Source organism: Rhamphochromis longiceps, linkage group LG13, assembly GCF_057381845.1.
Source record: "Rhamphochromis longiceps isolate RC_006_pf linkage group LG13, R_longiceps_female_GT1.1, whole genome shotgun sequence".
Taxonomy (NCBI): domain Eukaryota; kingdom Metazoa; phylum Chordata; class Actinopteri; order Cichliformes; family Cichlidae; genus Rhamphochromis; species Rhamphochromis longiceps.
Genome location: NC_140569.1, coordinates 13,616,288 through 13,757,924, shown reverse-complemented (window position 1 = coordinate 13,757,924; position 141,637 = coordinate 13,616,288). Strand labels below are relative to the sequence as shown.

At 40.0% G+C, this 141,637-nt stretch overlaps 10 protein-coding genes across 12 annotated transcripts; 5 read left to right on the top strand and 5 right to left on the bottom strand.

Annotated features, from left to right (window-relative positions):
• The first annotated feature begins 5,152 nt into the window (after positions 1–5,152).
• ikzf5 (IKAROS family zinc finger 5) lies at positions 5,153–8,964 on the top strand. 2 transcript variants are annotated; one of them, XM_085427827.1, is made up of 4 exons: positions 5,153–5,735; positions 5,907–6,073; positions 6,819–6,995; positions 7,072–8,964. In XM_085427827.1, the coding sequence occupies exons 2-4, from the start codon at positions 5,941–5,943 to the stop codon at positions 8,034–8,036; spliced, it is 1,275 nt and encodes a 424-aa protein (XP_085283953.1). In that variant the 5' UTR covers positions 5,153–5,735; positions 5,907–5,940; the 3' UTR covers positions 8,037–8,964. The 2 variants fall into 2 exon arrangements, with proteins under 2 accessions (XP_085283953.1, XP_085283954.1); XM_085427828.1 differs by having other exon boundaries at positions 5,155–5,735; positions 6,822–6,995.
• A 1,310-nt stretch (positions 8,965–10,274) lies between these two features.
• On the bottom strand, positions 10,275–16,039 carry cuzd1.1 (CUB and zona pellucida-like domains 1, tandem duplicate 1). Its single transcript, XM_085427829.1, has 19 exons — positions 15,972–16,039; positions 15,655–15,708; positions 15,477–15,575; positions 15,209–15,241; positions 15,012–15,110; positions 13,750–13,788; positions 13,563–13,661; positions 13,374–13,421; positions 13,194–13,292; positions 12,967–12,996; positions 12,778–12,876; positions 12,653–12,685; positions 12,426–12,567; positions 12,052–12,257; positions 11,662–11,837; positions 11,334–11,564; positions 11,087–11,247; positions 10,452–10,696; positions 10,275–10,351 (listed from the first exon to the last, which is right to left on the bottom strand). Exons 2-19 carry the CDS (start codon positions 15,677–15,679, stop codon positions 10,305–10,307), a joined length of 1,911 nt encoding a protein of 636 aa, XP_085283955.1. The 5' UTR covers positions 15,680–15,708; positions 15,972–16,039; the 3' UTR covers positions 10,275–10,304.
• Positions 16,040–22,307: 6,268 nt separating this feature from the next.
• agt (angiotensinogen) lies at positions 22,308–26,571 on the top strand. The gene is made up of 7 exons (XM_085427826.1): positions 22,308–22,428; positions 23,667–24,121; positions 24,269–24,635; positions 25,010–25,134; positions 25,241–25,389; positions 25,636–25,792; positions 25,881–26,571. The coding sequence occupies exons 2-7, from the start codon at positions 23,705–23,707 to the stop codon at positions 26,055–26,057; spliced, it is 1,392 nt and encodes a 463-aa protein (XP_085283952.1). The 5' UTR covers positions 22,308–22,428; positions 23,667–23,704; the 3' UTR covers positions 26,058–26,571.
• Positions 26,572–28,022: 1,451 nt separating this feature from the next.
• cog2 (component of oligomeric golgi complex 2) lies at positions 28,023–37,987 on the bottom strand. Of its 2 annotated transcripts, XM_085427823.1 has the most exons (18): positions 37,824–37,987; positions 36,840–37,001; positions 35,145–35,210; positions 34,979–35,059; positions 34,758–34,861; positions 34,163–34,271; positions 33,380–33,559; positions 33,063–33,187; positions 32,520–32,646; positions 32,267–32,406; positions 31,437–31,498; positions 31,195–31,346; positions 30,854–31,039; positions 30,628–30,700; positions 30,355–30,497; positions 29,178–29,317; positions 28,777–28,960; positions 28,023–28,627 (listed from the first exon to the last, which is right to left on the bottom strand). In XM_085427823.1, exons 1-18 carry the CDS (start codon positions 37,878–37,880, stop codon positions 28,529–28,531), a joined length of 2,190 nt encoding a protein of 729 aa, XP_085283949.1. In that variant the 5' UTR covers positions 37,881–37,987; the 3' UTR covers positions 28,023–28,528. The 2 variants fall into 2 exon arrangements, with proteins under 2 accessions (XP_085283949.1, XP_085283950.1); XM_085427824.1 differs by lacking the exons at positions 36,840–37,001; positions 37,824–37,987 and having other exon boundaries at positions 34,758–34,863; positions 34,980–35,059; positions 35,145–35,192.
• A 118-nt stretch (positions 37,988–38,105) lies between these two features.
• pgbd5 (piggyBac transposable element derived 5) lies at positions 38,106–60,035 on the top strand. Its single transcript, XM_085427825.1, has 7 exons — positions 38,106–39,470; positions 44,719–45,149; positions 49,360–49,494; positions 53,783–53,963; positions 57,360–57,557; positions 58,198–58,303; positions 59,702–60,035. The coding sequence occupies exons 1-7, from the start codon at positions 39,077–39,079 to the stop codon at positions 59,895–59,897; spliced, it is 1,641 nt and encodes a 546-aa protein (XP_085283951.1). The 5' UTR covers positions 38,106–39,076; the 3' UTR covers positions 59,898–60,035.
• Positions 60,036–91,876: 31,841 nt separating this feature from the next.
• On the bottom strand, positions 91,877–100,759 carry klf5a (Kruppel like factor 5a). The gene is made up of 4 exons (XM_085427820.1): positions 100,211–100,759; positions 98,005–99,130; positions 96,767–96,826; positions 91,877–94,147 (listed from the first exon to the last, which is right to left on the bottom strand). The coding sequence occupies exons 1-4, from the start codon at positions 100,373–100,375 to the stop codon at positions 93,969–93,971; spliced, it is 1,530 nt and encodes a 509-aa protein (XP_085283946.1). The 5' UTR covers positions 100,376–100,759; the 3' UTR covers positions 91,877–93,968.
• A 1,788-nt stretch (positions 100,760–102,547) lies between these two features.
• pibf1 (progesterone immunomodulatory binding factor 1) lies at positions 102,548–123,572 on the bottom strand. Its single transcript, XM_085427818.1, has 18 exons — positions 123,079–123,572; positions 122,827–122,927; positions 121,907–122,105; positions 121,692–121,811; positions 120,258–120,391; positions 119,538–119,646; positions 119,310–119,429; positions 119,158–119,219; positions 118,786–118,911; positions 117,986–118,084; positions 113,097–113,262; positions 109,375–109,525; positions 108,958–109,048; positions 108,321–108,423; positions 105,861–105,991; positions 104,881–104,965; positions 102,988–103,170; positions 102,548–102,729 (listed from the first exon to the last, which is right to left on the bottom strand). The coding sequence occupies exons 1-18, from the start codon at positions 123,343–123,345 to the stop codon at positions 102,676–102,678; spliced, it is 2,301 nt and encodes a 766-aa protein (XP_085283944.1). The 5' UTR covers positions 123,346–123,572; the 3' UTR covers positions 102,548–102,675.
• Positions 123,573–123,924: 352 nt separating this feature from the next.
• On the top strand, positions 123,925–131,284 carry dis3 (DIS3 exosome endoribonuclease and 3'-5' exoribonuclease). The gene is made up of 21 exons (XM_085427817.1): positions 123,925–124,257; positions 125,076–125,233; positions 125,440–125,636; positions 125,760–125,833; positions 125,968–126,135; positions 126,290–126,451; positions 126,635–126,748; positions 126,901–127,038; positions 127,217–127,363; positions 127,498–127,614; positions 127,704–127,805; positions 128,599–128,663; positions 128,770–128,854; positions 129,012–129,139; positions 129,238–129,324; positions 129,458–129,614; positions 129,883–130,097; positions 130,242–130,410; positions 130,486–130,644; positions 130,743–130,865; positions 131,007–131,284. Exons 1-21 carry the CDS (start codon positions 124,039–124,041, stop codon positions 131,073–131,075), a joined length of 2,853 nt encoding a protein of 950 aa, XP_085283943.1. The 5' UTR covers positions 123,925–124,038; the 3' UTR covers positions 131,076–131,284.
• Positions 131,150–135,955, bottom strand: bora (bora aurora kinase A activator). The gene is made up of 12 exons (XM_085427819.1): positions 135,832–135,955; positions 135,406–135,560; positions 135,203–135,309; positions 135,004–135,049; positions 134,827–134,905; positions 134,654–134,698; positions 134,497–134,553; positions 134,122–134,390; positions 133,648–133,810; positions 132,638–133,200; positions 132,410–132,541; positions 131,150–132,137 (listed from the first exon to the last, which is right to left on the bottom strand). The coding sequence occupies exons 2-12, from the start codon at positions 135,553–135,555 to the stop codon at positions 132,117–132,119; spliced, it is 1,632 nt and encodes a 543-aa protein (XP_085283945.1). The 5' UTR covers positions 135,556–135,560; positions 135,832–135,955; the 3' UTR covers positions 131,150–132,116.
• Positions 135,956–136,000: 45 nt separating this feature from the next.
• On the top strand, positions 136,001–140,881 carry mzt1 (mitotic spindle organizing protein 1). Its single transcript, XM_085428369.1, has 3 exons — positions 136,001–136,274; positions 136,446–136,591; positions 140,424–140,881. The coding sequence occupies exons 1-3, from the start codon at positions 136,223–136,225 to the stop codon at positions 140,445–140,447; spliced, it is 222 nt and encodes a 73-aa protein (XP_085284495.1). The 5' UTR covers positions 136,001–136,222; the 3' UTR covers positions 140,448–140,881.
• The last annotated feature ends 756 nt before the right edge of the window (positions 140,882–141,637 follow it).

The following is a 141,637-nucleotide window of genomic DNA, read 5'->3' as shown; positions in this document are numbered from 1 at the left end:
GAGTTATAGGAAACATTAATGTTCAATTTTAAATACAGCAAAATTAATTCATATCCTAATTACTTTAGAAAACAATTAGCAGACTAATTGCTAAAGACATTGGTTAACTGAAGTCTCTTTTTAAGCAGTGTATCACGCATGCTGAGAGTTGACGCTCTGTGTTCCCCATAGGTATTTAAGGATGTGCCAGTGGATGCACTATATTATCTTCCTATGGACAGGCTAATCCATTATCAGTCTTCTTGCAGCAAGAGTGAAACGCTCGTATTAGGGCAACTGTGCGTTCAGAGGCATCATTCAGGACAATGAGCTATAGCAAGAGAGTGACAAGGTAGAAAAATGTCCCCACTTTTCAGGCTGTACAAATGACGTTTGGCCACGATAACTCACAACTGGACACTTCATTTCAAGTTGGGAGCTAGCTGGCCAGTCAAAAGCTATTATACCATCTTCTTTATTTGTGGTCCACGGTTTTGGTAGTGGGACCATCAAATAAATACTGCTAAAATGCCACTTCAGTCAAAAATATTGGCCAATTCTTTCTCGTTCGTGACTGGGTCCGGATGACAACCTGTTTCTGATGGTATAAACCTTTAAGAGTGAGGTGGTGGGTATGATGGCATCCATCATACTCAGCAACACCATGAGTTAGTGCTGGATACATATGCAAGTGAATGAGACTGACCAATGCTGCCAGTCCCTTGCAGCCTTTCTTTGAGCACAACAGTCAAATGAATTGATTACCAATTTATCATTGGGGGAATTGCTTGCTTAGAGGAATAATCACTCAGCGATAAAGAAGAAATGGCTATGAATACATTTCAAGGATGACAATCTTTGAGGAGTAATAGTATAATTTGTCACTTGTGACAGTCTATTTGATTGTTCTGGATATTTCAGCTCGGTGGAATATTGGACAGAATCACTCCAGTTTGTGAGATTTGGGCTAAGATGTGTGTGAATTTGTCGAGAGGTGCTTTAATACGGTAATAAGGGAGTCAGAAGAACACGCTTAGACTTCCTAAGGTGGCAGCGGCTTTATCACGCATCGCCTCATAAAGTCCCATCATATCTGTTCGCCACTATTATCAAATGGGTGTTTAGTGTGCTTTTGTGTGCCTGTGTGTGGGTGTGTGAAAGAGAGAACACCAGAATGAGTGAACGGCCTCAATTGTGTCCGCGAGCTGTGGGTGATGACATTAAAACACAAAAGGATCGGCACAAAACGTGAGTTGATCCCAGCTCAAGGCGAAAATACTGTAGGATCACAAAGATTGTTGAGGTTTTGTAAGAAAAATAAGCCCATCCTCCCCACTGAACTGAAACATTTCTCTTTTTGTTCATATTCTCTCCTGCAGCCCAGGCAGCTATGGTCAAACTTGGGTCAATAAAGTGTCTGTCTGTCCATTGAATTGCCACATCTATCATAAGATGAAAGTTTGTCTTTAAAGGAGAGATAGAATTCAGTGAGGAGAAAGTGGGACCTTTCTGTGAGGCATGCAGGAAATTAATCAAGGAAATGGGGTTTTTGGTGTGCCTATATCAAATCTAATCTATCCTTTGTCCACATGTAGCTAGCTCCAAGCCTCACCAATCAAGAGCGACACGCTGGTTTTATGAAAAGCCACTTGTTCCCTGCATAATTGGGGGGTCTCACTAAATGGAGGTGGAGGGAGAGGCAGTCTTGTTTGCCCATGTAAAGTGTGATCCAGATAATAGCATTCTCATCAAAGGCGGCAATTACATTCATTACAACAGCGCAAGGCGCGCCTGCAAGGAAATTAAGTGGTGAGAGGAAAGAAAAGCTTAATATATACCTCCTTTATCCTATCCCCCACCTCTTAGTTCTTTTTCAAATGCTCCACGTGGAGCGGGAGACCTCAAGAAAGAAACAGTCTCAGTAGAAGAAGAATAAATCTCGTCAAAGTCCCCCTTCACCTTTCTCCCTCCAAGAGGCTCCCGTCTACCGTTACTATGGCTGCACTTGTCTAGGATTAAAAAGCTTTTCCAGAAGGGTGATCTCTAATGCAGCTCGTACAAGCCCAACAAATGACACCAAGTCTTAAAAAACTGGTCAAGGCCTTCTCTAAATTAAATTCCAATTTCTTTCAGGAGAGGAAGAGCAAATTAATTGTCCCGTGTGGCATTAAACCACAAACAGCCTGTAAATCAAGCGGTTAAGAGGAGAAGGGAACCTTTTCATTCAGGCCTTTTAAATGTGAATCAGAGTAAGTGGATAACACTGTAGCCTTCTCAAAGGCAGGTGTTATCCCGGCGCAAATTTTACATGTGGCAGACTGTGTATATTCAAACTCACTCATATAAATTAGATTAGTCATGTAAAGGCTTTGAGTTCAAGTCAGACCTTTAGAAAATGTTAAGTATATGAGTGATTGTGATTCAAATAAACCAAAATTTTGATGTAGAATCCATGTGTCTGTTTGTACAATGTTTGACAGTAAGCTTCAACACATCCTTTTACATAGGAAAGTCATATAAAATCACATACCATGTGTAAATGTAAGTCCAAATAAACTCTATTAGAGTAGCACCTGCTGTCAGTCTTATAATACATTGCTCACTGTTGAGCATTGCATTAATGCAAAATTAAGTTTGAACCTTAAGTATTTTTAGACTTAATAAATTACACCTTCAAAGTGAAAGGCCTCATTGGTTCTAACTTTAGGAAATGTTTAGCAGGAAGTACAACACAAGATTATTGCTTCACTAATTGATATGGCAGGAATTAAAAACAAAACTACTGAAACAAATGAGAGCACAGAGAAGTGCGCACTTTGTCTTTTGGTGGCGACAAATCATTGTGGCTGCGTGTAAATTATTCAACAGGATCAGGCCCCAGAGGAAACCTGAGCATAATTAAATTGCAATAAAATAACATTAGTGTGGACAGGCTGTTAGAAGGTGATGTAATTGGCTGCTCCGGTGGTCATGGTTCAACTGATGAGGTCGACTGTCATGTCTTCCGCTGGTCCTGTTCGTGCTGTCCCTGGGACTGGGAGCTGACGCACACTGTAGGGTACTGTACACTGAGCTTCCCGTGCCTGGGCACAGCTTTGAGCTGTAATCTGCGTAAACATGGCGAATAAAATGAACTCTGGACTTGTGAAGATTACTGTGTTTGCTTTGTATGTTGCATCACGTGGAGTACTTTTGTTTAAAAACTGCATGCGGTTAAATGAGAATGGAAAGAACTTATTTCACCACTGAGGCATGTGCACCACCTAGTGTCCAAATTGTTAAACTGTATTTACATGTTTCCAGGCAATAGCACATGCAACCAAATGCACATCAAAAACCATTATATTATCGTGTTTAAATACTCTTACTTCTCTAAAGTGACTCACAGACACACCATACTCCTTATAAAGAATACAGTACTGAGTAACTCATGTTACAAAGGGTTCACCAGCAACAGGTTTACATTACTGCTGCAGTACTAATGGCCTGACAGTAGTTTCAACATGGTAAAAGGATACAGTGGTCTCACTCTACTTTGGTCATTTATTATCTTCTCTTCAGTGGTTCTTCTACAACTTTGACACAAATGGGGGAATGTGATCTTCATTAGGCGCGTACTAGTAAATTATTGATTGTGATGAAACATGAATGAGTCGATAGCTTTTGACAGTATTGCAGTTGCTGTGCCTCATTTGCCTCTTGCGCATAACTGCAAGATGTACATGTGAAAATATGCTTTGACATGGATTTGAATGGACAGGCTATCTTTTAACTTTTTTTTAGCTTATGGCAAGAGATGGGTGATTCATATCAACATGACAGTGTGCTTGAATAACAACTGTACTGGGAAATAACAACACAATTATAGGATTTCTTTTTTTTTTTTAAATCCTAAGCATTTTTAAGTAGCTATCAAGATATCTAAAACAAGATTTTATAGTACTGTGCAAAAGCCTTCAGCTACCTCCAGTTTCTTTGTATTTGTCTTCCAAGTTTCCAGACTTGAATGAGTAATACTTTTTTTTTGTTTAAGCCACCTAACTGACCTATGAGTCATTCATAAAAATCCATTTACCTCAAGGGATAATACAGTATTGGGTCTTCACATAACAGACAACTTAGTAATGACCCAGTTTTAAATTTTATCTTTAGGTACTTACTACCAGCACAGTGTTAAAAACATATCATTTGTTTCTATTTTTTTAGTTGAATCAATCAAAATGCCAAAGATAACACAGTTTGAAAAGCATAAGGTCATTTCCTGGCATATCTTAACATGGTGTGTGTCCTTCAAAAGCAAGGGTCTCCAGCCATCTGTAAAATATGCTAGAGGTTCTGTCATGGTTTGGGGCTGCATTTAAGCCAGTGGTCTGGAGCATCTTCTCAAAATTGATGGAATTATGAATACAGTGGCATCAAATTTTAATCCAGCTTTCAATGTAATTTAGAAAAAGTATGATTGGCAATGGATTAATTTCTTGGCATAACAATAATTCAAAACACGCTGATAGTGCAGTAAAAGAATACACTGAGAAGCAACATTTCCAGCTTACTTCGTTTTTCTAAGTTAAATGACTCAAATAAATTGAGTTGATCAGCTTTTTGAATAAAAAGTACTGGTAACTTACTTAAATTGAGTTCTAATAACAAATTGTTAAAATTTGAGTTCAGTCTACTTAATATTTTTAATTAAACTCAATATTAGATTTTACAGTGTATCTACATAGAAAAAACACACACATGCACAAAAGAACACTTTCAGTCATGGTTTGGCCTCCCCAGAGCCTGAACCTCAATATTACTGAAGCAGTGTAGGATGATCTTGATAGAGAATGGAACAAAAGGCAAGCAAGCTCGAAAGAAAGACTTTTAATGTCTTTTAAGAAGTCTGGAGAACTATTCCTGGAGACTACTTAAAGAAACTACAAGAGAGCTGGTCTAAGAAAGTTCAAGCTATGGTGAAGAAAGAAGTTAGTCATACCAAATATTGACTTTCAAGATCGTTAGAATTGTACAAACTCTGTTTTTTCCTTATATACTCAAATTCCGTCTATGTTTGCTCTTAATTCAGTAAATTGCTGAACATATTTCACATTTTCCTAGGAATTCTCAGAGAGCCAGAATCATACTGCCTGCACGTCACGTCAAACCGTAAGCTGTTTTCTCCTAAAAAAAAAAAAAAAAAAAAGTACAACTAGCTCGACAAGAAGCTACGGTGGCCTCTTGTATCTGTAACTAACATATCACGCGTTCCTGGGTTTGTTAGAGCTTTATTCGTAGGAACTCTCGTTTTACACCGTAGCTGTGGCAGGAGGGTTTTTGCGGACGAACACAGAGTGAACTTTAACCCTGGTAAAATGGGCTATTGTTTTGATTTAGTAGGCTTCTTTTTCGTGTGAATAATTACTAGTTTGTCGACAGAGGGAAACATTTAATCGCTCCGGTATTATTGAGGATCTAGTTAAGCGTAAATGATGACCAGAAATCCGGGGTAGCTCTTTAACAGAGATGCTTTCTTCAAGATAAGCTAAAGTTAGCTTTTCGGCTAATGTAGCGTAGCGTAGCTTTGGTAACAACATCGCGAAGATGAGGAGCACCGTGTAGGACAGACGGAGCAGACGTCGGAAAGCGGCGATTTCCTGCTTGTCAATCATATTATCCCAGGGTTATCCTGTCTGTGTGTCTGGATTACCACAAAACAGAATTTCAGATCAAACCCATCGAAACATTTAAGTCGTTGTTTTAGCTTTGAAGAGGTGGGTGTGCTTCTTTTAAAATCCGCTAGCTGATGATGGTCATGCTTTGACTTTTTCAAATCCGGTTGTTTTCCTGTAATCTTTTACTTAAACAGTTCAGAAAATTGTTCTTCCGACCTCGCGTGTCTTCGTCTTTGCTGGTCAGTAACACGTGTCTGAACGTCTTTTTAGTGTTGGACCTTTGCATTACTCGCACATTCTTTCGATGGGGGAGGAAAAACCGGACACGCTGGACTTTGTGAAGGATTTTCAGGAGTATCTGAGCCAGCAGACTCAACATGTCAACATGATATCAGGCTCTGTCAGCGGCGTCAAGGAGGCGGATGAGCTGCCAGCAGGTAACAAGAAGCTGTGTTTGTAACGCTCTATTAATTTTGTGTGCTTTGTGGTGAAGTTTGAATCAGGATGAGTCCATCTCAAATCCCCGTAGGCCTTCTGCTCGACCATCTCAGATATGCCTAAAAACCTTATGGTTCAAGGATTGGACATATACAATTATTGCTGTGAAATTTTAGCTTCATTTATTAAATAGTTTTGAAGATTTTTTTTTTTTTTATATGGCCGACTGACAAGAAAATCACAAAGATTAAAACAATTAAATTAAATTTTTACTTCTAGTTTGAGCAAATATGACAGGTACTACAAAAGATTTAAAAAAATACCAGTAGATGTTTCTGTCCATGTAGAACAAAATCTTTGCATTTCCAGATGGTGCTGTATAACTGACAAGGTAATTTTGTTGAATTATTTTGATATTAATTTTTTTTTTTCAAGACCTACCGCACAAGGACAAGTCCTTCCATTCAGGTGAAGTTTAAATTGTATCAACTCAGCAAGTACCAGTGTAAAATCTGTAAAACAACTATGAGGGATTAGTAATTGATTTCACGTAAGTAGTGCAAAGCCAAGATGCTGTTGACACTGGAAGTCCAATACAAGACCCTAACCCCCTACCCCATCCCAAACCCTAAAACTGCCACAACTGCTGCAGGCAAGCAGGGGTCAGGAAGTTATTGTTATTTTGTATGTATGTATTTATTTATTTTTGGTCTATGTAAAAAATCATTTTAATTTTCCTATAAGCAGACTGCAGTCAGAATGGACTGGATCACCCCTCAGTGGACATGTCATTGGAGGACAACTCAGGGATCCTGGTAGATGGTTTCGAGAGGACCTATGATGGCAAGCTCAAGTGCCGCTACTGCAACTATGCTACCAGAGGCACAGCACGGCTCATTGAACACATTCGAATTCACACAGGTAAGATTAAAACGGCTAATCTCCAGGAGGTAACACTGATGAGATTTTGGTGCTCAGCTTGTTTTCTTTTGAACAGGAGAGAAACCTCACCGCTGCCACCTCTGCCCATTTGCTTCGGCCTACGAGCGTCACCTGGAGGCCCACATGAGATCGCACACTGGCGAGAAGCCTTACAAGTGTGAGCTGTGCTCATTCCGCTGCAGCGATCGTAGCAACTTGTCACACCATCGCCGGAGACGTCACAAACTCCTGCCAATGAAAGGCGCCCGCTCACTGTCCCATAAGAAGATGCTGAGTGTTTTACAGAAAAAAGCCAGTTCATTGGGCTATGGCCGCAGGCTCCTTATCAATTTCAGCCCCCCTTCTATGGTGGTGCACAAGGCTGACAATGTGAACGACTTCTCCCATGAGTTGCCCCACTTACGTCAGGAAACCTATGATAATCAAAGTCGAGCAGGCGAGGACGCTCTCTCCGCAAACCAAAATCACCATCACCATGATATGGTCGTGGATAACCCCCTGAACCAGTTGTCTACTCTGGCAGGCCAGTTGGCCAGTCTCCCCTCAGAGTCCCAGCCCCAGACTCAGCCTTCGATGTCTCCAGGAGCAGAGTCTATCATTGATGAGAAGCCATTCCTCATCCAGCAGCCACACCCTGCCACGGCTCCTGTTGCTGTGACAGCCAATATGGCCCATGCTTCTTCCTCATCCCCAATCCCCCCAGAACCCCGGGCTCCTCCCCACAGTAATTGCAGTCCTGGAGCGGGACCGTGCAGTGAGCACAGTGGGCGCACCAGCACCCCTAGTATCTCCAACAGCCAGCCCAGTACGCCAGCTCCCGGCCTGTCCGCCCCACTTCAGGACCCCCACATGCTGCATCACTGCCAGCACTGTGATATCTACTTCCCTGACAACATCCTCTACACCATTCACATGGGCTGCCATGGCTACGAGAACCCATTCCAGTGCAACATCTGCGGCCACAAGTGCAAGAGCAAGTACGACTTTGCCTGCCACTTTGCACGCGGGCAACACAAGTAATGGATGAATGAGGAAAACTTTAAAAGAACTTTTAATGGACCCCTATGTTTTATTATTTCTATAGTAATATTATTTATTTATCTTTCATTTGGCCTTTATGTAGCCTTGTCTTTGAAAGTTGTACTTAAACAGGAAAATAGCAACATTCAGATGAATTTTGTATAGTTAAAGGTGCCCATTCAAGTGTATTACAAAGGGATGGTCAGTGTTTTTAACAGGTTGAGAATTTATTTGTGACAGCAGTTGCAGTGACATTCACCTATTGATCAGGAAAAAGCTTGACTATGTAGTGAAATGTAAGACACTTTATTCAAGGCTACTAAATTTACCATGTTGGTTTCAATCTTCTTTTTCCTTTGGTATAAAAAAGAAAAAGAACTTTGCTCAAAGTGGACCTTTCCCCCACAGGCAAACGGATCAGATTTTTTCTACAAGGTAAAACCAGTGACTGCTGAATGAATAACTTTCAGCTATTTGGCAGTTTCTTGTAGATGATCTTTTAATGTTGCATTTGGGAATGGAACAGGTGAAACGCTGCAAGAATGAGGCAACATAGGATTTTGAAATTGATACCCTGGGTGTATCCTGCAAAAAATCCCAGCTCCCATCCCAGTGACGTTGACCTTAAGTTCAAGGTCAGACGTCAAGTTTCAAAACTTGAAATTGATGCCATAGAGGCATCTTACAGGATGAGGGGTAACACTGACAGCGCCCAGTGTTCAGTGTTGTATTCACTGAAATCTCTGTAAACAGTACTGCATAATATTTGCTTGCTTGCCAAGAGAGTGAAAGAGGGAAGGTCTACTAGAATATCAAATTTGCATTAACAACATGTCCCTTTCCCAAAATTAGAAAGTTGTAAAAAAAAAAAAAAAAAGAAACTCCACACAAATAAATTCTCAATACTCCTGGAGCTTTAACCAAGTATTGCTCTAATATTACTAACTCAGGAGTGACACTGTTGGCCTTGAGGTATCTTTGTTAAGCCGCCTTGTAGAAATTATTTCAGTGCTTGGTGCATTTTTACAATTTCTTTGCAGTGCCTGATATAGTCACTTTCTTGAGTAGATAGAAAGGACTGTTACTTTGAAGATGAATAGATTTATTGTTACACTAGCCTCTTCTTATTGTAACCAACAGACCCAGAACCTTAGGAAAAAAAAGTTTGGCCATTGTAGTTTTCTATGGTAGCCATGATTTATTTTAGATTTTTTGCCAAAATTCTGCTACATGAATGCTGCTAACTAACGTAAGAATCAGTGCCAGCTGTACTATAAAGATGGCATTGAGAGTAAAATCTGGCCAAACTGTGTATCACTGGTTTTTGGTCAGCCAGCTAAGTTGTCAACCTAGACCATATTTGAAGTTGTTGTTTTGAAGTTCCTCCAGAGAGTGCCGTTTCCCGAAATCCATCCTAGTAGCTCCACTTACTTTGTCAGAAGGGTTTTGTGGACCCTTTTAACTGCATCATGTCACTTTCTGACCTTTCGATATTGTATGAAGTCACTTTAATATCCAGTATCTCCATGTTTAGGACAGAATTACAAAGTCTTGTGTCTCATGTGAACACATTCAGAATGGCCACGTAGCACTGGGTTGCCACGTTTTAGCCTCTGTGTTTACACACGCTGAGATTTCCAATTCATCATATTGATCCCAGTGATTTTTCTGAATATTTACTGAGTATTGTATTCTGAATGGTTGGATAGATGTTCAGTGTCGAGCAAAACCGTGCCGCAGTTAAGACTGCTCCTTTAGCGAGATTGTCCTGTGTCTTGGGTACTGTTGTCTGTTGCTTAGCAACATGTGTGAAGAACATAGTTATCTGTTTTTAGGACCACCTTGTTACCTTACTTACCAGTAATGGGGGCATCCAGTAATGACTGCCTTATGTTCTCTCATTGTGTCGTAGGTTCGTAGGTAATCGTGAATGTTTAAGCCTTCTGGCGGTGACATCCCTCTGGGATGGTGAATCATTGTGAGATGGATTAATCTAACTAATTTATAAGTAAAGTGTTTTCTAACTGAGTTGTGGTATGTCTTCTTGTTTTTGTTTCGTTTTTTTGTTTGTTTTGTTTTCAAGAACAAAAATCAACCACTGTCCTTTTATTACAGGATGATGACAGTTGACATAATGAACAAAAACACATATTGTCTTTTGATGATGCCTTTATTCATGTAATGCAAGAAAAGGAAAAAAAAGAAAGGGTGGATAATATTCAGTGTTAGAGTGAAGGTGTGAAGAAGAGGGAGAGAAGTGGAGAAGATTTAAGTTTCTTTCTGCTCATCATTCGCATCTTCCTTTTTCTCAGGGTCTAGAAATAAAAAAAAAAAAGTAAGTAATAGTCAGATACTTTGTTCACTTTTTGTTCTTCTAGCACAAGAATTCAAAACAAAGTACAAAGTCGCACTTACCTAAAAGGTGAATGGGACCCACAACCAGAGTTTCACTCTCATGTTCAGACCCCACGTCTCTGGCCACTCGTTTGGTGCATCCGCGGCGGCAGCGGGAGTTGTAGTCGGAGGCTGGACATATTAGGACCTTGCACTGGAGGTACACGTCTTCTGTGGCCCGCAAGAACTGGAAGGCCTTAAAAGTGAAACGAGCAAACGGGCTGGTGCCAGTAGTGTAGGCATAGTAGGTGTTATCTATTGGACAACTGAGAATGATAAAGAAAGAGATGTTACTGGAAAATACACGCATTACTGGTTTGTTTTTTGCTTACAAAAAGAGACCATTATTTAGATAAAGTGGTGGAACAATTAATTTATTATAAAATAATTAAAATAATGTCCTTTTATGAGATCATTGTATCTTTTAAATTGTATCTGTGAAATTCTAATATTTAAAGTAACCATAGCTGGAGTATAAGCTACAGATATCTCAAAAGCATACTAAATTATAGTGCTTATTAAATATTGTACTTTTTTCAGTTATTTTCACTGGGAGTTTTAGTATTTACAACACAAATCCCTTTGTTCTTATTGTGGACAAAAACCAGTGTAGTTAGCGAATTAAACTGACCCGTGGAGGGCACTCATTATCTTACCCATTGCGAACCAAGTAGTAGGGTCTTGACTGGAAATCAAAGGCTGATGGTGATGCTATACAGGTGTCAATAAAGAGGACCAGACTGCTGTCACCTCTCCTCATATCGATTTCAATATACAAGTTCTGGTTTAGTGTTATCTCATATGGAAATTGAGTCACCTGAGCGTGAAAGAAAATTATCAGCATCATATAACTATAACGATAGGAGTTTTCTCTCTAGTCAAACCTTCACTGCCCAAACACACCTGATAGTAGAAGCTGCTGGATTGGTAGAAAACCATGCTGGTATTGTATCTGCCTGTGCCCGTTATGGTGGTGTTCTCTAGTTCACGGACCTCGTATAAAATCTGAGATACCGAGTCTTCCTCCATTCGGCAGTTGACGTTTAGCTTAAAGTTAGACTGGCGTGTGATCTCGCCGTAGTTGGAGTTGTAGGCACGAAGACTGTTTGTGTACACAATTTTGCTATTCTCAAACTGTTCAGGGAAGAAGATCAGTTGTTTTGAAAATTATAAAATACTGCTGTTAATGGGGTTTTTTTTTGTTGTTTTTAGAAAGTTTTGGGGTTCCTACCTCTCTTGTGTTGCCACAAGTGTTGAGAGGAAAACTGAAGACCACATTGTAATAGGAAATCTGGGGTCTGCAGTGTGGGTCGTTCAGGTACAGGCTGTGACCATCATAACCCAAACTGTTCAAGTAAGACTTCTCAATCACGATGTTCATGTTGTCTGAGGAGCAGTCCACTCGACCTGACAGCATGTTGTTAACAAGATTGGTACAGCAGCTTGAATTTTTTTCAGGGTTTGTCGGTCCTACATTTTGGTTCTTATTGAATTATTATTCAGCCACTTTTTACAGTATGAAAAATGGTACAGATATGCATGATGTTTTAAAAAAGAAAAACGATATAATCAAAGAAGCAGAGGCCAAAATAGCCCGACTTTTACTTCCTAATAAGCGTACCTGAGCTTGGTGTCAAAGAGCTCGTGAACTCGGCGTTGAAACCTCGACCAACCATAGAACCGTCAGTCCGGAAGACCACAGTCATATAGTTGGAAGTGGAGAAGAAAGTGCTCAGACTGTTGTTGCAGACTTTGCCCAAAAATGGTGAATAAACATATGGCCCATCATAGATTTCAATGTAGTCGCAGGAACAGCAGTTTTCCAGCCTGTGTTTTTTTTAAACACAATAAAAGCCATAAATTAGAAATTAGCTTAAAAGTTGAAACATAGATCTAGATTTTAAAAAAAGAAGATCTGCATGTAACTTCTGTCTTCACATGATTGATCCATCTGTGCCTCACATAACAATGCTGCTCATTTTTCTATTTACTTACTGTAGGAATGTGAATTGCAGGAAGATTCTTTGGTCGTATGCAGCTCTTAGTTGCCACATGCAGTAGGCATTGTCATGATAGTAGCTGGGATAGTTAGGGCTAGAGAAGGTGCCAGAGCCAAACAGATTGCCTCCACATGACCCTGTTGAATGTTAATAAAATAGCAAAAAGTGTCACTGCAATGACCAAAACTGCTCCAGACTAATTCTGCACATCGAGGACCCTACCTGTTGGCTCCCTAGTTGAGACTAAGCAGTAGGCTGTTTAAAGGGAGAAATGAAGGTTTTAGATACTTTCTTTTTAAGTAATATTGCAATAAATGTATGTTGAGATTGCTTGACCAGATACCCACAGTAGTAGTCGTAACAACAGTTTCCATAGTATTCACATGAGCTTGAGCAGGAACAGCTTCCCATGTAACTGCCACAGTTGTATCGACATGAGGGTTGAGCTGAGGGACACAGAAATCATTTCAGTAAGCTTTCTCGCCAGAGGCATTAACAGTTTCTGGTTTTACTCGAGGTCACTGAGGTTTTCGTACCTGTGGTAAAGTCAGGAGACTGGCAGTAATCTAGAAGAAGTGAAGAAAATAATTACAACATTAGATCAAGTTACTTACTGTCAGGAATTTACTTATTTTATGGGCATCATCGTAAGTTGATTTAAATAATACAGCAAATACAGTGAATTTTATAGCCATACACTATACTGTTGAGCAGGAACTGTGATCACCATTTGCAGTGACGTTCTCGTCTGAGCTTTACTTACAGTAGTAGTCATTGCAGCAATTTCCATAGTATTCACAAGAGCTTGAGCAGGAGCAGTTTCCGATGTTCCAGCCACAGTTGTATTGACATGAAGGCTGTTCTGTGGGGAGTAAAAGTGTGTTTGAATAATTGGTGTGTTTAATTTTTTTTTGTCATTCAGTCTGTTGAGAGATTGTCATACCTGTAACAGGCATGGTAGTGGGCGTGTCAGTAGTCCATTGGCAGTATGCTACATGACAGAGGAAAGAAAATATTTTGACTTTTTGCCAGTTTAACCTTTTCTTACTTATTTAATGTGCTTGTTTAACAAACCGCTTATTCACATTATGTTAATATGAGCACTAATGAATTCGATGGGCTGAACACTTACAGTAGTAGTCATAACAGCAATTTCCATAGTATTCACAAGAGCTTGAGCAGGAGCAGCTTCCCATGCTCCAGCCACAGTTGTATCGACACGAAGGCTGAGCTAGAAAACACATGGGGACATAAGACTACAGGCAAATCATTAAATATCAAACTATTGATTTTTTTAAAAATTAAGTAAGGGTTTGCACCTGTAACATCAGGCCACGTAGTGGTTGATGAGCAGTAATCTATTTGACAGAAAGAAGAAAAGGTTTTCTAAATAAAACATAGTATTTAAATAATTGGGCATTATTGTGGATGTGGGAATTAGATACATAATTCCCACACTCTCCAAAAAATATAACAAAAATTGTTGCTTTGCAGTCTGATGGGGGCAGTTTTAAAATTACAAACACTAATTTTCCCTCCAGCCTGGAGTGCCATTTATTTATCTGGATTGTTCAGTTTTGGAGACGTCCGCTGTGCAGATGTCTCCCTTCTCTTATACAGTATATAATGGAACTAAATGGTAATTGTGGTGTGGTGTGTAAAGCACTAAAATATTTTTGAAAACTCAACAGGAATGTCTCTGTTCAGAAATCAGGACCAGGTTTGTCAAAGAAATATTGTAAAACCTTGTTTTGAGCAGTTTCATGCAGGGACTTTCTTTTCCCCAACATGTCAAAAGGAGCCTGTTGAGGTGATTCTGATCTTGTTTGGATCACTCCTAGTTGCCTATCTTCAGAGGTGTTCTGGGCACGCTGAACTTGGAGGAGACCCCAGGGAATGTGTTGCAAAGATTACATTTCTAATAAGGCCTGGATTCAGGATCCCCCAGGAGGAATTGGAAATTGAGGCTGGGGAGAAGGATGTCTGGAATATCTTGCATTAGCTTGTTGCCACTGCAACCCAAGTTCAGATGAGCACAAACAAGTAAGCAGTTGGTTGTTGTTGTTGTTGTTGGGTTTTTTTGTTTGTTTGTTTGTCTTCTACCAAATTGCAACTACCAAGTATATCATTCTGCAGAAGGAAAAGCAGATCTACCAGGATGCACACACAGACACAAGCAAGTATGGGTCAGTGGATAAAGCTGCTCATAACAAGGTTTGTGCATTATGACCCATTATGCAAGGGTCATAATTTCTGAAAAGAGACATTACGGCTGATCTTTTCCTTTTTTTTTAAACTATGTTTATTACTCATTTATTTGTCTTTCTTAGCATGACAAGGGAGTTTCATTATATTCAAAACATGACAGACATATCTCCAAAACTGAGCAACCAAAACAATCTAGATGCATACAGTATATCCCACTGAAGGCCAAAGAAAATTGTCTCTTTAAACACAAAGTCACAATGTCATGTGTCATTTTCAGAAAACCATTACACTGGAATCTGACAGACTGTTTGCTCCTGCAAGAGATGGCTGCAGAGACGGTTAACAACGTTGATCTGTAAGACTTGCCACTTACCATAGTAGTCATAGCAACAGTCACCATTGTATTGACAAGAGCTTCTGCATGAACAGCTTCCCAGGTGCATGCCACAGTTGTAACGACATGATGGCTGATCTTGAAAACAGAGAGAGATACAGTATTTAAAAAAATCTATGAGATGGCTTTTACTGAGCTGCTGCTTTAAAAATGTTTCCCCATACAGACTTTTATACCTGTGACTGGATCTCCTGTGCTTGGGCAGTAAGCTGAAACAAAGGAGCAAACCATACAGATTAAAACTCAACAGTTTATCTTTGGCTCCCCCCCACCCCACCCCTTTGTTTTTGAATAAACGTGACTGTTTAATAGGCTGGGTAAGTGTGAGACCGTTGGAAGTGTGGCAGCACACCTGTAGTGCAAGAAAAAATTATTTTCATTGTAAAGTGTGATCATAGTGAGCAGGGCCTCCTTCTGCTGAGCTTTGAAGGACAGAATACTTACAGTAGTAGTCATGACAACAGTTGCCGTAGTATTCACAAGAGCTAGTACAGGAACAGCTTCCCAGGTGTGAGCCACAGTTGTAAAGACATGAGTACAGATCTGGAAGACAACATTTACTTTATAGCTTTTAATCTAATTTTTTTTTAAACAGCATCTTTACTTAATTCTTTTTATTTACCTGTTGTTGCATCTGTTTCTGGCATATCTGTTACTGTTGTGGATCCGCAGTGATCTGTGGGATAAAGATTTTAAGATCTAGTTTCTTTTATGTTTGTGTGTATCATAACAGGCACGTTGGGTCAGGAAAGAAGAAAAAGAAACATACTCTGATCATGCTGTTTTCAAATATTTGGGTACTATATTTTCTTATTCATGAATTATTTATCGTATTTTGTTTGTATACCTCGTTCCACAAAATAAAGTACAAGTTGCGCAAATTGTCATTAAATACAGGCCCTGAATAAATGCGTTTTGGCACTTTTCAGCATTGCTTACCTTCGTAGTCATAACAACAGTCCCCTCTGTATACACAGCTCGAAGAGCAAGAGCAATATCCAACCTGGTAACCACAGTTGTGAATGCAGGAACCTCCAGCTTCAAGGAGGATAGACAAAAAAGACAAAAAAAATTCCCATTAATTAAAATCTCAAGATTATGATTTTTACTTCTTTTTTGCTTGTTTGTTTTCTTTCACTGACAATAAAATCCACAAATAAACTGTAGACATGGTACCTAACTTTATTTATAAAGGTATCATAACAGGTGTGACTTACACACAACTCTGTAAGAAGCATGAAATCCTGTGTTTCTTACACTGCCATCACTCCTGAAGCGCACAGTCAAATAATAACTGGTGGAATAGAAAGTGTTGTTTTTGGTGTTGTTACATGTCTTTCCCAGAAGCCGGTTTCCAGTACTGGAGCCATCATAGACGTAAACATCATCATATCCACACTCAGTGCTGTGATTAACACAAACCAAGAACACAACTTTGAATTAAAAGTCACCATAATACAACCAAAGTAAAGAGTGATCACACTCATCCTAGGTATGGAAAAATACTTGCTTACTTTACATCTGACAGCTCCAGCTGAATAATTTGATTGCCTGGTCTGATGTACCATATACAGTCAGAATTGTCTGGGTACAGGTTTGGATAGTTGGGGCTGTAAAAACTGCCACTGCTGCCATACAGGTAACCACCACATCCTGAAATAACACAGAGTCATTAAAAATAATCTATTAAATAAATGTTAAAAAGCTAATCAATTAACAATAAGTTTTGTGGACAGTGAGTTTAACATTTTAGTTGTTTGAATGTATAAGATTGTAACTGCTACAGCATAAACAGATATCCAGAACTATAATATTATTTATAAACTTTATATGCATGTGTCATATATATAAATTCTAAAGAAAACAAATTGGCCCAGAATCATGAATGTATTGCACAATTTGCATTTGTTGCATCAGCAACGGGTGCATTGAAAAAAAAATTGTATGTAGGTGTTGTCTCATTACCTTTAGCAGTAAGTGGCTCTTAGCTGTTTAGCTAGCTGCTCTGACACAGGGAAATCTAGCTGTTAGCCGTAATGTTCGGGTTTCTAAAGCACTTCATAAAAGAGACCAGTGTGGAGGAGAACCTGTTTGAGTCAGGTGACAGGTGGTTCACTGGATCTACTAGCTGGAGTCAGAATCAGCCGATGCTATCAGTGGTTTTTATTCAATAAAATAATCTTTCTCTTCCCAAGTACATCCAACCAGTTTACAACAAAAGAGATTTTTAGCTGGTTCTGTTATTAGTTAGCTATATGAACTAATGTAAGTCAGTTGATTGCAACCAACCAACTCAGGTTCTGTACTGAAAAAGATGGCGCTAAACATGTTTTAAAAACTTTAACTTGTAGCACTTATTTCTTAATTCCAGCTACATTGTTACATTTATGTCAGTTTGTGTAAATTAACTGTTTCAGTGTGTAAATTAGCCTTTATACATTTAGCTTTCATGTCCATTTTAAAAAATCTCTCTAATACTCTGTTTTGTTCATGACTGTTATTTGATGTAAACTGTTGACCACAGCGATTAAATGAACAATATTAAGACAGACAAAGACAGTACCATATATCTTTCCTTTTACCTGAATAACCTGGTGTAGTTTCCCAATAATCTCTTGAAGTTTCCCAATAATCTGCTGTAGTCCACCAATAACGAGCAGCGTCGCCACGATCTACACCTGATGGATAATGACATAAAGATAACATCAATTTCAGACTACAAATGCAGCACCGACAAGCCATCAACTTGCAAATGTTGTTGAAAATATCAAATGACAAAATAACAAATTTGCTTGAAAATCCAAAAAGAAAAAAAGCATGATAAGAAACGAATGGAAAGTACCTTGCACCTGATGTGTGATGAGCACACCACAAAGGAACAAGAGAGTCCACATGTTTGTATTCGTTCACCTTCCAATTTGTCAGAGGTACTGAGCATTGCAGCTTATATACTCAGCAGCCGACTCAGACACTTTGTTTTAGCACCTACAAAATTACTGATATCACCAAATGTTTAGTGAGATTACCCATTAATCCTTTCCATGAGAACCACACACTTGTTTAATTATAATAAAAGGTGTGCAAATATTTTTCAGTCTAGTTTTAGGATATGTTTTAATGTATTTGCTTAAGATATACATGAGAGTTTCAGGAACTTGATAATAAAGCTGAGTTTTTTTCTAATATCAACTTCAATAACATCAGTGTTTGCTGAATAACTGTTATAAAGGTGTAACTATTTTCAAATTTGGATTCTAGGGAAGGAGCTGAGTAAATCTGGAGGGGTTTTCACTGAGAATTTTAAAATGAATTGAAAAATGAGAATTTTAAACAGGGTTTAAGAGATTAAAGTTAAATTGCTTTTTTTTTTTTTTTTTTTTTTTTGGTTCTTTTGCCATCAGAATTCTTGTCTAAAGGCAAAGAAAGATGCCCAACAAATTTACTTTACCAAATGGACCATCCCGGCCTTGCCATATTGGTCTATTTGATTCACCTTTGTTGTTATTGTTGTTGTTTTATTTTATTTTCACTTACTACACATGGGATAGACATGACTGGGGGAAAGAAAAGGGAGAAAGAAAGAGGTAGGGAAAAAAACAGCAGGGAAGAGGAACAGTGATAAAGGGCAAAAAACAAAAACTAACAAAACAAACAGACAAAAAATACACAGGGAGTGCAGAATTATTAGGCAAGTTGTATTTTTGAGGAATAATTTTATTATTGAACAACAACCATGTTCTCAATGAACCCAAAAAACTCATTAATATCAAAGCTGAATGTTTTTGGAAGTAGTTTTTAGTTTGTTTTTAGTTTTAGCTATTTTAGGGGGATATCTGTGTGTGCAGGTGACTATTACTGTGCATAATTATTAGGCAACTTAACAAAAGACAAATATATACCCATTACAATTATTTATTTTTACCAGTGAAACCAATATAACATCTCCACATTCACAAATATACATTTCTGACATTCAAAAACAAAACAAAAACAAATCAGCGACCAATATAACCACCTTTCTTTGCAAGGACACTCAAAAGCCTGCCATCCATGGATTCTGTCGGTGTTTTGATCTGTTCACCATCAACATTGCGTGCAGCAGCAACCACAGCCTCCCAGACACTGTTCAGAGAGGTGTACTGTTTTCCCTCCTTGTAAATCTCACATTTGATGATGGACCACAGGTTCTCAATGGGGTCCAGATCAGGTGAACAAGGTGGCCATGTCATTAGTTTTTCTTCTTTTATACCCTTTCTTGCCAGCCACGCTGTGGAGTACTTGGACGCGTGTGATGGAGCATTGTCCTGCATGAAAATCATGTTTTTCTTGAAGGATGCAGACTTCTTCCTGTACCACTGCTTGAAGAAGATGTCTTCCAGAAACTGGCAGTAGGACTGGGAGTTGAGCTTGACTCCATCCTCAACCCGAAAAGGCCCCACAAGCTCATCTTTGATGATAGCAGCCCAAACCAGTACTCCACCTCCACCTTGCTGGCGTCTGAGTCGGACTGGAGCTCTCTGACCTTTACCAATCCAGCCACGGGCCCATCCATCAGCTTGTGTATCTTGTTCAGTGGTGGTCATCTTTCAGCCTTTCTTACCTTGGCCATGTCTCTGAGTATTGCACACCTTGTGCTTTTGGGCACTCCAGTGATGTTGCAGCTCTGAAATATGGCCAAACTGGTGGCAAGTGGCATCTTGGCAGCTGCACGCTTGACTTTTCTCAGTTCATGGGCAGTTATTTTGCGCCTTGGTTTTTCCACACGCTTCTTGCGACCCTGTTGACTATTTTAAATGAAACGCTTGATTGTTCGAAGATCACGCTTCAGAAGCTTTGCAATTTTGAGACTGCTGCATCCCTCTGCAAGATATCTCACTATTTTTGACTTTTCTGTGCCTGTCAAGTCCTTCTTTTGACCCATTTTGCCAAAGGAAAGGACGTTGCCTAATAATTATGCACACCTGACATAGGGTGTTGATGTCATTAGACGACACCCCTTCACATTACAGAGATGCACATCACCTAATATGCTTAATTGGTAGGAGGGCCTGAGATGACCCTAGAGAGGTGGCGTCTGATACCCGACCTGACATATAGACACAAACAAACAGGCGCACACAGATACAAACATCCATTCCCACCCTCATGCTCTCATATGCAAATAGTCAGCACTCACCCAACGTGGAGACAGACATAAATAGACACTGCACATCGCAATCACACTCCCCAAGCGTACTCTATAGCCCAGGTCTGGGTACCCTTGCCCCTAGAGGGGGAAACTGCACCCAGACCCAGGTGGTGTTACCCTCTTCCCTGAGGTGGAGAGAAGCAGACCGCCCTGACTCCGCAGCAGCAGGGAGGCCCCACATTCCAGAACCCAATCGGACGGCCAACTCCTCCTCCCAGCCCCCCGCCCCAACAGGCAACAGAGAACGGGGGGGGGGGGGGGGGGGGGGGGGGGGGGTGAAGACTCCAAACCTACTTCCGCCCACTCATGTGTAGTGTTGATGCATGTCTGTTGTAAGGTGCATTTAAAAGTTAAGTTAAATTGCATTTGAAGATTCAAATAAAAAACACATCACATATATACAGTAAGTGTGTGCACACTGACAGGGACTAGAAAGAGAGCTCAAATTTCTAGCTTACTGGCTTCTTTTCATTGGCTCCAAGTTAAATTCAGAATTAAATTTAATATCCTCCCTCTCATATACAAAGTCTTCAATAATCAAGACACATCATATCTTATTACCATATTATCCTCACAGAGCATTTTGCTCCCAGACTGCTGGCTTACTCGTGGATCTAGAGTTTCAGCTTTCAGGCCCCTCGGCTGCGGAACCAGCTTCCAGTTCAGATTCAGGAGGCAGACACCCTCTCTACCATAAGATTAGAGTCCAAACTTTCCTTTACAATAAAGCTTATTGTTAGACCATCCATAGTTATGTCACAATAGGCCTAGGCTGCCATGATGCACTGAGCATTTCTTCTCTACTCCCTTTTCACTCTCCATGTGTCATTATTTAGCTCTGGCTTTGTCTCCCATTGCGTGTCCGGTCTCTCTTGAGTCTCTTCTCTTTCTCCTCACCCCCAACTGGTTGCAGCAGATGGCTGCACTTCCTTGAGTCTGTTTCTGCCTGTTAGAAAGACGTTTTTCGTTCCTACTGTTGCCAAGCGCTTGCTCACAGAGGTTCATCTGATTATTGGGATTTTCTTTCTATTGTTGTAGCTTAAAGCATCTTGAGGCACTATTTAAAAATATATCTGAATGGAACTGAAAGTTATTATATATTTTAAAGGACAATTGCAGAGACTGTGATATTAGAAAAGACATACTGTATTAGTCTGAGATCAGTGACAAATAAAAGAACAATCCTTCGCACTGTTATAAACATTACATGAAGTGAAAGGTCAAATAAAATTTCTTATCCCATTAACGTTGTAACAGTGTTTGTTAAAGATAAAAGCAGGAGTGTAAAACACTTGACCTGATGATGGTTCTCTCCGGTGAGAAAATCTAGTGTGCCCTGTCCTGTTGAATCAGGTGTGAGTGTGACGGATTTTCTGTACTGTAGTCACAGATAATAATTTTAAGATAAAAAAATATGATATGCATTGTCTCATAAAGAGCTATTTGAACATTTGAAAAGTGTTTGCTCTTTTCCCAGAACAGGTGGGGTTATTTTATAGTTCTTGTTCCAATGATAACACCCTCAAGACTCATGAAAATCTTACACAGATGTCCGCAGAGTTTCTCTGTTAACCTGGCTTAGTGAGTGTTATTTTAAAAGTACACTAAAAAAGAAATTTGCATTATATGGAATGAATAATGTGAGACATATGATCCATTATGATAAAAAGAAAAAGCAAGAAAATCTTAAAAGGGTTGAATGAAACTTGTTTCCTCAATTCCTCTTTGACGTCTAGGTTGAGCAAAAACTCCAAAGAACATACGTAATCAATACAGAACACAATATCCCCCCATACAAATAAATACGTGTGCAATATGGTGACTTTTCAGTGAATCACCCTGGAAAGGTGACAAACTGAAACAAGACTGTTTATCCCTCCTTTTCCCAATTCTTTATAGAAGTTGAGCTCTCCTTTTCACCCCATTCAGGATTTTCTTGCACCATTCTCCTAAAGTCATTATATAAAAGGCCACTGGGTGGTCTCCCAAACCTACTCTCAAACCTATTTATCTATATCTCAAGCGCTGTCTGTACAAAGCAGGATATGAGTCATGACAGGAGAGCCCCTGACTGACTCAATGGTACTTTGGTTAATCAGTAACTAGAGTGGGAGCACACAGCTGGCCGGGTGGGTTAAAGTAAGAGTGCAGAGGAGTCAGGACCTCACTTAGCACCTCATTCACCAGCGACAACGGCAGACCCATCTGGTAAGAGATTTTTTTTTTCTTTATTTCAGTAATTGCTTTTTGATTGTGTGGTAGTTTGAACTGTTAAAGATGAGGAGGGATTTTTTTTTCCAGAGTGCTTTGCTGAATTAAAAACTAAATGTGTTGAAAAGCAAGAATGTTTGAAATTGAAATTAAATTGAAATTTGTTTCTGAAAATTTCTATATACAGAAAGAGATTTTATGAAAAATAGATTTTCAAGAAAACTATTCACATATCTGAACCTCATAACATAAGTCGTGAAGTAGCCCATATTTTCACCACGTCTGTAATAAGGTAAGCAGGTACACAATAGGTTAGTTGTGTATAGGAACATCGAATGCACTGGTTTTATTGATCAGGGACCAAGGCCATGTCCTGTGTTACATGTCCTAATAGATGAAAATCTAGTGTTTACTTACCGCTTCTAAGAGTTCATCAGTCCACACTTATGCATGTTCAAGTCAAAGGATAAAGTCCTATTTTTGCATAAGAGAGCACTTACCAAAGTCACTCTGCTTCACAGCTTTTTAGACTAATCCTTGAAAGAATTAATGAAAATTGTCACTTGACTTGAAAGCTGTCCAGTAAAATTGGACCTATAAAATAAATTATGCATTTATACAGCTGTGAAAGTTTGTTTTGTACTTCTATTGATTCTTTCATTCTATGTGTTTTGGGTTTTTTTATATGGTTTTTTTAATAGACTTGTTATGTAAACACACAAATAAGTTAGTAACAACATATAAATAAGTTGTTTTATTTATTTTAAGCACACTAAGTTTGTACCTGTCGTTGCAAGATAAATTTTTATAGGATACAAAGTTTCCCATCTTATTTGGGTCAGTGAACATATGCAAATACACACACACACACACACACACACACACACACACACACACACACACACACACACACACACACACACACACGTCTTCATTATCTACGCGACCTCTGTTGCCGAGGGTAATGTCTGCTCTCACTCACTGACCAGCAGGAGAGAAAGCGCACAAAGAATTCAATCAATCTCTGACATCCAGTGTTCCTGCCAGCCAATCATATACAAGCTGAAAACCAGATTGAGCCTGATTTGTGATGAAAGCTGTTGAAAAAGTCACGTAACATTCCCAGAAGACGTCAAACTCAGCGCTCTCCTAACCAGGCTGATACAGAAAATGGTCAGTTATACTTGAGGTGATTGAGGTTGAACTAACTAAATATGTGTCTCCCCCACCAACAGAGACAACTATTTTAGGGTAACTTCCAACCAAAGGTAAAATGCAGAGACTCTGGTCACCTCTTCTGGTCCTCCTACTATACTGCTGCCTCTCAGGAAGCCAAGCCAACCGAGTCTACGTTCACCCCTTCTATCTTTTTGCTGCCGAGAATGTCAGCTGTGAGTCCCTGCAGGCCCCCACGGTTAAGCCTCTGGAGACACTTCCTGTGGCTCCCCTTGACAATGAAGTCTTGACACCAGACCACAGGGATCCATCAAAAGTTGATGTACAGAGGCAAAACATCACAGAGAGGACAGCAGTTTTGGCAGTGCTATTAAATGTTCTAGGCTTGAGGATGTACCAGGCTCTCAGCAGCAAGCAGCACAGCACTAACACGCTCTTATCTCCAGTCAACACCTTTGGATCCCTGGTCACCTTCTACCTGGGAGCCTCCAAGAAGACAGCCGGTTCATTCCAGGTATTTATTTACTTTTGTTGTCACTGTTGAAGTAGAACCTGCTGAGCCTAGGCTATCTGTCTGACCATCCATCTGATTATTTGATTATGTCTTGTACTTTCACTCTACAAAGAAGTAAACAACCTCAATTCATTTCTTTCTATCCAGCTTCTACTAGGCCTGAGTAGGGATACTGATGGAAAGGACTGCGTGTCCTTAATGGATGGACACAAAGTTCTTAAGACCCTGCAGGGCATTAATTCTCTAGTGGACGATGGACCCAGAGATGAAATCACTACCCAGGTTTGGGCCTTCACTCGTCAGGATGCTCAGCTGTCCGAGGACTTTATTCAAGGCACACAGGACTTGTCAGACACGTCGTTTATCCGAGGTGTGGACTTCTCCAAACCTCAGGAAGCAGAGCAGCTGGTCAACAGCTTTGTGGAGATGACGTCAGATAGGAAGGTGAAGGACATCTTCAAAGATCTGAATGCCACCAGTAACCTTCTGTTCATCACCTCCTTCAACTTCCAAGGTCTGTCTTTGTTAAGTTGATTATACAAAGTACGTAGATTAGAATTCACAATTAAAAGTTCAAACTAGCTTTCTGCAGCCTACACCAGCTTGTCAACCCTGGTACATTATGTATGGCACTAATCTATAAATATATAACTTTTTGCAGTTCTATTAATCGTGACTCTAATTACCAGCTTTATGTGCATTGATCCAGATGCCAAACTTCACAAATAACAATGCTGATTGTACCATAGAGATATCGATGGGCCACAGTCTCAGCCTTTTCATCATGGAGCATTTCCTTTCCTCAGACTTTTGCTTAAATCTCTCACATTAAAAATGTCTTTATCGTATATAGAAAATTCGAATCTGTGTTTGGTTTTGTCTCTTTAGGAAACTGGAAGAAAGCTTTCCAACCAGAGGAAACGACCTTGAAGGAGTTTCATGTGGATCAAACAACTACAGTAATGGCTCCACTGATGACCCACACGGGTCAGTATCACTACTTCAACGATAAGGTAAATCTTTGTATTTAAGAAACAAAGATTAATAACAAGTTGGTGGATTTAGCTTGTTAAAGTCATAGCGACCTGACTCTAATATTTTTGTTCTTTTATTTTGAAGGCGTGGCAATGCACCATTGTGAAGCTGTCTCTGAGCAAACGCTCCTACATGTTGTTGGTCTTGCCTCATGAGGGGGTTAAACTCGGTGATGTGGAGTCAAAGCTGCGCGCAGACATAATTTCTGACTGGCACCAAAACCTTCAGGAAGGGTGATTATTGAACTTTACTAGTACTAGACTTAGAATAAACTTTGACCTTGAACGGTTGTTGTTTTTTTGAACAGAAACGTAGTGCCTATATGCTGTTTTTAACTCAAAAGATCAAAATAGGAGAAAAAAAAAAGCTATGGATTTTTAGGTTCAGGTCCAATACTGTTAAAATTTAAAAAAACAAAAAACAACAACAACAACAAAACAAAAAACACACTCATTATAAACTCTGTCTCCCTCTTCCAGTCTCCTGGAGCTGTCACTCCCCAAGTTCTCTATGTCCTCTGTGACTGATTTGCGTGACCTGCTGACTACCGTGAATCCTGAAATCGAGGCCGAACTGTTCGGCTCCGAGGCAGATTTCGGCCAACTCAGCAACACCAAACCCTTCACCATAGATAAGGTCAGCCTGAGTAGTCAGCTTGTCATAATATAAAAATCACTCTCTGTATATTTATGAGACATTAATAGACCTTCATGTCTCCTCTTAGGCCATCAACAAAGTGCTGTTTGAGATGTCAGAGGAAGGAGCAGAACCTCAGGACCAGACACAGGAAGAGGGTGTCCCTCTGAAGCTGTCCATTAACAGGCCTTTCTTTTTTTCTGTTGTAGAAGGAAATTCTAACTCCATCCTTATGCTGGGCAAGATCATAAATCCTCTGGTCTAATGATATATAGTGCTTTAAGTGAACAAACCCCCCTGACATGAAAAATTTCCCACATACCAGGACTATTTCTTTACAACGTACTTTATCATCTACAGCTTTCATTTCTGCAGGAAATCTCTCATGCTGCAGACATTGTGTTTAAAATCATAGATTTGTTTTCCTTCTGAAATAATTCTCACATACAGTGCATGAGGAATTAAGTGTACTCACACGGAATAAGGATCTAACAGTGTTACTGATGGCTCTGATTTGCAGTATTTATGAAAACATGTTACTTTAAGTTGTTTTCAAGCATAATGTGAAAATCCTAATTAGTTTTTTTTGTAAAATTTATTATAGCAGAGTTCTGTACAGTATTTTTCAGCAGAGTACAGGAAGTACAGTAACCACGACTGTCTGTGATGCACGGCTAGCATGTTGTATATTGTAACTAAGAGTCTATTTTTGTTTTGTTATGATTTGGTTTTGCTGAAATAAAGCATCTGTTTCCAAAGGCAAACAAAGTTCACTGGTTTTTAATCAGCATTTCAATTGACCTACTTAATCTGTGAGACTTGTGGGAAGTCATTTAAACAGGTAAGGAAAGTCCAGACTATCATATTTATTCTCATACATTCTGTGCTTAAAACGATTATAGTATTAGGAATAAGCCTCTCGTACCATCACCATACCATGTAACTAAAAGTAATGAACAGGTTGTGGATTTAATAGAAAAGCAGTTACAGAGTGAGAAAATCTACTGAAAATAATCCCAAAAATAATTTTAATGTAGATCTCAGCAAATTTGTAACTAAGATGTTATAAGGCATGGCTTAAAATAAGGTTACTGTACTAGCAATTATTTATCACCTTTTACACATAATTATATACGTTAGTTAATGAGTGAAAATAATGCACATGCATGTCAGCATTACTGAAGGCTGGCTGTGATTTATAGGGTTTGAATAACTTGCTTCAGCATTCACAAAAACAAATGTTATTCTCCCGTTTAGCTTTCCTGTGCATGTAATAATGTTGCGGTTTATTAAAGGTTTATGGTCCTGCAGCGTTATTGGTAGCACTGAGTATAAGCATGCATGCGGTGAAAACAATGACTCGTATACACTCACCGGACACTACATTAGTTACACCAAGCTAGTATGTGGTTGGACCCCCTTTTAGCTTTCAGAACTGCCTAATTTCTTCATGGCATAGATTCAACAAGGTGCTATTGTGTCAAAATGGACCATGGAAATATTACTCTGAGGAATGTTTCCATTGTCCATACTGGTGCAGATTTGTCTCGGAATTTCTGAACATCCCATTCCACCATTCAAAGGTGCTCTGTTAAGACTGAGCGATTGAGATCTGGTGACTGTGGAGGCCATTTGAGTTTAGTGTTTTCATGTTCATGAAACCATTTTCTATTTCATTTTGCAAATGTGATTTTTTTCAGCAGAAAATGAGACTCATTAGACCAGAGAATGCTTTTCCAGTATATCATTGTCCAGTTTTGTGAGCCTATATGAATTTTAGCATCAGTTTTCTGTTCTTAGCTCACGGAAGCTCACCTCCTTCAAGATTGAACATGTTGTGCATTCAGAGATGCTCTTCTGCTCATCTTGGTTGCAACGAATGACTATTTGAATTACTCTTGCCTTCCTGTCTGGGCATTCTCCTCTGATCTCTGGGATCATTTTCACCCAGAGACCTGCCACTCACTGGATACTTCCTCTTTTTTGGAACATTTTTTTCTATAAACTCTCAAAATGGCTATGTGGGGAAAATCCCAATAGATCAGCAGTTTTTGAAATCACTTTTGTTCTCATTCGCATGCTTGGTTTGAACCTCAGCAGGTTAACTGCATTTTGATTGGCTGATTAGATATTTGCATGAATGAGCAGTTGAACAGGTTTACCTAATAAAGTGGCCATTAAGTATAACTTGCTAATGTGTCTTTGTAATAAAACCACACACAGTATAACATTCTGTACAAAGTTCTTCATTACCTTCATGTTAAACATATTATATTATACAACTGTTTTGCACACGTGACAAATTAACAGACTTCTCTTAGATTAATCCATCACCAAATAATGATCAATGTACTCCCTTTGTAACTTATTTTGAGCCTCTTGCTATGCAACTTTCTGGCCCAGTGAAAGTACAATACAGTAGTTACATAAAATTACATAATCATAGTACCATCCAGTCCCTTTTCTCCATTTTGCCTACACCAGAACTGCTGATGCTCCAGCAGTAGTTTCTATGCTGTGTCAGCCAACAATTTACAGCCTAGTTCCAAAGTTTACATTGAACTACGTGATTTGGTACAAATGTTTGAAAATGATTCCAGTAGCGTTAATTCTTCCCATTATTTTCCACCTCTTACCAGCCCATGACTCGGACAAGTTTTATCCTCCACAAGTCTCAAGGAAATGTGAAGATGTGAAGTGCTGCATATCAGTGTTTCAGTCATTGCAGAGTCTGTTTTATTGGTTTTGTTCAGCAAGCTCTCTGGCTTCCTTCACAAGATCCATCAGAGTGGAGAACATAGAGATGTCAGTTGGCTGAAGACCCATCTTCTGAATCTGAGGCACACAACAGTATAAAGTTATGACATGAGTTTCTAAAAACATATTTTTGTTGACTGATAAATGTGCACTGCTTGTCACATGTTCATATATGTGTCTTCATACTTGGACTACATGTGGTTGTGCACTCATGGAATAGCACCCACCTGTTCCCCCAAGTATTCCACATCTAGTGCCAGCTGAAGACGAATCTTGCCATCATCTGTTAGTCCACCATTTGCTCCTGCTGTTGTAGTCGCGGCTGCACCCTTCCTGGCTTGTTTCAAGCGTTTCAAACTCTCTTCCATCTTTCTGACTGAGCTCAGCACCTCTGAGATGGTCTCATAGTACCTGAACACAACACGAGATGGGAAAGCAGAAACAAATTTAATTCGCTGGCTGAGGCTGGAAAAATCTTTATAAAATGTAAACAATCCAGCTTTTAGAAAGAAATATTCTCCCTGTTGCAATAAAGAAACATTATTGTAACATCATCACAGGCCATATTTCTAAGTCATCAAATCTATTATTGTATCAGGGTTTAGTGGTGGATATGTGTAATGCTTACTTCTGTGTGCACTCAGACAGTGAAACTCGCAGCCACTCTTGTGCTGTGTGAGGGGTGACCAGCCCTGTCGAATCAGTCAGTAACTGATGTAACGGGCGTAAGGCATTATCCATGTACGCTGATGCACGCACCGGTATATCCTACATGGAGAGGAGGTACAAAGTATGATATTATATACTATAAATCAATATACAAGCTTTATATTAAGCATTTTAATACTGTTTTGACCAAATGTAAAAAATAAATTAATATAAACTGAATTATTTTTCTTGGCCTCTTATTGTGAACCACTTGCTTTGTTGTGCGAGTATTGCAGTGTAAGTTGGTACATAGTTACAAGTATAGTGGATCAAATATCAGACAAAAAAAACAACCAGTCACAGGTGCAACATGTCTAAAAACCTTTAATTAGAGATATTTAATGAGTTTCTTTTTAATATATTTTAACCAACTCAGATTAGCATTGTTTTGCCTTATATATTGACCGAGTTTACAAAGTGGAACTCATTTTGCAATGATTTGGATCACATTGATTATAAAGACTTGGCAGATATTGTTCTGATATTCACTCTACAATTATCAATCACTAATAATAAAGGAGTCTGCCAACATTGCCACAGAAATGACTGATTAATCAGAATAACAGACTATTTCAGATGTATGTAGTTATGCAAAGTCCAGCAGCACTGCAGTGATGTGCTGAAAGGGCTTGCAGCAAATTACCATGCAAGTTGGTGAATGAATGCAAGAACACACATGTTCAATAGAAAAATAAAGTCAAAGCATTTAAAAGTCCAGTAAATTTCTCTTGCTTTTTTTTTTTGATGAAACTGCAATTTACAACAAAATCATAATGAAACTTTATGCTCAGTGACTACACGACTTTACACACAATCAATAAATCAAATCAGCCCCATACTGAAGCGTTATTCATTTCAATAAAAGCCTTCTGGGATTTGAATATCAAACAGAAAATCTACCCATGGTTGTTAATTCAGCTTAATTTTGAGTTGAATATGTTGTGCATTTCCAAGATAAGATTTTGAACTTTACATATGGTGTTTCCTGCATAAACAACCATTTGAACGCAACGGCATCTAAGATATGATATGTGAGAGTGCACCTTATGAAAACATTGGATAAAGACATTTGTATACATAATTGCAACTTCTCTTACTTTATTAGTTCTGCGGTAGAGTCGTGGAACCTCTGAGGCACTCTTCAGGAATCGACAGCTGCGTTCGGTCAGATGCTGGGTCATCCTAGTGTTCAGAGAGGGAATGCTGCTTGACAGGGAAGCCTTGGAGTCTGCTAGAGCATCTGACATAGAGGAGAGCACTCGTTAATGCACATACAGTCAACTTGAGCTAACATCAGGAAGTGGAAAAACCTGAGATTTAAGAAATGATAGGAAATACTGCATAAGAAGTGAACCTAAACTGTAAGTCACCTTCCACAAGAGAAAAGTTTTTGAATCCAATGGCTTCAAACCGCTTTCTGACCATCTCTGACAACTCTGGGATCTAAAGAAAGACAAGCCAATTGTGAGATGAAAAAAAGGAAACTAAAGAGGAAAATCCTTTAAGAAACTGCAAATCAGGCTAAACAGTAATATATTAAATGTAAACAAGTTGGAACTACACAGATAAAAATGTAATTAGTTTGTTTGTGAGCACCTGCTCCTGCAGTTTTTGGATGTCTGCTGCAATGTAAACCAGCTGTTTGGTGGACAGGGAGGCAGGACTCCCACTCTCACTGCCGCCTTCCTCCAGTGATGTTCTGCTAGATGTAGAAGAAGCTGAGCTCGGCAGAGGCCTGGTTGGCTCCTTAGTCACCTCAGAGGGCGGAGACTTAGTCAGCACCTGCACAAGACAACAATCAAGATGAGAAACAGGTTATAACAACTGGCTTTTAATTTGGCTTCTTTGGCATTTTTTTTAAATCTCATAAATAAATAAAATAATCAATAAATAAATAATCACATAAATAAATAATCATTCATATATTTTAAGTTTACCTCATCAAGAAACTTGGCATATCTTGAGTACAGCTGCAGCGTAAGCTTCCAGAAGCGATGTGCCAGAGGTGACAGATAGACATTGTCTGACCAACATCTCACTAAGCAGGACCACACCACCTCAGATACCTGCAGGTGGTATGCACTGCCAGCTGAACGTAAGCAGATACATAGTTACTCTAAGTACTGTATAAGGAACAGATAAAATTCAAATACAATTTAAAAAAATACAATAAATCCACCTGGTGCTGCCACCAATCCATCACTAATAGCATTCTCTAGACGTCCTGCAATTTCCTTGTATCTGGAAAAACAAAATTAGCAACACAGAGAGGGAAGGAAGAAGACAATCAATCTGTTATCAGCTTCTTTCTTGCATCAGCTCTGATGTGTACGTGCTCATAGCGTGAAACAACAACACGTGTAATGGAAACTTTCAACTTTCCAGAAAAGGTTAACCGTGGTGGTTGTGAAATAAAGACATGAACCCTAATCTTTCTCTTGACGTGCAATGATGAATGTGTGTGTGTATTTGTGTTGTATGCTTTACAGTGTGCGAGTCTGTGGGGGTGGGAAGAGGTTGAAAAACAACTTCTCTATTTTTCCACAGAGATCAATCACCTTTCAGCCAAGGTCCAGCAGCATGTTTATGGACTATGTTTAGTAACTTCCTGACCATTTGCCAACTTGTATTATCCCCCAAAATTGCTGACAGGTTGCCATTTTAATCCAAACATTTCTCTTAAGTTCTTGAAGAAAGACTCAATTTTTTTTTCAAAAGTACATGCTGTACACATCTTTATTTATATAATATCAATATTGTTAGAAAAATGTATAACTAAAAGTTGTGTATGATTTTTATTCTACATTAAAAAAAATTGTTACTTCAACCAATTCCCTAAAAAGTTTTTGGATTTTCAGCTTATGGGTAACAAACATACAATATACAAACATACTTAAAGTAACACTGTGAACATGACTGAACAGTTAAGGCCCTTTATGTTTATAAAAATGACAAACTTCTTCTGGAAAATAGACACAGAGTGTTTGAGTGTATTATGGTAATACTCACCGTAACTGAAAGTAGACAGGCAGGTTCCATTTGTTCTGGAAGCTTGTATATGAAGGGTGTATTCTCAGTCTCTTCACACTGGCCTGTGAGCTACACTGTCGTTCAAACCTCTGCACAAACTCCATAGTTACACTGTAACGCTAAAAAGATGATAAAACGAAAAGGAAACGCAAGAAAAAATTATACAATCAAACCTTGCATTATGTGACCATACACATGCATACACAGTCTAATTGTGTCACTGCAGCTTTACCTCGTAGAATATGTCGGGGTTTCCAGGGTTAAAGATGTAGGCCAACCTTTCCTCTATGCCTTTGACCATCTCTGGCCAAACAGAGTTCACCAGGAAATCATAACCTGGCACTATGTCAGCTCTGTCACTGAGAATAAAGGGTACATTTAAAATATGCTTTGAAACTTTATTCAGTAGTCACTATTATAGCCACTGACTTACTTTGTGTTCGTAATGCTAGTAGAAATTATCAGTTTTGTACAAAAATTGAAAGCCACTACTCAGTGAAACTATTAGAATATATTGTTTTTTGGCTTTTCAAAATTGTTCTCCCAAATTTTCAGAATTAGGACAAAAATATCCTATTTGACACAAATCTTAAACTTTAAATTTATCCCAAAATGTCCTTTTATTTGTCCCCAAGCATATGGCCAAGAAATGACATCACTTAACTAAAAAAAATAGCTACCAAAATGGTGTAAAGATAATCACATAACCTGGTTCATATATTAAATGCAGTGACACTGAATGTGCTTTGGATGAATACGCCCGTAACATTAATACCTGGATATGGCTCCTCCAGTCACCTCTCTGAGCAGTCTACAGTGGTGTGGAACAAACTCCAAAAGTCTAGAGTACATCATCTGAAGACCACTTGGACTGGACTTTACCACTTCTTCAACTATCACCTAAAGAAAGAACATGACAGGGGATTAAATTAATTTTGTATCTCTTTTTCAGTATTTCATCGAAATCTGTCTTTTTAAAAAGTCAGAATTTTCTCTGCCATATTTATTATAAACTAATAATGCTCCCATTCATGTTAGATAATATCTAAAACATATTTACGCAAAAAGCTGAGGTATGTGTGTCATATTTACCTGGTCCATATATGGTTTGACGAGCACCTGTCCTACCAGGGCCTCAGCATCTCGAGTCTTGTCTACGGTGGCGTAAGTCCTCAAGCAGTGACGTACCATGTCCACATTCGATGTCTGCAAGCCCTCAATCAGCAGACCCTCCAGAGACTGCTGCAGCATAGACGTGATCCCTGCAATACGCTGGCAGAAGACATTCCCACTTGGTGCGGTTCGTTTTGTGCAGGTGTGAACACAGTAGTCATACTCAGGTGCAGACATAACAACCCCCCCCAAAAAAAAAAACACTGAGACCCTTTGAAAAGAGTTAGTCTCAGTATGTTCCAAACAAACCCCAGTGCAGTTTGTTTTGGGGGTAAATGTGATCTAACCCCGATCCAGACCAACTACTAGGTGTGTGCTACAAGTTTGAGCTAAAGAATGAACAGATAGCCACGCATGCTTTGTATTCTTGATGTGGAAAGTTACTATAGATGTGCAAACCTCTGCACGAGCTAGCAACTAGCTGTGAAATGAATGTAAATTTTCCATTTTCTCACACAACACTTTCTTCCTGTCTTTACTTTTATGCTCCCACCCCAGACACATCTGGCCAATGAGCAGACTGAACTTTTTCACATGAGTTGTAGTGACACATTTGGGAGTTCACTTTGATTTTTCTCTGTGGGAACATATCCAAACCACAGAATAAAGCTACATGTTTACAAACTCATCAACTGATTCAGACCAGAGTAAATGAATTATAGGTCCGCAAACACCCTAAGTGATTGGTTCATTAATACTTACAGGTCTGACTTTGTCCAGCAGGGGCATGCCTTTGCTCTGTACAGCGTGGAACTGCAGCTGGTTGAACTCTGTTGCAATCCTTTCTAGGATCTGTCCTGCTAACAAGGGGCTGTGAATAAAGAAAAATAAAAAAACTTACAATAAAAAAAATAATAATAAAAAAAGAGGATCTATGGAAAATGGTCTGACTCGCAAGATAGCATTATGTCCCTGCAAAGACCAAGCTCAACAAAACATCAATCAATCAATCAATCTTTATTTATAAAGCACTTTTCATACAGAGAAAATGTAGCACAAAGTGCTTTACATAGTTAAAAGCAGCCCACCCCACCCTCCAACTCACTCCCCACACTCTCAATACACATATATCCCCCCACCCACACACACATACACACACGCGCACACTTAAAGAGTAAAAATTGGGCTGGGCTCGCATGAGCCAAGTGAGGAAACACTATAACAGGGAGCCGTCTGCACATAACTCCTGATGTGATGCCTGGGATCTGGTTTGAATTTTTCTTAATCATTTCAGATATAATTTAACAATCTACCAAGTAATACACAGATTGACTAGATTAGCATGTCAGCTCTCTACCTGCTGATCTCCAGAGAGCTGGATTCCTTGGAACTCTGTGAGTGAAGGATTTTCTCAATCTTCTCCACTGATCGTACAACCTGAATCAGCCTCATCACACACACCTGATTGATGGTGACAATGAAAGGGAGAACTGAGCTTGCTATGGGCTTAACATAAAATTAACACAAAATACAGTTTGGTCAAAGCATAAAGTCTGACCGTAAAAAGAGGAGCCAAACCTTTTTTTTCTGCAGGTCCTCGTGCTTCAACAGCTGGTTATCTATCGCCTGTATCACCTCACTAACACAGGACCGCAGACTCTGCAACAAATAGCAACCAGAGAAAAGTACTCAGTGGCAGGAAGTAATTACAGTCGGAAGTATATTTATTCAGAGAAGAACGTACCATAACCTCCTCACGTAACTGTCCTAATGGCACAGAAAGCTGATTGAGTGCTTTGTCCATCCCAACCTAAGATGAAGGAGCAGATGTCAGATTAGGCCCAGGCTTTATTTAAGAATATTAAAACTGTAGGATTTGTTTAACTGTTCAGAAGCATATTAACAGACCAAATACTAGATTCATAACTGTTAATAACAGTAAGTCACAGATATTTTGCGGAATACATTGCTCTGGAAAAAAAAAAAAAAAAAAAGTGGAAAAGATGGAAATTCCTGTTATGATTTCTTGCCACAAGCTGACAATTTATAGTCAAACTTTGTCCAAAACAAATTTGTGATTCAGCATGGGAAAAGCCAGCGAAGGACACAAGAGCCCCAGCTGCACTCAAAAATGGCCAAATGCAATCAAGAACAACCAATATTTGTAATGTTTATTATTATAATCTTAAACTCTGCAAAGATCTCCCAAAACTATCCAAATAATAATTCTTACTGAACAGTAACAATTATTTTTTACTGAACAGTAACAATTATTTTTTACTGAACAGTAACAATTATTTGGGTGCAAAAACTGCAAATAAACAGTGCACTGGCCTTATCTGGTAAACCTCTCAACTATAAGTGGAAAACCCCATGTTTGGCTCTGCCAAAATTTGCCAACTTTGTGACGCAGCAGACTTTTGCGCACTTAGCCTGTGACGATAACGCTGTGTGGACTGTGACTGATCAATGGTGGCTTGAATACCTTTTGGCATTTTTAAACCACAAGTGTAATAATTTATGAACATACTACAAATGAGTATTCATCTTTCTGGATAAGTTCTGCACCACAGAAATTCAAAGGATGGATACAGTTTGACATTTTCCAGTTAAAAATAATCATTAAAAGATACACCAAGAAAGATTTGTTTTACAGTTTCATCTCAAAGTTTTGAAGTCTAGTAAGCATGAAAAGTTAAAAACTTGAATGCAAGTTCAATAAGTAAGATCCGTAATCACTCATCTGCCTGCTTTCTTGGGTGTTCAGGCTGATACGCTGTCAAACTCAGTACAGCCATCATTACTTTAATCCAATCATTTTCTTGCCTGCTATCTCCACACCAATCAGTCCCCATTCAATGTGCTTTAAACCTCACTGCTCTTCTATCTTTCTGCCTTTCAGGCAGCCGCCTTCTCCCCATTGCCATCTCACACTGATCACTTACAGCCCAATCCAAGCCTCCATCTTCATCTTCTCCTCTAGTTAGGGTCCTGTACACTGCTAGGATTTTGTTCTGCTATGATGGGCTAGAGTCTAAACGCCAATTCAATTCTCTTTCTTACTAAATCATTGTTCCCAACGGCCTCTCCTTATTGAAACAGAAAAGTATGAAGTGCTCACATTTTCGAAGTTGAACCAGCAAAGGTTTGCTTGATTAGTTCTACAGATTTGGCCATTTTTCCCATCACTTAATTTACAAATTAAATCATTGAGTAGATCTAATAACTGACAAGACATACATTCTGTTTATTTACATAAATAAAACAATACCTACCAATAATAATGACTGATTTATTAGCTACATTTCATCAAGGCAGTTTACAATTATGTTAAATTTTAAATTACACCAAGGGACATCCTCCTGTTGGCTACTGTTTCTAAACTTTACACATTTAAAATTACAGTTACTGCCATTAGATAACATGAATAACAACTGACCAGGTTGGTAGAGAGGTTAACAAAGTCTGCATAGTCCTTGTTGATGAGCTCCACCATGGCTGTTTTCAACAGCTTGTAGTAGAGCTCCAGGTCCTCTCTCAGTTCTTCCAGCTGGACCTGTTTCCGACACTCAGCCACAAACTGGTCAACGTCAAAGTCATCCTGCAGACACAAAGGGAAGAAGGCAGCATGCATTCAATGACACATTAACTCTGGTCACTTTGATAGGTACATCTTGGCCCTCCTTTTGGTTTGAGAACTGCCTTAATTGACTGGTGATAGACTGAACATAGATTCGGAAAGATCGGTGCCTTTCCTGTTCTTGCAATGCCACTCATTTCAAGAACAGGAAAGGCACCGGTGTGTGTGGTGCATTCAGAGATGCTCTTCTGCATAGTTTGGTTGTAACATCTGGTTATTTTAGTTACTTTTGCAACTCTATCAGCCATTCTCCTGTGACATCGACGAGGAATTTTCACCCAGAGATCAGCTGTTCACTGCATATTTTCTCTATTTTTACACCATTCTCTCTGAACCGTATAGAGGGTCGTGTAGGGAAATGCCACGTTTAAAGCCACTTTGATCAGTCTCATCCCTCCTTTTGATGGTCGGTTTGAACTTCAACAAGCCAAGTCTAAACCTCGTCCACACGAGCAAACGCTTTGGATTACTGCCATGTGATTGGCTAATTACATATTTACATTTCTGAGTTAACAAGCACTTGGACAGGTGTACCTAACAAAGTGTCAGGTAAGTGCTCAAACTGCAATCCTCAGGCGTCGACTGTTTCACGCAGAAACGCCTGCATGTTGCCTGTTATTTAAGGTTACTCTGCTGGCTCGGTAAAAACATTCATATCTACTGACTGGTAAACCTTTACTGACACAGGAGCATCAGAATGAACGTCCACTATCGACATTTAGCTAGCCTAATGCTAGCTAGTTTGACAACGTAACGCTTTAACCAGCATTTACACACTCTTACCTTCATAAAAACATCCTTATCGAAGCACAGAGAATCCGGTCCCTTTGGTAGATTCATTTTTATAAGAAAACACAACTTGAAGCTACAGTCAAAGAAATGACGACCAGCCTTGAGCTAGCTGCAGTCAAGCTTCCGCAAACATGGCAAGCGCACCGACGAAGAAGACAGTGATTAAGATAATACTCCTGCGCCCCCTAGAGGCCCCATGCAATGTGACCACAGTGCATTGAGACCGCAGGGGTCGCTGTTGAATATAACCTAAATATTTTAATATTTAAATAAATAAAATGGTTTGTTACTAATAATTTTGGATTTCAGAGTAGTCACATAAAATTGCTCAAAACTTTTAGGTGCTCAATTTTTTATTTCCAAATGCCATTTTGTTAATTTGCAGTATATAGAAAAAAAATAATTTAAACTAAATCCGCATTCACTGTGACAGTCCTTTCCAACATCAACAGCGTTTCTCTTTTCTTTGCAGTAGATATGAAAAGAAAAATCTATTTTAATCCATATATTGAGGTCTTGTTTAATTAATAATTCGCGATGGCCAAAATATGAGTCTGTTTTCGCTAAAAATGCTTCTAAATATCAAAATAAATTAATAAATAATAGTTGTAATTTTATTATATCTATAATCTAATAAAATAATTTTGAATTTTAATTTTCCTCGTTGTCATTTTCTGCGTCCATCATTATTATTCTAGCACTGTATTATCGTTAGTCATCATAATCTTCCTTCACCTCAGCTTTAGCAGCTGCCATCAGCCGCACCGCTCCTGTCCGAGTTTGCTTTAGAAAGTGAAATCTTATTGGCTGGCGGTGCAGCGCTACGGCGTCAGGTGATTCAGTGCCAGCCACTACTCTCGCTATTCCTCGGAGTGGATAAATAACTCGCTGGTCTCTCAACCCGGATGCTGAGCCAAAACTATTGATGATTTTGCCCAGTGAGCAGCGCTGTGGGCAGAGCAAGGGGGCGGAAATATTCCAGTACCCTTGAAGCGGACAGCTGCCACCGGATCTACACTCTGCTGACCACCGGGCTCCGCATCCGAGCCGGGACGGCAGGTGGATCATAATTCATACCAAACACAGGGGAGGGTGTGATCGCCACACTGAAGGCAAACACGTCTCCTGCTCCTGCAAGATCGTGACCACTTGCACGCCACTGAGGAGGTAGTGAAAGGGTGAGAAAGAGAGTGGAAGAAAGAGAAAGGGGGGGAGGAGAGAGGAGCATCACTACAGAGAGAGAGATGGCGGAGTGCGGGCGAAAGGCGCTGTCTCTCCTGGAAGCGGCCCGCTCCCGGTACGAGAGCCTGCAGATATCCGACGACGTGTTCGGCGAGTCCGGGGACGACAGCAGCGACAATCCCTTCTACAGCACCTCCGGAGACTCCGACTCTGATAACTACATAGCCGAGGTAGGTGAGGAGGATCAGCAGCAGCAGCAGCAACAGACACCCCAGCAGCACCACCACCACCATCACCACCAGAAACGAGGCGATAAGGAGAGTGGACACAGCGGGGGGACAGGAGGTGGCAGCGCAGCAGGACCTCCCGGCTCCCTATCCCGTAGTCAGGCAGAGGAGGAGGGCTGGACGGAGACTCTGCAGGATGTCACGGTCCCGCCGTACAATGATACATACGGTGAGGCACGATGGATGGGCTAATTTTTGCACTGGTGGGGAGCAAATGCTCACGGCTGTGTAGTGATTGGATAGACACAGACAGGAGTGCCGTCCGTGTTCACATTTTTCAGGTCAGGCAGGCCATTTCTGTTTGTCACAACAGCCACAAAGCAACTACTGCTTTTTTTTTTTTTTTAAACAACTGAATACTGCTCTCGTTTTTATCTCTCTCCCTCTCTCTGTGTATGTGTGCGCTTCTTGCTTGTGTGTAGTGACACATGCATCGTTAATTGCTTTATTAAGTTAATGGCAAAGGCTTAACCTTTGATGCATCACCCCTTGGTGCTGTTGTAGACATGCTGTCTTATGTGTATGTGCTCATGTTTCAGAGCTGTTTCGTTTAGAGAAACGGCATGAAGCCTCTCCTGGCTCCATGCACATGTATTATGTGCAAATTTTAGAATAAAATAAATAAATAAATGGCACATTTTGTTGCATATAAACTCAATGTGCATAACAAGAAATATCTATGCACTTTGTAGAGCCACAACTTAACCTAGCATGCATGCCTTCTGATGCTATGTAGGTGTGTGCATTCATGCAGAACTAACGCACAAATGCCAGCCTTTGTCTACTGGTACCAACAGCTTAAATGTGAGACACAAGCTCAGAGAATCCTGATTTATTCATTCGGTTATTTTCCTTTTTAACTGCACACTTCTGCAGGTCTGTTTGTGTGTGTGTGCGCAAAGGAGAGACATTTGTGTGCATGAATCGTGACAGTTAAACAGCAGTGTGTGCACCCACACTGCTCCTTCCTCTCTACCACACCATTAGACTGTCAGTCTTAAGAACAGTATTTATTTATTTAGTCCATTATAGATCAGAGAGTGGGGTTTGGGGTTTATAGTGCAGCTCTTTCAGTCAAGCTATGTTTGGATTGGTTCTCCTTGTCCATCTTTCCTGCCTCCGCTGAAGCCAAAACGATTTGTGAGAATGCCATCCTGTTTCCACCGTGACAGGATGCACTGTTGCAGACTTGGAGGGGAATCGGCATATGGCTGTAGTAGATACGGACCAAGCCCCAGTGTGCTGGCACACTACCTAGTAGGAACACACTTATTCAAATGAATAAAAAGCCCTGGCTGTAGATAACCTGCCAAGATGCCACTGCAAAGTAAGTGAACAGCACTCGCTGTTTGCAAAGAATTGTTCCCAAGCTGTTCCAGTGCAGCAAACACCGAAATGTACTACATGATCATTAAAAAAAACCCCACATATGAACAAATGAGATAAAGCTTTTAAATGTTGTTTTGGAGCTATTTGGTTCAAGAAACAGCCTGTTCCAATAAACAGAAAACTAAAAAAAAAGACACATACTAAATAACATTTATTTCTGGATTTTTTTTTTTTTTTTTTCAGATCCAGCTAACTTTAGTAATCCTGCTCTGGGATAATCTGAGCCTGGATATAAAGTGGTGTCTGTTTTAAGCACCCAAAATAGTCTGAACCAAGCTGCACTGAGCTGGGGTACCATAAGAGGTTCTTGCTGTGCCACAAATGTTAGAGGATGTTCAGTACTTCTACATCCTGGACTGTCTGACTCTATTTAGCTGTTGTGACTTTGTTGACTTAAGCTAGGGTGGCAGCAGGTGTGTTTGTATGGTCTGGTCTGATTTGTTAAAAATGCAGTCAGTGTCTGTTTGCACAAGCCACTGCAACTCTAGGCCTGCCATCCTGTATCAGGGTAGGTATGATTAAAAGCGTGGATGTAGTACTGCCAGAGCGCATAATCACACTTCAGACCTCAAGTAGCCAAGACCTTACTCTGACTTAATCAGCCCGAACAGATAAGAATGACTCCATCCTGAGCAGCATGTCTGCATAAATGTGCGTCTCCGCAGATTTTAATGGCACGAATGACGTTTCGGCAAAGTCTGTCAGTGCCCGTCTGTCTGCCTGCCCATTTCTATGTCAGTCAGTGCGTGCTGACACAGGATGTTCATATGTAATATGCTGTCTTCAAATGAGTTTGTGATGGTTGCCCCTGCAGTGCGAGGCGGGTGGCAAATGACTAGACCAAAGATTATGAACTGTAGCTCTTAGATTATATAAGCACTTTATCATGATGTCGAAGGGAATTAAAGAACTATTTATTGCTTCAGTTTGCTGAAGCTGACTGAAAGATTACTGCTCCTGTCCATATGTCAGTTCATCTGCCTGACTGTGTATTGCTACCTTGTCTGCATGAGATCTCTCAGCCATTAAAAACACTTAGACAAAGATGCATTTTATTATATTTATACATAATATTCTCTATCAATCACATAAAGGTAGAACGCTGAAGTAATTGGACTAAACAACACAAATGAAAACGTTTTTGCTTAAAGACAGTAGATATTGTTTTATTTGTAAGTCCAAAAAAAATGTAATCAATAGTCGCGGTGGTGAGAAATTGCACTTAGGTGCTGTCTCTTTAATTTCCACTAAAAACTGAACTCGGAACACATTTAGTCTATGTAAGGGTTGATGCACTTCAAATACACAGTAATCTCTCCTACTAAATCCATGGCTATAAAAGCTCTATGAGACAGATGTTTGTCCTGGGACAATGGAAATGCCACAACAGCTGATAATCGCGAGGGATTATACCTGTCTGTGTGTGCACTGTAGGTGGATTTTTCTTTTGAGCAATGTGGGAAATCGATATTTATAGGACTGCCACATAGACTAGCATCAGCTGAAAGAAGAGTTATGTAAATGATTAATCCTGTTTCATCTGATTGATGCGGGCTGGACTGACGATGAGCTGGCAGGGCTACTCAAAGAGGAAGGTTGTGTTTGCTCAGCAGCAGCAGATGAGACAATTCTATTATCCAGGAAAATGACGAGTCCTTCCTCACGCTGTATTCGTACCTCCCTTCTGAGATGAGTCGTGTTAAATCATTTTGCCTCAGTAGATCTTCAGTCTGAACGTCTGATGTTTTTATTCAGGGGTGGACTGGAAGTCATGTTGAATATTACTTTCAGCTTTCAAGTCTAATTGGATGTGAATGAGTTGATCTTTGAGCTGTGCCCTGGCTATTTCTGTGTCTTGTCTGCAAGCATCAACTGAGTGGGAGTGCTTGTATCCCACTCTGTCTTTTCTACACTTCATGTCTTGTCCTCCTGCACACTTTTAACAGTGTACTATATAGGTTGAAGTCGTGTGTGTTATCGTTAAATCCGCAAAGAAAAGAGCCTTCATTATTTTAGTTGCAGCCAGCTACACAGGGCCTGAGAAGGGAGAGTAAAAGCCTTTTTTTTAATGTTGTTCTGAGATAATGAGATTGTGCTGTTCAATCGAGCCAAAAGATGTTCTGCTCAAAGTCCAAATTACCTCTCATGGATCCAACAACCTGAGAGTGAACCAAAGCCAGTTAACTGCACTGAGTATTGACTGTGTGGCTCCAAAGCTACATCCAAAGGCAGACGGACGGAGAGCTTTTTAAATGGGAGATAAATGTTATCTCGTCCTTAACCAGCGAGGGAGAATAATTAGGTCAGGCAGAAAAGTCCCGACTACGCTTCACTGTTGCTGCCATTAGCACATTTTAGAAAACAGCTCTGATTCTTTGTTGATTAATTTTAGTTAAATTACCTATTTATCCATTGCCTTTAGCTAGTTTTGCTGCTAATTCATTAATTATGCCATTTCAAACATTTATACCGCAGCTGATGAACCTTTTTTTTTCATATTTGAGCATTTATCTATTGCTTTTAACAATTCTTTGATGTTAATGTTTGTAAATACAGTTATTTTAATTGTGTCAGGGCTTCTTTACTTTAAGCCAACAATTTAAGTTTTCGTTCAGTACTTTAAAGGATGGATCAGTCCCATCTCCATATTTTACAGTTTAACCGCGTCCTTATTTATCTTATGTTGGGCTAACTCTCTTCAGATTGGCAGCACCTGACAAACAGAAGGTTTGAACAGCATGTGTCTAGAGCTGTGGGTTGTGAACACCATATTAAGAGTATTCCCTGTATTTGACAATGTCTAAAAGTAGCGGGAAAAAACGACTCAAACAGTGTTGTTATTTGAAATTTTGGCCACGTGAGTGTTATTTTGAATGTTTATTCTTTAAGCTGTTAGCCACAGTCACACATAGGCCACAGTCTGGCATAGAGACCAGTTGGCGACTTCTTAGCAACCACCGCTTCCTAGGGAAAATTGTGCATGCCTCAACCAGTTAGTGAGTGGTTGCTGGCAGTGACTAGGTGAAACTGATCTAAAAGGGATATACGGTGCTGCACAGACAAGTTTCTTGTGAGCGGTTTGATCATCAGCACAATTAGCATGGTTCATGTCACTGTCACTTCACAGCCACCTGTTCTCTCTGCCTATGTGACCAAGGCCTACACTTTTAGACATCTCTTTAAGTTGTTCTTATGCTGCAGTTTCCAAAAAGAAGCTTCTTGCTTGATAACATAGACTTTCAATAGATTTAAGTAGTACATTATAAGGACTGTACACTGTACACTGATCACACAAACTTTACAACCACACACAGATGAAGTGAAGCTTCTGTGTTATTCCACAGGTTTAGATACATTCAAATTTCATTAATAAAAAGGCAAATCATTCTGTATAAACAAAACCATCAGTCAAATTAATTGAAATAGTGCAGATGTTTTTTAATGGCTCATGGCTCGCAAACATTAAAGCGTGATTTTGACTTATTGCCTGCCGTAACACAAAAGCAACAAGACACTGAAGCCTTCCGCAAGCATAGAAATGCCACACTTTGACTGGCACCACAGTGTGGTGGCTGTCAGGTCATGTAAACTTTCTAACTGCTGCCCTGGGCTTATGACATTCATACCCAAAAGCTGCTGATGCACGAAGTGTACTGCGTTCCTCTAATGTTTTGTTTTTTGGGGGTGTTTTTTGCTACAATGTAACACCTAAAATTAATTGATGCTTTACGTTACTGTTCTCAAGATTCTTTTGAGATGTCACTGGAGTTTATATAAGCAAGAATGAGCCTGTGTGCATCCCACACAGCTTTGAAGATGACAGCTCAACAAAATGATATTTTATTGTGTCAAAAAAAACCCTTCTACTCAGCAAAGTCAATCAAATTGAAGGCTTCGTACCAAAGTTAAAAAGCTGGGCGTAAGTGACAGTGCTGTGTGCGACTTATCCCATGTGCGATTCTCTGTCTGTCAATCAGCATAATTTTTTTTGTCATAACATTTCACTTTTGTCCTTTTTCCCAACACAGGACCTGCTCAAAAGATGCCGGCCACCGCTACAGCCTTGGACTTTTTCCAGCTCTTTGTCCCGGACAACTGCATCCAAAACATGGTCACTCAGACTAACATGTATGCCAAGAAGTTTCAGGAGCGGTTCGGCTCAGACGAAGGCTGGCGTCCCGTCACGGCCCAGGAAATGAAAGCGTTCCTGGGCTTTGTCACCTCCACCAGTGTGCACCGCTGTGAGTCAGTGCTCAGCATCTGGAGCTCGGGCTTTTTCAGCAACCAAAGCATCGCCTTGAAGATGAGTCAGTCGCGTTTTGAGAAGATCCTCAAGTACTTCCACATTGTGGCTTTCCGGCCATCACAAGGAAGCAACCAGGGCCTTTACAAGATCCAGCCCTTCCTGGACTCGCTGCAGCAGTCCTTCAGCTGCACTTTCAGACCATCACAAACACAGGTGTGTGCGTTGCGACAGGTGGCGTTTTCTTCAAGCCTCTCTTGATATTTTTAGATGCTTTCTTTCAGCTGGCAACAGATTCTTCTTGCCTTTAGGAGCACCACATTTTAACAGCACAGCTACATTTTATTATGCCTCATGAATTGCGTAGTATAAAAAGAAACGACCAAAGTTCCAGAAGTCATTTACAGGTGATGATGTTGAGGAAATCACTTTTTAGTCATCCACATCCAAAGTTTTGCTGTGTCAGCATGTTTATGTGTTCCAGTGCAATATTAACTTTCTGACCTGGAGCCATAACACATTTACACAGATGCAGAATGAGAAGGAAGAGGACAGTAATCAGTAGGTGGGGTATGAGTTGCATGTAGGTGTAGTTGCAAGGGGTATGCCAAGAGATTGTCTTATACATAGTTGTAATTTAATTAGTTTATCTCTTCTCTGACAAAATCATTTGAGCTATTTAGTTTTAGATGTAAAGCAAAAGAGAAATTTGTTGAATGACTGTTTTCAATTCAATTTGTATTTATACAGCACCAAATCACAAGGCCAGCCATATAGCTGAGAAAGCTATATGCAGTGCTGCAGTTTCACTGGAGGATATGTTTAAATATGGTAAATGGACTGGTTCTTATGTAGCACTTTTCTACTCTCACTGAGCACTGAAAGCGCTTTATACAACTCGTGCATTCACACAAGCACTTTATCTAAGGCTTTTTTTAGAGCTTCTATCTAACATTCACTCGCATTCACACTCCGATGTGCATCGGCGAGTAAATTTTTTAACAATGCTTCAAGTATTGCAAACCAGCTCATAGCTCCAGCAATGAGTCTCTGTTTGAAAAGCCATCTACACGATGACTATATATATATATATATATATATATATATATATATATATATATATATATATATATATACCTGCCTAAAATCAGACTGATCTTTCACCACTGTGCCCTTTTTAACTTAATTTTTTTTGTATTATTTTGACATGACAGCAAAAAGAGGAAGCTTTTGAATCAGTTTTCTCTTTAGGTGTGTTCTTCTTGAGCAAAAAGGCACAACAGAATTTACCACGACCTTGTTTACGTAAATCTGATGAAAATGTAACATTAAAAATGTGTCTGATTGCTCCCAGAGTTCAAGCAAAAAACAAAGATCTTACATAAGATGCAGTTTACTCTTAAAGTATTTGTTAGTAGCGGATACGGCATTGCATACAGTTCCTATAAGGGCTTTTCTTTCTTTCATAATTATAGCTAAAATATTGCAACTTAATATTCTCAGTCTTTTGCGCAGGACACTGGGGTTGCTTTCAAAAATAAGTGAACAAGTTGATTTATTTGCTGTTGTCTTTCTACTGTATGAGTGCTACAACATCATCTTCATTATGAAAGATGATGCCAGTTCTGTGATGGGAGCATTTGGGAACACAGGCACTTAAAAGCAATGCCCTCCTCATATATCATCCACATCTAATTCATCTGTGCAAATAGTTTAAATATCAATATTTTACTCTTTATTTCATTGCAGCATAGTCACTGGTTGGGTGAAGTGTGTTAACTTAAATCTAAAAATGACAAAACTGAGCCAGTGAGGTCAGCAAGTGAGTGTTGTTGGCAGTGACGGGGTTTATGTGAATCTAGGCCAGTTTGTTTTATCAGTTCATTTTCTGTATTTTCTGCTCCCGATAGTCTCTCAGAGTGGACTAGAAAATACAGACAGTCTGAAACTGTAGCTCCACTGGCAAGGAAAAAGCAATCTTCTCAATAAATGACTGCCTTCTGAGAAAGAGGGAAAGAAACAAGTGTAGTTGTTGAACTCTGAATGGCAGATAATAATGGTTTTAAATGGGATGTATTTAAGTATTTGATTTTTTTAGTCATGTTGCTGCTAGCCTGGTAGCTCGATCCTTTCAGTTCAGTTTTATTTCAGCAGTACCTTCAAGGGGCTGTATATTGCAAGGTAAAAACCCTACAAAATATTCAAGAGAAATTTCCAACAATCAGACGATCCCAGTGGGTGACAGTAGGAAGGAAGAACTCCCTTTTGACAGGAAGAGGCCTCAGCAGAACCAGGCTCTCAACCAGGGGTTAAGAAGACGCCTACAGATTGGCATTGGCAGCATTGGCAGCTGTCCACTTCCTGCTGTGACAAAACAAATTTCCCACGTTTGGGACTAATAAAGCTTATCTTATCTTATCTTATTGTTGCTGTTGTTGGGCTCCACGCAGTCCTTGAGCTGCCTCTCCAGTGAGTATGGAGTAAGGCCCTGAAGGTGACAGCTGTTGTGAACTGCTGCTGCATGAATAAAATTGAACTAGACTAAATTGAATATAGTGCAACTCCAACAGTGGGGAAACAGTCATTGTTCAGCTCTCCAGGAGAACAAATCAAGAGACCCATTTCAGAGGTCACTAATATACATGGGTAACAGCTAGGTGGTCAGCTCCCAGACAGGTAAATGTAGGAGTAGGGGGGGCTTAGCAATGCAATATTGAAAATAGACATAGTTTGCATCTAACAGTTAATCATGTAGAGAAGAATTATGGGGGAAAAAATGCGCTCTGTTTTTTTTTTTCTCTAACAAACTCTAGCATGTTCCTCGAGATACTCCTAACAGTGATGCGTCACATATTCTATGTCCATTAGATCTGTGCTGGGGTTAGTTTTGCATTCGCTCAGATCATGTCTGGACTGCTTTATTGCTGCTGTATTGATTTGCAAGTGTAAAATAATTATTCAGAAAGCCATTAGAAGACATCCACTCGAAGACGGTGAACAAATGAATGGTTTTATTTTCTCAGACAAATGATTTACTTCAAACATTTTGAAATGTAATCACTTTGGTTTCAGCTGTAATAAGATGAGAGAAGACGTCACTGTGCAGCTGTGCCGCAGCTACAACATGAATTATTTCTTAGGCTGTTGTGGTCTGGGTGACATCATCCATCCGAAGTCTAGATGGCCTCATTTATTTTTAACTTTTATGACTCCGTGATTCCATATTTGACTGGAAAATGACTTGTTGCTAGAGCAGCACGGAAGTGCTGGTCGCCACTCGGTTAGTCAAATCATGATGGGCTGGGCGGGAAGAAGAGGCAGGGAAAACACCGGAGGAAGGGAGAGCCCTGAGAAATTTAAAATGCAAATATTTGCCGAGTATCAAAACCAATGTGTATCTTTGGATTTATGACTGTTGGCTTTTAAAATACTTTCTTTGTTTCTCGTTCACCATTTGGAAAAATAAGGGGGGGAGACTTGCACATTCATCCTAGTATTTAATGACTGTGGGCTTAGGGGAAATAATATAGAACATACAAATAAAAATCAGTTTGTAACAACTGTACATTTCATATCAAACCCAATTCTGACAGCTGTCCAGAATGCAAATATATTCAGCTTAGTGTCATAGAAAGCAAAGAAAATCAGTTTTAGTTAAAGAACTTATGAGTAATGAGTAATTTAACTCTTTTTTTGTGTGTGTGTGTGTGTGTGTGTGTGTGTGTGTGTGTGTGTGTGTGTGTGTGTGTGTGTGTGTGTGTGTGTGTGTGTGTTAAATTGATTGTCTTAAAGAATGAGAATCATAAAATCGTGTGTTTCTAAGGGCACCCTGAATTTTCTTCTTATACAAATGAACACCTTTTTTTCTCTCTCTCTATTTTTGCCACTCCGAGAAAAAGTTAGTCACACCTTATTTATTTGGGGATTTTATTTTGTTTTTTATATATTTTTGTCTATTTTCATTTGAATGGAGAATCATCCATGCTAAAAAGAAAACTAAATATAAAAAGGCTTCCACTGTTTGGATGAATCCAGGCAGAGAAGGAAGTTATAATGCATAAATGTAAAAGGTATGGACAACGTGAAGATGAAACATCAAAATGAAGTGAAAGTGACAAGGCAGAAGTTATTTTTCGGAGGGGTTTGCAAACAGAGCTGCACGAGTGAGAACATGTTTCTGCTGACAAAGTGTTTTTTGTTTTTTTACTATCACGCTCAAACACATACAGGACTTGCGAGAATCTTCATTTGGCCGCCTTCTCTCTTTAAACTCTTGGTGTGGTATTAAATCATACACAATCTCATTCTTATCTCTCACACAGGAAGCCTCACAAGGGAAAACTAGTTATGTTCATTAGCACCTTTTTGCTTTTGATGAGGCTATGCAATGTATGTATGTAAAAATTCACTTAGACCCATGTTTCAGGTTCTTCATGAGCCCTTGATAGATGAGGACCCAGTGTTCATCGCCACTTGTACAGAAAGAGAGCTGAGGAAGAGAAAGAAGAGGAAGTTCAGCCTCTGGGTCCGACAGTGCACCTCCACCGGTTTTATCTGTCAGGTATCTGCACACAATACTCGATGTGTTTGTATGTGATTTGGAGACACGGAGGTGGGAAACTTCCTTCAGAATCACAATTGTTTCAGGTGTGATTTGAGAGTGAAAAATTACATTAGAGGAGATGAAAAAGAAATGATTGCATGTCTTTGTCTGCTTTGATTCTATTTTGATTTGCTGCTTTGCAACTTCATGGCAGAAATATAAAATTTGTTTTATTAAATATGGCATACAGAAGTCTCGAGCGTGCCTGAAGTCAAGTAAGAAAGGCTTTCATGAAAATATCAGAGGCTTTGATCTTCGCTAGATTTCAAATCTTATTCTTTGAATGTTGCATCATTTAGCATTCAATCTATTACTTTTCACAGAAAATTATTATATATTTTTTTTATACTGGTAAATTTATGTGCAACAAACTGCACGGTTTGAGTTTAAAATGGATCACATGAAAAGCCTTCTGGGTAAAAAATATTGTCTTTTGATGTTGGTTTTGAGTGGAAGCGCTACTAGCTCAAGCAGGCACATCTCAGGCAGGCAGAGCTGCTCTGACTAACAACCTTGTCCTTACTGCAACCTTCCACTCCTACGCCGGTTGGTTATGTAATACACCCATTTAACTGAGACCCTGCATGGAAGGACTAACAGACCTGTCCAACTCTGAGCATTACAGAGCTCATTATACAGTGGGAAAACAAATTCAAATTCAAATTTTATTTGTCACACACACACACACACACACAACCATACACAGTATGACATGGGGGGAAACAAGAGAGAACATGCCCCAAAAGATTTTGTTCGTGCAGTTTTTTTTGCTAAACTTGATGCACTTTTTATGCATCAGCCTTCCTCAGTGTTAATCATAGTGTGCATGTTGTGCAGGTCACCCACATTCAGCCACCCACACACATGCAAGCTCACGCAAGCAAACACACAAACATTTGCATTGGTATACTTGACAGGAGACCATGTTTTTAATACCAGTGATACCCAGCTACAGTTTATTAGTTAAAGGCTTCTGCTCCCTCAGTGGAGATGAATGGAATTTCACTTGTGCTCACAGCAATGAAAAACGACATTAGAAATTCAACATCAACACATATTTCCAGAAAGACTGCCCTACTTACTCAGACATATCACTTCTGTTAGAGGAAGAGTTTTATAGGGTGAAACTTGTTTGTTTGTTTGTTTTTTCGTTTATTTGGTCAACAATCACCACAGCTATGTCATCAAGTAAATAGGAACCCCAACCGTTACCTTAACCTAAATCTTATTCTGACCACCAACAATGAAGGCTGAGAACTCGTTTTTAAAGTCTTCTGGGTTTTAAAGTAAAAATAAAAGAGATCAAACACAAATGCAGTATGTATTTTATTTTCCCTTAAACAAGAAAGTCTTGTTCCTGCTCAATTTAGAGGTCGCCACAGCGGGTCATCTACCCCTTATACCCAACATCCTTCTCTTTCACACCGTCCTCTGTATTTCCTCCTTCACTACATCCATGATTTTTTTCTTTGGTCTTCCTCTTTTCTTCCTGCCTGACAGCTCCATATTCAATATCCCCTGTCCAGTATATCTGTTATCCCTCCTCTTCATATGTTCAAACCATCTCAGCCTTGCCTCTCTAACTTCGTCTCCAAGCTCCTCGATGCTCTGATATACATATATTATGGTCACTTAGAATTAAATGAGCACCTGCAACTCTGGCATCTCCGGTTCAGTTCTTTGTCTCTTTGTCAGCATCCTTTTGTCTCTAAACCATGAATCATAGCAAATGTCACTGCCGTCCTGTAAACCTTTCACACTTGGTGTCACAAATCACTCCTGACACCCAAAATTCAAATTCCTTATCCACACTAATGCGTTTTTGTTCAAAAATGCATCGTTTTCTCTCCGTTTTGGCTTCCCGTCCACACTGAAACTACGTTTTTCCCGAAGGAAAACGCATCATTCTCAAAACGCTCTCGAAAATGCATACATTTGATTTTCGAGACTTTCGAAAACGAAGACGCATGTTAGTCATGTGATGCAGTCATGTGACCAATTAAACAAAGATAGCGGAGGGCATTATACAGCAGTTTTGTTTGCCCTGTTAAAGATTAATATCAGTTTGTACATGCTCCAGATAGCTTTTCTTCAAATTCTTTAACTCTCACTCGCTTTTGCAACTTTGTACTTTTGTGTTACTCTCAGCAACAACTCCACCTCATTGTTAGTCCATTTAAAAAACTCGGTGCTTTTCCTCGACATTTTGCAGCGACGTTTCAAAGAGCCGGAAAGTAAATAAACGGCAGACAGAAATGAAGCAGGCCGAATCTTCTTGCGTTTCACGCATGCGCAGGACTGGAACCTTAAGCGTTTTCGGCTGTTTCAGGCGCAACTGTGAAAACGACTGAAAACGCCAGTGTGGACACGGAGCGTTTTCAGACGAAAACGCCGTTTTCAAATCTACCTGGGCTGGTGTGGACGTAGCCTAAGTTTGAGAACCTCCATCACTTGATTTTGTTAGAGAAAAAATGCTGCAATGGAAAAAATCGACAAAATATCAGAACAACTTTCAAGGGCTGGATGTTCATGAGTACAGCTGTTTAAGGAGAGAAAAGCAAGATGATTAAAGAATGTAAACACATGATCTGGAGTAGGATCAAACGACCTATTGAATAAAACTCAGTTGCATAATTCACACTTTCAATAGAGGGGGAAAATATACAGAAGCAGAGAGAACAACATAAAGACTCTTTAGAGAGACAAGACAAGATTGGACCAATACTTGTGCAACTTCAGAAACAGAATGCACAGAGATTAGCAGTAGAGCATGCCAACATTTTTCTGCTCATGCACAAATTGACCCAGACTTTTTGGACAGTTGGGTTGTAAGAACAAGAAGACAATAATACAACTTTGAGAGTCAGATACTTTTTATGATGAGATCAACATTTGGCATACAACTGTGTACACTAAAGGGTAAGTGTTTCCTTCTTTAGCCTGGAAGTAGGCCAGAATAGCATTAGTGGAGTGAGGAGTATCCTACACAGAATGTTAATTTCCCTTCTTTTTTTTTCTTTTTCATTTAGTTAAATTGCTTTACATAAAATAAAATAATCAAACCATTCATTATTTTTCTTGTAATCTGACCGTTTAAAACAAGTTGTGTGCAAGAAGCATCGCAGAGCCTGTCATTTAAAGCCGTATTCCATTATCCCATCCATTTAACAAATAAGCATTAGCATTCACGGTGACTGCAGGCGTTTGGCAGTCACTCAGTGTTCACCAGTCCTCTGTACACTGACGTGTGTCTCCATTGAATTCTGTGTCTAAATGAATTGCATCGAGGGAGAGGGGGGAAAAAAAATCAAAGAAATAAAATGAGTTAATGGAGCGAATCAATGAGATTCCATTAGCCAGTGTACCACACAGGGATCCACAAAACACACACACACAAACGCATGGACAGGCCACTTAGTTTAATAGCTATGGGTCTTGCGTAGATGCCGGCTAATCAGGCTAATGCCAATCAGCTCCCAAACGATAGTAGAAAGTTCAAAAGGCACACAGAGCCATCTATGGGTGTACATTTCTGTTTGTTCAGTCTTGATAATAGCTTTCTTTGGGCCCTAAGGACTGCATCATGTTCCGGGAATCATATCTACAAATGCTTCATGTATGTTAAACTAGGAGGCAAAGCTCAGCTTGCATTGATCTATAGTTTGTACAAAAGTCTTGAGCCGCCCCTCGTTTCATGGCTTGAAGTGGCTTGAAGTGGGTGATCATGAAAATAAATCCAGAAACTGAGATATTTAAGGAAATTTTGATCCACAAAAATAAAATTTTTCTGCCAATCATTTTATGGTTCAGGCTTTAAAGGGGTAATTCTCATCTTGGAAAAACAAGCCTCCTCAAATCTCCACTGTAGAGTCAGGTGTGACAGTAGCTTGACTCACAGATCAAACCAGCTACATTTGGTTTGAAATTTCACAGAATATCCTAAGAAGCACCAAAATATTATTTCATGCCACTGGCATTACCTTTAGTGTTGTACTTATACCCCTGATATTTCATGCTGGAGTCTCCATCTTAATGTAACCTGATGTTTTATGAGTCCAAATACATTTTTATTTCAGTTCCACAGTATTTTCTCCCTCAGGATACACTTTAATTCAAAGTCTCTACTGCAATTTTGTAAATTGAACATTACAGTTTCTCTAGGGTTTAGACAGCAGCCTCTGTAAGCTAGAAAAGTAAAAATGTTTGCATCCACACGTCCTGACTTGATCCCCCCCCTCTTCTGCAGATCGCAGTCCATCTGAAAGATGGCCAGGGTACAGATGGTCTGGCCACCTTGAAGAACAAACCTCAGCTCCACAGCCTTGTGGCTAAGCAGCTCTGCCAGAACATTTCCGGAAAAAACGCCATCATCTTCACTGGGCCATCCATCACGAGCCTCAGCCTCTTCACAGAATTCAGCAAACAAGGTATGCAAAGAAGTTTCTGCAGCAGATTATGTCTGCTGCTTGTTCTTTGCTTGGTCTTGTTCTTTTCCCTTCCCTAATTGTTACTTTGTTGTGCACTTTGTAATCTATCTCCATCTCTCCATACCTCCCCTTTTTGCACTTTAAAAAAATGTGGTTATTCATTTTTAATGATGGTGTGATTATACCATCCCCAGGCGAAACAGCACGCACAGGACAGCAGTATTCTCTATTCTATTCTAAGATAAAACTACAAAGCCAGACAGTATGCATGTCGAATAATTTATTTTTTCATCTCTTATCCGTATACTGAGGGTGAACTTGCTAAATTACACAGATGCCTTTGTTACTCTCCCAACAGTGCTTTCACCAAACTTGTCAGTCCCCCAAATTATCTATTTTTTTAAAGCTAACTAGCATTTAAGCTAACTAATCTGAGTTAAAGGAACTTTGAGTGTGGAACATTATAAGGCGATTGCATCGTCTCCAAATAGCCAATCTGTCTGAGAGTGTCTGCAATTTCACTCAGTCAGATTGATTAATGTTTGCAAATAATTGCCATCTATTTTATAAAAGCAGGCAACACATTGCAGTCAATCAGAGTCACAAAGAAGAATCCACGCACACCCTCGTCATCCTGTTGGGCAGGTGCTGAGTCAAAAAAAATGTGAGAGAAGAAGAAATAACAGTTCACACACTGAAGAACTCCAGATTCCTTATTTATTGCATCTAGTGACGTTGGTCATCAGACCATCATCTGATTAAGAGCAGGTGTGCTCGAAACATCACTAGATGTCAACTCAAATAGTTGCTGGTTGTATTTGCTAGATAAAAACAAGTTTGGTGAGCGACTTTGCAGTTCAATTGCTGTCTAGCAGCAACTGCGTCCAGCCAGGTTCGGCCTGGACTTTGAATGTAAGCAACTAATGAGTTTGTGTGAATTTCTGTGTAGGTAGATATGCAACATATTTGTGATTTTTGGCAATTTGACACAGTTGATCCCTGTATTATCATAAAAAGATTGCATGTATTTGCCAACTTGATGCAGTTCTGTCACAAACCAATAGCAGACTGAAGCAGACACAGCAAAGTCTCTTTGAAAGTGGCAAATGACTACGAGTGGCCAAGTTTGATAGTACCAGTCTCCAACTGGTTTTCCTAATGTGAGTGTAGCATTAAAAAATTGAACGAATTGTCATGACTGTTAGGATGGATGTGTTTTTTACTAGTGCTCGACATCGATCCTTACAGGTTTGCAATGCACTGCAAAAGATTGTTTATTGCCTTTTGACTTACATAGTAAATCATGAAAGATTAAGCGTTTTGCCTTGTTGGAGCTTGAAAAATCAATAGACAGGTAAAGTAGACACTTTACCGGACACTTCATTCAAACACCTGACAATGAAAATCTGAATCAAAAGTGTTTGAGTCACTCTCAGTATGTTTTATTCATAATCTGTGGCGGGAGTCATAAAACCGATGCTTTTGTTTCGGAGATATTGGGATTTAAATGTTTTAATGCTGTCAATCCAGCTGTGATACTCTGATATTTGTGCTCATTATACATTTTTATTTTAATATGAAAATATACATTTACTTTGTTTGCTTCTTTTACATTAATACTGAAAGTGGGATAATGTGAACATGCTATAAAAGCTAAACACAATCAATGCAAGCAGAGAATAAACATTCAGCTCAACAGCTCCTCTGATAAGTTTTCATTTTTACATTTTTTTTTTTTTGTTGTATTTTTGCTGAAGAATAATTGGCAATTTTAAACTCAACCAAGCGGAGCTTCATTATGTCAAGAAAATGAAGCCTGCAGATATAATCATCATTTTCTTTTTCTAATTAGTTGAATCAGCCCAAAAAAGCCCAGTTCTGAGCCTGTGAATGCATCGTCTGACATCTTTCCTTCAAATTTATCTTGCTGGATTAATTAGCTGAGGTAATTACTCCATATTACTCCGCAGTACTTACTGTGGACATGCGTGCATGTACTACACAGATAGAAATCAGTTTGCAAATGGAGACCAAATCAGTGGCAGTCAGCCAGATGATTGTTTTGTGTCTGCTGGATGGAAGAAAAAAAAGAGAAAGTTTCAGGAAAGAAAGGGATACACAAAAATCACTGCAACTAACAATCACTCCTGACTTTAATTGTTGACTCATTTTTTCCCTTAAAGAATCACTCAATAATTTAGTGTAGTGTATAAAATGACTAATGCCCATAGCAATTTCCCAAAAGCCCTAGCTGACAGATTTGATTAGTCCAGTCAAGACTGCAAAAAAGCATTCATTTCACACAACAGAAGTCTTTTGAGAAACTGTCTATTAGTACAATTATCTGCTCAGAAGCCAGTTTGTCGGATAATTGTGTCCAAAATGCATCAAAAGGCAAGAATATCACAAGCACAATGAAGACGTCCAGTAAAAATAAATTGAGGCAGCACGAAGCAGATAGCTGCCAGCTGTGCCTGCAGCAACATGTCATCCCAAGGTGGTTCGCCCTTAATTATGAGTCATTTTAAGCCTTAGTACAATATATACGAGTGGGTTATACAAAAATTCACCTCCAGACGTTGGCTATGAATGGGGGAAATTATCCATAGAGAATGTAAAGATGTTTATTTCTACTGCAACATTGTCCATTTTATCATGACAGTATATTCTCCTTGTCGAAAACCAAAAAGAGCTTACAAACTGAAAGTTCTCCAGGAGTCAGAAAGCAGGTGGAACTGCCATTAGAGACCTTTGCAGTTTGGAAAACAACCCTTCCTCAAATAACCATGGAAACGGCTCAAAAGTGGAGAAATGATGACTGCAAAATTCCCTAAGCTGTTTTGCGGAAAGCTCTGGCACCTGTATCGCCGGAGATAACCTTAGAGCAACCCTAATTTACAGATTCTTAGTAATCAAATGTCCAGGAAAGGACAGTTTCAAAGACTTTGCATACTTATTGTGGAAGGATGATCGCACCTACACCTTTAAGACCACCCATGAGTACTATTTCCAGATGGTTGGACAGATGGGGGGGTCACTGGTATGAAATGGTGTGATTATCTTTGTCAGGTGTAAACAGGACTGTTGCCTGGAGCACATCTGCTTCAACCCTGAAGAATGGGAGAACATAAAATCCAAACTTGACTCTTTTTCTTTTTTTATGCATGTCCTCCCTGCCTTGTACAGCCCAGTTATAGGAAAAAGACAATGAATCATATCTACTGCATTTTCAAATTAAAATGTATTTGTTTTTTGCAGCACAGTTCTGCAAATGTTTCTGGGTTAACGCCTCGTTAATAGTTGATGACGTGGTTTTACCCTCAAGTGGCCATTTTAGGAACTGCAGTTTTTGCTATTTGCCACGATCATCCTAATTGTCTCTCTGTCCCTCTCCAGATATCTATTGCTGTGGTTTGCTTAGCACCAGGAAGAGCGACTGTACAGGCTTACCGCAAAGCATGCTGGTCTGTGGCTCCACGCCTGCTCAGCGTGGCCAGTCTCGCATAATGATGAAAGGCAGCATGTCGCTGATCAGCTGGTACAACAAAGGACACTTCAGGTTCCTTGCCAATGCCTATTCCCCAACAAAAAAAGGTAAGAAGATCATTTCCCAAAGCATTTCCCCACTACAGGAAACTTCGTTTTTCCTGGAATTAAATAAAAGGAGCTTACTATTAGAAATTATTAATATTTCAGTGCACAAAATCCATTAATTTTAGTAGAAAAACACAAAAGCAAAGACTTTCGGTTGTCGTTATTAAGAATTAGGAGTTTTTTGGGGGAAACTTTGGCTAACTGTACTGTCATTTGTGGATGCAAGTCACCATCTAGAGAAACTGGCACATCATTAAGCATTTATGTCACAGAGAATCAGTGCGAGCTTCTAATCCGTGGTAATCCATTTCCAGGAGGCGCCAAAAATCATGATATTCCCTTCCTCTTATAGAATAATCCACTCTTCATTATCCAGTTTTGTTAGGTTTTAACTCTAAATGAAGGTTGCAGTCTGCGTTTGTGCTCTTTGAGTGAAGAGTGCTGCAGTGAAGCAGGAAAAGTTAGGCTGTTATCATCCGGCATTGATTTTCCTTTCCCCTCTGCGTGTATATGTGTGTGACTGTTTTTCACTTTGTGCTTGTAGTACTTAATTGATGGAGTTTACTTTTGTACTGCCAATAATTATACGGTAATTAGTTTAAATGGGTCTAGTTTTTGCCTCTCACTGTGTTTGCGTCAGGGCTGATCATTAAGAGGAAAAGTGGGGAGATCCCGTGTCCTTTGGCTGTTGAGGCCTTTGCGGCACACCTCAGCTACATCTGCAAATACGACGACAAGTATAGCAAGTATGTGCACCGTTTTACACAACATTACTTGTTACCAAGAATATTTTACACCACAATGGATTTTAAATCAAACAATCAAGATGTTTTCAAACTTTCAACTTTAATTCAGGGGCTTTGACTAAAGTGTTACATTAGATTTGGGGGTTTTACACACATTTTTATACGTAGTGCTCGATTTTCCGAGGCTCAAAGTAATTAAACAGACCGAAATTATTTCAAATGTGGTGATTGTTTTTATTATTTGGATAAAAATCCTCTGTAGTCAATGACTGCCTGACGTCTACATCCCATGGAGATCATCAAATGCTGAGTTTCTTGCCATGAGATGCTCTGCCAGGCTTTAACTGCAGCCACCTTCAGGTCTTTCTACCTTCACTTTTGAATTTAATAAGTAAAAAGCGTGCTCTATTGGATTGAGATCAGGTAGCTGACTTGGCCATTGAAGAATATCCTTCTTCTCTGCTTTGCGCTTGCAGTATGCTCTGGACCATTATTCCTTTTCACTGTGAAGCACTGTCCGATCAATTTTTCACCATTTGTCTGAATTTGAATCTGATCTCATCTCACTAGTGACCTGGTTTCACTGGCAGCCATACATGACCCTACTTCCACTATATTTGACAGATGATGTTGGATCATGAACTGTTCTGTCTTGCTCAATACTTTTCTCTTGGTTTAATTTGTCCAAATATATTTTTTCAGAGCTTTGCAAACTTTTTTTAGATGTTTTCCTGTATAGTCTTATTTGGCCTTCTTGTTCTTGATTGTAACCAGTGGTTTGCACCTTGTTGTGAACACTGTATTTTCATTCATTAAGTTATCTGTTGATTGTAGACTTTTACAACGATACATCCACCTTCTCAAGAGTGTTCTTGACTTGGTTAGATGTTGTGAAGTTGTTGTTGTTGTTTTTTTCCACTACAGAAATAATTCTATGATTGTGTCCTTTTTTAGTTTTCTTCTGTGGTCTTTTTTGGGTGTTACTGAGCCATCCAGGTCATTTCTTCTTTTTAAACCTGCTGATTTGGCCCTTGTTTGCACTGAAATTGCTTTGGATCTCATATTTAAAAAAGAAAACAACGCGCAAGTTCAACACTTGGAATAAACGTGTTCACCCGTTCATAAAACTATATCCGTCAATTGTCCAATTAATTTTAAGCCTCTAAAAAAATGGAGGACTATGTATGACTGTAAAAAAAGTTAACATTAATTAATTAAAGCTAAAAGTCTGCACTTCGATCACATCTTGATTGTTTGATTTAAAAACCCAGAGACAAAATTGAAAAATCTGTTGGGCCTATATGTTTTTGGACAATAACTATAGATAGTCAAACGAAATCATATTATTTACATCTTTGCAAAGAGATTCAGCAGTAACCGGCTCATTTCTCCACACAGGTACTTCATCTTCCACAAGCCTAACAAGACATGGCAGCAGGTGTTCTGGTTGAGCATCAGTATTGCCATCAACAACGCGTACATCCTATACAAGATGTCTGACGCCTACACAGTCAAACGCTACAGTCGAGCGCAGTTTGGAGAGAGACTGGTCAGAGAGCTGCTTGATCTAGACGACTGCTCCCCCACACAGTGAGGAAGAGAAGGAGGAGGTTGATGAAGACAGAAGGAGCTCACAACAAAAACACTTAACACAACCCCCCCCCCCCTCCCCACACACACACACACACACACACACACACACACACACACACACACACACACATACATTCACGCTCAACCTTACAGACTTTGCACTCTGTGTCTATGTAATAATACTGAAGCAGTGCCAAGCCTATTTCTCTCTTCCTATAGTGGTTTTTGTGGCTCTGTAAATATTCATTAACACACAACTGCATATTACACAATAATCGTGAGCCATGAGACTCGACTGCAATCATTAACCCCGCAGATTTACTAAGGATTTGTCAACAGGAGCTTTTTCACAAGCAGAGCTGAATGATGGAACAGGAAAAGCAAGAAGATTTCACTCCTAAATGATGTCAGCTTCAAGTTTTAACGAGTTAAATTATTTATACAAGCCTGAATGAAACTTCTGCACAAAGTGTCCAAACCCCATAACCGTCAGGCTGAAAGGCTACATGTAGCTCAATATTTACACTCTGCAAAAACACCTGTAACAAAGTCTTAGTAAACCAGGAATAAGGTGTGTTCACACGCTGCATGCGTTAAGAATCTCGATTGTGATGTTTACTTGTTCGGTGTGAAAATGATTTCTGCTCCAGGTGAGTTTTGAAAATTTGTACGTGTGTATTTAGTAAGTGGAAACTGCCGTTTGTGTGTGCGACATTGAGCCAGAGGATGTAAATGTATGGCTTTTGTGACCCAGATGTGTTGTGTTGCTGCATATTGTACCTATGAGAGAAAGTCAGTCGCTATAAAGCCACACCCAGCAGTGTGCCACAGCTCCACAGCCTCCCAGAAAAGACCAAAAAGAGTCTTTAAAAAGTTCCTTCTTCCAGTTTTTTTTTAATTGTAATAAGTAATATGAAATAAACGGCAATAAAGTTAAAGCTAGGAAAACATTCCTAGGTTTTGTTTTGTTTATCAAAGAGTTTGCTTCTTGAACTCAGGTTAGCTGTGTGTGTAGGTGTTGATTTTATTTGACCACAGAAATTAACAACTCCACAACTGTTACCAAATATTACCCAATCTTGATTGGTACACATATATGTGACTTTTTCTGTAGGATTGAAAGGCCTATACAAAGGACGCAATTAATAGACTAGTTAATAAACAGGCATTCAGGGTCTTTAACAACAACTCTAACAACAAATGCTGTCACATCTGCGTCCCGTTTTTGTACCAAGAACACTTTTTTTGGCAGGAAACTCGTCATAATCATGTGATTCATTACACTTTAGTGTACTTAGCTTTGCAAGGAAGAACATGTTCAAATCTCCTCGATTAAATGAGCCAGTGTTGCTAGGCAATGAGTATAATCTTGGCCAATAGACAGGGATTTGGGTAATATTCCTTGGCAGCGTTTAGGTCCAGAAAGTAAAAACTAAATCACTGGTGGCTTATAAAACGTCTTAACAAAACAAATGTTTGAACAAATTATATATTATTATATTTTCTCAGTTGTTTTTGGCACATTTCACCAAACATTATTTCTCAGCACATTTTTGAAAAATGCACGTCCCAAAATTTTACTCGGTCAGTGAATAACTCTCTGTCCTCACAAATCACACAACGGTAAAACTGAAAACGAATTTTTCATCAGAATGACCGACTAGACGTGTGTTCCTAATCTTTGTCATTTCCAAAATGTTTTTCCCAACTTTACATAGCACAATACAGACCAAAAAAATGTCTCCCTTTGCAGGTTTTGCCTGTTTCTAACAACCTGCTGTCACACTGTAGCTCTATGAATGTGTTTTATAGCACTCTTACACCTGAATTACACCTTTTATGCTAACCTGATCGTGTATCCCATCGGTTGATCTGAGAGGAATGTGTTAAACCAAACACCATGAAGCTTCTTACTTTGGAGCGGAAAACTAAATATAAAGAAAGCTGACCTGCCTCGAACAAAAAGACACATACAGTTAATAACTGTTAAAAATTCGAGACAATAGTGATTAGTCATCAGGCTAAATGTGCTAAATGATTTGCAGTACGCCACCAGTTCACAACATCCCACGCTAAAGAGTTTAGACACGACAGAAAGAAACTTTCTTAAAGCCCCTGAAAACTTTGTTTCAAAGTTGATTTCATGTTGTTTCAATATGTTCAACTGTCAATCAGTAAATGAGCCAAAAACACCCCCCCCAGGCTATAACACTGCTGTCTGTAGCTTTAACAAGGACAAGGTCAACACTTTATTGTTGTGCTGAACCGTGTCATGAAGACTGTAAGTGAAAGGTGTCGGTGCGTGCTTGCCCCATCAGCATGGTTCAAAGTGTGTATTCATATACTGGTATGATGACAGTCTTTATGCTGGTAAAGCAGAGTTGCTGAGCGAATTGGTCCCACCCCCGTCACACTCTTGCACTTTGAGGAGAGCTATAAAGTCAGCAACACACATATTAAATAATAATTTTATTTTGATTTGAAATTGAAAAAATAAACGACTCTCTGCTCTCACAGATGAATTTTGTAAATATTAGTAGATACATGAAATAGATTGTATTAAAAGAAAATACACCAATGATATATGAATGAAATTTAATGACTGTAACCAAAACAGAGAATTCTACTTCCACTGTAGATTTAGAGAAAGTGCAGTACTGTACGTCTGTGTATATTTTGTTTACAAATTACTGTGAGTGTATGTCCATAATCACACTCTTACTGACACTCGAGATTGTGATTTCTTATTAATCTTTTTCACTAATCCAAAGCATTGTTGTCGCCGTTACTCTTGCCTGTGTGTGTGTGAGAAAAAGCCACTGAATGTTGTAGCATTGTTCACCCCGAAGTAACACTCTGAATCTTAGCCGGCTCTTCTATCGTGTCAAATGTTTGTCAACTCCTCCTTCGATTACAATATTTGATATCCACAGATTTGTTGCGTAGTTTGCCATTCACTTGAAGTGTATCATAATGTCGACGTGAAATACAGACGTAGACATTTTAGAAGCCGTCTGCCACCGTGCTGCATTCACTGGCAACACTCTCCGAGCTGAAACAATGAAAGTAAATTGGACCATTAGATGGATTTTGTTTTAATAACACAAATTGTGCATTCTGCATCATTTACACAGGAAATGCAAAGCAACTCTTGCTACTGATGAGCACTTGTGTTTCATAGAGGGTTTTTTTCTATTATGCAAGGGTAAGGACAGATTTTTTCACTTTAACTCTGTAGGGAATGAAGAATTAATTTCTATACAGATGAATTAAAAATCTCCGTTTCCATTTTATGCACATTTTAAAAATGATAAGATTCAATCATTTGAGGTTTGACTGGAGCTCTTAATTGTGTCAGCCTGCTCCTATTTAAATAATCAATTACTGCAGAGATGTTAATGCTAAAAAGTCCAGCTCTCTATCATTATCCCTGTGCAGTAACTATCTAAGTGATTGTTATGGGTCACTGTGTATCAACACTACATCTATTAGTGTGAGTTTCTGAACACGTTTCAAGGCCATTAATAGATGGACAATAGACTTTTTTCTAATATATTCGACTTATCCAGTTCACGGTTGTAGCGTGGAGTCTGTCTCAGATGTCAGAGGGTAAAAAGGAGGTATATCCTGGGCAGGTTACCAGTCTATTGCAAGGGGTTAATTTTATCTGTTAATAAATAATAATAAAACATCCCAGTCACTGTCGATAGATTGCTATTTTGGAGAAAAAAGTATGGCTAAGCCCCTTAAAGCCGGAAATCTTGACATCTGATTGGCATTTAAAGCCTTAAAAAACTATAAACTACAAACATGTGAGTGTTTTGTGTCTTTTTACTTTTGAATTAAGTCTGATATCTTCCATTAATGCTCATACATCTAGACATAATATGTAGACGTGAGAAAACAAGATGTTAATGATAAAGAAGGGAATTCTGTGGAGCCATTAGGTCAGAAATATTTGACTTTCATTTGAATTCGTCAGGAAGAAAAAATGTTGCCCAAACGTTAACTGCATGTAAATTATTACAAAAAGATAACGTGAAATTAGTCAGACTCATTTCATGTGTGTTTGTGCGTTATGTACCGGTTTATCATCTCCACACAGTGTCTCACAGATGTCTGTCGCTATCTGTGAGACGGATGTAATACTGAAGCATTTTGATGAGTGATAGCTTTGGACATGTTAAAGATTTCAAGTGACTGACCTCAGGGCTTCATGACTAATTGCTGTACTATATATTCACTCACACAAATAGCATATATACCCTTATCAGGTGCTTTCAAACCACTGTAGATTTATTGCTCTAATCAGGAGCTTTTTTGCAAGAGTTGTACCGCTATTATTTCCAGATAAAATGTCAGAAATAACAATATTACTAAACACCAAAATGTGGTAAAAATGTTCCGCTTCCCATGATTCTGGATTGAAATGGTGGCTGCAGGATGTGGCATAAGCGATTACTGTGGGCTAAGTGTTATCTAGCTTCACAGAAGTGCCAGAAGGATGTGTGTATGTGCATGTAATGTTAAAGCTGGCTGTGTTTGGAAAAAAAATGTAATAACCGGTGTATGCTGGACCAAATAACTTTCTAAAATGTGTGTGGTGATGAGCTGTACAACGTTGTCGTGTAAATGTGTTTTCATTAAAACACCACTCATAAGTGCCACATTAAAGAGTTGGAGAGACTTATTATTCGTCAGGTAACTGTAAATCACAAGGAATGCTGAGACTTTGTGTCAAATGTGCGTCAGAGCCTGACTTGTATCTCATTTTTCCACAAAGTTTCACTTGGATCTAATGCAATCCATTTATAAAGAAATTTCAAATCAGAAGTCATTCTCACTGCGCTTAATGCAATTCTCAAATCAGTAACGCATTATCCTTTCTCATTGTTTTTATACATCCTGCTATGGTTTCTGTGCATACGTCACTGCTAAAGATATTTGTTATTGTGTTGTTGCACTTTTCACTTGTATCTCACAACTCATCAAGAGCATTGAATTAGTGTTTTCAATCAAATCAGCACAAGGTGGTGAAAACATTCCTTAAGAGATTTGGTCTACTGGGATTTTCTTGGACAACCATCTGTAGGCTTTACGGTGAACAGTCTGAAAAGGAGAAAATAAATCCAGTTTTGTTGGTGAAAATACCTTTTTGATGTCAGAGGAGAACGACAAGACTACTTTGAGCTGAGGCAACAGTAACTCAGTCAGCCGCTCGTTATAAATGAGGTATGCAGAAGAGCATCTGTGAACACACAACACACTGGCCCTTGATGTAGATGGGCAGCAGCGGAAGACTACACCGGGGGCCACTCCTATCACCTACCAACAGGAAATTGAGGCTACATTTCCCACTGACTCAACAAACTGCACAACAGAAGATTGGAAAAACACTACACTACAGTGGCCTCCACAGAGCTCAGTCCAGTAGAGCACCTTTGGAATAAATAGATAACAAAAACTGCAGCAACTATGGGATGCTATGATGTCAATAAGGAACTAATTATCTGAGGAATGTTTCCAGCACCTCCCTGCACCACTGAAGAAAAAGGGGGTCTAACCTTGCAATACCCAGGATAATGTAATAATGTAATAACATATATATAAATGGCCTGCATTTGTATAGCGCTTTTCTAGTCACACTACATTCAGTCATTCACCCATTCACACACACATTCACACACTGGTGATGGCAAGCTACATTGTAGCCACAGCTGCCCTGGGGCGCACTGACAGAGGCGCACACACACACACACACACACACACACACACACACACACACACACACACACACACGTAACACCTGTTTTGATGAGTTGTGAGATTCAAATGAGAAGTGTGTCAACACAATAACAAATATCTTTAATGCTAAAGCAGAAACCACAACAGCATGCACAAAAAACACTGTGATAATGCTAACATGAGAACTGCATTAAGACTAGAGAGCATGACGTTTGCAATGTGAGAACTGCAAGCTACACAGCCAGCTCACTACACTTTTTTTTTTGGTTTCGATGGGATGCATATTCATGCCATTTCTCACTTTGTCTGATCTCCTGTTTGAATTGTAAAATACAGACTCACCCATGCATTGCTCCCTTTGTCGCTTTGTGGATTTACTCAGCTCCTACTGTTCCTGCCAAGTACTCGTTCATATACACACTGTCAGCCTCACCGTGAGTATCTTTCTTTCAGTTTGAAAAGCTGCCAACGCTTCAAGCAGCCAAAAGAACAAAACAAATTATGTGCAACACTTAGCAACATTTCACCTGTTTATTGTTCTGTCTCATCGTATCCGCATAAATATAAATACCCCCCATTTAATCCGCATGCCATCTTCATTTTTGCTTTATTTAAATCTTGTACAGAACAGTGGACACTGAATATATATTAGCTGACTATATCTGCGCAGAGTCACATTAAAGGAATTATACATTCAAGTGCATTATGACTGTTTTGAGAGAATTGTATCCATCATGTACCTCATTATGTCTATTTGTTTCAGTCTTTGTGTCAACTGGATTAGTGTTCCTCCAACTAACAGTTGTGATTTTCTTGGCAATCAGTTTTATTATACAGAGTACAGACCGCAACTATTTTGCTGAGGAAGAACTCCAAGTGCAAACACTATAGGATCCACAGGAATAACATTCAACATTTCTTCAATCTCTTCTTTTATATCCTTCCAATACCTCTGGAGCACTGTTCCACAAGACATGCATAAAGATCACCTATGAGTCGGCAGTTTTTCCAAAACAAGGGCGATGGAGAAGCTTTACAAAATGTTCAGATTTTTAAAAAACACACATTTTGATCCTTCAATTAAATTCCTTCCATATATTGCTACTAATGGGTTTGTGATTATTCATACATGTGTCCTCAGAGTCCAAATTTAATTAAAGTTCCCACTATTTTTTTGTTGTTGTTGTTGAGAGTGTTTTCTGCAATCTTATTTACTAGCATCCTCTATATGTGCGAGAATATGGTTCTTAGCAGATATTTTCCAGTTCCAGTAATAAAACATTGTTCAATACCCACTGCTCTCTTCAGCCTTGGGATATAGTGCCTTAGTTGTAGGTAGCAAAAGAAAGTAATTTGGGGAAAGTGCAAATTGGTTTTGTAATTGAACAAATGATTTTATTCCCCTACTGTCAAAGAACTGGTTTATTATACTATTATGCTTCCTTTAGAGTGCCACTGTTTGAATCCAATTATCCCACAATGATGGTAGGAGATCTATACTACGAGCAGTAGGCATCACTCGTGATAAACATATCCTTTATTCCAAAGTTTTAATTCAAGAAGGGCAGGGCTGAAAGCTCCACACGAAATATGTAATAAATGTTTCTGGTTTGGCAAACATGTCCTGTCAGGAGACTTGTTTTTATGGAAGGTATGTGATGGGAACTGTTTTTACATAATTACATACAACATGGGAATAACTAATGGGTCTTATATGTCATAGAAATGGTTTCGTATCTGCTGTGATTTAGTAGTATTTAGTTATTGAAATTAAATGCCATGACAATGTAATAAGATTTTGAAAGAAGAGCCATGGTAAAGGGGATTACTTAAAGGCAAACTGTGATAATCTCATCCAGTCTTACTCAGTCGTGTAAAAAATGAAATATTCCTGTTTTCCCTCCAAAAATAATGATTTTGTTAAGTCATTTGAAACACAATAAATTCACCTTCAGCCCTCAGGCTTTCAAAAACATTTGAGCAGACTCAGACTCATTTCCCATTCCTGCTTTTCTCTGCAGATTAGGTGGCAAAACCTGACACGAATTCTTCCATAAAGTACTCAGAGGAGGTTTGCAGAGTGCTAAAGCCCCCACAGCAACATTTCACATATTAAGTTCTGATTGGATTGACAAGGCGAAAGTGAAGAAACTGGGAGGGAAGAGTGTATGGAAAAACTGCCCTTGCACCAGATTTAAATGCAAGACTTCCATCCCTACATCAATCTGAGGCACTTTTAAGAGTTTGGCCATGATGTCAATAAAAAATAATTTTCATTGTGCAGAGCATGACATGAAGAATACGAAAGCAAAGGGTTGATGTCTGAAAAGAGGTTTGAGTGCACTGCAGTTCCACAATACCAGCAAAACAGAACTCGGTGTGACAAAAGAGCAGCTACATCAATCAAAAAGAAACTAAATTCAATTCAATTTTATATTCTGTTTTATGCATTTAGCACCAATTCACAACAACAGATGACACAAAGTGCTTTAGAATTGCAAGGTTAAAGAGCCTAAAAGTAGTTGAGGGATGAGAGGAACGAGAAGGGGACCAAACATTCACTATAGGAGAGTGGACAAGAAGTGCTCAGTGTATCATGGGTTGTCCCCCTGCACCCTGAGCCTATAAGTAGCATAACTAACACAGGGTTCAGGGTCACCTGATTCATCCCTACTTATAAGCTCAAGGGAGGCTGATTACTTAAGATTTTGGGACCCAGTGAAGAGAAGCTTGCATGGGAGAAATATGATCTGTCTTTCTAATTGCTGTTAGTACTCTAATTGCAGCCTTTTTTGGATCAACTGAAAGCTTTTCAGGGAGTCTTGAGAATAGCCTGATAATAAAGAATTGCAATATTTCAGCATTAACATAATGCATGGTTGGATTAGCTGTGGCTCAGGTGGTAGAGCAGGTGTACCAGTCTGAAGGTTGGGGGATTGATCCCTGACTTTTGGGATGTCAGAGTATGCTTGGGCAAAGTACTGAAACCTCAGTTGGCTGCATTGTCACCGTCGGAGTTTGAATGTGAGTGTAAATGTCTTCATCTGAGTAGAAAAGTACTACCGGTATGTAAGTACCAGTTTATTTACCATTTTTACTTAATGTGCACATTGAAGGATATATCCTTGTCAGAAATGTTTTCTCACAGTTTTACTGGAGGTCAGGGCAATGCCATCGAGAGTACATCACATTTATAACATTTTTAGGACCAAGTACAATAACCTCAGTGTTGCTGGAATTAAGGAGAGGAAAATAGGACATGCCTGACAAGCAGCATTAATATTATAGACACTGTGGTTTGAATTGTAAGACATTTTATAATAGAAGCTTTTCTTTTCTTTTAACAAGATATAAACGTAAAGTTTATGAATTTTACTTTTCAAACTTTTCAAAGTTGCCAGAAAATAATGGTCCTTGTAAATATATATTCATCTTCATCTTTTCACATCGTTGTTGAGACCACATAAAATAATATGAGTTAGGAAAGTCACTACTAGAGGCCAGGCCGATTTGAAGGTTCAAATGCAAAGCTGAATACCCTGCACGAGAACTGTGCTGTTACAGTTTTTCACAGTTCCTTTGGTGCTTTTCTCAGATCAGAATGAAAATTCTCAAAACCATTAGTGCAACCTCCGCAACATTTAGTCATTTGTGCACATCATAGTAGCAATTTCTCCTTCCTCTGAACAAATTGCAAATGCTCCTGGACATGTATCAGTTGCTTTCATACAATTCTCTGCCATTTTATAACATTATCATTTGCTTATGTCATGTCAGTCAAAATGAACTATACTTTTGGATGCTGAATAGTCGTTCCTAATCAAACTAATAGTCTTCATTTGATTGCTTGAGTCATTACATACAAAATTGTTGAATTAGTTATCAAATTCTGTCAAGCAAATTTTATACCTTTTGTTATTATTTTTTCCTGGAAATGTCTCCTAAATTGAACAATTTCTCTCAGGTGAACTTCAGCTTTCACTGACGAGGAGGTGTGTGAAGTATTAGTTGTAACCAATGACAAGCCACTTGCTCACAGTCACTCATGGATCAATCCCATGAACCCTCAACACAGAAATGGAAGGTCATCGTGGAAGAGGGGTGAGGATGCGGTGGGGACAAAACAGGGGAAGAAGGAAAAGACGCCAAATACACAGGCAGATTCCTAATGAACTTAGGGCAACACTTGTTGGCCATGTTGTCAATCACGGCCTCACAATGGATGAGGCTGGTCGGAGGGTGCAACCAAATGTTGGAAGAACCACTGTGAATTCAATCATTCAAACATTTCGTAGGGAGAACAGGTATGTATAGTATTGGACAGTAATCCAACATCTCATAATATCTTATGTTTAGTGTACATCACTGTAATTTTTACTGTAATCTGCACCACAAAGGATTGAAAGACAACCTCGCAGAGGTGGAAGAGGGCCCCTTTTTACCCCGCAGCAAGAGGAAGCCATTTGTGCAATGGTGATTGCAAAGAATGCAATAAAGTTGAAAGATATCCAAAGTGCTGTCTTAGAGGATAACGGTGACAATAATGGATCTGCGTCAATCGCAACAATTGACAGAGTGCTCCAGAGGAAAGAAATGTGCATGAAACAATTGTACAAAGTGCCATTTGAACGGTACAGTGAAAGAGTGGAGGAGATCCATCACCAGTATGTACAGGTAAAACATGTCTTCTATGTATACTTTAATGTACAGCACTGTAAACTGTTTTACTTTGTGTAGTTTTATGTAGTAGACTAGCAATTCTGTATATATATTCACAGAACATACAGAACGCATTATGCTACACATCTCTCTCTCTCTCTCTCTCTCTCTCTAAAGCGTGTACTGGAGCTGGAAGCCAGGGAACCACTGCACACGTTCATATACGTTGATGAGGTGGGTTTCAATCTTGCCAAAGGCAGAAGGCGTGGAAGAAATGGCATTGGACAGAGAGACAATGGCATTCTCACCCATATTCCCCTTCTTGGTCCATACAATACACAACGGCTCCTGACGTTTTTAGACACTCTTTACAGGGACATAGTCCCTGAGAATGAGAGGGGTGGAGGCCAACTCAACAAGTATGTTGTTGTGTGGGACAATGTCCGTTTTCACCGCTCACATCTGGTCAGACATTGGTTTGCAGCACACGACACAATGCTGGTTGAATATCTCCCTCCCTACTTCCCGTTCCTTAATCCAATAGAGGATTTTTTTTCTCTGCCTGGAGGTGGAAGCTTTATGACCGGCATTCACATGCGCAAATGGCCCTGCTAGCAGCCATGGATGCAGCATGTGACGACATCACAGCAGAGTCATGCAGTGATGTCGTCTCCAAGAGATACTTTCCTCACTGCATTGCAAGGGATGTAGATGAAAATATGTGGCAAGACAGACAGGAACGTCTGGATGTGCCAGAATGATTTACGTATATTCAGTTACAATATGTACTGTTATATTGTTCACATTTGTGCACAGCTCCACCAAAAGAGTGTTTCTTATGTTTATTCTAAATAAGTGGCTGTAGGGTATTTTTCTTTTACACAATGTTGTAGAATTACAAACAGCCTAAACAGTAAAAATATGAAACATACGTATTCAGTGTCTTGTACTCCCTTACTTGCCTAACTACAGGAATGTCCAACTTTACTGTAGATTTTGCTGTAAATGGCTGTACAAAAAGTGTATAGTGCTGCCTTGAGCATTTTCAGGTAGTGTCGAGTTCTGACCTTTTTTTTGCATTGGGAAACACTGAGAGAATACTGTAAACTGTAATAATGAAAACATGACTGTTGCATCTTCAAAAAATAAAAATACAATAACTGAGCCTTACACCGGGGTATCGTTGCACTGGTTTACTGAACCTTACTTTCAGGGCATGTACAGAACATGAGCATCCATTTTCTACTGCCTCCTACAGGACACACTCTTCTTCCACTTCCTTACACATTAATGTAACACAGAACTAATACTGCCTCTCCTGGCATTACCATTGTAACAACACATTCATTCTGTTTCTTTCAGAAGATTAACAGGAACTTAGGATGTAGGTATCTATGAATAATAACTATTATGTATACTCATATATTTATATAACCACTTATTTCTTGCGATACCACATCTCCTCCCCCCTTAAGTCAACAACTCCCTTGACTTACAAAATAACTGTTTATCTAAAGAATGCTTAACAAACAATCAACATGTAATTAAGGTAACCATACAACCATACAACTGTACATAGGTTTCCATGTTTCTCTCTTTTTTTTTTTTCTCTAACTAGGAAGGTACGTCCTTCCTGTGAGATCAGAGCGCATTGTTGCTCTATTTCTGGAAGATCTCACACTACCTAACAAAGTCCTTTAAAGTCTCTGGTGGACGTCTCTCTCTCTGGGAACGTCGCAACACGGGTGTCCCTGAGGAGTCTCCGGGAGCTGGAGTCTCCGGAGCATAAGGCAACTCCATTGCCAGAGGTTGTGGCGATGTGTCCAACTCTGATGGCAAGCAGCACTCAGGCACTGATTCTTTGTCAAGCAATGGCTCCACCTCCCTGTCTGGTGTACTGGGAACAGTGTCAGCCACTCTTGCTCTCACCTGATCCACATGCCGCTTCACAGTTTGACCTGATCCAATGGTAACAATGTAAGACACTGGACCCGATGCTCTCACAATGACTGCGGGAATCCACTTCGGGCCATAGGAGTAGTTTCTGATGAAGACCTTGTCTCCTGGTGTGAAACTTCTCAGTCTTTTCTTGGTGTCATGATTTTCTTTCTGTTTCGATTGTTTGTGCTGCACTTTTGTTTTCACATCAGGCATGAGCAAGTCCAAAACTGATCTGAGTCTCCGTGACATCATCAACTCTGCAGGTGATAAACCAGTAGTGGCATGCGGTGTGATGCGATAACTGAACAGAAATCGGGACAGTCTGGTTTGCAAGGTATCACCTTTGACTTTCTTCATCCCCTCCTTAAAGGTCTGGACCGCCCTCTCAGCCAGCCCATTTGAAGAAGGGTGGAAAGGTGCTGATCTTACATGGTCAATTCCTTTCTGCTTCATGAATGACTCAAATTCAGCACTTGTGAAACATGTTCCGTTGTCTGAAACTAACATTTTAGGTAGTCCAAACACACTGAAACTCTGGCGCAGTTTCTCTATAGTTACCTGTGATGTAGAGGATTTCACAGGGTAAATGTCCATCCACTTGGAATGAGCATCCACAATGATTAGAAACATCTCCCCGAGGAAAGGCCCTGCATAGTCCACATGGATTCTGGACCATGGTGACTCCGGCCACTCCCAAGGGTGTAATGGTGCAGTAGGTGGTGACTTGGAGTGTTTCTGACACTCCTCACATGCCTGCACTTCTCTTTCAATGTTCTCATCCATCCCTGGCCACCATACATACGACCTTGCCAAGCCTTTCATCTTCGACATGCCTGTATGAGTCTGGTGCAGGAGTTTCAATATTTTGTCTCGGCCTTTGGTGGGAATAATTACTCGGGCTCCCCAGAGCACGCAACCATCCCTCACACTCAGTTCCAGCTTTCTCTGTCGATACGGCTTTAAACAGGTGTCGGTCTCAGTTGGCCAGCCTTTTAAGGTGTACTCATGGACTTGCGACAACAAGACATCCTTAGCTGTCCATCGTTTGATCTGTGCAGTGTCCACTAATGTGTCATCCAGTACATCCATCATCAAAACCTGCTCAGCCATCTCTCGCTCAGGTGCTGAGTCTGGTACCGGCAACCGGCTGAGCGCATCCGCGTTTTCATGATGTTTTCCTGGCTTGTACCTGATGTTGTACTCGTAAGCACTCAATGTCACGGCCCATCTTTGTACTCTTGGTGAGCCCATCTGAGGTATAGGCTTCTTTTCATTGAACAGTGAGATTAGGGGTTTATGATCTGTGTAAATCGTGAAAACTCGGCCATACAAGTATTTGTGAAATTTCTTGATGCCAAATATCACAGCTAGACCTTCTTTGTCAAGCTGAGAATACTTTTTCTCAGCAGGAGAGAGTGTGCGTGACATGAACCCCAAAGGTCTCTCGCTTCCATCCTCCATCTTATGTGACAATACGGCGCCTACGCCATATGGGGATGCATCACATGAGAGAACCAACTCACGGTCAGCAGAATAATGAACTAACACCTCTGCTGAGTTCAACAGGTTCTTAGATTTCTGGAATGCTTCCTCTTGTCTCTTTTGCCATGTCCACCGTACCTCGTGTCTCAAAAGTTCATGTAAGGGTGCCAACCGGGTTGCCAGGTTTGGAAGGAATTTGTTGTAGTAATTTAGCAAACCTAAGTATGCTTTCAGTTCAGTGACATTTGTGGGGGTAGGTGCGTCCATGATTGCTTTAACTTTCTTTTCCACTGGGTGGAGCCCCTGGGCGTCCACTATGTGCCCCAAGTACTCCACTTTCTCTTGCATGAAGGCACACTTGCACCTCTTTAACCTCAACCCAGCTTCCTCCAACCGACCCCCTCATCCAGGTTCTGTAGATGGCTTACTTCATCCACTCCAGTCACTAAGATGTCATCTAAATACACTGCTACATGAGGTATCCCCTTCAAAAGACTTTCCATGGTCCTCTGGAATATTGCTGGAGCAGAGGCCACTCCAAAAGGCAATCTGTTATACGTGAACAGCCCCCGAGATGTGTTTACTGTCACGTACTTTTTCGATTCGTCATCCAAGAGGATTTGCTGGTAAGCGTGGCTCATGTCTAATTTTGAGAACTGCTTACCCCCGGACAGTGTGGCAAACAAGTCCTCCATTCTGGGTATGGGGTACTGCTCCAGTGAAGCCACGGTATTTACAGTAAGCTTGTAATCCCCACACAGTCTTATTGTCCCTGTGGGCTTCAGGAGTGGCACTACTGGTGCCGCCCATTCAGCATATTTCACTGGCGAGATGATGCCTTCTTTCAACAGTCGGTCTATTTCCTCGTCGACTTTTGCTCGCATAGCAAAGGGGACAGAACGCGGACGGAAGAAGCGTGGGGTGGCATCACTTTTCACATGAATAGCAGCTTTCATTCCTTTCAGGGTGCCCAACTCCTCTTTGAACACATTTTCATGTTTACTTAACACTTGCTGAAGTGTTTTCTCTGTTGTTTTGACTTGGTGCAGCTTTCTGTTGTTAGGACTGTTTTTCACTTCACCCCAGTCCAATTTAATTTCCTCGAGCCAAGCTCGACCTAGCAAGCTGGGGCCGTCGCCTTCGACCACCACCAGGGGCAGATGTTTTTTCTGCTGCTTGTATTTGACGCTGACTCGTGTTGCACCAATCACCTTAACAGGATCCCCTGTATAAGTTTCGAGCTTGATTTTGATGGGCTGCAGGCTGGGGGGCTTGCTGTCTTTCCCTGTTTCTCTGAATGTTGCTTCGTTCATGACTGTTAGGCAACATCCAGTGTCTATTTCAAAGTTCACCTTTTTTCCATCAATTTGCATATCCACAGTGTAGGGGTCTACTCTTCTTAAGTGTACCGCACTGCCACGCCCTAACTTGAACAGTTTTCTTTTGTGCCCTTGACTGCACTTGACACAGTTCAACATAAAAGAGTCATCTTCAGAGCTATCAGTTTTGTTGTTATCTGCTTTCTCGCCCACATTGTGAGTACTGTAGTGTGAACTCTGCTTTTTTTCTTTCTTTACATATGTCGATCCATACTTTTTCTGGTTCAGTTTAGTCTTGCTTTTACAAGCTCTAGCTATGTGTCCCATTTTACCACAAGCATGACATTTTTCTTGTTTGTACTTACAGTCTGCTGCTGTGTGCTTGGTTCCTTTGCAACGATAACACTCTTTATTTTCTGCTTTAAAGGTACGACTCTCCTGTTGTCCTCTAGCGAGACTGAAACATTTTGCTGACGCCCCTGAGGTCTACAGATCCTGTGCATTTTTATTTGCAGTCTCCATGGCTACTGCAATTGACAGAGCCTTGTCAAAAGTGAGATCTATTTCTGACAAGAGACGTCTCTGAATTCGGTCATCCTTAATTCCGCAGACGATCCTATCTCTCAACATCTGTTGTAACGTGTTGCCATAGTTACAATCCTGTGCCAGGCGACGCAGCTCCGCTACATATTCCATGACGGTTTCATTCGGCTTGCGGGAGCGAGAGTCGAACTTATACCTTTGCACAATTTCACTGGGCTTCGGATCGAAGTGATTTTTCATCAGAAGCACCAGCTCTTGGAAGGTTTTGTCTTTGGGCTTGGCCGGGCTGAGAAGGTTTCGCATCAAGCTGTACGTCGCTGCTCCGACGACACTTATTAATATCGCTCTTTGTTTCTCTGCATCGTCGATCCCGTTAGCTGCGAAAAACTGCTCGAGTATTTCCGTGTACTCATCCCAAGTCTGATTCTTTGGATCGAACGCTACTAGCGTACCAATTGTAGCCATTGCCGCTTCGAGGTCACTGCCTTCTATTTCCAGCCGAAAACTTTTGCATTCTTTGAAAAGCTAGCCAAACCTGTAGCCGACTCCATCACTTTATTTTCTTCTCTTTTCTTTCAGTCCGATCGCCCAAACTCCTTCCCCCTAAACGTCCTCGTCGCCAAAAAGATGTTGCATCTTCAAAAAATAAAAATACAATAACTGAGCCTTACACCGGGGTATCGTTGCACTGGTTTACTGAACCTTACTTTCAGGGCATGTACAGAACATGAGCATCCATTTTCTACTGCCTCCTACAGGACACACTCTTCTTCCACTTCCTTACACATTAATGTAACACAGAACTAATACTGCCTCTCCTGGCATTACCATTGTAACAACACATTCATTCTGTTTCTTTCAGAAGATTAACAGGAACTTAGGATGTAGGTATCTATGAATAATAACTATTATGTATACTCATATATTTATATAACCACTTATTTCTTGCGATACCACAATGACAAAGCCATTTGACTATCCTGTTCATAAAGATGGTGTCAGGACTTCTCATTTTGATGACATTAGCAGTTTCATTGACATGAATACTTGCTTTTGAGGACTGGATTATCGATTTTGAGCGAGTGACCTCCTTTTGCAGGTTATCCACTAGGTTTTGCAGTTTGCGCCAATTGTTTTGAGAAATACTCTAACTGCTGTGCAAATGTTAATAGTGATGTGAGGAAAGCACCAAAGCGACTGAGAAAAACGGGAACAACAAAATATATAAATGACGGTGTGATGTGAGACAAATCCAGTAGAGGGCAGCAGATCTCAATTTCCATAGCGACTCTCACCATCGGCCTATTGATCAGCACTGAAGTTAAATGCATTATAACTGGACTGAGAACCAAAGTGAGACTATATAATTGAATTATTTTTGCGCCTTATTGATGACATGCTCAATAACAGACTGTCTGGCTGACCTCCTGAGGCTGGAGGTAACTTAACCTTCAGGAAGAAACAGTTTGGCAAAAATAGTGTAATGTTTTCTCATCTGCTGAGATCAAGAAGTTTTCAAGAAAAATATTATTTCTACCCCTTACTGTGAGTATGAGTGTGTATGAGGGGAAACAGAGAGAGAGAAAGTGGAAATAACATACAGTTTGGTGGAGAATGAATCAGGCATGACTTTCTCCCATGCCTGAAGGAATGAATCATAATAATTTATACAGACTGAGAAGCCTGTGGGGAAGCAGTTACACAATAGGGAGATCAATTGAGTTGAGCGCTGAGCAGCAGCTTGTCTCTGGGGGTTCACACAACCGCGAACAGCTCCCAGGGGTGGACAAACACAGGAGAGAGCTGTGAAGACGCAAACAGATAAAGGGTCACACAATGGGGAAAAATAGCAGCAATGCCTGCTAAATCTTTATCTCCATACTGTTAGCAGAATTTAGAGTTTGCTTAAAGTCTATAATTCTTTTCCAGAAAACAGTCGGTAATGATGTCTCTTATTAACAATGGCAATAAATAGCAGTGGAAGTCTTTTATTACAGTAAATGTACCAAAACCATAATTTAGAAGAACTGGATATAAATTAAAGTCCTGAATTCATGTTTTAGTTACTATAGATTACAAAATACATCAATAAAACCAAAAGTACACATTCTCACTATTCAGAATCACACATTTGGAACTGTATCTGTTTATGATGTGTTAGTTTGTTCTAAATTACTCAAATCTAAGACTAGAGTCAACACTGACATTAAATTTGAAGATATATTTGTTTGCCATTGTTTGTGTGTACTTCTTTTTTTAAATCTTTTTCAAAGCTCCATGAGTTTAAAGCTAATCTTGTAGATTTTACTGTTCTCCGTGTAGCACTACAGTTATTTTCAGTTTTCTTATCCATGTTATTGTTTGCATTCTCGAAATTACTCTGATTATTCCTGTGTATAAAATATCCCAGAGTATCTACATTACTGTGCAAAAGTCGTGACACAGCCTTCATTTCAATTTTTTATTTTGCAAGGAAAATTGGAACGAAAAATGTGGGGATTTACTGAAACATCTGCAAGCATATATGAACAAACAGAATATGAGGCCAAAACTCATTTTTTACAATTCTAACGTGAAAGTTAAAACTTTGACCTCCTTTGTTCTTCAATGCAGCCTGAAATCTCTTAGACAAGCTTTCTTGTAAATTCTTTAGGAAGTCTACAGGAACAGTCCTTAAAGGGACAATCAAAGCTTTTTTTTGGATGCTGGCTAACTTCTGTTTCATTCTCTGTCAAGATGATCTCACACTGCTTCAGTAGTGTGGTGGTCCAGGCTCTGGGGAGACCAATCCATGACTCATACTGTGCATGCTCTTCTGCCCATATATGCTCCAACTGCATCCGCATGTTTGGGATCATTGACGTGCTAAAAAATGAAGCAACTACCAACAGATGTTTTCCACATGATATTGCATCGTGAAATAAAATGTGACAGTATTTTTCTGTGTTCATGATTCCATCAATTGTGACAAGATCCCCAGCACCACTGGCTGAAATGCGCCAAACCACGATCACACTGACTGTTGCACCTCTCTCGTGACCTCCCGTGACCCTTCAATGGCTTAACCCTAATATTATGTCATATTAATAACAAGAATCTGCAGATTAACCTGTCACTGAAGCTTCAAGATAAATGATGTGGTCTAAATATGCACAATGTTTGCTTTCAAAAAATAGATAACCACAGAGAACCATCTCAAGATGGTCCTTAACACCACTTGAGTGCATGTAATTAGGGTATAGGTGTCATTTTAAATGTTTCTACAGCAAATGTTATAATGTAAATATGAATTATTGGCAGTGATGTCTGGAAAAAATCCCAAAAGAATATTTACTTTGATTTGTAAAGCACAGTTTATGTATAAACACGTGCTTTTCATATTTAATGTGTATTCAAATGGAAGGCAGGCAGATCAATTCAAATATCATTATTTGATAACTTGTAAAGAACACTTTCAGTGTCTTATGAGACCAGCTCGTGGCCTCAGTAAAGCTCATCTGTTTAACCTGCACAAAGACAGGAGAAAAATATAACTTAAAAAAAAACTATAAAAATCAGATAAGATATAAAAAAAAGAGGAAAAACACAACACTTCAGGATTAAAAATTTGTTTTAAATGTGTTTTAAATGTATTTTAAATGTTTTGTAGTCTCTTGTGTCCTTGCATAAATATCACCTATAAGAACATCTCTTCCTACACTACAGTGTAAACAGACCTATGGTTTTCAGAAATGTTGTTAAACATTACACAACTAAAATATAAAAGCAGGCACACAATGGAGTTTCACAAGAGACTGCTCTACCAAGTATATAACCTCTGTCTCCACAATGTCTGCAGTCTCCACCCACCCTGTGTGTGCAAAGTTATGACATTCTCAATCCACCCTCTTTTAATCAAGCTCTTAACCCTGCACACACTCACCCACACCTTTAATGTATGTCATTATGTTGTAATCAGTGCTCTAATGGTTATATTTATGGTTTTCAATTCATATCCTGCTTCGTGAGGTCTCACCTGTCGATGGACGCACCATCGTTGTGCAGCTATTTTTGGATAGAGTAACTGCACGCAGAGACACTGTCATCAGAAAGCTTTTTGTTTTTCTTTTGGTCGGTTGGTTATATAGTTATTTGTCAAAGAAAGAAGCTGATTCTGGGTGATACACAATGATTAACCACACTCTTTTTATACTCCAGCTGCTGGCCTATTGCAACACTCTTACATGTGCCTGGAAGAGAACTGTTTGGTAAATGTCATGGTCTTATTTTGACATGAAAAATGATTTCGCACACACAGCCTTTGGGTTTCAAGGAGCCTGGGTAGATAAGGCTACTGGTGGACTTTTGACACAGGCAGGGATGATGCGAATTAGGAGTACTTCATAATATTGTGTTCTTCTTTGCACAAAGGTGTGGAGAAACTCTCTGCAAGTTGCATGTATTCTTTTTCCAGAAGGGTGGAGGAGTGTGTGAAAGGGGATCTAACACTTATCTGCCATATTTCCTTGTGGTTGCTCCTTCATGAATCACTACTCACTTCGTGAGTTAGGTTTCTACATAACTAGTTTGTTTAGTTAGTTAGTTAGTTAGTTAGATAGATAGATAGATAGATAGATAGATAGATAGATAGATAGATAGATAGATAGATAGATAGATAGATAGATAGATAGATAGATAGATAGATAGATAGATAGATAGAATTCAGACCAACTCTTTTCTCATGGAAACAATGGCTCCCAGCTGTATGTCTCCGAGCTGAGGGAGCCTCTTTTCTCCCACTCAGGTCACAGCTAAACAACAGGACAGGGTCAGGACCATACAGATTAACTGTTACCATTATAATGTTTGTAGTACTCAAGGGTGGAATCATGACCAGCAGTTATGAATACCAGTTTTCATAGAAAATAGTTTAAATGACACACAGCTGCCAAAGAAGAAAGAAGGGAGAAGGGGGGGTTGAGAGGTAGGGGATGTGTGATTCTATGTGTGTGTGTGCCTGAGCCATGTGTTCAGTGACTGTGTGTAGGTGTTTGGGGATATTTTGGCAGCAGCAGGGGGATTCAGGCATGATAGAGGCCTTCATCGTATAATAGGATAATGTTTTATCTCATCGGAAGACAGGGGGAGGAAAGAGGGGTAATGAGAAGCAGTGGAAGGGGTTGATTATTTTCATACAGCAGATGTCATGGTTGTCCTCCTACGAATCTTTATAACCTGCCTGATGCATCCATCGCTCACGTGCACAAACACACACATTAAGAATATGTGCACGGGGCAGTATCTAGTCAGACAAGTTAGGACAGGTTCTAGGAACATCTTTTCATTATGTAACATCTATTCAAACAGAATTATGTGCTTATCCTTTAGATACAAGAGTCTGCATGTTTGTGCGTGTGTGAGTGTATTTGCTGCCAGTTAGAGAGTTCTTCCCATAGCTTTCTTCCTTTTTAATGGAAACCAGTAAAAATAGCTTGTTTAACTGCCTTTTTAAATCACTTAGTTGAATATCAACTACCAGTGTATATCAATATAACATCTTACTGGTTGAATGACCTCAGTGGTATACTGGACTCTGCCTCCCACTGCAAATACACCTCCAGGTCAGAGCTAAATATAAGCTAAACTTAAAAGTATGAGGTTGGTGTGATGGGAATTTATTCGTTTCTGACCTCTTCGTCTATTCACTGGATGAACGTTTTCCTAACATTTCTGGTCACACTGGACTCCCACACTAGCTGTCAAACCAACACAAGATTACTCACAGATTTTAGTCAGTTTGTGACATGTAATATGTCAGTGCTCCATCTATCCATCCATGTTTTGCCACTTATCCAATTCAGGGTCGGGGAGGCTGGAACAGCTGCCATGGGGTGAGAAGCAGGAAACACCCTGGACAGTCTGCCAGTCTGCCGCAGGGCTAACACAAAGAGACATATAATCATTTGCACTATCATTTACACCTATGGGCAATTTAGATTTACCAGTTAATCTAACACCACCCCACCTAACATCTTACAAAAAGACAAATATGGAAAATATTTTAGTTATGAAAGAAATAATGTGTAATCTTAATTTTGATCATAATTACTGAACATGTGTGGTTTCAGTAAGGTTACCAAACCGCTTTTTATACGGGCTTAAGTATTCTATGTCATAGATAAATGAATGAACAACTGATAATTAGTCTGAAAATGACTTCATTGGAGTATCAGTACAGTTTCATCTGCATACATGTTCAGCAGCAGGCACTATTTTCAGACAGCTTATCCCAGAGCTTATTTAAGCATATAAATGACAGAACCTCCTACAGGTGATGATGTTTCTGTTTCTCATAAACATTCTTCCTGAAACTGGGAGAATGTACTCAAACCTCACATGATTTCTCAGGCTTAACATGATGTCATATTTTCTTTTCAATTCGGTGATTTATGCATTTGCAGTAATGCATGACTGAAAAGAGGTTAAACTTTGAATCATAGACCATAAACCAGAGTAACATGTTAAGTAAACTGAAAAGCAACTCAGGTATGTCGTTTTCTGTTTAATGCAATCAATTTTGTTAGTCAGTGAACAAATCAATCACTTTACTTTTATATATCAGATTTCATGTCGGTTAGTGCAGTTTAAAGAGTTTCAAAGATGACTGACAAACTTAAAATAACACAAAACAAGGAGTAAACAAAAAAAAAAACAAATAAATTAAAGTCTACAAAGTTTCTTTAATATAAAAAATGATTGTAATCATAAATATACATTGTTTACTACATATTACATCTTTCAATAAAGTGATATATCACATAAGCGTAGAATTGATGGATTAAAAATACACAGAAGCATGCACCTGATTGTGGAAGCTGCCATGTTGCCTCACCGGGCATTACCGTTCTGTGTAATCACATTTTATGCATATAGCTAGGGACTGGTCACATATGTAGTACACTAAAGGTGGAGGACCAGGCATTCATGTTCAATGGGGGTAAATTTTAATTCATGCCTGCACCTTCAGAATCAAGATACGAAGAGTCATACCTCATCTGAAGAGTCCCTTCACTAAAGAAGCCTAAACGCAAAAGAAAGAGACAACACAACACCATCCTATTAAATAGCCATCCTCTTCCTCCTCACCTTAAGCCTCATCTCCTGAACTGAGGTCAAGGCTTTAAAAATGTTTATTTATTCCAATTATTGTCGCGATTAATTATTATTAGCAGATTAGATATGCAACCCTCCCATCCTCAGATAGCTGACAAGCCAGTTAATAAACAACAACAGGCTAACAGAGGCTAACAACGAGCCTAACAGCTCACAGAGGCTAACAGCAGCTAACAGAGCCTAACAGTTCACAGAGGCTAACAACTCACAGAGCCTAACAGCTCACAGAGGCTAACAGCAGCTAACAGAGGCTAACAGCAGCTAACAGAGGCTAACAGCTCACAGAGGCTAACAGACGCTAACAACTCACAGAGCCTAACAGCTCACAGAGGCTAACAGCAGCTAACAGAGCCGGCTCGGACGTCGCCTGGATCAACAAGGTCCGCGTCAGGTGTTGAGGAACCAGGGCACCCTGAAGAAAAGTGGGCTACTGGAACAAGAAGGCATCGGTGGGCAAGAGACGAAAACAGGGCGTTGTTGGAATGCTACTACGCAAGTAACCCCGGCGGAAGGGGCTACATGAATAGGATGAGGGACCTATGGATTCTTCGATACCCAGCATCCACAATGACGGCGAAACAACTAGTAGCTCAGTGTTCCAACATTCGAAAGAAGGGACTGCTCTCACAGCTAGAGATTGACGAGGTACAACACAAATGCTACGGCAAGGAGGAGTCAGGACGCCAGGTCAGGGGGGAGATATCATCACCCCCACCCGAGATTGGGTACATAGCCCCAAGTGCGATAGGAGAAGGATCGTTGAGTGCGAGAGGAACTGACCTGAAAAATAGGATCATGGCCAAGCTTGAAACCTGGATCCCCCATAGCCGGTTACCAAGATTACGTGAAGTACCCTCAGAAGGTCTGCTAGATGATGTTAATGCAGCATTACGGGCAATACCTACAACCACGATTACCGACACTAACAAGCTGATCTACAATACGGCAGCAGTGATCAGTGAGATGCTTGGCTACAAGTTGAACAGCGACAAGGGGCAGTACCCTCCATGGAGAAGGAGGCTAGAGGGCAAGATCAAAGTAGCACGGAGGGAGGTTAGCCAACTAACGGAGTTGCAGAAAGGTGCGACAAATAAGGTGCCTAAGAAATACAGCAAGCTGTCCATACCTGAGGCCTTGGAAACTGCCAAGCAAAGACTCACAGCCTTGGCCAGCCGCTTGAGGAGGTACACCAGAGAGATAGAAGGCAGGAGAATAAACCATCTGTTCTCCACAGAACCAGCAAAGGTGTACTCTCAGTGGCAAGGGAACAATAAGAGAACAGCACCACCAAGGCTGGAGACGGAGCAATACTGGAAGAGCATATGGGAGAAGGACGCAACCCATAACGGCAATGCTCAGTGGCTAGTGGATCTGAGGGCAGACCACAGCGACCTCCCTGAACAGGGTCCAGTAACCATCACAGTGGCAGATATCCAAGAAAGGGTCTCCATTATGAAGAGTTGGACAGCACCAGGGCCCGACATGGTTCACGCCTACTGGCTGAAGAAGCTGACTGCACTCCACGAGCGTCTGGCAGCACAAATGAACCAGCTGCTAGTTAACGAGAGACACCCGGAATGGCTAACCGAAGGCCGGACGGTCCTGATCCCTAAGGACCCCAAGAAGGGACCGGTCCCCTCCAACTACTGACCAATAACCTGCCTCAGTACTACATGGAAGCTCCTGTCAGGCATCATATCGGCTAAGATGAACAGGCACATGGGTCAATACATGAGCGGGACACAGAAAGGAATTGGCAAGAATACCAGAGGCGCAAAACACCAGCTACTGGTAGACAGAACAGTCAGCCGAGACTGCAAGACCAGACTGACCAACCTGTGCACTGCCTGGATTGATTACAAGAAGGCCTATGACTCAATGCCCCACAGCTGGATACTGGAATGCCTAGAATTGTACAAGATCAATGGGACCCTAAGAGCCTTCATCAGGAACTCAATGGGGATGTGGCGTACAACACTAGAGGCCAACTCCAAGCCCATAGCACAAGTCACCATCAAGTGCGGGATCTACCAAGGAGATGCTCTGTCCCCACTGCTGTTCTGCATAGGCCTGAACCCCCTCAGTGAGATCATTAACAAGACTGGCTACGGATACCGACTACGGAACGGAGCAGTTGTCAGCCACCTCCTGTACATGGATGACATCAAGCTGTATGCCAAGAGTGAACGAGACATCGATTCACTGATCCACACTACCAGGCAATACAGCAATGACATTGGAATGTCGTTCGGACTGGAGAAGTGTAGTCGGATGGTAACAAAGAGAGGGAAGGTAGTCAGAACTGAGGGGATTGAACTACCAGAAGGCAACATTGCAGACATAGAGGACAGTTACAAGTACCTGGGGATCCCGCAGGCGAATGGGAACCATGAAGAGGCCGCTAGAAAAGCTGCAACCACCAAGTACCTGCAGAGGGTCAGGCAAGTCCTGAGGAGTCAGCTGAATGGTAAGAACAAGATCCGGGCCATCAACACGTACGCCCTGCCCGTGATCAGGTACCCTGCTGGGGTAATAGGCTGGCCAAAGGAGGAGATAGAAGCCACTGACATAAAGACAAGAAAGCTCCTTACCATGCATGGAGGGTTTCACCACAAGTCCAGCACCCTGAGGCTGTACGCTAAGCGGAAGGAAGGGGGCCGGGGACTGGTGAGTGTCAGCACCACAGTCCAGGATGAGACAACGAACATCCAAGAATACATTGGGAAGATGGCCCCAACTGACCGAGTGCTCAGTGAATACCTCAGGCAGCAGAAACCCAAGAAAGAGGAGGGAGACGAGGAACCATCATGGAAGGACAGGCCCCTGCACGGTATGTACCACCGGCAGATAGAGGAGGTGGCTGATATCCAGAAATCCTACCAGTAGCTGGACAAAGCTGGACTGAAAGACAGCACAGAGGCACTAATCATGGCAGCACAAGAACAAGCTCTGAGCACAAGATCCATAGAGGCTGGGGTCTATCACACCAGGCAAGACCCCAGGTGCAGGCTGTGTAAAGATGCCCCAGAGACAATCCAGCACATAACAGCAGGGTGCAAGATGCTAGCAGGCAAGGCATACATGGAACGCCATAACCAAGTGGCCGGCATAGTGTACAGGAACATCTGTGCCGAGTATAACCTGGAAGTCCCGAGGTCAAAATGGGAGATGCCCCCAAGGGTGGTGGAGAATGACCGAGCTAAGATCCTGTGGGACTTCCAGATACAGACGGACAAAATGGTGGTGGCTAACCAACCGGACATAGTGGTGGTAGACAAACAGAAGAAGATGGCCGTAGTGATCGATGTAGCGGTTCCGAATGACAGCAATATCAGGAAGAAGGAACACGAGAAGCTGGAGAAATACCAAGGGCTCAGAGAAGAGCTCGAGAGGATGTGGAGGGTGAAGGTAACGGTGGTCCCCGTGGTAATCGGAGCACTAGGTGCGGTGACTCCCAAGCTAGGCGAGTGGCTCCAGCAGATCCCAGGAACAACATCGGAGATCTCTGTCCAGAAGAGTGCAGTCCTGGGAACAGCTAAGATACTGCGCAGGACCCTCAAGCTCCCAGGCCTCTGGTAGAGGACCCGAGCTTGAAGGATAAACCGCCCGCAGGGGCGTGCTGGGTGTTTTTTTATATATATATGTAAACAGATGAAATTATGTTAACAAAAAAAATTGAAATAAAAATAAGTTGAGGTTGAAAATACAGGCATGGTATTGTAAAAAAGAAAAGAAGAAGAAGAATTAAATATGCTATAAAATATGTCATGCTAATGGTTCTCAGAATTGTCATACTTTTACACTTTCTAAAAAACATACATTTATTTAATTATAAACCCTTTCAAATTTTTTTTTTTATTTCTGTGTACGTTGTATATGAAAATGCATTGGATGATTTCCACATTTATTTTATTTTCTTCTCTTTATTTATTTATTTTTTAATCCCTCCTAGAAATTACCTTGGTTTTCTTACTGGTAGGGCTTTGCTTGTAAATAATCTCATTTGCACTCTTCCTGAGCGTATATTTCAACTAAAACCAGAAGATATGAATGTTAGGTTGTCTCCTGCTTCACTGGGAGGTCACATTTTGCAATGAGTTTGCCTACCAAAGATGAGTGTTTGCCATTCAAAACAAAAGACTCAACAATGGTACTTTTTTCTCTTTTTTAAAGAATCCTGTTTGGTTTTTTTGCGATGACAAGACCTCAGAGTTCCCCAACTGATTCCTCTCAAACAGAATAAATCAGTTCCTCAAACAGAAACAGTAACAACAAAAGCACAAAACATTCTTAAGCCACAGGTTCAAGTCATTGTCTACTGTACACTCATATGAAAGGCCACTGACCAACTGCTGCGTATCATTTCCCTCACGCCCTTCCATTTATGGATATTTGAAGCTTTACACGTGTAATTACACGTTTCTGATTAGTCACATGCTTAAAGCTGAAGTTGGTATTGTGTTTCGCAGCCACTCGTGTCAAAAAGTTGGAGATGAGTTTGGCTTACTAACTGGTAACACAATGCAGTGTGCACAGAAGTGGAGATTAATATGTTAAACAATGACTGTGTCCAACATTTTTTATTTATGAGGGGTAGGATTTTTTTTTTTTAACTCACTATTGTGATTGGGAATAACACATTTTCAAGAAGGCATGCAAGAAAACATTGTTTTAAAATAGAAATACATCATAGCTGTTTTGTTTTGATCAGTTTCACAACAAGAAGGGACATATAAGATACTTTAAAGAATGTTGACTGTGTGGTATTTTTTACAAAATGTTGTAATCCAGTTATTTTAGTCTGTCTGTTGATTGTTTCCATTATAGGAAGAGCCAAAAACAACAAAGTGAAACACATTTACTTCTATTTGTGTCATGTATTGCTTTTGTTTGACTGAGGAGTTCACACAAACACCTCAAAAGTGTCAAGAAAATTACATTAATTACATTTACCGAATTTCCCGGAGGAACCCACCTAAGGGATTTATAAAGTTTCATCTAATCTTTTATCTAATCTAATTTAATGAAGCGTAGGAGCATTACAGTGTAGAAAAACTGGGCATTCCAAATTACAATACAGTAAAATGACAAAAGTATTAAAATATTAGAATCAAGATAAAGGTTAAAGTAGCAATTTTAAAATCTATTTTATATATATTGTATTTTGTTTTATTTTTCATTCTTCATAGTAACTAGGTAAACTCAAAGTAGTAGGATCACTACATAATATTTCCTCTCAAATGTATTGGAGAAGAAGTATAATAAAGCAGCAACTGAAAATACTCAGGTAAAGTGCAGCAAAGTGCATATTTAAGTATCGCACTTGTGTAAATGTCGTTAGGTACATTCCACCTCTGCAGCTGACTGACATGTTGGACTGAACCGTGAGGTTCCAGTTATACGAGTAAGACTGTACAAGTAACCAAATGGTGACCACATGTGCTCATCACCTCTAATCTGAACCTATAAAGCGATAAAGATTGCGAGAAAACGTGGAGAAACGATTAGCTGTTTGGTCAGCGAGGCCTTCAGTCCAATCCAACAGCCTAGGAGTTTTCAGTAAGCAAACAGCTATGATTAAGAGCACGTATGTGGATGATATATAACCTGTGGAGTGTTTCTTTAAAAAGTCATCTTAGGTTAAATAACTTTATTCTCATGCTTCCATTGAATGTAAAATAAGCTCAGAGTTTAAACCTGTGACGTTTCCCTGCATATCAGACAAATATCTTTCCACCTACTGAACACTCAGGGCCCACTCAGAGTCACACCTCAAATGTGAAGGGAAAAGGTTTTTGTTGTATCCCCACTTAAAGTGTGACTCTGAGTGGGCCCTGAGTGTTCAGTAGGTGGAAAGATATTTGTCTGATATGCAGGGAAACGTCACAGGTTTAAACTCTGAGCTTATTTTACATTCAATGGAAGCATGAGAATAAAGTTATTTAACCTAAGATGACTCATAGCTGTTGCAACAGATTTCTGACCATCAATTATTACTAGAAAATGCTCCTTCAACAGGAACTATGACTGTTATTTGGGTTTACAATGTCATGTTTTTCTCATTTGTCATTTGTCAAGTCGTGTTGAAACTCCTTGACAACTGATTGTTTGAAACACTGCTATGTTTCAGTGAGGCGGTGACAAAAGCGTGAACTTGAAAAATGAAGTCAATAAAAGACAAAATAACACAAGACTTCAACCTTCAGAACAGCGGCTAAAACTTCATAATAGTATTTTTGTGGTCCACTTATTTCATTCTCAGAACGTAAGGTCACTAAATTTCAACAACTATGTGTGTATTTCAGTCATGCTTCTGTTTGCCAATCTCTTGTATCTGTTGTTTGATTGTCGAAGGGTTAGAAATTCATTGTTGATCATCAGCCATCCAACGGGATAATGAGCTTTTTTCAATTTAAAATTTTAGGGTTGCTATTTTCTCTTAATCAATCAGTAGTTCTGGTGTCAGTCCTAGCAATGACACCATTTGCTCTCAGTTGCGAGTAGCAGTTTGTGAATTTTTCATCCATGCTTGTCACCCAGTTGCGGCTATTTTATTTTTTTTAAACTAGGGACGCAATTGTCACTCAGCATTAGAAGAAACTGAATCCCTGAAACTCCCTCAAGATATGTGAAAGGTTGCAACATAGAGGTCCAGTCCTTTCTCATTTGCTATAATGTGTTTCCAGAGAGCACTGTCTGAAAAAATAACAATGAGAACATTTAGTCCAAAAATGTCTGAAGCCTCAGATAAGGTTCATATCTTCGCTGTGAATTTTGTCCTCCCCCATATTGAAAATTTCTTCACTCTTCATTGCCTTGCTGTGACTGTATGTGCTTTAAGCCCATGACTCAAACTTGAATTTCTGTGCAACTGAATGATCACTTCATTATGTGCAAGATTGGGAACTGTCTTGCACATAAGAAATCTCAAAAAGCATAATCTCATTTCAATTCAAACATTAACCCATTGCCATTTTTTATTACATTTTTTGTTTTTAATCCCAGTAGGTAGTAACCAAAGTTATCAACCAAAAGCAGTTGTAATGACTGATCAGTATGCAATTGTATTTATTTTGAGTAAAATCAGATTTAGACACAAAGGCCCTCTCAAAATTTAGGTAAAAATGTAAGAGACACCTTTGAGGCCTTGTCCTGTTGGTATATTTCAACCATAAGTGCTGTTTGCTTATCAAGATCATGCAAAAACTACCAAAACCAAAAATTCAGGGGAACGGCCAGAGAAAATGCCATTTTCCCCAGTTAATAATTCCTCTTTACTTGAGGCCAATCTTGGCTTAACTTAAATGCTAAAGCTATAATAGTGACACAGAGATAAACACTGATTGTCACACAAAGTGTCATCTAAACTACCAGGAGCAATTTGGGTCTTGACTCAGGATGCACCTGTAGATTGAGGAGTGTTCTGGTACTTTTGGAATTTCTTTGGCCTACAGTGCTCGGCTGCACGGCCCACGAAGTCCCCCGTGGCGGTTGTCATATAGAGAACCATCTATCAGCAGGCATGATGAGGCTCTGGTATCTGATTTCAGCCTTCTAATATTTTCTAACTGCTGAGCGGTTCACCTCAGGCAACATTTTTAAAAATGAACGTAACGTCGTGATATGAAAACCTCCTCAATTTCTGATATTATCTTTAGCTTTGTGTCAGCGTGTCAATTGTTGCGGTATCTCTTCAATCTTTGATAACAACGTGTTCTATTCTGAGAATATTGGGAAGGGTTGATTTTGGAGGGAGCTGCATATGTGTGTGTGTGTGTGCGTAGATGTTTGTGTCTAGCTGGGCTCCCTGTGGTCATTCTATTGGTCTTCTGGGTGGGTGGTCTGTTCCAAGAGAGGAGTACTGGAAACATTATACCAGCGTACACACACGCACACTTTTACACATGCACAAAGGGAAACTGGGAATCACACCAACGCAGCACAGCAGAGGGTGGAGCCGGCAGGAGTCTTCTTCCAGATGTGTGATATTAATTTAGTTGATCCAAAACATGAACCGGTAGCTCCCACTCAGTCATCACCGTTTAGCATGTGTGTGTGTGTGTCTGCTGCTGGTGGTGTCGCAGCACTCGACCTAATTTTTTAATATTTTCAGACCCATAAAACACCTGTAAGTTTTTATTGGGATAAAGTCTATTAATTTGAACCCTAAGTAAGAGATAGAAATCAAGACTGACTCAAATTCATGAGTTTCAGGTGGAGGAAACTACAGAGCAGAGCGGGCTAGAGAGAGGAGAGGTACATGATTAAAAAGGGGGGAAAGATTAGGAGTGGAGCAGGTTATGAGAACAGCCTCCACTCTGACCTGTGGAGCAGCGCCCCTGGACTTTCATACAATACATTCCACCGGGGAGGAGAGGGGGATACGGTGCATGGAAAGACAAAGAGACAGAAAATGAAATTAAATAGGAAGAGCGGAGGAGGAGAAGGAGACAAGATGTAGGAGGACGGAAGTGGTTGATTGGGTTCCCCCAGAGATTCTTTTGTTTAGATTGTTCTGCATTTCACTTCTTTCACTCTCTCCCCTCCACCTCCCACTTTTTGACATCTGAGGTAGATTACAACAGAGACCCTGGGTCACATTTATGACTTAAACCAAGAACATATGGTGTGTATGCGTGTTTGAACATCCATTTCAGTACAGTGGGATTCCCCTACGGTCCTTGAGTGGTGGTCAGATTTATTTTCTTGTCCATTGTCTCTTGCTGGGATATCAAAGGACTATTGTTTGTTGATCAGCAAGGGTTCCTCAGGTTACTTGCAGGTCCTGGACAAAAGTGCTTTGCCTTTCTTCCACATCTTCCCTTCTTATCTCCTTCTATTTTTACTTTTTAAGTATGCTGGCCCTACCGCAGAAAAGCCAAGAAACAAAGGATCAGCACTTCCACAGAAATGTTGTTAAGATTATAAAAGATTAAGCGCGGTTATGTCTTGTTTGTCTTGTTTGGTCAGGCATGTTTATTGTTCCAAAGGTACCTGACTTTCTATTTGTACTGCAACGGATTTGATTTTATACGAAGTTCACAGACAGATTACCAACTCCACCACTGCAGCATGTTGTTAGCAAGAAGAAAGAAGAAATATTCCCATTAACTTCAGCACAACAAGCACATCTGTAAAAGTGTCAGTTGACTTTATTAGCATCAGCTTCACTCAGTTGAAGAAAAACAACTTTTGTCTTTGGAACGTTTAACCATGGAAGAAAAAAAAAAAAAGCATCTATAAAATAAGTTGCTGGAAGGACAATATATAAAACAATGGCATCAAAATAGGTTTGACAAGAAGAAAAAAACAAAGAAAAAAGGCTCAAATATTTTTGGATGCGGGGCATTTTTCCTCTGTTTGCCCTGTTGTTTACAAAAAATAACAAAAGAGGAAAACAAAAAAAAAAAAAATGTATTTACAGTGCATATATTTACATTAAGGCATTTTTGCTGGGGGAAAAAAGACGGTTGATCAGATACAACCCCTGCTTCTACACAATCAAATAAATAGTCAGATTTACCATTATACATTACAGTGCTATATTGTCGATATGCTACCTGCAGTGAATGAACAAATACAGTTATAAGTGCAGGCTAAATCTCCCCATCAAATGGACATTCAGGCGTACATTAAAGGATAGGTTCACACTTTTTTGTTATGCTTTTTTTGTTTTAAACAATACTCCATATCCATATGTACATTAAAAGAGTTGGTGATTGACGAGATCCATTTGGGGAGCGATTTCAATGCAAGCAATTGGGCAAATTCAATATTCTGTGGGGGGGGGGCAAACTAATCTTCAACTTTAGAAGCTGAACCAAAGTTTCAACAAGTTAATAATAAATTTTAAAAAACAAAAAAACAAAGTGAACCCGTCCTTTAACAAAACGTGTCCAGGAGTAGTTAGAGCCAAGATAGCTCCGTAGAGCCAGAGCATCCCAGGATGTCCGCGAAGTGGCCAGAGCTGTGCTGTTACATTACCACAAGGGTGGCTACCTTATAATTCAAGAGATTTACCTTTTCAAAGCTAAACCTAGAGATTTAACAGATTTAGTTTTTCTTTTCTTAAAAAGCACCATGTTTTTAAAACGATTGACTACACTCATCACAGCTCTGCTACTAGAGAACAAAAACACATAAATGAGAGAAAGAGGCACTTAATAAGGTGTTGGCGATGTGTTGAACATGATGCTTTGGTTAAAACAATTAACAGAAGTAAAACGCTGGGTGAGACTGATCTACACTAATAGCATGCTGCATTTTGAAGACACTTCAGTGCACATTCAAGTTTGTGCATCAAATACTGTCGATTCTGTATTAACTGAATGAGTCCTAGAACACGTCTATGGGTTCTGCTTACATTTCTCTGGATGGAAATCCATCAAAAGACGACCTGAATAATTCATCATCTAATTGCTGCTCTTTAGCATCCATCCACCTCCCTCTGTTTCTCAATCGTCTTCCAATCTCCTCTCTCTAAAATCAAAAATTTCTCCCTCTCGGTCTTTCTCTCCATCTCCATCTCCACCCCCACACTCTCACTTTTTCCCTGCTCTCTCTTCCCTCTCTCCAGAGTACAAATGCCTTCAATTTTTAATATCTGAACAGCAATGATTTGTGTGGTGCACACAGAGATGTAGTCCAGTAGTGATAATGATCGTTCCAGTGGTGAATGAGATACTTGGGCCAAAAAGGCTGAGGCTTAGATTACCAATTCTAGTGCAAATCTAAGGATTTGGTAAAGAATAAAAACCTGGACATTCCAGTTCTAGAGAGAAACTAACAAATCAATGAGTAAACAAAGATTTGGCTTGACTAGTTTTGCAAACAAAAGCTTCTCTTTTATAAAAGAAAATTAAGCCAGTTCTATGTTACAATAAAGACAAAAAAGATGCTGTTTTAATTCATTCCAGTCACACCCCATCTCATCTTTTCATTTGCCCAAACACATCTATAATATGTGTATCTGGTGGTTAAGGGACCAGAAGATCATCTGGCCACCATCTTCCTACTTTAAAACCTCCAAATTGTTCCACTTGGCGTTAAGAGCAACATGTTTGTTAGGCTATCGAAGTGTTTTAGCCCACGACAGCAGCACCAGGAAGAGCTGTGATGTCACTGAAAGTCACTCTGCATCAGGCAGCTCGTGTAGCTGCGGGACACGGAGTGAATGCTTTATGTTTTGTCAAGATAGTGCTTGTATTTTTGAGCATGTGTGCAAAACGTTGCTAGTTCTGGTGTCTCTTCATGTGCAGGGCAAGGTGATCCGATCGGGAGAAGGAGCGTGAGCAGACGCCACACTGGAAGGGTTTGGCGCCCGTGTGTTTCCTGTAGTGACGCGTCAGCTCATCCGAACGAGCAAAACGCCAGTCGCAGCTGTCCCACGTACACCTGTACGGCTTCTCGCCTGCAGGACAGGAGAAAGAGTTTGAGTGAGTGCAAACCGCCGTGCCGTCTGGTGATCTATTCTGAGCTATCGCTTGATCACATGATACGAACCAGAGCAGGACTGTCAATATTCAGGTACTAAGAACAACAATTATTGTGACACAAGCCAATTCTCTAACTAAAGCGATTCATACAGTTGGGTGGAGGAACTGGGAAAACAGGCTTCACCGAAAACGCCAGTTGTCTAACTAGATATACAGTCATAACACTGTCACTCAAAAGCATTCATCAAGCATTCACACGCCAATGCAGCAACCAGTGCTTCATAATTTTCCCACAGTGCCTGGTCTGTATTGTCAACTTTTCCCTCCAGGTATTTTTCTTTAATGTCTTTCTGTCAGTCATTCCAGCAAAATTCACCTGCAGCTTCAGGCACTTTCTGAAAAACCAGTCTGCTCTGCTCGTTGTCCCTCTGGGAGAGTTTTGTCTTAGGCCCACAAGTTGACCAGTGTATACTCAGGTCTACTAAATGTAAAGCACTTGCTAAATATTTAGTATGCAAGTATAATTCATTTTTCTGCAACTTAAATTCAACCTGACAAACCTACAGTAACTACAGTACATGCAAAAGACCAGAACAGAAAAACTTAGAATTATAACTTGTACATGTTGACGCATCTACTGCTTCTTTGTATTTAGCGTGTGTCTGATAACAGTGGATGCTTAAAAAATATGAAAGGATTGGAAGGAACTTGATTTTTGCTGAGCTATATTCCTCCCTTTTCCTTCTTTTTGTACCCTTTCATCCAGATTTTGAAGGTTAAGTGGAATAGCATCTCATTTCAGCAAACACATTTTTTGGCTTTTTAAGATTCATGAATATGAGCCACTGTGGTGCAAAATCAAATGGAATAAATCAAGCTGTGTGGTTGTTTTCCTTCTTCCACTCCTCATCGCTTTTAACCTCTATTTACATATCAAAAACAGAGTCCAGAATCAGTGTCCCCATTACTCTAAATACCCCCCATTCCATTGTAATGAGAAAACAGTGAAAATGTTTTGAGCCTTTTCTGTGGCTTATTCAGGCCACCAAGGCTAAAGTTAATAATAATAATAATGATGATAGTGGAAAAAACAACTATTTGAGAATCATTTTTCAAAGCTCTTTGCACTATAAACATAATCCCATTAAACTGAAGTGGCAGCATAAATCACAGAGATGGCTTGTTTTATAATCTGGACAAATAAAAACAGAACTATTTCCGCATGATAAACGCCGCTGGGGACATCCAAGAATTTTTTCCCCCCCTTTTGTCATTTAGGTGACCAACTCTTCAAACAAGCACATCAAGCTCTGCAGCATTGCTTTTAAAAAAAAAAAAAAAAAAACCAGAGTAAACCTGTTAGAACCACAGTGTCACCAAACTTAAAGACACACACCTTAAACCGAACACAAGGAAGAGAGACCATGAGAAGGCGCTGTTTAAGGGGGAAAAATCAGAAATGATTTCCAATACAGAAAGAGGATATTTCTCACAATACACCCACCCACACATGCACACACACAGACACACTAACAATCAGGGTAATGGATGTTGATGGAGATTAGAGTGGGAACTCCCAGTGGGACCCAAACGCATTAGGAATCATCTCATAGAGATTACTGACAGGTGTGTGTGGAAGTGTCCGTGTGTGGGTGTGCACGTGTGTGTACGAGTACATAAGTGTGCATTCGAGCAGCTAAATAAGAGACGGAGAACGAGTTATAGACGAAGATAGAAGTAAAGGAGGAGGGCAGGGTTGAAGATGAAAGTATGAGAGCACAAAAACAGAGGAGAACAGGATTGGAGAGGGGGAAAAAAAAGGGGGGGGGGAGAAAATAACTAAGCGAGGCCGACAGAGGCATAAAGGACATGTAGTTGCTGCTAGATAACATTTACGTGTCTAGTTCTCATCTTGCGGTCTGTAATAAGTGCAATCACCACAATCAGCCTGCAGCATGAGTGACGCCATATATAATTGTCGCGTCATGTTCCTGATACGAAAATGCAAAGCACGCGCACCCGCAACGATGTTCCGAACAAGTAGTTTAGATCCATAATTAGGACACATTCTGGCTTTTGTGTGTGTATCCAGATGAGCGAGGAATGTGTAGATATCAACAGAAGCTTTGTTTTGTTAGCTGGAGTGAGGTGGGGCCCAACACCTAAGCATTTGTTTATTGACTTTGCTTGTCCAAATCCAAGCTCAAATCTAAACCTGACAGGAAGAAAGGGAATAAAATGAAATGCAGAGAGAACGGAATCAAAGTGGAAAAGTGCATTAAAGCATTTGAACAATTCCTGAACGAGCGATGGGATTCAAAAAAAACATGGCACCACACGTTTAGCACTGACCACATAGTCTGAGAGTCATCCCCTGGCAGAAGTGTGTCACTTCCACCTGTTTTGATGGAATAGTATATTGGGCAGAGGATGGGGAATGGGCTAGGATACATTTACACACACATGCCAAGAACACAACACTCTGCCTAGCAACATAGTGCCAGTGCAGATACTGAAATACGAGTCCTGTGGTCAGCGTCATTTTTTTTGATGGGTCTTTTTAAAAAGCTGCATTAATTAGAGGAATCTCTTACCAGTGTGAGTCCTGAGGTGTGCTTTCAAATGGGACGACTTGGTGTAGACCTTCTTGCAGCCTGACGACAGACATGGAGATAAACACAAACAGACGGCTTAATCCAAGTAATTCACACGTGGCAAATATGCATTTACCCAATAAACTGAGCTGTGGAATTCAAAAAATCCAAACTAATGAAGAACAGAAGCCGTTTTGGAATCAAATATAGTAATGTGTGTCGTAGAGCCTCAAATCCTGCTCCATCTCATCTGCTGCTTTCCAAAATGAACAAAACAGGCTCTGTTAAAAGCAGCCCTCATAGCCTCATTTGGTATTAAAAGGCATTTGATTACAAGCCTCGAATCAACAACAATGCGACCTGAAAACCTCTGTTTTCTCCTTCTGCGCACGCTACAGTTTGTTTCTACAATGTCAGAAAGGTCATTAAGGATTTTGAACGATTTAGAAAGATATTCGTCAGATATCTTATGACTTTAAGTTAGGAAACGATAGAATTTCGTGTATTGCTATGATTAAACTGTGAGCAGCTGCAACAGTGTGACTAATATACATACACTTGGATGAAGTGTGGCTCTGTGAATATGATGGATCTGCTTCATCTGGCTTTTTAAGAAGTAAGACGTGTGCTAACGTGCTGCGGTAGGCTCTGCTTAAGCCTATTTTACATGCCGCCACAGGCTAGCTGACATTACATGTCCTACAAGTAGCTACATATCATACAGTTTGTATGTGTGTGTGTGTGTGTATGTGTCTGTGCGCCAGCTAAAGAAAATAAATACTTTAATCTCAGCATGCAATCTCAAGTGTAACAGTATGAAGATATGTGTGTGGGAAAAAAGATCAAATGATTCAAGGAGAACATCTTTTTAATTAACACAGCCCCTGCATACAAAAACGTGCACACTCTCTCACACACACAAAAACAGGTTCATTCCACAATCATACCAGTGATTACTCTAAAGCCACCACACTGTTTGAGAGCTCATAGCTGAAAGTGCCACAGTCATTTGAGGTGTGCTAATATATGCAAAGCAGTGTTTGAACCAGATAGTTGACTGAAAGGTAGTAACAGTCTGGCTGGCAGCACAGAGTGTACTCTGCCTCCACGACCCAAAGGCATAGGCAAATCATTCAAAACATGAACAGAAACATTCACTACAATGCAGTGATAAACTAAACACACAACGGTGATTACATTCACAGTGCACATTCAGTGGTGTGTGTCGTTCTTCTAACCTGGGTAATCACAGTGGTGGATCCGTCGCTTCTCTAAGTCGGGGTTGTTCCTTCGGTTGTAGCGGACAGCCACTGCGTTCTGTGCTGGATTTGGGGTTGGTGTTGTCGTGTGGGCTTGAGGAAGGACTGTGGCTGGGCCTGGGACTGGTGTGGGGCCTGTAGGGTGGGGCAGAGCTAAGCCACCTGGTCCCGGGCCAGGTCCAAGTCCGGGTGTGCTACCTGCAAGCTTGGAGGCAATGGTGGCAGCATACGACGGAGGTGGTGACATGTTGTGGAGCAGCTCCTTCTGCCTGTCAGGGCTGCCGGGCTCTGAGTTTGGCGGAGAGGGTGGCAGGTAGGGCACCTGCTGCTGGAGGAATTGGGGATGTGCCTGAGAATGAGGATGTGTGTATACCCCACCACCTAGACAGCGGTAGGCAGGCTTGACAGTTTGCTCTTGTTGAGAAGCAGAAGTAGCTACTGGCAAATCATGAAAAGGTGTGTGCATCGTGGTAGTGTGTTGGATCGGTTGCTGCTGCTGATGGTGATGATGATGCTGAGCCTCCATCCCATTGCTATGGCGATGATCCAAGCCAGAGTTTAGGAGCTGAAACAGCAAGCCGCTGTTGTCATGGTGGTGGTGGAGAGCGTGCTGCTCAAACTGTGGTGACATTTCCTGTTTGACATACACTTCTGGCAGTGAATCACCACCGCGGCTGCCTCCCAGCTGATTGAAAACACTGGTGAATTCTGGTAACCCAGTTAATGTCATGTTTGTGGCGGAGTTTTCCATGGCCATACTGCCAGGGCCGTGGCCGGATGTGCTGCAGCTACTTGTGGGCGTAGTGCCAGGGCAGTGGGGCTGCAGGTTAGAGGAAAAACACGAGGAGGGAGATTCTGTTTTAATGTGAGTGAGACTCGGGTGGTTCTGGTGTTGAGGGGACCGCACCTGCTGGCACAAGCCCATCCTCAGGTAGCCGACGTCAGGGAGATAAAGATTCATGTTGAGGGTATAGGGAGCCCCAGCGTCAGTGAAGAACTGATCCACTGCTGACGAGCTGTCTCTGAGTGACTTCTGCTGGTTGTCTGCAGGGTTTGGAAGTGGAAGAGGCTGAGGGGAGAGATATCTGTCCATCTCACACTTTGCCTGAGGATTAAAAGGGAAAACACACATTAAAAAGAAAAATGTAAGAAAAAAAACAAACAAAAAACAAGCAGTTAACATAAAAATAAACTTTCTGTTGAATGAAAAGTACCAAAGCCTGACTTCACTAAGTCCTTCTCAGTGCTTCTATTCTGAACCACTATTATGAGAAGACAAAAGGTTTGATAGGACAGTCACTGCTAAAGCATTTATCAAGTAGTCATCAAAAGGCAGTTGCCACATTCCCTCGCGGCCTGCAAGGCTGAACTCAGAAACCTGACGGTGGTGAGGCCCACATTTGAGGATTAAACGATGTTATGTCAATAAAGAACCTGATCTAACGCCTCTTATTTGAACATGTGCAGCTATTACAAGCATAACAGAGCAGCCAATCGCCGGTCAAACTGCACACCACAGGTGAACAACTTGGCATAAAAAAATGCTTCATTCGTACTGCTCTTTTTGGTCCAGCTCCTGTGGCTCTGGGGGGATCTAATCGGTATAAAAGTTAAAGAAGCAGAGCACCAGAGGATGAAACAGTAACATGAAAGGGAATAGGGAAACACCCATGTCTCCCTGCAGCAGCAGCAGCAGAAACAGCAGCAGCAGTAGTAGTCTGGGGATGGGCTGCTATTTGAGGGTCCTGATCCTACCAGCTGTTATAGATCTCCCTGCTATGTTGCACAAGTTTCTTTCTAACTGGGGACAGAGTTGCCGGGACGTTTCTGTCCGAAGCTGGAGTCAGTTGCTGTCAGCGTGGTATGATGGTGAGAAGGGACGCCAAGGAGAGACCAACAACTGGTGACCAACTGGCTGGCTGGCATAGAAAACATGCGGTGAATGCGTTTTGCAGGCGGAGGTGCTCGACTACGCGTCCAGCTGGTCGCTTATTACCGAAAATAGAGCTGAATAAAGTGACGGTTACGATCGCGCAGAGGGGGACGACTGAAATTTAGACTCAAATAAATAAACAAATAAACAAGCAAACAGAAAAACAAGCTGGATTTAAAGCCAGACTGCCACGCCCATTCAGTGAAATGCATCACTAATGTATAAAGTCGGTTTGATTTCCAACCGGTTTACCTGTGCGTAATCATTTTGTCCAGCCTTGTCTGCTTCGGTGATCTTGCAATCCAAGCCGAACAACGCCGAGTCCTCCAAGGGGAACCCAGCGGGCAGAGTCGCCTTCTGCAGCGGGTAGAAGGGATCCTCCTGCACGCCGCCGCTCATCGTGAGTGTTGCGGCCATGAAGCTCCGACGCAGCGCCGCAAAAACGATCGCTTGCCGTGTGTTATTATGCAAAGCGGAGGATGCTACAGCGTACAGAGAAACGAGTGGAGCCGACGAGGTGTAGTGCGTGCGTTAGAGTAATTAATGTGTGCCTGTCGGCTACATCTCCTTCCACTTGTTTCATCCCTCTGCTCCTGCTTTCTATCTGGCGTTCGCAGGGCGGAGCGGCCCCAGTGTAAATACAGACCGCGCACCGCCCACCAAACCTTTAAAAACGCTTTGATCATTCATTCACCGGCCACCGCCCTACGTTTGCCATCCATACACACCGACAACAGCGCCGTAAAAAAGTCCACGAGACCGGTCAAACCGCATTAAAGTGGTGAAAGTTAAACTCATCGCAGCCACGTTAACCGACAGAGTTTTTGTAAAGTGTTTTGAGATGATAAAAACAGATAAAACGTGGAAAGGCACCGCGAAATTGGTCAAATAGTGGGTATGATGCACATGACTGCATATGACACACGCGTGTTACTTAATATAGTTACAGCAGGTACAGGTGTGGTTACAGGTGTGGACTCTTGTGTAATGCTGTGTCTATAATCTATAAACTGTTTCGATGTTGCATTAATGGTTAGTCTAGTAAGGAATCAAGGAAACTATTGGACAGAGCAGAAGAATAAAGTGGAATTCGATGGAAATACTTGAAAGTATTTTAAAACTGTACTTGAGTAAAATGAGACCATCTGTTACAGGAAATATTTGTGTTGTCATCAAACTATTATTAAAATATTGTGGGGGGGGGGGGGGGGGGGTTTGACTCCAAATTAGTAAATTACCAAACAATTACAATAACAATAATAGATTACAATATAAAGCGCCTTGATGCGACTGTTGTTGCGATTTGGCGCTATATAAATAAAATTGAATTGAACACAACGTTTATATTTTTGCCTTTTGCTTCCACCTCAGTAGATTTGAAGTTAAACAATCAAGAATCAGGTGAAGCCCAGGCTCATCTGTAATCCAGAGGGCTGAACGCAAAAAATATATGAGCCATCTTTATCTACCCAAGTGTAATTGGACAAATAGAGGAATAATTATAGAGTATAATGTTCAGTTGTAGTACTTTGTTAAGAAACCTTTGCCAAAACAATGACAGTCTGAAATCCATGGATTTAACCAAATGCAGTAAAGCAAATGCTTCACTGCAGCTGCCATCAATTATGGTTTGCTCTTGAGTCTTTCTGCCTTTCGCCTTCAAAACTTGATGCTCAATCAGGGTGAGATTAGAAGATTTACACGGCCACTACTGAATATCCTATTTCTTTACACTTTATTCAGAATCACCTGGGCCTTGTGCAACATGCTTTGGCTCCCTCAACATCTGTGCTGTGTAGCAGCTTCCAATCAACAGCTGCATTTAGCTGAATATGAGCAAAAATCATACACTTCACGATTAATCCAGCTGTTTCTGTTGCATTATCAATGATCACTACTACCTTAGTGAATTGAGAAGCTATGCCTACCCATGCCATCACTCGTCTCCACTGTGTTTTGAGGAGAATGTATTCGCCGGGTTAACATCCAGTCCAAACCTTCTCCTTTCATTTTTTCCTCACCCTACCTCACACCCATCAAGATTAATCTCAAGTTCATCTGGCTGACATTTTCTCTTCCAAAACTGATTTTCTGATATTTTCTTAGTTGAGTGTATTGTAGCCTTTCTACTCTTGAGGTTTATGAAACCTTTTCCACAGATCTACTACTACTTCTTATGCGAGTTTTAACATCACATGTAGGATAACAAAACTCCTGAAAAGGGACAAACCAGTTTCGCATTAGCCGCCCGCCCAAATTTAATATGACACCGATAAGAACATGGTCAGAAATAATAAAGGTATGCCTACTATGTCTCTATTTAAGGAACCTCAGCTTGTGCAAATCAAAGGCTAAGGTTCCTGCAGTGTTGTTTGTAGCGAGCAGTATCTGCAAACTTGGAAAAGATGAGAAAATAATGATAGACAGACCTAATAAAACAGGCCACTGCCAAAAAAGAGGAATTTTTGGGCCTTCAGTTAGCTTGGAATGTGTACCCTGTGGAAGGTAATATCTCTGGACCAGCACACAGATAATTTATCCCATGAACAATATTTAACAAAGGATGAGAAAAACAAAACACTTAGACAGTTCAAACTGTTTGTGCCTTTGTATTTGAAAAGCAATCAAGCAATGAAATGAACTGTAACTTACAAAGGTCTAGACAAAACCTAAAATTTAAAAACAAAGGTCCTGAGCTCCAGTCATGACACAAACGGTCACTTGGATTTCCGCTTCTGCTTTTGGTACCAATCGGGAACTTCTTTATTTGTCTGTAAATGAAAATAAGAGAAAGAAATAATATGAAAAGTGAAAGAGATTTGTTAATATACTCTCATCTATTTGACTTTCTCATGACTCATGGCTACATACTAGAACATATGCTCAGTTAGTGAAAAACTTCTATTTCACTAAATGATTTTTTAAAAAACTGTTCATCCTTTTATTTCTATTGCTTTGTCCTAACATGTGTCTAAGCACGTTCACATGGTGTGACTCATAAAAAGGGTGGTGCTACAACAGTCACTTACAAACACAGTGGGTTTGGGTTTGTTTGGTGATTCTTCTTCTGCTGTCCTGTTGATACGTTTGGACTGCTGTTTTTTCCCCAATCCAGAAGTCCTGATACCAGTTTTATCTGTTTCCAACAGGTTTAGAGCGTCTGCCTGTCTGGACCGCATGCTGATCAGGACCTGCTTCATCATGGCTAACTCCTGGAAAACCGCACAGTTCATAAAAGAAAAAAGAGGAAACAAGAGTAAAACAATAAATGAATGAGTGTATGAGAAATTACTGGGAGTGTAGAGTCCAGAAGGCCACAGATTTCAACTATATAATCGTTTGATTTAACAAAAAAAAAAAAAGTAATTCTTCTCTTTTATCTTTATTAATGTTTTGTGAAACATTTGCTTTCAAGAATTCAGGTCGAAGAAACCAAACACAGTCCAGCGATGGGACGACTTGCACTAAGGGTCTGCAGGGATGGCAGCAGCGGCAACAGCAGCAGGGCAGAGAGGGGGACTCTCGGCCATTTCACGGTTCTATTTATCACCTCTGAGGACATGAGCCCTGGCATCTCGCACACACGCACGAGCACACACGCACACACTAGAGCACACACACACACGCTAGTGGCATCCCAAATAGCCAAGCTGAGGAACAGCTGTCTATGACAGGGCACATACTTCATACAGCAAACGGCCTGCTTGGGAACATACTCCTGCGTGTACGCGCACGCGTGCCTACGATCATTAAGACGCTGCACTAAATTCTCCGGTGTAAAGATCAACATTAAATTAATCAGCAGCTATTACTTATAATTGATTAATACCGTTAAATTTCAGACAAAAATACCAAACGTTTTGTTTTTAAGAAAAAAAAAATTGTGTGAATTATCTGATTAAATTATAATTAGGTTTGTGTTCATTTATTTATTTATTTAAAGAAGACTTGAGCTCTAGGATATTATAAAGGAAAATTCCTAAATATTTACCAAAGACTGTTGGGGCCATAATTAAAGAGAGATATTAAATCTTTATATGTGTTGTTCCACTGAAGCATGGATTAACAGGTACGGTACCCACCTGGAGCAAGATACACTCAGACAATACAGTGGATGTCGCAGGTAACAGCTGCAAAACCTCATCACCGAAAACTAGATCTGCAATCATTAGTCATTAAATTCATGCAAACTGGGGAGTACTATAACAAAAAAATAAATGTAATCTCTTTAGGTTTTAAACTCATACATTGCCAAAAAAACAATAAAAAACTCTGAGGTTTAAGTCATGAGCTTGTAGGAGAAAGAAAAAAAGAAATTGTGTCTCATCCCTGCAGCGGATGATGTGATCAAATTACAGCTTGCTTTACAATCTGGTTTAGCTACAAGTAAACTCTTGTGATTTGAGCTCAGAATTGCCACATTTCTGTCTGCACTTCAGAAGAAAACAACATGCTGAGCTGGAAGAGGTGACTGCTGTTTGAGGGTTTTACTGTTTACGTCAGTTGTGTGATGAAGTTGATCCAACACTTTGAAACTAAGAAACCAACCAACCAACCAGTCTTTCTTTCTTTCTTTTTTCCAGGTTTCTCACTTTTCATTTTGTGACCTTACTTTCAGAGAATACTCTGGCTTTTTTATGTTTACAGTGATGTGCTATTGAAATATCACTGCAGCTTATAATTAAGCCCCATGGAGTCTATTTGTGTGGGGTTTGAAAAAAAAAAAAGCTCCAACAAAAACTCCATACAACCACTGATAATATAAATAGCAATGTAGCTTTTCGAATAAATGTACCACCCACTCAGTTTACGAATATTTTATATCTTGATATCATCAGAAAGCATTCAGCAAATTGATTGCTAACAATCACATAAACACTAAACAAAACACAACCAGTAACCAACACTGTCCCTTTGTGTACCTCTTGATGGTTGAGAAGTCGCTCCAGATCAGCGGCCATGTTATTTTTCACTTGTTCCAGAGCGGTCCGCTCTTTCCTCAGAGAACTGAGGTCATATTCAAACACAGACAGAGAGATCAGATCTCTAGTTAATACAAAAAGTACACTTAATATTTATTCAGTAAGTATATGTAGTAAAATATTAACATGTCTTGAACAAAAATATTTAAAGACTGCAGAAACGGTAATATTAATGTCCTTCATGAAGCAGATTTAGTGGGTTTTAGTTTTTTTTATTGCTCTTTAGCGTCAGGTCAGGAGATGGGACACACAGGATCAGATGTGAAGGTGTGGTATGCATCGTAATTTGAATGTTCATTCATTTGTGTATGCAAAAATAAACAAAAACGTTCATATAGATAAAAGCAACAGGACTTCAGTGCATCACGTAAAATTCTCCTGAGCTGTGCATCTGCAGCCAAACAGGTTAACCTTGCAGACCCACAGAGAAAACTTAAATGTTTCCGACAGGGAAAGTCTGACAGCATTTTTCTTTTTTTTTAACCCTTCTTGTTCCTGCACCTGGTGAGCGCTCCGTGGTAGCACACAGCAAGAGAAAACCTGCAGTCTGTCAATTTGCATTTTTGACAGGCTAAAATAGAGAGGGCACAACAGCAATTTAGGTCATTGCCAAGAACCTGTAAATGCACTCATGTGGGGACTTACATGCACGCATGCAGGTTTGCACAGACATAATGGGCTAGGTGTGAAAGGGACAAAAGATGAGACTGGGAGATAATGATAAGGAAGAGATAAACCAAAGGGGGGGGAGGTATGGGCTCCCTATTGTATCAAGTGATTTACAAGATACAAAGTTTAACCAAACAAATTAGCAAAGGACGCTTTCCAAGAAGGAGAGAAGGCTGAACAACCTTCAGATGAAAAGGTCGTGAATGAATGTTTTTTTTTATTTTTTTAAATGTAGTATGCAGCATTTGTACCTGACATTGCCCTCAAGTGAGGTGACACGCTCCTTCAGTATGCTGATCTGTGCATCCCTTTGTCTCACCGTCTCAATCAAGTAACTATAAGGTTGCTGCGTCTGCTGTAACAGCTGGTTGGCGGCCAACAACTGTGGAAAAAACAAAGTATGTGTTAACCTGAGCAGTTAGAGAGCAATTACTTCACGTATGTAATGTTTCGTTTGACTTGTGTAAATTTTTCATGGGTCTGTCAAACTGTTATCTCCGGCATTTTTCAAAGATTCAACTAAAGAAATTAGAAAAAAATGTGTTTTTCACAACACACGGCTAGTAACAAAGTGCTCAAAGATGCAATTTAAAACAGGTTCTTTGCAAAGTTGTCTGCTATGTGTAGACACAACACTACCTCATTCCTTAAGTTAGGTGCCTTTATTATGCTTGAATGATTCATAGGTCAGTGTTAAGTGGCTTAAACAAAAACATTCCCCTGGAAATGGTCAGGTACGATAACTTGATGGAAAAAGAGTGAAAAAGCAGCCAATTTCCACAAAAATGAGAAAAAAAAACCTTTAAAAGACCTTTAGAAAACTAGTAGTGAAAATCAATTTATAAAAAAACCCAAAATATATTACAAGAACGTCTGACAGCTTAGAAGCAAAATATAAAGAAATCAGCGGTGGCTCAGTACAGTGCACAGTAATTGATAAACTAATGTCACACCAGTTAAGTAATTCTCTTTAGAAACTGGTTTTAGTTCACATTATAAAATTATATCAACTAAAATATTAGCAAATATTTCTGAATGATGCAAGATCTACAGTCATGGCATCTCTGATCTCATCAGGAGAAACTTGCATAAAAGTGAGTTTTTATGAAGGCATATCTAAACTTCAAGCTTTTTATGAAAAAAACAAAACAAAACATATCCATCAGTTGGTATTGTTCTTAAAATCTGCTGAACACTAGATAAAGTATGGGTGTTAAACATTAAACGGCTTTTACAACTGGCCGATAGTGAGTAGAACTGGGTGGAGGCTAAGGACAATCGTTAGTTAGTCAGGGCATTCGTGTGGGTGGTTTAGCAGTTAACACCCTGAGCCTTTCTAGTGAAAAGGAAGTATAATTTTTTCTTCTTCTTTTCTTGTATAGTCAGTGAATCATGAGTTATTCCAGATGAATGCCAGTTGATCACAGCTGACAGTTGAATGGTTGGCTTATTTAAATCCTGCCCATTCTGGCTTGCACAACCTCTCCTCTCATTGAGTTTATAATAATGAGTGAGGAGAAAGAAGAAGAAAAGAAAGGAAAACACAAGCACATTTGGCTGACAGAGCTATCAGGCTTATAATTCCAAGTCTTCCTGGATAAAATTTCCCATTAGTGCACGAGTGGCAGACACGTGACTTTACATACACATTTGTATACAGAGAGAATTCACACACCCAAACTTTAAGCTTCAGTGTTGCACACTCATACACAAACGCAACATACTGCCAAACGCAACAAAAGCTCAATGGCTGTCATGGTTTTTGGCAATACTTCCCACTGTATCAACAACGTTTGACAGGTATTATGACTAACTTCACATTCTTCTCATACAAAGTCTGCAATGCATGCTGTTTGTTTTTAAACAACCTGCCATTTTCGTCATTTGACTTCAAACGTGGAATCTGACAGTTTCATTGTTAAATGTTGACAGAAGATTCAAAAAAAAAGCAGGGGACCATCACAATGTGTCCCTAAGTGGGTTGGATGATACTCACTACTGTGCAAAAGTTTGGCCCTGAGGATGATATGAAAGAAATAATACCACAAATAAAGTCTTACACAACTACGCAGTAGTTAAGAAGAAAATAAAAATAAAAATCCTCCTAAGCTCACTTGCGCATAATTTTTAAAGACACCTGGCACGTCTTCCAGGAGAACTCGCCATGCCACTTCTGAGGACTTAACCTGTGGCAGGTGCTTCTTTCTCTTTACGCAAATTCAGCGCCGTTGAGATCAGGATTCACCGTTATGGATATATTTGTGGTCACTGTCATGCTTACCCTTGTGAAGTACCTAAAACTTTGGCTTAGTACAGCACACACGCACACTCTGCCAAAATCATTTTTTCCATTCTTCAAGATGTGACCTAATGTCACGGCTCCAATGGCAGCCTTTCAAAGAGAAGTGATTATACCACAGTCGTGACAATGTGAGGAGGTAAATAGAGATGAGAGAGGAGCCATCAAGGTTGGGCTTTGTAATGACTTTCTTTTGTTACAAGAGGGAATACGTAAATCATTGTGACTTTGACAGAAAAAGTGGAATAAATTTAAGCAGAGTCGCTGTAGGAGTTTTGTCACGGCGGGAAAACAAGTGTTTGCAGGTACTGACTTGAAATGCTTTCAAGTTTGTTTTCCTTAGAAATTAACAAGTACCACTCTCATATTAATGATGTTCTCCAGGGAACTTGATATTGTTTCAGGTGTTTACCTGTTCAGATATCTGCCCCGTCTGCGACTTGTGACTTTCCAACTCTCTCCTCAGTGATGTATTCTGCCTCTCGAGCTGCAGCACCCTGCGGGCCAAGTGAACGCTGCACAACAGCCACATAAAAGTTATGGGAATTTCAATCAACAAGACAAAAATCAACAAGATTACACTAGTGTGTATTTACACAATGCATCTTCTAGAGTCTGCTGCTAGGCAATGAGATTAATTTAGCCTTTTGGCTGCACATGCTGGAGATAAAAATCAAATAAAAGACTAAGTGGAAACATGTCCAGATGTTCTAGTTTGGTATTTCTAAGGAATTACTGTTAAACAACTGTTTAGTTCACAAGGCAAAAGACACCGTGTGGGTGACCGCCAAAGAAGAAAGCCACAAAGATGCACGATATGTGTCACATTTAAAGCATAAACAGCAAATTGTTTACCAGTATTGCAACATAAAGGGCAAAATTCAAAATCAAATACAAAGGAAAAGAATATATGACAATATAAATGATGCATTTCTTTAAACACTCAAAATATGTTTTGCAAATCTTATGCAGGATGCAAAACCTTAAAAGACCAACATTTGTGTTGCATCCTTTGCTTGAAATGCAGTGAAGTGCTTCATGTACTATACCTCTGTTTTAGTCTTCTTTTGGCCGTTGTAGGAACATTTGCCCCATAGCCATATGAGAACAAAACCCTCTCTGCCTCTTCTTCATTCTCAACTGGTAAGAGATAATGGTACAACTGGAATTAGAGTATGTCTGCGGGGCTATTAAGATAAACAGGTACAAACATGTGGTTTGTTTTCTTTTCCTGCAAAGCTCAGGCATTTAAAAAGATCAAAAGATAAAACTGTATTAAGATTTTGTTGCCATCTTTCTATGTCAATCTCCCATCTTACACAAATAAGATTATTATGTAATTTGTATTACACACATTTTTCCAATGTTAGGTTCCAGTTGAGTGCACTTGTTTGCTTTTGTCTGTCTGATTTCACAGATATGTGTTTAAAGTGGCTGTTTCCACAGAGATAATGCAATACTCTTACTTTCGGCGGCTTGCATGGTGACCTGGTCCAGCTCTTGCTCGAGCTTTTCATACGTTTCCAGGCGAGACGCCTGCTCAGCGTTCTGAGTCTGCAGCTCTGCTACCCGCCTCTCTGAGGAAGTTTGTAGCCTGTAAAACTCCTGAGTGAGGAGCTTAGCAGCAGGAGGAGAGACAGAGAGACAGACAATAATGTTCAAAACTATTGTTCTTAGTTGCACTTTAACACCTTTGTTTCCAAATTATGTCCGCAGAGTTATAGTTTATCAAGATCAGCTTTTTCCAAAATGATAAAAGTTATCTCACTTCAGTTATGTTTTTCTGTAAAATGAGGTTGTCAAACATGCCAACGCTATCAGTAAATCCTGTCATAAACCTGCCGCGTATGACCTGTGCAACTGCCACAAGAGTTGACTTGAGTCCCCATGAGTTGTGCTTACTGACAGAGAGTCATTTGCACTGATGGCAACATTGCCATGTCAAGCTATCCCAGTGTGGGATGGTTTGTTGATGGAGGCGATTTAATATAAATTCTAATCTCTGCATTAAAACTCATGATATGAGCCCTCTTGCTTCTAGAATTCCCAGAGTATTTAAAATATTTTAATATAATATTGATATTTGGTCTCTCTGTATAGCTACAAAAATCACCATGCAAAATATCCCAATACTTTTTATTGATTGATTGATTTTTCCCCACCACCCCAAACTAACATAGTAGCAAAAAACCTTTCGCTATACAAAGATAAAATGGTTAATAAATGTTAAGGTAACCCTGGACACACACAAGGCTTTGAAATCTTTTGATACTGCCAAGTTTATAGAGACTGAAAGAAAATGTAAAATGCTGTGCCTCAGCCTGCTAGTAAAGACACCTATCGTATAAATTTGAGGCGATTTTCCAAAAGGTTGACCTCTGATCTTGACCCTGAGTTCAAGTTCATTGAGATGAGAAGTCACCTCGTTTCTAAGTTAACTTGAGTGTCTAAACCGCCCGCCCAGCCAGCAAGGTTACGACAATACCCCATCAAACTTTTACAGCTGAGGGGCAAGAATTTCCTGGATTGGATGAGTGCTTTTTTGCTTTTGCTTATTTTGCTTCTTGCCTATGCTGTTTTGCCAAACTCAGTTTGATGCTCATACTACCGCACAGTTTGCTGCACAATCGAGCCTATATTTTACTTGTAGGTTTCATATATGGTTGCAGGCAGAAATTCATCGTAACAACAGGCTTGTAGGGAACAAGTACATTTACATATTTGACACACTTACATGTTTCAGACTATGAAACAAATTTTAGTATTTGAAAAAGACAGCCAGGTTTTAAATGACAATGTCATTTGTTACAGAAAAACAGCTATCTAAACCTAACCTAATAACTGGCTGTGCCTTCCTTGGAAGCAAGAATTGCAGTAACTTGGAAATAGTCTTACACATTGCTGTGCAGGAATTTTGGCCCGCACTTTCAGAAATTTTAATTCAGCCAAACAGGTGGGTTTTCATGCATGAATGGCCTGCTTAAGGTCATTCCAAGGCATCTTAATTGGATTTAAATGTGGGCTTTTGACTAGGTCACTCCAAAAACCTTCATTTTTCTTTGTTTTGTAGCCATTCAGAGGTGGTAGAGAGCTTCACGGTTCCACCAGTTGGCCATCACACTACACCACCACCGCACCACGTTTGACGGTTTGTATGATGTTCCTTTTATGAAATGCTGTGTTGCTTGTGTTATGAGACACAAATCTTCCAGAAAGTTTTCCCTCATAAGTCCATAGAATTTTCCTAAAAGTCTTCATCAACATATCATCAAGATGTTTTTAGGCAAATATGAAATGAGCCTTTGTGTTCTTTTTGGTCGACAGTAGTTTTCTCCTCGGAAGTCTCCCATGGCCATTTTTCCCAGTCTCTTTCTTACTGTTGAATCACGAACGCTGACCCTAACTGAAACACATGAGGTCTGCAGTTCTTTTGTGTCCTCCTGGATTTGGTAGGACGGCCACTCCTGGGAAGGTTCTCTGTTTGTAATTAATAGATCTCACGATGGTTCACTGAAGTTCCAAAGCCTTGCCTTGGAAATTGCTTTTTAATCTTTTCCAGACTGAGTGACAATGACATTGTTTCTCATCTCTTCTTGAGCTTTTTTAGATGGTGGCATGTGATTTCTTGATTCAAGAGGTCTGGCAGGAATCAGGCCTGGGTGTGGTTAGTGAAATTAAACTTAGCTTTCCAAAATAAATGTGGTTAATTTTCTCACAGTTAATTAACAACTTAAAAAGGCAGGACAATAATTTTTTCAGACAGGGCCAGGTGGGTTTAACTCTTTTTCCCCCAACTAAATGAAATCACAATTTAAAAACTACATTTTGTATTTACTTGGGTTATCTTTGTTTAAAAGAAAATTTATTTGAGGATCTGAAACATGTAAGTGTAACAAAGATGCAATGTCCAATGCAAAAAGAGGAAGCTAGGAACTATTTGACGCTTGTCTTTTTAATCACAGTACACTATACTGGGAAGTTGTGGAGAAGTACCTAAACATTATTTATGTACTGAAGCCACAGGTCAATATTGTTATCATTCAGATTAAACATAGAGTTCCTTCACTTACATACCCCTCTGAGTGTGTCTCTCCACCATGCCTCAGTTCATGTGCAGATGCATAATGAAACACATGCTCAAATACAGCTTATAAGATAATGACAAGATAATTACTATCTAGCCATTATCTTATTTAACTAAAAAGAGAAGATGGCGTAATTACAGCACTGATAAATACGTTAAAGGGATAATGAAAATTTTTAACTGTTTTTTCCCATTTGATTTAATCAACGGTGAACTACAAAGCATTACACGGACTTTTAATCAGAATGAATGTTCCACCATCGTAATCAAATGATGGATAATGGAGTAATATCTTGAGACGTAGGGTATATTTTTGTTCCCATTACATACATGATTACATAAACTTTGTTTTTGGATTAACTTGTTAGAAATTGTTTCCTTTTACCATTTTTCCTTTTCAACATTTACTCGAAAAATAGATCAGGAGAAAAGAAAGATCAGACGGAGACAAAAAGCAAGCCTTGCAATCACAGCGTTAATTTAAAAATAAATAAATAAATAAATAAATAAATAAATAAAGCATTTTTCTCCTTTTAAGAACACGTGATGTGATGAGAGGTGCATCCAGACATCAAGGACTAATTGCACTTAGTGTACTTCTTTCATAAGTACGCTTGATTCATTGGACACAAATAAAAATGAAGCCACTGGAGCGATTTATGAAGACGGATAGCCGTGTTAATTTTTAAGTACTATGGACGGACTTGATTTTAGGCTTCAGTTGTGCATATTCGGTTGTAATAACAACATCGTATGTTTGTGGGCAACGTTTCTCCCGTCTGTGCCAAACAGATCATTTTTGACTGACTGATAATTAGGAGTAGACTAGAAGCACCAACTTTGTTATCAAAGAAGTGTTCAAGGTGACAATCAGACTGAGGTAATCTTGAATTAAATAAGAAGACTGAGAGAATTTTTAAGTTGTGTGCTACTCTCTGTAATGAATGCTCCACAGACCTCAGCAGGATGCACTGAACCTGCTTTTAAAAATTCTAGGAGAAATCCAATTACTAATACGAATAAACAACCTGTAACATTAACTCAAGCAGAAAGTAAAACAAACACACTAGTAATCGGGTATCCCATCATTTTATGTCTGAGTACCTCTAGTTTCTTCTGCTGTTTCTCACACTCCAGCTGACACTGAGCTAGGGCTTTAGCCGTCTCATCCTTGACCATATTAGCACGCTCAGCTTCAAAAGAGTGCAGCTTGGCCTGGTTGGATAGTTCTGCCACCCGGCTGTCTGTACCCAGCTGCAGCTGACGGAACCTAGAGTAAGAAAAGATGGAGATAAAGTCACACACCTCACTAGATATTAAAGATAATTTTTGTATTTTTTTTTTAAATGCTACAACATGTTTTGGTACAAAGAGACTATGTGGACTAGATAATAAAGGAGCACAGTGTGCTTCTCACACAAAAGGTAAACTCAGCTGTAGGCTGGTGGTTGAGCTCAGGCATGCCCGGTGGTTTTAAACAAACGCTGCAACTTCTTCCGTAACAGGGACTCAATTACATTTTGCGGTAAATGTCTTAAAAGCATGCTCCTTTGGAAACTGGCAAAGAAGCTGTCAGTTGGTATACTTTAATTCCCCATTGTACACTATTGTGAAATGAAGTTCAATTTGCGCCTCCACCGCTACACAAAGTCATTTAGCAGGAAGTTTGCTTGTTACAGTGCACCATTTCTTCAGTTGTGCTTGCAGCAGTTTTTGATTTTGTTCCATCTACAGTGATTAAGTTGGCACCAGTAAAAGGTTTTTCCATATAACCTAACCAATTAGACAAGAACAAAGGGACCGAAAGTGCCCTGCAGTTAGGGCTGGGCGATATGACCCAAAATTCATATCTCGATATTTTTTAGCTGGATGGCGATATAAGATATATATCTCGATTTTTTTTTTTTAAAGCCATAAAGTAAGAACAAAAAGAGAGTTCTTAGTCAAAGCTGTGTCCCAGATGTCACACAGGCACTTTTATTAACATAGAGCAGATGTACATAAAATTTACTCAAAAATAAATTATGAGCATTTATTAAATAATAATGCTCCATAAATAAAAGAAAACAATGTTGTTTTTGTGCATAACAAAAAGCTCACAAATGTGCAGTCAAAATGTAAACTAAAAGACGAGCACTATAACAAGGACAGATTTCACAGCTGCTCTGTTCCCAACTTGTACTGCGTGACTGACAACCTGGAGTTTGAAATCCGCTTCGCAACCACGTCTCTTAACAGCTGCCATTTATGGTCCTTATACACAGTAGGGTAATATTACGTTGAAGCACAGTACGTATCACTCCGCGAGGCTCAGCCGTAATGCTCCGACAATCCATCAAGCGGTGCAGCTCCGTAGCTTACTAAAGTCGTACTAAAACATTTTTTGACAGATTGCTGAGCGCCGTGTTCCACATAAAATCGGTGCGCGGCCATCAAGCACAACCAGAATTCATACATAAGGCGCGCTGTCAACTTTTGAGAAAATGAAAGGATTTTAGTCCGTGCAGCACCTCTGGGCTGCATGGCGTTAGCGTGGTTAGCTCGTTAGCGTGGTTAGCTAGCTAACACGTTGACGCCGTCCAGCCCCACGCACGGGGCGATGCGCAGTAACTCGTTAACGGAGATTTGCCGTGTCCATCTTGTCGCTTCCTGCAGGTGAAGCGATGGGGGAGGAGGGGGAGTTGTGTTCAGTGAAGGAGAGGCGAGGCCGAGTAACGTTGCGTAGAGACGAAAGTGGACGAAAGAGAGGCAAACTTGCGGCTCCGCAAGTATAATTATAACGTAACATAGACTATATCGATATAAAGGATATTGTCACATCTTATATCTCGTATAAAAATATATCGATATTTTTTAAAAACTCGATATATCGCCCAGCTCTACCTGCAGTTAATGTCGGATATAGAATATAAAGACAGAGGTGCTTTTATTTTCATTTTGATCCAATTTTCTATGCATGTAAATGCAAAGACATAACAAACTGGTTGGTTATTTTAATCTTTCCAGTCATTTATCAGGCTGAAACAGCAAATGGATCCTGATGAATCGAGCAGCATGTGTAAGACTGTTAGATGAGTAAGAAAAATAACTTGAAGATATCACTTCCCGCTCGAGAGAAATTATAAACTCAATTTTTTCGTGACTAATTAAAAAAGGGCAACGATTTTTCTGCAGCCTTTAAAGTACAACACGAGCAGACAACAGTTTCAAGCTCACTTCTCCTCCCTAGGCAGTGTTCGAGCATGCACACACAGACCCCATCAAGTCGTGGAGGTTGGTTGGATAATATTAATAACTCTCGATTACAGCTGACCTGATAAGATTTCATCATCCATAGTGCGCAGGCCTGAGCTATGTGCTCACAGTGATAGACGTGTACACATGGTGGACATTTTATGCCTTCTTTTATTCATCGTGGCCGCAATATGGAAGCAAAGAAGTAAAAATTTCTTTGGAAAACAATGCTACCCTTCCGGAAGGCTCATTAGCTGCATTTATTCTTGTGCTTTTAAATGGCAAATTTATGACAGTGGCAAATAAGAGTACGTGACACTCAAGCTACCCAAGGCAGCATTGCTGCAGCAAAGTCTGTCAGGAAGGTGAAAACGGAAAACTGTGCTCAACACTTTGCCTTTGTTTTGGACAATCGGATCGCTAAGGTTCAAGCTGGCCCTTTAGGCTTAAATTAACTGACGCCATTTCAGGCTTCTCACCCTCATTCTTTGCCCCAGAAATAGGGGCATGCGTGGGGTTAGGGGTTAAGGGCTTGAGGCTAGCATCTGTCATTGCTGGCTTGCGATGTGATGTAGAGAGGGAATGTGATCGCTGTAGAGAGAGTCCAAGGGAGAGTGAAGTGACTTTGTGCATGTGTGTGTATGTGTGTGTGTGTGTGTGTGTATGGAAAGACTAACAGCTGGTGGTTTGGATGTAGAGAAATGCATGGCATGTAGTAGTAACCCAGGACTGGGACACTACTACTACTGCTGCTGCTGCTGCTGCTGTGTAAGTGGCTCTGTTTGTGTGTTGCAGAGACACTTAAAGTGAAAAAAATAAAGATTTATGACATGAGAAATGAGAATTCTTGATGGTGCAGAAAGAAATTTCTCCACGTAAATAATTGTTAGTTTTAAAATGTGGTTTCAAAAGGGAGTCTTGAGAAATCAGGTGCAAAGACACATACCATGTGACTAATGACACGACTGAAATGCTACCTCCAATAAAAAAGAAATCTTACACCTTAAGTATTTATGTGCTGGCGTGTTCATCAGGGCTCACAATATTTCTGTAGCAATTTTCATGCAATTTTTAAAACTTCTTACAAGGCTGTGGCCCAGAGGCACCTTTCCAGGCTATACTGAGATGGCCTCTGTGGCCTGGAGCAGAGATAGAGACTAGCTGGTCAGACACTAATCACTCAGAAGGAGGGTGGAAAAGGAAAAAATATACTAGAAAAACAACTTCATTTTTTTTTTAAAAAAAACCTACAAAATCTGAAAAAACCCCACATAGTTTAAGCATTAAAAGGCAACAAAACTTGATTACTAAACTCACTTTCTCTTAATAGCAATTTCAAAATCTCATCTTATTTCCTCAGCAAATAATCGGTGCCTCATTTTGCTTTTTACCTGTGCTGTTTCTGCTTTTACAGGCCAAGACACTGGCTGCTTAGGACCTCTTTTTATAAAGTAAACTGACTTCCGAGCAACCTTTTGATCTCTCTGCTACAGCAAAGCCTTCATGTGATCTTTAGTAAGAGATGGTAAACCACAGCCACCAAAGTCCTGCCGCGCCCACAACATTTGCTAATGACAGGCGGCCAGTGGCTCGCATGTCAGCGTCAAAGCAAGTACAAGCTCACAGCTTTAAAAGAAACAGAAGAAACACGGTGAGAACTTAATCTTTATAAAAAGCACAGCAATCAAGCTGACTTTATTAATCAAACTAGTTTGGCTTCTTTGGCTGGTCTTCTACACACAAACACAAAATACAATGAATTATGCAAATGGGTTCCAAATATTTCATGGTTAACAACGACAACAAAGAGTCGTTCCAGATGCCCTCAGGTACCCTCAGGCAGAGTTTCTTAAGTAGCCAACATTGGAAGGTGTTAACTAACCACGACGCTACCTGTCACATTAACAAATCTTTCTCATGCAGCTGGAAACAAAAATAGATTTTAGTAGTCTAAAGCAGCGGTCCCCAACCATTTTTTGCGCCACGGACCGGTTTATGCCTGACAATATTTTCATGGACCGGCCTTTAAGGTGTCGCGGATAAATACAACAAAATAAAACTAGTACCGGTACTGAAAAAAAGAAAATTTATTCATAACACACGTGAAAAGACCAAGGAAAACCGAGTAAACGATAAAAACGATAACAAAATAACGCTGAAAAGAGATAAAAACCCTGAAAACTATACATTTCACACCTGAGCCTCAACTCTCGCGGCCCGGTACCAAACGACTCACGGACCGGTATCGGTCCGAGGCCCAGGGGTTGGGGACCGCTGGTCTAAAGTATGTAATCATGTGACCAAGCACTTTTTTCCACTTTCATGTGTGGTATTTTCAATTGTAACTAAGAATTTGTACTCATTATATCGCTGCTTGCACGGATAAAAATGTTGATATTTATTCTAAAACTACCAGTTTTCATGTTATTTAAAACCTCCCATTTTGAACCGCATTAAAAATCTAGCTTATACAAGAAAAAATAAAAGAAGTTACCCCTAACATGCATTTAACAAGGTGCACAGACAGTCCCATTTTCCCACTTACTTTTTTTAGCACTCTCTCTCTTTGTTTTTTAATCAAATTAAGACTGAGAGAATTTTATTAATAATCAATAAAATAACTTCCACTTATCTTCTTGACTACAAAAATGACCTAAAGGGAGACTTCTGACTTCTGTGCATGACATGGAGTGACAGGGGGAAAAAAACAAAACATGTCAGTGTTGCGCTTTAAGCATGTGACAGATGATAAAACTCACTGCTCCAGCAGTTGGTCATATCTGGACTGGGCATCTCTCTCAGCAGCCACTGCTCGGTCTCTCTCCAGCACCGCGCCGTCTCTGGCCTCGCGCAAGTTCCTGATCAAACACACACACACACACACAGTTGAAAGACACTCTCATTCCTGTGGAGAGCAATGATTTTAATCATTCGAAGATATGCTGCTATTTTCTTAGTTTTTGAGGTACTGTTACATTGTAACATTGTAACAGCTCTTTCTTCTCTTAAATATCTGTGTAGGCACAAGTAAATACAGTAACAGACAAATGTTATGTTATTTTACTGACCTTTTTTTGAACATGTATATATAAAGAAAAAAAAGAAAAGAAAAGAAACATTGAGTTGACACGAATAAGTATATAATCACACAACTTACACACTCACAAAGGATCAGGGTGAAGTTTACTGCGAAATTTGCTTTACTCTATGTTAGATAAGATGAAAAATAAAAAGACCAAGTGTAGTGTGTGCACAATTATTCTACTTTTTGCTGTTCTCTAATTCACCACAAGTAGCTCTACATATTTTAACAATGCAAATATTTATGTTTGATGTCTTGTTTCTTCTCCTCCTCCCGGGGATCTTTTGCTTTTTAGGTGAATTTGTAAACCACAACATCATTGAGTCACCAGCCTCTTCCCTAATGCAATGCTTCAATTTGTAATTATAAACCACTCACTGACTCTTAATGAGTAATGAATAATGTTTGACTTTACTTGGTTTAAACAGCACCCCTGATATTCAGTTTTTCAGCAGTTATACTAAAAGACGCTGATACCTGTTTTCCCTCTCATACATCTCCCTGGAGGTTCTCTGCAGGTTGTCTATCTCCTGACTTGTTTTCAGCCTGATGTTCTCCAACTCCTCTCTTAATTTGCTCTCATATTCTGACTTGTAGTGGTCTCTGTAGAGAAAAGAAGATAAAAAAAATGTTTTTTTTAAATGAACAGAGCATTATACGCAGAAGCTTTCTTCATGTGGGTGAGGTCATAAGAACTGAGATCAGAATACAGCTGGCAGATACTGCGTATCATCATCTAATTTTTATTGACTATTATAATACTTGCACAGCTTACTTCTTCCATATCAAAGCACTAGAATAGTGGCTTCTTATGAGAAGCATAAAAGAACAAAAACAGCAAAGCCGAACCTGGATGCTACATATTTTTCATAGGCGTCTTCCCTGGCTTTTTTAGTGTCTTCTAATTGTACCTGGTCAAAAAAACAGAAACAAAGGTGAAAGCAAACCACACGGGGACTTCTTGTGTTACTATAAGCATTTTGCCAAAGAACTGTCTGAACCTGCAATCTCTCCAGGCGGTCTTCTTCATGTGCACAGCGAACACTGAGTTCCACATTCTGCCTGTGCAGGTACTCCTTGTCCTTCTGCAGGAGTGTCACTGATTGTTGCAATGTTGCCACCTGGAGGACACGAAGGAAGAATACATTTAAAAAACAAAAAACTATTAACACAGAACCATGAAAGAAAGATTTAGAGGGTATTACGAGGAAAGCATCTGTGTGATGCACCTCTTTGCTGAGTGTGTCCCTTTCTCTGGTCACTGCAGCGTGAGACAAGTCTACGGCCTCATATCTCCTCTTTAACTCCTTCAGCTCTGCTTCAAAGTTGTCGCGCTCTCTATAAAACACAACATCAGGAGTGGACACAAATTTAAACTTACAAGTTCAAAATTTAAATATAAAGGTAAGTTTAAATTCATCATCTCCTACTTGTTGTTTTCTGAGGGGAAAAGGGGTTTGGAGCTTGTTGTTTCCAGTTTATTAGATAATATCATAGTGAAATGCTGCTCTTTGAAACATTACATAATATTAAAGTAATTAAAATGATAGCAAACAAAAACTGACGGCTGGTTTTCCTTTTTTAAATAAAACACAAAGGCTCCTGGCGTCCTACTTTTCCACCACATCTATTACAGACATGCTGTTACGCCAGACGATCCATTAAGTGTTTCAATGCCAGTATCAAATGTTACAATGCACTGTTTTCAAAGGATCTGACTCACAGTAGTCAAATTTATAATGTGTTCTTTCATTACTGTTATAGAAGAAAAAGCAGCGGGCTGCTCTTAAATCTACAATACAGTTCTGCATTTTTTCCCCATGTACTGTTTAAAAATTGTGTTTCTGGGACAAGGACAGAGCCTAAAATATGTACTGTGGCCTTCGTGGGAAATATAGAAAGCTCATAAGCTGACCTCTGATTAGCAAATGTCACATAAGCAAACACACCGTTTGATGTTTGGGTAGTTTTCTCTGCGGTAGTCACCATCTTGGATCTGCTGTTTGGTGTCAGCCAGTTCTAAGGTCAATCTCTGACTCCTCATCTCCAGCTCTGTACGCAACCGCCGCTCTTCCTCGTAGCTCTTTGAGGACACATGCACAGAAAAGACAATACTGATAATACAAGAAGCACCTTATCTACTACGACTATTATTATTATTAGCATTATCATCATCATTATTAGCATTAGCATTATTATTATTAGATGTGATAAGACACATTCCCGCATTCAGCACGAGGTGATGCGCAATTTTACAGCCAGACGTCTCCAAATCACAAACCGAAACCTTGCCAAGAAAATAAGGCATCCGAAAGAAATACTAGGAATTCTGCTACTAGTATTCCTTGGACACTGGAAGGAATAATAACGAAAAACTGAAAGATTAGGATTTCAGGAAGAATCCAGTCCAGGCACTCAATGTAGGAGCAACTGATAAAAAGGCCTTTGTTTTTAGTGAGCTAGAGGAATTAGAATATGTACACTAGCATGTATTGGCTTGTGTGTTCTTCAGGGTGCGGGACGTCTACGTTTAAAAAAAAAAAAAAGAAAAAAAAAAAAAAGTAAAATCACCTGTCACACAGCAATGTTTAGATGCCCTGTGGCATTTTCATCTTAAAGCATCTCTTGCCAAGAAGAGAATTAGGACAGGATATTTTCCACAGTTTTCCCATTCTCAGATGTTCCGAACACAAGGAAATAGTCTGCTTTTAAGACATCCACACTACTGTGTGGGTAATACAAGCATGCTGTTTGGATAGTGCACATGTGGAAGCACACATGATATCCACTCAGTAATGCAGTACAGGAATATTACCTGTGCTATTTACTATCTGTAACAAAGCAACAGCATGCCTACTTTTTACTATGGAACCGTCAAGTTAAATACCAGCATGTCTGGTCCGACTGTGTCAGACATTTGCGTTCTCACATTCACCTCCTTAGGGTGAAAACTGCTTAGCCAACATCCCTCCAGCAGCCGGAGTCTGAATTCATGACATTTTTTTGGCATATTATAACCCTGCTGTCAGCATGACACAGCATTTTCTCATCATTGTGTCATGCATGCCTACGGGGTGTCTGGTAGTTGTATTGACTGTACTGTTTTTGTTTAACTCACACCAATATCATTCTCAACACTGCAGTTTTTAACATGACCATTGAAAAGTCGCTACGATTGACGCTTTTAGCACACCTTGACCATCTGGGATCTTTGTTTTTACATTTCCTAAACAAGTGACTCAAAGTCTGAGTGTTTCAAGTATGTTGCTTTAAACATAACAAAAGAAAATAAAGACAAAAAAGAACAAGTGTTTGATATGCTACGTAAACAATTATGTGAACACTTTGCACAAGTGCTGCTAGGTTGGGTTTGTGTGTTTTACCTCAATCAGTGTCTTCATCTTGGTTCTGTGCATACCCAGCTCTTCTGTTACACTGCTGTCCTTCAGACTAAGCTCAACCAGCTGGGCCCGCAGAGGAGTCACTACCTCATAGAAACGCATCTAGGGACACAGCACAAAGAAAACGTCACCTTGTTTCTTGATTTCTTTATATGTTGTCCTTTCTAATGACCAATAGAAGACCACCTCATACTCACAGCTACATATTCCTGTATAGATATTTTGTCCTCAGGAAGACCACGAAGCTCCTGGTATCTGTCCTGGGAGAGGTCCAGATCCCTGAGAGATCTCCTCAGTTCTCCAGCCTTCTCACACAGCTGTCGGTTAGTCTCCTCCAGCTGCTGCTGCCTGAGCAGGATGGCCTCCATCTCCTGCTTACGCAGAGCCTGCTGCTTCCTGGTGATGACAGCCTTTTTTAACAAAGTTGACATTTGACCTCAGCAGCTAAATGATGGGACGGAGGGTATATGTAGTTGTATTAGTTAGAAATTACATTACAATGCACTATAGAAGCTCTGCTTATGCACGTTAAAGCACACATAATTGTGTACTTTAACATGCATAACACGCAGGTCCTCTTTCACTGCATCCATCAATCTTCTCTGTGGTATTCCTGTTTTCCTCCTGCCTGGCATCGCCATAAGACCCTGACCTCCAATCCCAGATCCAACGGGATTAGAAATGGTTCAGATTAAGCAGTTTGTATACAAAGTTAGAAAGGCAAGGTTGACATGGTTTGGACACGTGCAGTGCACGGATAACTGATATATCTGATATAATTGTCCGATATATCAATTATCAATCACTGGACATACTGTATCAATTATTCACGCACTGTACGTGTCAAAACCATGTCAACCTTGCCTTGTTGGAAATACTGCTCAATAGCCTGAGCTGTATATGCATTTCTTGCTCCCAAACATGACACTGATGCTACAAAGGGCACAGGGCAGACACAACATCCTTGTGTGATGTAATACAATGAGATATGGGGGCAGGGGCCACGTCTATAAGAGTGCTGCTTTATATGCACACATAAAGACTTCAATTTAAGTCTTTATGTCTCGGAAAATATAACTAGTCATGAAACCCCTGCTCTGGTTGTGTCCTTTCTCACCTGTTCTCCTCCTGAGTAAGTTTCAGCTGGTTATCCAGTCTTAGGACCAACACTTGTTTCTGATGCAGGGCGTCATTCAGCCTCTCCTCCAACTCCTCAATCTGAAACACCAGATATTTTATTATAGACGCTTTAATTCAATCACAAAACTATTACTGCAACAATGATGCTGCAGTACCAGGTCGTTTTTCTCCTAACCAGGGGAAAAGTTATCTGCAGAAACACTGTCTCCATTTCCCACCCCAAGTCTACCTTTGACATATGATCGGCCTTCATGTTGTCTATGATGAGATTCTTCTGAGATAGCTCGATTTTAAGCAGCTGGATGTTGTGCAGCAGCTCCTTCCTCTCGATCAGCTGGCGGGTCACCTTCTGGGAGCCGTTCCGCTGCTCGTCGGACGAGGAGACATCCTCGGTGGTGGGCACGGTAGTCTCCAAGCTGATGTCCTCAGACTCTAGGTCCAAAGAGCTGGAGACGTTGGCTGCAGTCGGCTTGAGATGCTGCTTCTTCGGAGGCATTTTGTATCGTTTTGAATCCTGATTCTGACTCCTCGGTACCTCTCTGGCTAAACAGCTAAACACTGGCAACCAGCGTTAAACAAAGAGGACATGAACTTCATGCTGAATTGCAGTGACACCCCGGACTCAAAAAGAGAAGCCACAGAATTGTTTTGTTTTCAAGGGTCCCGCTCTGAGCTGCCTGCTAGCCGCCACCGGCTCGACTTCTATGTGGGTTCAGCTACAGCGCCCTCTGTAGTAATAACCGTGAAGTGCAATCGCCATGTAGTTCTCTGTACGTGATAACGATATACCGTCGTGCAGTACCCCCTCCTAACACGGGGGTCGCTATAATAACAACAGCGACAAATAATTCAACTGCTTCCTTTAAGAATTTGTTTTCAACAAACAATTAGATGGCCAGCCAAAACTAACTTTTAACATGTATAATATTTTACACAATGCTGAAAAATACTTTTGTGTTTTTCGACATAACATGCTTCTTATTCGACATGATTTCTAAATGCAGAAGATTATAAATGGGAATATAAACGATCAAAAACGCGTAAAGTTAGACGCAGTGTTTTTCTCAAAACCTTTGGAAAGTTTTGTCGGGCCAAAGAGGTAGTTTACACATGGGGAGTTGAAGGCTTACCATCAGTTGGTAGCAGAAAACATCTGAATTTTATCTGTTTTCGGTTTATTATCGTCATTATGTTGAAGTCTAAAACCTTCGTTAAGAAGACCCGGTCGGGTGGGGTGATGAAGGTAGTGCGTGAGCATTATCTGAGGGATGATATTTGGTGCGGGAGTGAAGTTTGCACTGAATGCAAACAGGAGTCCACGGTGCTGCAGAAAGACGCGTGTATGGAGAGCAGTCTCTGCTCCTATCCACATTATCTGGTCCCTGACACCAATGTGGTGCTTCATCAGGTAGTAAAAAGTGACATCAAATTTCTTCAAACAATTGAATATGGTATTCTAAACGTGTAAGCTTTGACTTCTCTTCCCTAGGCACATAGTGCAAGTTTGTGACTCAAGTACTGCGATGATGCCCCTAAAAGTACAGTATACTATAGAAGAAGCACAAATCATGGCTGTGCTCGAGGTAGTAGATAGTAGAAGATGCGAGTGACCAGAATGGACAGGATTAGAAACGAGTACATTAGTAGGACAGTTCAGGTTAAGCAGTTTGCATACAAAGTTAGAGAGGCGAGGCAGCAACAAAAGAGAATATGCCAGAGCAGTTTCATGGATTGAATTAAGGAAGACTTGCAAAGGATGTAACAGACAGTTCTAGGATAGGGTGAGATGATCTGCTTTGGGGGGCCCTAAAGGGGAGTAGTCACAAGAAGAAGACACAAAAAGCACAAACTGGGGCCATTAAACTTATGTTATTGACAAATAACACTTTTTCTGGCCAATGTCAATATTTTCCTTTTTACACACCTATATATCTTTTTCAAAAGTGACCTAACAGAGAGATCAGCAGATATAGTAACAATTACAGATTCAATACAAAGTTAATAAAAGTTGGGGTTTTTTGTTTTTGTTTTTACTGACTTGAGTAGTGATCAGTAGTGACTGTTTGCCTATTATTCAAGAAAAAAGACTGACCATATTCAGAAAGTGTTTTTTGGCCAGTTCTTATTAACCAGTTGGAACAGATATCTGACATCAATTTAGGTGAAAGATTCCTTTTAAGCATTGCACCTGATTCCCTAACACTTTGTGTACACTTTGTCCTGCAGATCGATATACTGGAAGATCCTGTGATTTGCAATGTGATTATCCTTCAAACTGTACTGCAGGAGGTGCGCCACCGCAGTGCACCCGTCTACAAACGCCTGAAGGACATTATACACGAGAAAGAAAAACGCTTCTACACTTTTACCAATGAACACCACAGGTAGAGAAACACTGTTGGCATTTTTAACATCATAATGACATCCAAATTTCACAGTATTGTCAAAAATAAACACACACAAAAGTAATAAGTAGAAAGATCTTTTTCTTCTTCATGGTATCAGATCACTTTAAAAAGGCATGAAACTGTATTTTACTTTGAAGCTCGATACCTTATTTTATCCATCCTTATAATTCCTGCTCTTCCAGAGATACATTCATTGAACGTGAACCAGGGGAGAGTGCCAATGACCGAAATGACCGGGCAATTCGTGTAGCAGTCAAATGGTACAGCCAGCACCTGAAGACATTTGAGTCTGACACAGATGGTCTCAAGGTGGTCCTCCTCACCAATGATCAAGGGAACAAGCAGAAAGCACAGGACAACGGCCTGCTGGTGTACAAATGTAATGTATCACATTTTCAGCAAGAAAAGACCTTCTAACTATGTTCTTTTAAATTTAATCTAATTTTAAATGACATCAGCTTTAACAGTTTGTAATAAGAATACTTTTTTAATTTTTTTATAGGTGAAGAATATGTCAAGAGTCTGATAGCAAACCCTGAGCTTGTGGATCGCCTGGCCTTGTCCAGTGATGACAAGGTAAGCTAAAATTGTTACATACAAAAGTCAGGTGTCTGTACCTGAACTTGAATCTGTTTCTCCTGTTTACATATCTCATTTTCTTTTTAACCTAACCTCTTTTTTTTTGGTATTCTTTGTCTCTCCTCCATCAGAATGAAATTACTAGCAGTAAAGTGTTATTTCCAGAGCACCTTCCCCTATCCAGAATCCAAACAGGAATTAAAAGTAGCTCCTTCCTCCAAGGCACCTTTAGGGCCAGCAGAGACAACTATTTGGAGGCAACTGTGTTTGTCCAGGGAGAGGGAGAAGACAGCACAGAGGTGTGTGTGTGTGTGTGTGTTTGTGTGCATGTACATCTGTCTGTGAATATATAGTTCTGTTGATCATGTCGAACAGTCTAAGTTTGTAATTTTCTGTGCAAATAATCGTGAAAGCATGCTGAAAGCTCTCTACGGTCCTTTTATTTGTTCACAGGTTCTCATCCAGGGTCTTCAGAACCTCAACAGAGCAGTGCATCAGGATGTGGTTGCTGTGCAGCTTTTGCCGCGAAGTGAGTGGGTGGCACCGTCCTCAGTTGTCCTTCAGGATGAAGGCACCGCAAAGGATGATGAGGATGCTGAAGAAGAGGAGGGGAAAGTAAGTTTTATGGAAGAAGATGGTATTAGATAAATCTGTATATTTGCTTATAGTTGAGTTGTTTGCTTTTTTTATTTCTTATAATTTAGTTGGAATATAATTTAAAATAAGTATTGGTGTAGATGTTTGAATGTATAAAGGTGTCTTAGAGTGTTATTAATAATCTCCTTGTTGTTTGAGCAGTTGAGAACAGCTGCAGTCGAGGCAGCGAGGAAGCCCACTGGCAAGGTGGTGGGGATCATCAAAAGAAACTGGAGGCCATTCTGTGGCATGCTGAATGTTTCCCAAATCAAAGAGGTACGTTAAAGCTGCTCAATAATATATGGAACATTCCTCAAAATTGATATGCGTCTTTGACGTAAATTAATACAACTTAGTAGTTACAGATAGTTTTGTGCTTCCTCTTATTGTCAGCACTGACAATCCCTATTCTTTTCCTGTTCTTTCAGTCCACTCGGCATCTTTTCACCCCAGCAGACCGCCGTATCCCACGCATCCGCATTGAAACGCGGCAGGCATCCACACTGTCAGGCCAGAGGATCATGGTGGCCATTGATGGCTGGCCCAAAGACTCCAGATATCCAAATGTGAGTTGGAATCTCTTCAGACTGTCAAATAATTGGAACCTGCATATCTACTTACCATTTCTATGTTAAGTTTAATATAAAAAATTAGCACAACATTTACAGGAAAATATAAAATTCAAGGAATACCAATTTGTCCATGGAAACATTCTATTTTATTATTGTTATTTTTGTTATTTAGGGTCATTTTGTACGCAGTTTGGGAGGTGCAGGGGAGAAGGACACAGAAGAGGAGGTGCTGCTACTGGAGCATGATGTCCCTCATCAGGCTTTCTCCCAGGCAGTACTCAGTTTCCTCCCTAAGATGCCGTGGGCCATCACACCAGAGGTAACATTTTTTTTCCTTAAGATAAATGGAGCACAGGTATATTATTTAAGTCATCAGTTGGTCCATCAACCTATAATTTGACAGCATGCACATATACAATTGTGCATAAATGAATGTAAATGTATGTGGTGCAGGACATGATGAAAAGGGAGGACCTGAGGCCTCTGACAGTTTGCAGTGTGGACCCTCCAGGATGCACAGATATAGACGATGCTCTGCACTGTAGAGAGCTGGAAAATGGAAACCTCGAGGTACAAATACACTATTAGTAAAAGTACTTGTGTCTGTAAAACTGTATATGCGAGTCTTTTGATGTACTATCCATGTTCGTTTGCAACAGGTGGGCGTCCACATTGCTGATGTCAGCCACTTCATCAGACCTGGCAACGCTCTAGACAAAGAGGCAGCCAACCGTGGCACCACAGTGTACCTGTGTGGCAAAGTAAGAAAGTCCACCTCGCATGTTCGCATCCTTCATTGATGCGTTTTAAACCACGATATCAACAGCAGTACCACAGAAGAGAAAAAGGAAGCACTCTGCTGACAACTATTTTAATTAGTCAGGTGAAACAATTTAGGACTGAAGTTAAACTCTTTTACTTTGGGAGGAAGTAGAAGTGAAATATACTTTCTCTGTAGCACCTTAACCTCTTCGATCTCAATGTTTTGTCACAAAAGTCAGCTAATGCGATGCAGTTTTATCAGTGCAGGAGAAATCTTAGAGTGCGTTGATCTCAAAGGGACTGGGCTGGCTTTTGTCAGTATTTTATAACATTTAGTAGTGCAACTGGAACTTCTCACAGAACATGCCATAATACATCACCTTTTTCATCCATAAAATCCAGTCCAAATCCCTGCAGACCTCCATTCATCCGTTCCATGTGCACAGATTTTGTTTTACCAAGTCGAATGTAGCTCCTGCTCCCTGTCACTCTGCATTTTTGGTCTATTTTTATTGGTCACATAAATATGTGTCACACCGAATGTACGTAATACCGTGCTGATTTCAAAGTTTGATTGTGCGATTGCTCTCCGGTCTTCATGCTTGCATTGCACTGTGCTGTGTTTTTCTCAACACTGCAGGAAACTGTGAAAACAAGCTTATTAGGGCCCTTTCACTTAGAAATGGCTCTAATAGTAGAAGCAAATGAGCAAATTTCTTCTTATTTGTATTTTATTGAAATCATCTGATCATGTTTGATTTTTAACAGTGTGTTTAATTTTTTATCTCGCAGAGGATAGACATGGTTCCTGAACTGCTCAGCTCCAATCTTTGTTCTCTGCGGTCCAATGTGGACAGGTAGTGACACAAACACATACACGCGGCCTTTTCCCATTAAATGAATAAAATGAATGTACTTAGACTGTTTGTGTCTAATTCTGGTTCTTTTATTTGCTTTCACCAGACTCGCCTTTTCGTGTATCTGGGAAATAAACCACAAGGCTGAAATTCTAAAGACTCGATTCACAAAAAGTGTTATTAACTCCAAGGTATCGTGCCAACACACACGGACAGTTAGCATTTTGTTTTTTAAATTTATACCTTTTTTTTAATGTTACCATTTTGTGTTAGATTTTATGCAATAATTTTGTTTCTGAGTAAGGTTTATTATTACTATTATTGATGATTTTCTTTGTTTTGGTCCAGGCATCTTTGACCTATGCTGAGGCCCAGATGAGGATTGATGACACCAACAAGAATGACGATATAACAAAAAGCCTACGGGGTCTGAACAAACTAGCTAAAATCCTCAAGAGGCAGAGGATAGAGAAAGGGTAAAGACCAAAGTGAAAGAATAGTAAAAAACAAAGGCAAAAAGCTGGATATTTAGACTTGTTGTAATTCACATGAATCTCATTTTGATATCATTTAGGGCACTGACACTGTCCTCTTTAGAGGTCCGTTTTCACATGGACAGTGAAACTCACGACCCCATTGATCTTCAGACCAAAGAACTCATGTAGGTAACTTTGAAAAGGAGCACTCTGCAGAATCCATTTCTCTGCAGAAGCCTCTTTGTCTTCATATTTTTCAGCGTATGAGTCATGCTGTGTTTTTAATGAGTGTAAATAAAATCATCTCCTGTTCATTAGGGAGACAAACTCAATGGTCGAAGAGTTCATGTTGCTGGCCAATATTTCAGTTGCTCAGAAGATTTACGATGAATTCTCAGAGTGCGCTCTGCTGAGGAAACACCCAGCACCACCTCCGTCTAACTATGACATCCTAATCAAAGCTGCAAAGTCTAAGGTGAGCAAAGGAACAGTCATGTGAGTTCCTGCTATGAAAGAAGAACATTGTGTCAGTAAAGCAGCTTTAATTCAAGATCCTGACTAAGAGCATTTTTAATTTGAAATAGTTTTGTGGGTTTCTCTCACATTGGAAAGCAACTGCATAAGTCTCTGCTTCTAGTTGAATCACAGCAGTACATTAAGTAGAAAAACTAGTAAATATGGTTACGTTTTTAATAGGAAAAATATTTTAATGTGTCAACATTTTTGTTTCCAACTCCCATCAGGAGGTCAAGATCCACACAGATTCAGCAAAGGCACTGGCTGACTCGCTTGATGCAGCCAAAGTGGATGGATTCCCATACTTTAACACGCTGCTGCGCATCCTGGCCACTCGCTGCATGATGCAAGCCGTCTATTTTTGTTCTGGCATGGACAGCGATTTCCATCATTATGGTCTCGCCTCGCCCATTTATACGCACTTCACGTCCCCTATCAGGAGGTATGAAAACAGATGTTCTACACATCTTGGCAAAATATGTGTACGTCAGGCTTTTCTAACAAAGAGATGTTCACAATTGATTATGGATCAGTTGTTAATATACTCTTTTGTCATCCGGTTTCATGGTTTTTATCTTGTGCTCAGGTACGCTGATATCATCGTGCACCGACTGCTGGCAGTGGCTATAGGTGCAGACACCACCTACCCAGATTTAATGGACAAGCATAAACAGTCAGCTCTCTGCAATAACCTCAACTACAGACACAAAATGTCTCAGTATGCACAGCGGGCTTCTGTGGCCTTCCACACACAGGTAAACGCATATCAGCATCTGAACTGTGTGAACTGGCTGTCTTTGCTTCATATTAAAACCCCTTTTTTCCTGCAGTTGTTTTTTAAGAGCCGAGGAATACTTAATGAAGAAGGATTCGTTCTGTTTGTGAGGAAGAACGCAATCATCGTACTCATCCCAAAGTTTGGCTTGGAGGGAACTGTGTTCTTTGACTCAAAAGACAAGGTTTCCCCAAACATTGTGTTTGAGGAAGAGGTATAAACACCTTTCTCTTTTTAAATTTAAAAGCAGTCAGCTATGCATAGAAAGTCAGTAAGGTTTAACATGGTTTTTGTTTTTTTGCACGTGTGTAGGGTCCCACTCTGTCTGTAGAACAGCACAAGTTCCACATATTCGACAAGGTGAAGGTCACCATCAGCCTAGATGACTCCAATATTCAGCACCAGAAGATCCGCATGGCTTTGATTGAACCAGTGGTAAGAAAGACCAAAACTGAACTTTTAACAGTTAAAAGTATTCAGAATAAATTGAATACTATTAAGATACAGATTTCAGTCAACCATGATAAGAAAATGTGCTCGTTTTTTCCCTAGAAATAAAAGTTTGTTTTATTTTAGATCCCTGGTGTGAGTGTCCCAGCCCCAGATACCGAAAGACCAGCCAAGAAACAAAAATTGGACCACTGACCCAGGAAGGAGCTCTCGGTTTTCACCTAAACCACATGATGTTCCAGCTTGGACTGTTTGATGTATTGATAAAGTTTAGTTGTTTTATTTTGCTTTTAAAAAAAAAAAAAAAAAAAACTCTTTTCTAATGAGTAAAATTTTGCTCTTATGATTTAAAACATTTGTTGGAAGAGTAAGCTGTCTTATATATTAAAGGTATTTTAATGATAGTCATTAAAAAAATTTTTTTTTTTATTAAAATAATTGTTTTTGATGTACTTCTCAGAATTATTTTCAAACATGATTTGAATGGAGTCATAAGCCAAAATATTGGAAGATTTCACCGTTTACAGTTTTGTTTTACTTTTATTCCTTGGGTTGATTTAAATTATTAGCAAATAAACACCCTGTGCAGAGGTCCGTAAAACAACGTGTCCTGAAGCCAGTCAAAAAAACCAAACTTGAACGCAACTTAATGTGACAATAATCCAGAAACTGAATTTAACTATTAGAAACAGAGCGAAGAAATGGCTCAGTCAGCTTTTAATTCATTAGTGACATTATTCAGTGCATCAGACTGTGATATAAAACAACTCAGTATCAAAACAACATGATAAAAAAAGTTTTATAAAAATCATAAATACAGCTCAGATCTGATGTCGCCAGAAAGTCAACGTACATCCAACACCAAATGAAAAGAAAACAAACCTCCCCAAACAACAAAAATGGTGCTAGGATCAATACAGCTTTCAGGAAGGTTATCGTTGTGCAAGTTGAATGCAGACTTGATAGTTTTATGCTGGTTTCAAAAGTACACCTGTCTGTGGATTAGACTTCCCTTTGATAACCTGTGATTAAAGAAACTGCTTCCAGTCAGGTAACTTGTGAAACCCCATGGTTGTATTCATACCTCATTTAACAGTTAACACAATTCAGTCTAACCAAACATATTTACCATAAATGCTTTAGACATAGTGTAAACCTTGTTATATTTGATTGCAACATATTAAGCACATGCTTTCACTAGAAGAAGAATCCCTTTCAATCCATCTATCAGTTGCCTCAGTGGTGAGGAAAAAACACCTGAAAGAGAAGAAACTTAGTTTTAATGAAAGAAAAAGAAAGTAAGGATATACAATGTACACACTAGAGCACACTTCAGGGTTTTCTGTTACACGAACATGTGGTCATTGTTTAAAGTGTCTAATCTTGAGTTTTTCTTAGTGAAGAGTTGCTTAAATTTTATTAAACAATTTTTTTTTAAAGCATCAAAACTTAATGCGGATAATAACTAATAGTTTTAAAGGCACAAACTCGAATATCCACATTCTTGTGATTGTGTGTAAAGTCAGTACCTTTACTTTAGTGTGTCGAGTGACTTGGAAGGCGTCTTCTGCCATGTGTGAACTGAAGAATTCTTTGTCACAGTCTTTGTTGGTGCCATCAATAAGACTGACTGCTGAGGTAGTGTTATAACCGCTGTCCACCTGAACACGTGCAAAAAGCAGTCAATCAGAAATATTCTGTTACCCAAAACATCAATATGAAATTATCCTTGCTGGGATTAAGCTCTTTTTACAAACCTGCATGCTAGAATCGTAGCGTATGCTGCTTCCCTCTGCCAGGAGAGACACAAACATATGAGAGTTTTCTGTTGCTGATGCATTAACCATGCGAGAGCTGGTCAGCTGCTCGGAAGGCCCCACACCTTCGTCCTCCTCATACTCGAGCCTCGGTTCAATTTCTGTCTCCTTGCCTTCCTCCATTTTCACAGGTTCCATTGGGTCCACGCCAACCCTCTCAGTGTTGGTGGGGTGAGAGTCTTGTGTCAGGGGTGATGATGAATCTAATTCCATAGAGGGGAAAGAAGAGCGAGTGGCAGAGGGGAGGTGTTCTTCAGCCACCTCATTGTCTGGGAGCTTAGGGTTGAGGATCGGTGAGATGAGGGGAGGGGAAGCCCAGCAGCGGCCTCTAGGTCTGGGCCTGGGTCGAGAAATGCGCTGGGGTTCATTGTGGCAATGGAGCTGGTGTGGGGAGCAGCTACGAATGGGAGAGCAACCCTCAACAAATGGACTCTCACTGCAGGAAGCGACTATATCCAAGGGGGCACCACGTGGGGTCAAACAGCTAGGCTGGTTTCTCTCAGCTAAAGAAAGAACACAGTAACAATTACTTGCCTTTTTACCAACATTTTGTCTTCTCAGTCACATATTCTTTATTGGATCATAACATTCCTGAAGCACGACCCCATTCAGAAGATAAAGACACATCTGCCTCGATTACCAGTTGCTAATTTAATGTAAAGACCAAATTATAGGTGTTCTTCTTGCTGCAATGCAACTTATTCTGCATTTTATAATATCACCAACTAAACACATGGAGGCATCACCACCATACTCAAAGGATTATGTATTATAGAGGAAGATTTAAAACTACTAGCTGGATGAAAACTGTTGACACACACAGACACACTAAATACAAAACCGTGTCAGTGTGGATGTAGCCTTAGCCAATATTTCTCCAATTTTGATTTGTTTGGATATTAAAATTTTAGTTACAAAGTGTAACTAGTGTTTTAGTTACAACTGTGTACCTGAGCCAACAGGTGTGCGTTCTGCATGTGCAACAATAGGAGAAATTGTGGGGGAGATGAGGCCAGCAGGAGAGGACCTATCACGGAAGAGAGGACTGTCGATGCTGCCAAGGCTACAATCCCGGAAGCGTCCGTGCTGGATGGGACTCGAAGAGAACTGACCCTAAAATAGCAATAGAAATTTTATTTATATAGCACATTTCATTACGTGTAAACTGCTTAACAAAGAAGATAAAAACCTGTGTAGGCTCACAATCCTTTAAGGCAGCAAAAACACAAAAACAAATCAACAGCAACTATTTAATGTAAGCCTGGGTGAAGGCTAACAGTGTCAATGTTCATTTTCCTGTTATTAAAATTATTCGTTGAGCAAAATATGATCTCTAGATGCATTTTTTCTCTTGAATTTTATGCCTAAAATAAATCGTTTGGGTAACGGTTGTGTATATGAAATCTCTACACTCCTCTACTCACTGTAGAAGGCGTCGGAGCTGACACACCACAGGCCGAAGGGGAGGAAAAGATAGCAGATACAGCTTCTCCCTCAGAACCTTCAATGCAGTCTCCTCTCTTGGGAGATGGCTTTTCCTGACCGGCATTGCCTCTCTCTGGACTTGGAGGGCTCGAGCTGTCTGAGCCACTATAACTATTTTGGCCATCAAGGAATAGTTTTCGTCGCAAGGAGGAGCTGCTCAGACTCTCCTGCACTGGATCACACACCTCTTCATAATGGTAATATTCCCCTGTGAGGAAAAAACAAAAACAAAAAACAGAAACAGTGACTTGACAGCAGATTGTTTGATTTTCTTTTTCTCACAATGATCCTGTTGGTGTTTAGTCAAGGTTTACCTAGAACTTTCTCCAAATCAAAAGCCAAAGGCAATGTAAGGGTTGTCTGACATCCAACTGTAGATCAAAACACACAAAGTTATGTATATATATAAAAAGTAGGTAAAAGAAAAAAAAAAAGGCAAAACAGGTTAAAAAAAAAAAAAAAGTAACAGACCTGAAATTTTTTCTGGCTCCTCTGCAATCATTGCAGACATTGAACCTTCAACATTAAAAATAAAAGTTTTTACAAAACCAGAGTTTAACAGAAATCTATGGATAAAAACAGAATAAATACAAATACAAAACCTACAAGAATTAAGAAGTAACATAAACGATAAGACAACTTACTATTCTTAGAAATCTGAGGGACTTTACGGGTCTCTGGTGCAGCCCAGGGGGAAGGGACAATTATTCCTTTGGTGAAAAACTTTATTGGAGACAGGATAATGACATCAGTACAAAGGGAATCTATAAATTCTGGGTACACTAAAGTCTGTATCATTAGCAAAGATGACATTTGGTTACCTGCTCAATAGCATTCTGACGTTTTTCCTCAATGTCCGAATCCGTCCTAAAAGAAAGACCACTCACTTTGATAGAGTCTTTAATAAGCTCCCCAGGTTTAATACATAGAGGAGGTATTAAAATCACAAGATAAAACAATACAGATCTTCCTCAAAGAATTTCACATTTGTCACAGTGTCAGCCGTATTACATCACTTACCTTGTCTGACTGAGGTAAAAAGATTGCCGCTGAATTTCCTCTGGGTCTATGTGCACTGGTAGGAGACTGGCCATTTCATCAATAGACCAGTTAAACTTAGGTGGAGTCTGGGTAAATTAAACAAGTCTAAAATTATTAAGAGACTACATCCACTCATGAGTAAATGAGTTGAGTAGATGATATGAAGTAAATTTAAAACTTACAGCTTTACAAGGTAGGGACTTAAATACAGATGGACTTGGCACCAGCGGTTCGCGAAGATGGTGATAGTCGTTTGGACTTTCAAAGGGGTTTCTAATGGAGGGCCTGCCTGGAGTCTCTGGAGTGATCTGGATCTGAGCATGGTCCCCCATTTTAGCTGACAAGAAATATCCAAGTCGGGATGACGATAAATGACAATCCAAATACAAAAAGACACTAAAATTATTTCGTTGTAAGATTTTCCGTTTTGTTCTACCTCTAGTACGTTGGCTACATTACTTCCTCTGTTTCTATAGCGTTAACAAACCTTCGAAGGAAGCAGCTTTTAAAAAGAGGATTTAGCTTCACACATTTCACTTCACCCCTAAGTTATTTATACATTTACGCAAGAACTAGATAACGTTTGCCTTACAACTGTTGGTACTTACAATTGTGAACGAGCCGGAACTCTAACAGCAATATTCATTGAAAAGCCAGCAGCAAACAATCAGCAGAGAGACCAGTTCAAACGTTTTTTTAATTTCGCCCACAAGGCAGGCTAGCCAATAGAATCGTCGCAGGAAGCTCGCGTAACCAATGAAGAATTTCATGTCGTCACTTCCTTCAGCACACTTTCGCGAGTAGCGGCAATGAGCGCTGTCAGCTAGCTAGGATCTTATATTGACCTTTACGTGATTGTGCTAGCCTGGTTTTTGCTGATTCAATCTAAATGTATACGAAACGCCTGAAATCTGGCTGATTTTTTTGCGTTGTGTCTCTAAATCTTAATTTGTCAGCCACTTGCTAGCAAGCGTTGGCTAGCTATAATCATCCATCACTATGGCCAGTGCAGCAAACGCAAATCTAAACGCAGTACGGGAGACGATGGACGGTAAATATGAAATTTCTGCGTGTAGTGTTTTGTGTATTTGTGTAATAGTTGAAAATTCATCTATATATATATATATATATATATATATATATATATATATATATATATATTATTAGTACGTTTTAGCATGTGTGTCATAGCTGTGTCTCTTTTTACTTCCTCCCCCAACAGTGTTGCTGGAGATCTCCAGGTTGCTCAACACTGGCTTGGATATGGAGTCTCTGTCCATATGCGTGAGACTGTGTGAGCAGGGAATCAACCCAGAAGCCCTTTCTGCAGTCATCAAAGAACTGCGGAAAGCTTCCGAGTCCCTCAAGGTACAGACACAGCCTCCCTTAAAGCTAATCAGCTCACATTGTATATACATGTAGATAATTTACTGAGCCAACAAGGAAATTATTGTTAAAGCGGCAGAAGGATAAAAATGGTATAATCTACAGCATTATTAAAGGTACCACAGGCTTATACTTGATTCCTTGTTAGGAAAGGTAGTGCAACATGAATCCAGTCTGGGTCCTTTCTGTATGACGTTTTGCATATTGTCTCCAGGTACTCGCAGTCCACCCACAGTCCAGAGACATGCATGGGGTTAGGTTAATTTTGATTCCAATTTGAACACAGGTCTGTCTGCATTAATTTTGCAGTGGCAAAAGAACATGTACACTATAAATCTGAGAAATCACAGGAAGAAGGTTTGATACAGAAATATCTCTGCCATCTTGTTTCACCTTTTTTCACCAGTTATGTAAAGGAGACTTGTAGAGTTTTATAGAGAACAGTAGGAATGCTTTTTTTTTTTATGTACGCAGAGTCAGTCCTCTGTAGTTTGGAATGGAGTGAGTTGGCCATAATGGTAAGCAGTTTGTTCAGTGACCTCCTGTCCCTCACTGACTTAAATGACTCCAGATTCCAGCCAATGATGGTTCCAAACTTGTGGATTAGTTTGTTGATCCTGCTGGCATCTCTGGCACTGATGCTGCCTCCCACTGCTAACTGAATTTGAGCTTAGAAAGTCCGGTCTGCTCTTACCCTTCTTGTACATAGCATCACTATTTATCCTCCAGACCAGTCTTTCATTCAAGTGAACACTCAAGTACCTGTCCACCGTTTTACCATCCTTGCCTATAACGTTAATGGGCTTCGGTGCATTATTTTTATTTTATTTTTTTTAAATTTCCTCTAAAAGTCAAACATCTCTTTTTGACATCGAGGAAGAGGTGATTTCTGCGAGACCATTTGTTTGAAATATGTTAAATATGCTTGAAACTATGTGTTTAGAAAAATACTAATACTTTTCACAGTGGCAGTCACTTGTCTGTGTGAATCGGTCCAAGTAGTTAAATTCTTTGGAATTGTTAGCCTGCCTGCCTATCAGATTTGCTTATCAGTTCTCATGGCGCTGGAGGAGGAAAATAGTGACACAGTCTACAGCATGGATCTAAACAATACTTTAGTTTTAAAAGCCAGTGCGATGGTAAATTGCAAACTGTGTCCAGGACAAAAACAACTGAATTTTGCTGCTAACCTAACTACAGATCTTTACAAGCACCTGCACAGACGATATGCTAACGCTAATCTAGCCAAGAACCCAGAGTGATGTTAAAGCTGAGCGAATGCTGACCCCAGCCCAGCATACTTTGTGTTCATGCCTAAATACTAAAGAAAAATACTAGAGCAAAGATCATATGCGTGTCTTCAGTAGGATAGGGATTTGTTTCTGTGTGTGGGACTGTATAGGTTTATGCTGTTATATAATATGAGACAAAATTCTATAATTATGAAACAATGAGTTTCAGGTCATTTTATGGAGAAAACTTTCTCCTGGGAATAATTAAGCAACTTAATCCATTATGTTTAAGAAAAGTGTTGTGTGTAATCCCTCAAATATGTAATACCTGTTCTTTTTATCATCACACCAGCCAACCGAGTCTTTCCAGACTTATTCAGATGTTTAATTGATGTCAATACTAAAGCGAACACCAGCAATGGCAGTGTGACAGGCTGAAAGGTGAACTGCCTGCAGCAGGTGTGTGTGTGAAGATAACATCTGAAATTTAAGAATGTTTATAAAGATGCGGCCTGGTGTAGGGTGACAGAACCTCTTTTTCCATTGCAGTTTTACTGAGATATGCCGACACAAAGTAAGCAAAACACCTGATTTTAAAGCATTATGGGCATATTATTAGATTTGCATAGATATAAGAATCAATATAACCAAATCTTAAACACATACTTCCAACGAAGATTATTTTGCTCATTGAAAGAGGCTTAACATGTCGTCCAGAAAATAAACTCTGGTCATTTAATGCATATCAGGATATGAAGTACCAGATTCACAGAAGGGGTTTTTATATAAAGTTCTCTCCTAACCTGCTGCTATTGGCCCCTTTCAGATATCCTCTGCTGCATCTATAATCTGTTGGCTTCCTGTCTAAAAGACCACCCCAGTCAACTTGCAAAAAAAGTCATTACTATAAGTGAGCCTTTGTAACAATTTTTTTTTCTTCATATCTCTCAACAGAAGTCTTACTGCATGCAGTTTCCTTAACAAATAGAAAATGCCATAAACAGTCATAGCACATGCAAAAAGCATTTTGTCCCATTCACTCATTTCTAATTTTTGGCGTTTCTTGTGTATGTTGCATTTTCTCTATTCCCCAATTCCAAAGAGAGATCTCTTTTTCTCTCAAGCTGTGTATGAAAGGATACATACAGCGTTCTTAGAATTACCATCCAGTACTCAAAATCTCTCTCTCTCACACACACACACACACACACACACACACACACACACACACACACACACACACACACACACACACACACACCTACCTACCTTGCTTGGAGAACAAAAATAAAAAGCATGAAGAGCAAATGTGGTCAGTGCTCAAGCCCACAAGCAAACTAATCTTTGGTATTGATGATAAATATTCTACACGTGTCCTTCGGTGTCATCAGGCTACTGTGAGTATGACGCTGGCAGGAACATTGATCTAAAAGCGACCTACTGTACACTTACTTTATTAGGTACAACTGCTCAAGTCCTCAATACAGCAAACATCTTAACCCATCACATGTGAGCGTCTTGATGTATTTAGGCAGACATGTAGAGATGGTCAAAACAACCTGCTGAACCTGAAACCAATTATCAGAAAGGTGATTTAGTTGACTTTGAACACAGGATAGTTGTTGGTGTCAGACAGGCTGGTCAGAGTATTTTAGAAACTGCTGATCTACTGGGATTTTCCTGCCATGAATCCCCAGACTGCTTTGAGCTGATAGGAAGGCAACAGCAACTAAAAAGAACCACTTGTTGCAACAAATGTATGTAGAAGACCATCTTTGAACGTATAATGTGCTGAACATTGAAGCAGATTGCCCACAGCAGCAGAATACCACACTGGGTGGCATTATTGTCAGCTAAGAACAGGAAACTGAGGCTACGGTTTGCAAAGGCGCCCTTTTATCAAGAATTCAGGACGCTGATGGTGGTGTAATCGGGTTGGATGTTTTCTTGGCACTCTTTGGGCCCCTTAGTGGAAACCGGACAGTATTGTTGATGAGCTTATCCATCCCTTTAATGACCAAAGTGTGTTATCTTCATTTAACAGAGCTCAAATAATCCAAAACTGGTTATTTCACTGTATTCAGATGGCACCCAGATTTACCAGATCCCAGTAGAGCATCATAGGTGTGCAGCTGACAAATCCACAGCAACTGTGTGATGCTGTGATGTTAGTATGGACTGAAATCTCTGTCTGTGCCTTGAAGAGTTATTTCAGTGCTGAAGGCCAAAGGTGGTCCATCCCGGTTCTATCAAGGTGTGAGTGTATGTCAGAATGACAGACAGTACAGACTGAGAGGTTTAGTTCTGGTTGGTCTGTTAATTGTGTTGATTTCGCTTACAGTTTTCTGTTTGTGCTAAATTTAAAAAAAAAAAAAAAAAAAAACTCTTTGGTTCTCATCGCAGAGACTGAAAAACCACATCAAAGGTAATGTGTGATATTAATTTTGAGGCAGCCTTTGTGTTTTCCTCATCTTTTCCCATCCATTCATTTTTTGTTTGGCAAAGATGTCCTATGCTTTTTACTGGTAAAAATATGAGTCGTGATGATGACTAACTAGCATTTTATTTATTTTCTCTTTCAGGCTTCCGAGAACTGTACAAACTGAAGATAAAAACAGATCACTTAAGTTTTTGGACCTTTTAATGGGATCGTGCCTCCTACCTGCAAGTGTACATACATGGGATCGCCAGCCAATCAGATTTGTCTCCGTTTTGGCACTGTGTGTCTAATTGGTGACTAATGTGCTTCTCTTTTGTGTTTTTAATGTAGTCTTCTCCTGAAATGAGCTCATACGCAACCATTCTGTCTCAAATATAGACATACTCCATGTGTTTCCTGTTACTTCAGGCTATAATTGACTTCCTGCCTTAATTTGAGTGCAGACTCGATTTCTGATCATTAATTTGTTTTGTTTTTTTAAGATCTATAATATATTGTGAATTGTTTTAGTTTTGCATTTCTGTTTTTTCTCAACATTTGCCATTTTTGTTTTACATGTAGCAGATGAAGTGTAAATTAAAGTGTTACAGTGAGCGGCCACCAGGTGGTGTTGTCTTTCTTATTACAGTCAGGGGTCTTTATCGCTGTTGGGAAGCTTGCACAGTTGTAATTTATTCCACCAAGTTTTTCCTACTGACTCACCATTTCTGTGATTTTAATCAGGTACTTTTTAAAATCACATTTTTTTCACATTTTATTTCTTTATTTTTGTTTTATGTTGAGCCAGTTTTCCAAATCCATCCCGATGAATTCATAGTTGCACCCCTTCACCTTTTATTGGGAGGTTATCTTTGTGCAGGATTTTACAAAGGAAATTATTTTTCCTGTCAGACTGGGTGAAAAGGAAAAGATACTGGCGGAACATTGCACAGTGTAATACAAAAACAGACCGTGCAGGACGCACTTCAAAAACGGAGACTTGAACAAGGGTCATTCTTTACAGCAGGATGCACTGTTGCTCTGAAATCTTTCCTCCTTTACGTCTGTGCTCTATTCTCAAAAATCATTGGAGAATACTGCAAACTTGCCCCTCCCACCCCCCCACCCCAAAAAAAAAAGAAAACACATCTTTGATCAACAAGGAATAAAACTCCTAAATCACGTACAAGCACATGCATTGTTTTGTTTTTGTCCTGTCTTTAAAATAGATCTATTCATCTTCGAGACGAGAGAAAATGCTGAGAGCAGGGAACATTCCTCCACAGGCCATATATAGGCTAGAGGAGACCTCTTATTCACACAGGCTTTTATCAGTAGCTTGTCTGTGTCCCCTTATGTGTGAGAGCTTAGGTGTTC

What these genes read in the sequence shown, in the direction of transcription:
- klf5a (XM_085427820.1), bottom strand. Translation starts at nt 100,375, where the DNA reads ATGGCCGCAACACTCACGATGAGCGGCGGCGTGCAGGAGGATCCCTTC. An exon ending in GACAAAATGATTACGCACAG is followed by an intron (nt 99,131 to 100,210) that starts GTAAACCGGTTG and finishes TTTAATCCTCAG; the next exon opens with GCAAAGTGTGAGATGGACAG. An exon ending in CCACCACTGTGATTACCCAG is followed by an intron (nt 96,827 to 98,004) that starts GTTAGAAGAACG and finishes GTCTGTCGTCAG; the next exon opens with GCTGCAAGAAGGTCTACACC.
- pibf1 (XM_085427818.1), bottom strand. Translation starts at nt 123,345, where the DNA reads ATGCCTCCGAAGAAGCAGCATCTCAAGCCGACTGCAGCCAACGTCTCC. An exon ending in AGATGAAGACACTGATTGAG is followed by an intron (nt 120,392 to 121,691) that starts GTAAAACACACA and finishes GTGTCCTCAAAG; the next exon opens with AGCTACGAGGAAGAGCGGCG. An exon ending in ATGTATGAGAGGGAAAACAG is followed by an intron (nt 118,085 to 118,785) that starts GTATCAGCGTCT and finishes GTGTTTGATCAG; the next exon opens with GAACTTGCGCGAGGCCAGAG.
- pgbd5 (XM_085427825.1), top strand. Translation starts at nt 39,077, where the DNA reads ATGGCGGAGTGCGGGCGAAAGGCGCTGTCTCTCCTGGAAGCGGCCCGC. An exon ending in CCACCGGTTTTATCTGTCAG is followed by an intron (nt 49,495 to 53,782) that starts GTATCTGCACAC and finishes CCTCTTCTGCAG; the next exon opens with ATCGCAGTCCATCTGAAAGA. An exon ending in CTATTCCCCAACAAAAAAAG is followed by an intron (nt 57,558 to 58,197) that starts GTAAGAAGATCA and finishes TGTTTGCGTCAG; the next exon opens with GGCTGATCATTAAGAGGAAA.
- mzt1 (XM_085428369.1), top strand. Translation starts at nt 136,223, where the DNA reads ATGGCCAGTGCAGCAAACGCAAATCTAAACGCAGTACGGGAGACGATG. An exon ending in AGTACGGGAGACGATGGACG is followed by an intron (nt 136,275 to 136,445) that starts GTAAATATGAAA and finishes CTCCCCCAACAG; the next exon opens with TGTTGCTGGAGATCTCCAGG. An exon ending in AAGCTTCCGAGTCCCTCAAG is followed by an intron (nt 136,592 to 140,423) that starts GTACAGACACAG and finishes TTTCTCTTTCAG; the next exon opens with GCTTCCGAGAACTGTACAAA.
- cog2 (XM_085427823.1), bottom strand. Translation starts at nt 37,880, where the DNA reads ATGAATCTACCAAAGGGACCGGATTCTCTGTGCTTCGATAAGGATGTT. An exon ending in AGTTACGTGAGGAGGTTATG is followed by an intron (nt 35,060 to 35,144) that starts GTACGTTCTTCT and finishes TATTTGTTGCAG; the next exon opens with AGTCTGCGGTCCTGTGTTAG. An exon ending in TCCAAAAACTGCAGGAGCAG is followed by an intron (nt 30,701 to 30,853) that starts GTGCTCACAAAC and finishes GTCTTTCTTTAG; the next exon opens with ATCCCAGAGTTGTCAGAGAT.
- dis3 (XM_085427817.1), top strand. Translation starts at nt 124,039, where the DNA reads ATGTTGAAGTCTAAAACCTTCGTTAAGAAGACCCGGTCGGGTGGGGTG. An exon ending in CCTTGTCCAGTGATGACAAG is followed by an intron (nt 125,834 to 125,967) that starts GTAAGCTAAAAT and finishes CTCCTCCATCAG; the next exon opens with AATGAAATTACTAGCAGTAA. An exon ending in ACATTGTGTTTGAGGAAGAG is followed by an intron (nt 130,645 to 130,742) that starts GTATAAACACCT and finishes GCACGTGTGTAG; the next exon opens with GGTCCCACTCTGTCTGTAGA.
- cuzd1.1 (XM_085427829.1), bottom strand. Translation starts at nt 15,679, where the DNA reads ATGCCAGAAACAGATGCAACAACAG. An exon ending in CTGTTGTCATGACTACTACT is followed by an intron (nt 15,242 to 15,476) that starts GTAAGTATTCTG and finishes CCTTTGTTTCAG; the next exon opens with CTTACTGCCCAAGCACAGGA. An exon ending in CCAGCAGCTTCTACTATCAG is followed by an intron (nt 11,248 to 11,333) that starts GTGTGTTTGGGC and finishes TTTCACGCTCAG; the next exon opens with GTGACTCAATTTCCATATGA.
- agt (XM_085427826.1), top strand. Translation starts at nt 23,705, where the DNA reads ATGCAGAGACTCTGGTCACCTCTTCTGGTCCTCCTACTATACTGCTGC. An exon ending in CACCTCCTTCAACTTCCAAG is followed by an intron (nt 24,636 to 25,009) that starts GTCTGTCTTTGT and finishes TTGTCTCTTTAG; the next exon opens with GAAACTGGAAGAAAGCTTTC. An exon ending in ATCACTACTTCAACGATAAG is followed by an intron (nt 25,135 to 25,240) that starts GTAAATCTTTGT and finishes TTTATTTTGAAG; the next exon opens with GCGTGGCAATGCACCATTGT.
- bora (XM_085427819.1), bottom strand. Translation starts at nt 135,555, where the DNA reads ATGGGGGACCATGCTCAGATCCAGATCACTCCAGAGACTCCAGGCAGG. An exon ending in GGAGCCAGAAAAAATTTCAG is followed by an intron (nt 134,554 to 134,653) that starts GTCTGTTACTTT and finishes TTTGATCTACAG; the next exon opens with TTGGATGTCAGACAACCCTT. An exon ending in CAGCTCCGACGCCTTCTACA is followed by an intron (nt 133,811 to 134,121) that starts GTGAGTAGAGGA and finishes TTGCTATTTTAG; the next exon opens with GGTCAGTTCTCTTCGAGTCC.
- ikzf5 (XM_085427827.1), top strand. Translation starts at nt 5,941, where the DNA reads ATGGGGGAGGAAAAACCGGACACGCTGGACTTTGTGAAGGATTTTCAG. An exon ending in GGCGGATGAGCTGCCAGCAG is followed by an intron (nt 6,074 to 6,818) that starts GTAACAAGAAGC and finishes TTTTCCTATAAG; the next exon opens with CAGACTGCAGTCAGAATGGA. An exon ending in ACACATTCGAATTCACACAG is followed by an intron (nt 6,996 to 7,071) that starts GTAAGATTAAAA and finishes TCTTTTGAACAG; the next exon opens with GAGAGAAACCTCACCGCTGC.